Source organism: Neoarius graeffei, chromosome 22 (genome assembly GCF_027579695.1).
Source record: "Neoarius graeffei isolate fNeoGra1 chromosome 22, fNeoGra1.pri, whole genome shotgun sequence".
Classification (NCBI taxonomy): domain Eukaryota; kingdom Metazoa; phylum Chordata; class Actinopteri; order Siluriformes; family Ariidae; genus Neoarius; species Neoarius graeffei.
This window is the reverse complement of record NC_083590.1, coordinates 24125695-24239381: the sequence shown is the minus strand read 5'-3', so window position 1 is coordinate 24239381 and position 113687 is coordinate 24125695. Positions and strand designations below refer to the sequence as shown.

The following is a 113687-nucleotide window of genomic DNA, read 5'->3' as shown; positions in this document are numbered from 1 at the left end:
CCCCTGTCCCAACTTTTTTGAGATGTGTTGCTGTCATGAAATTTCAAATGAGCCAATATTTGGCATGAAATTTCAAAATGTCTCACTTTCGACATTTGATATGTTGTCTATGTTCTATTGTGAATACAATATCAGTTTTTGAGATTTGTAAATTATTGCATTCCGTTTTTATTTACAATTTGTACTTTGTACCAACTTTTTTGGAATCGGGGTTGTATTTAGTGCTGTGCTTTGGTGATGTATGAGATTTCTACATACACTTAGTAAAAGTTAGCCTTTTTCCTTTGCTGTATATCTGTATATGAATTTTGCAAAAGTTTCACAAGTACATTTTCACCCCTCCACACATCCCCTCAGCCAACTCTCGCTCTCTCTTTCTGTATTGATATACGGTATAACCTGAGATGAAACCACACCAAGTAGCAAACAAATCAAAGGTTATTAATTTTATTGTGATTTGGACTAGTAGGTGTAAAGACCTAATAACACACTGACACCAGTCGTGAATCTTTACAACCATCCTAGTAATAAACATCCCTTTTTCTGCCATGTGTTTGTTTGCACTGCTGCTGCCCCTCAGGCATTCGATTTCACAATAGCTGGATTTTTTTTTTTTTATATAAAAAGCAGGACAGAAAATCGTGCTGCATGAAAAATACAATGCCAAAGAATCTTACAATGCATCTGCGTTTTGCTTTTGTGCGAGTCTCACAATCTCAGCAGTTTGTGCCAAAACGACTTGGAAACATATTTTAAAAGGCAAAGTCAGACAAGGCTTTAAATGCAAATTTTTGTGCCTTGTATTATTATTTTTTGTTTTACCATCCCTACTCAGCACCACACACACACTTCCTTCATCCACCACTATTTGTTCCTCCGTTGATGCATGATTTCTATTTTCACTTCTCTGTCGATGCTCTGTGCTGCTGACACTCCTGTGCTTGCTTCCTGTTACCCAAGCTGTGAGTATCATGAAAAAAAGCAGGTGGATCAGAATGATCTTGAATGAAGAAGCATTTATTTAAAAAAAATAAAAAACCAGTGACGAGAATAAAAGTACATCACCGGTAGTAGTAATTCACTTGAGGGAAAATAAAGCTCAAGGACGTGTCTAAAGTAAGAATATATGAGTAAAAAGTGAAAAAACTACTTGAGAAATAACTTCATGTCTACAATTGTTAGCGAATCAACTGAGGTCTACACCAATTAGCTATAGCATTAAACACACTGACAGGTGAAGAAGTGAATAACATTGATTATCTCACTACAATGGCAGCTACTAATCAAGAGGTGGGATGTATGACACAGCAAGAGGAGAACAGTCAGCTCTTGAAGTTGATGTGTTGGAAGCAGGAAAAATGGGCAAGTGTCAGGATCTGAGCGACTTTGACAAGGGCCAAATTGCGATGGCGAGATGACTGGGTCTGAACATCTCCAAAATGGTACATCTTGTGGGGTGTTCCTGGTATGCAGCGGTTAGTACCGAACAAAAGTGGTCCGAGGAAGGACAATTGGTGAACCTGCGACAGGGTCATGGGCGTCGACGGCTCATTGATTTCGCATGGAGCATGAAGGTTAGTCCATATGGTCAAATCCAACAGAAGAGCTACTGTAGCAGACTACTGAATAAACCAGAAAGGTGTCAGTATTAACTTGTGTGCTTCATTTACATTAGTTTGTGCGAAATGTACTGATACAGTACTGGTGACAAGTTTGGACACCCTTACTCATTCATAGATTTTTCTCGATTTTGACTTTTTTCTACATTGAACACTTCGGTATTGTTCAACAAAAGGCGCAGCAGAGACTACACTTCCTGAGAGTGCTCAGGAAGGAGCAACTTGACACGAACCTGCTGGTGACCTTCTACCAGTCAGCCATTGAGAGCCTGCTGACCTATGCTGTGGCACTCAAGCTGCACAGAAGCGGACAGAAAAAGACTGCAGAGGGTGACTAACACAGCACAAAAGATCATCGTCTGCCCTCGTCCACCATCTACAACTCCCGGTGCCTAGGCAGGGCAAAGAGCATCATAAAAGACTATACACACCCTGGCTTCCACCTCTTCGACCTGTTGCCCTCTGGCAGGCGCTACAGGGCCATACCAGCCAAAACAAACAGACTCGGGGACAGTTTCTTTCCAAGAGCTGTCACAATACTCAACTCAAGTTTGCACTGAGGAACTGTCATGCTTGAACACCACTGACAAGGTCACCATCACCACAATGCTGCTAACCACTTGATCTCAACCTAGTCTCTCCTTGTCAGACTGTAAACTGTCATATTTGCACTGTTAATATCATAGCTATCTGTAAACTGTCTTATTGCACTATCATACCAAGTCAGATCATCTGTTTTTTAGTTGCCTACATACTGAAAATAGGCGTCTGTACATGCCAGTGCTACCTCGATCACTTGATGCAGCTAGTCACTTTATTCTCAACCCGGTTACTGCTATGCACCTGTGTTCCTTCAGGGACTTGCACAAGTTTATGTATAGTTGTCAGTAGTTTTTTAGTAGTAGTTTTATATTAGTTTTATTGTACATATTTTCCTATATTTTAGTATTTATGTGTGCACTTTATGGTGAAGCTTTAAATCTCATTGTACTTGTATAATGACAATAAAGGCTTTCTATTCTATTCTATTAAAAAACAAAATATGTTTCATATTTTAAATTCTGGCGGCACGGTGGTGTAGTGGTTAGCGCTGTCGCCTCACAGCAAGAAGGTCCGGGTTCGAGCCCCGTGGCCAGCGAGGGCCTTTCTGTGCGGAGTTTGCATGTTCTCCCCGTGTCCGCGTGGGTTTCCTCCGGGTGCTCCGGTTTCCCCCACAGTCCAAAGACATGCAGGTTAGGTTAACTGGTGACTCTAAATTGAGCGTAGGTGTGAATGTGAGTGTGAATGGTTGTCTGTGTCTGTGTGTCAGCCCTGTGATGACCTGGCGACTTGTCCAGGGTGTACCCCGCCTTTCGCCCGTAGTCAGCTGGGATAGGCTCCAGCTTGCCTGCGACCCTGTAGAACAGGATAAAGTGGCTAGAGATAATGAGATGATATTATATTGCCAAAAGTATTTGCTCACCCATCCAAATTATTGGAATCAGGTGTTCCAATCACTTCCATGGCCACAGGTGTATAAAATCAAGCACCTAGGCATGCAGACTGTTTTTACAGTTTGGAGCTGGCCCCTTCCTCTTCCAACATGATTGTGCACCAGTGCACAAAGCAAGGTCCATAAAGACATGGATGACAGAGTCTGGTGTGGATGAACTTGACTGTCCTGCACAGAGTCCTGACCTCAACCCGATAGAACACCGTTGGGATGAATTAGAGCGGAGACTGAGAGCCAGGCCTTCTCGTCCAACATCAGTGCATGACTTCACAAATGCGCTTCTGGAAGAATGGTCAAAAATTCCCATAAACACACTCCTAAACCTTGTGGACAGCCTTCCCAGAAGAGTTGAAGCTGTTCTAGCTGCAAAGGGTGGATCGACGTCATATTGAACCCTATGGATTAGGAATGGGATGTCACTTAAGCTCATATATGAGTCAAGGCAGGTGAGCGAATAATCTGTGGTTGGTTGAAGAGAGCAACTGGACTTGCTTGACGATTCTTGAAAACGTTTCACCTCTCATCCTAAAGGCTTCCTCAGTTCTGTCTGACTAATAGGGAGTATCCAGTATTTATCCTCTCATGGATCATCATAGAATCCGAATCAGAATGCTGATGGCTGCATTGTAGGTGGCTGATAAAAGACGTCTTAGACACCCACCTCTGTTCAATGATGGTCGTTCCAGGTTGACAAAAATGAACGATCCTCTCTGGCTAAGATGTCTGCCAGTTTTCTGGAAGTCCTCTCATACTCCCGCACCAGTCCAAGGGAACTCATCCCAAAGTGCGTAGAAACATATCTGTGACGAATCTCAGTCATCCAGGTACATAGTAATCTGTGGTTGGTTGAAGAGAGCAACTGGAACAACCATCATTGAACAGAGGTGGGTGTCTATGACATCTTTTATCAGCCACCTACAATGCAGCCATCAGCATTCTGATTCGGATTCTATGATGATCCATGAGAGGATAAATACTGGATACTCCCTATTAGTCAGACAGAACTGAGGATGCCTTTAGGATGAGAGGTGAAATGTTTTCAAGAATCGTCAAGCAAGTCCAGTTGCTCTCTTCAACCAACCACAGATTACTATGTACCTGGATGACTGAGATTCGTCACAGATAGGTGAGCGAATACTTTTGGCAATATAGTGTATGTATGTGTGTGTATATATATATATATATATATATATATATATATATATATATATATACAGTTGTGTTCAAAATAATAGCAGTGTGTTTAAAAATGTGAGTAAAGCTCAAAATCCTTATAATAGTTTTTATTTCCATGCATTGGGAACACTGCACATTATATTCTACATCAAAACATGAAGAAAAATGTATGAATATTTTAATTACTTTAAAGAAAATGAAGAAAAATGAACATTGGGCTGTTCAAAAAAATAGCAGTGTCTGCATTTTTCATTACAAACTCCAAATATTTACTGTATAAACTGCAAAAATCTTAAGGATTTAGTATTCCTGTGAATCACTAAACTAATATTTAGTTGTATAACCACGGTTTCTGAGAACTTCTGGCACCTGTGAACAGGTATTCCAGCCCAGGATGATTTGACAACATTCCACAATTCCTCTGCATTTCTTGGTTTTGCCTCAGAAACAGCGTTTTTGATGTCACCCCACAAGTTTTCTATCGGATTAAGGTCCGGGGATTGGGCTGGCCACTCCATAACTTTCATTTTGTTGGTCTTGAACCCTGATGCTGCTCGCTTACTGGTGTGTTTGGGGTCGTTGTCTTGTTGAAACACCCATTTCAAGGGCATTTCCTCTTCAGCATAAGGCAACATGACCTCTTCAAGTATTTTGATATATGCAAACTGATCCATGATCCCTGGTATGCGATAAATAGGCCCAACACCACAGTAAGAGAAACATCCCCATATCATGATGCTTGCACCACCATGCTTCACTGTCTTCAGAGTGTACTGTGGCTTGAATTCAGTGTTTGGGGGTCGTCTGAAAAACTGTCTGCGGCCCTTGGACCCAAAAAGAACAATTTTACTTTCATCAGTCCACAAAATGTTTTTCCATTTCTCTTTAGGCCAGTCGATGTGTTCTTTGGCAAATTGTATCCTCTTCAGCACGTCTTTTTTTTAAACAGTGGAACTTTGCGGGGGCTTCTTGCCGATAGATTAGCTTCACACAGGCGTCTTCTAATTGTCACAGTACTCACAGGTAACTTCAGACCGTCTTTGATCACCCTGGAGCTGATCATTGGCTGAGTCTTTGCCATTCTGGCTATTCTTCGATCCTTTTGAATGGCAGTCTTCTGTTTTCTTCCACGTCTCTCTGGCTTTGCTGTCCATTTTAAAGCACTGGAGATCATTTTAGCTGAGCAGCCCATCATTTTCTGCACTTCTTTACAGTATACGTTTTACCTCTCCAATCAACGCTTTAATCAAAGCACGCTGTTCTTCTGAACAATGTCTGGAACGACCCATGTTTCTCAGGTTTTCAGAGAGAAATGGATGTACAACATGTGCTGGCTTCATCCTTAAATTAGGGCCACCTGACTGACATCTGTTTTTTCACAGAATGAATGACCTCACTAATTAAACTCCACACTGCTATTATTTTGAACACATCCCTTTCACTTAATTATTCGATTACACAGACTCAGGAGCATGCATATCATGAATGTTGGGTCTGTTGGTTTTCTATGACTCTACTACACCTACTGGTAAATTATTTGCCATGTAGTAATATAATTTCCACCAAAAACAGTGATTGATCTGCTTAGTCGTGTTGGACTGCTATTATTTTGAACACAAGTATATATATATATATATATATATATATATATATATATATATATATATATAAAACCTAGACATGAGTGTTTTACAGAGAAATGCACCACTTGTATTTTTCATCCAAGCTCCAGCCGAGACATGGAGAACCAAAACCATGACAAAAATCTCAATATGTCACTCATGAGGAAATCCGATGAATTGTTTTGATAAATTTGTGTACTTTTTGATTGTGAATGTGTCAATATAATCAAAAGAAAATCACACATTGGCTTGAAGATATGAAGTTTATTTTCTCATGTTGAAAAAGTCGCATTTTTCAGACGAAATACATCACGGATCTGAGTGACACATATTTAAATAATATTGGCTGGTGTTGAGTGGTGTATCAGATATATTCCATTAGGCTAGCAGGATATTGAAAGAGTCAAAGACGAGTAGCTGAATGAAATATATCTGATAGACCATGAAAAAAAGCTATTATTATTATTATTATATGCACATTCGATGGAACAATTATAGATTTTACAAAAAGTTAAGCACGGGGAGAACTTACCAATATTCAATGCTGATTCTGATCGAATGTAATTCAGTGTTCTATCAATCCAATGTACTGTACAAAGTTCTAACAATAAAAATGGTACAAGTCCAAAAAGCCTGAACAACAACCCAACTTCTATACAAGCGATATCCAGGCTGACGGTTCAAGTTTAAAGTTACTTTTGGTCGTAGTTAATCGTTACATCACAGTTGTTCAAAACAAAAGGGCTTTGCTGAGTGAAGTCCATGAGTGACGTCCTCTTGTAAAAGTCTCCGTCACTTTTCCTCACCTCCAAGTAGAACTTTGACAATATTTTCGCTATTGCGCTCTTTTCCAGTTTTTTGATGTCCGTTGGTCTGTTTTTTTCTCTTGTAAATATGCATGAAGAATATCCAGTGAAGTTTTGGTCGCCTTTTGGGTGTTCGTGTGTCTTTCAAAATTCTCTTTCAAATTATATCTTCCACTTTTAATGAAGCAAACCTTGCGGCCATGTTTGTGTACAAACTGCTACAATCACTCACTAGTGTGGAAGTTTTACATCTCCGATGTCTCTTTTCCAGCTTTTTGATGTCCGTTGGTATGTTTTTCTCTTGTAAATATGCGTGAAGAATATACAATAAAGTTTGGGTAGCCTTTCGGGTGCTCAGTGCATCTTTAGTTTCAGCTTTCAGTTTATTTATTTAGTGCTTAAACCGAGCACTGGATCTTCTCTCTCTCTCCCGGCCGACAAAGAAATGATTGTGCGCATGCGCAGCAGAAAGGTTTGGTCATTGGATCTTCGCATGAGCTCTGACATGTGATGTCGTGTTGTCTTGACAACGTGCAATATTATAACAATATTGCACGCTCATTCTCCATTGGGGAGAGTGGCGGAATACATGGAGGATAAGAGATCTGATAACAATATTGCATGGCATCAGTAAACCTGCAAGAAGGGAATTTAACACATTTTTGTTCCATGGAAAAAGTGGCCCGTATTTAGTACTTCCAAGATTTTCAAACTTGGAAGTACTAAAACAAACATTATCTGAGGGTGGAGCCGTCTCTCTCCTTTTAACAGGCATAAAAGACTTTATTGCCGGGTTAAATGAAGATTTATGACCGTGCTCGGTTTCCTAAACTGCAGTAAATCTCAGGCCCTGGTCCTTCTCTGGGACTGATGGACACAGAGGCAAAATCTGAAGATGCCAAGATCTTTTAAGATAAATACACAAGTAAAAAGTTTAATATACCAAAGCACCATAAAATTCTTGATCCATTTTACATTAATGGCATTTAGTACATGTGCTTTTCCAGAGCGATGTACAACACACCCAGAGCAGCAGCCAGAGGAGCAGTATGGAGTTAGGTGCCTTGCTCAAGGGCACTTCAGCCATTCCTGCTGGTCCAGGGAATCGAACCAGCGACCTTTTGGTCTTGAAGCTGCTTCTCTAACTATTAGATCATGGCTTTCACTATGGTATTTTCTCCAACAGCAGTTACGACACTAGAAACAAATGTTTATAGCTGCTATAACCGGACCTGCCCGATCCATCCTCATGCCCTACGTCTAGCTGGAGTCTCATCACATCGCTCCTGTGGAGGACGGCCCCATACGGACAGTCGAAAGTCGCATTTGGAAGATGCTCTGGACACTAACAGTAATGCTTTTATGGCTGAAGACTAGAGTTCTCATGAACACTTTATAACTTCAACAAAACAGACTTCATGTTAAAACTATAATGAATTTCCTGTTTTCACAGTTGTACTTTGTGACTATACAGGACACTGTTACAGAAGGGAGTTATCATCACGTTATCTGTGATCACCCAGATAAGGATGGGTTCCCTTTTGAGTCTGGTTCCTCTCGAGGTTTCTTCCTCATGTGGTCTGAGGGAGTTTTTCCTTGTCACTGTCACCACAAACTTACTCATCAGGGATAAATTAGAGATAAAATTAGCTCATGTTTAAAGTCGTTACATTTCTGTAAAGCTGCTTTGCGACAATGCCTATTGTTAAAAGCGCTATACAAATAAACTTGACTTGACATACGTTATAAGAAGCGATAAGTAACTTGTTTCGCAGATGTTCCAGAATATAAAAGGGTAACTTCAACCTCAGCTCTGAGCTGAAGAAGTAGCCAAGGGGGCTTAAGGGATGGGGACATAAATCCCTATGAATGATGAGTCTCAATCAGGATATAATTGAAAACAATCACGGTTTTAGACTCCCACTTAAGGGGGGTCTGAAAATCCCACCTCTGATTAGAGAGCACTTGGATTATTCTTTTTTTTAAAATATAAATTTCATGATTATAGATACGTCCCAGGGCGGCACGGTGGTGTAGTGGTTAGCGCTGTCGCCTCACAGCAAGAAGGTCCTGGGTTCGAGCCCCGTGGCCGGCGAGGGCCTTTCTGTGTGGAGTTTGCATGTTCTCCCCGTGTCCGCGTGGGTTTCCTCCGGGTGCTCCGGTTTCCCCCACAGTCCAAAGACATGCAGGTTAGGTTAACTGGTGACTCTAAATTGAGCGTAGGTGTGAATGTGAGTGTGAATGGTTGTCTGTGTCTATGTGTCAGCCCTGTGATGACCTGGCGACTTGTCCAGGGTGTACCCCGCCTTTCGCCCGTAGTCAGCTGGGATAGGCTTGCCTGCGACCCTGTAGAACAGGATAAAGCGGCTACAGATAATGAGATGAGATACGTCCCAAATGCTTGACTCTACATCAGCAGCATCAACAAGGTTCAAGATGATTTTAACCAGCAGATTGCATTTTGAACCATTTAACCAATAAATTGACTTTTTTTATAATAATAATTAATAGCGTAGACATTTCATCACCGTACTGCCATACCATTTACTTTACAGGTCAAAAACACACTTAAGCATGCAGTACCTCTTTAAATTAATCAAAGCTACGACGTACAGAGGTGGACAGTAACGAAGTACGTTTACTTGAGTACTGTACTTAAGTACACTTTTTGAGTATCTGTACTTTGAGTATTTTTTTTAATTTTTATTTTTCGGAAACACATGAGACACTGAGACAGCCGGTCAGTAATCACTTGCGTCACGTCACGTCCATAGACTGTATAAAATCAAGTTCAATTATTTCTCCGCAGCGTTATTTGAACACGATCAGTTGACGGCAGAATAGAAGGAGGCGGTTCTTCTGGCGAACGCACGCACTCATGGCCCATGAACCCATGTTTCAGTTTTCTGAAAGGATTAAAGATTCGTTTCGTTTTAAATGTTTGCCGAAAACGAACCACATCACGGCCTACAAAAACTCGCCATCCAACCTGCGGAAGCATATTGATCTATATAAACGTTTAATTCCAAGAGAAAGCTTGCAACGAAGTTGTCTGTGTTTTTAGAGCTAGCGATAACGTTGCAATAGCTATGCAGTCTGGTTAGTCAAATGACTCTATGGATTTGCCCGCCAAGCTGCCATCGCCTTGTCCACGGCTAACGTTAACACATGGCTAGTTAACTTGTTCACTGTTAGTTAGCATGTAAACACGGAGTTACGCTAACATGAATAACGTTAACTTATCTGAAGTCCTTTCAGAAATATGTTTTAGCATAATCTTGCCAAATAAACAGAATGTAGAAATCTGTGTTTAAAGGTGTTTATTCTACAGGTTCTACAAGCGAGTCAGTAAATCTAGTCGGTTGTTTCAGAGGCGTTAGGTTTTGTAAGCGTTGTGGCAATAATACAACAACGCGGTGAAGAAAACATACTTCTAATACTTAAGTATTTTTAAAAGCAAGTACTTTAAGTAAAAAATTGACTGGACAACTTTCACTTGTATCGGAGTAACATTTAACCAGTGGGATCTGTACTTTGTCCACCTCTGACGATGTATTTTTTAATAAACAAAAAACTGGAAATCTTTGGCAAATTTCTGTGATGTAAGAGGAATTCAGAAGAAATTCAACACTTTTTTTTTTTTAAAGTTGTTATTGGAGACTAATCAATCATCTACAGGGTGGTAACAGTAACTCTGGTTCATGTTACTACACCATCACACCACCGCTGATCATTTTCCACCACCACGAAGTGTTTTATTCCTGACTTAAAGCGCTAGTCTTACGAAAATGACATCACCGCTGGAAATTATACCTTATTAGGGTGCATCAGTTTCCCCCTAAAAATGAAAAGTTCCTCCGATCATGATGCATTTTTGTTTTTATGTTCCTTTTGGTAAGAAAACACACTGGGTGAAATATTTTGACAAAATTCAAGAGTTTAATGGTGGCACCTTATGGAAAAGCTGCTATTTTATGACTTTTATGACAAAATTTCGATCACTTTTCATGAGGCACCTTATAGAGTATACCAAATATCTTAGATCCACATTTTTAGTCCATATTCTAAATATATTATCAAGCACAGTTTGAGTTTTAGCTGTTCATTGAATCATTGTTCAGCTACTTTTAAACAATACAAATGTATTATGAATCACATTAATGCTTCTCAATCCCTTGCAAAGGTTCTTAACATGATCTCTGGCTCACAAGAAATCAATAAACGGAGTCCAACATTGTGATTCAAACCTTACGTGAAAACATAAAATAAGCGTTTTTTGGCAAAAAAAAATGAAGCTCATGGTGCCACCGTTAGACTTTTGAATATGGTCAAAAAATTTTACAGGATGTCTTTATTGGTGAAAAGGAACACCCAAACAAAAATGCATCAGATTTTATGAAAGTAAGGGCAACTGATGCACCCTACTAGACATGTTAAAAAACAGACACTGAAGAGCAACAGAACCAGAAAAAACACTGACACAACACCAGTTTGGATTTTGTATTTAATTATGAAATTCAGTTTTGAATTTTGAATACTGGTAAGCGCTATGAGAAGTACCAAAAAACCCTAAAGGTGCATTATGTAGGAAAAACAGCGTGCTCTTTTATTCATTTCACTGAAAAAAAAAAAAAAACCCTAGAAGTCTTACAGGTTAATCGAGATTTACTGTAGGTTTTCAACGACTAATGATTGCAACTGCAACCAGTTCTGAAATATAAAAAGGAAAACTTGCACCTAAAGCACCTTTACTGTACAGCATCTCAATACTAATGTTAATTCAATACAATATTGCACACGTTTTGATTATTAAGACAAAAGTAGCTGTAAATAAACAAACAGTGTTATTATTTTTCTGACAAGCACTAAACACAGAACACACATTAGTGCATCAGGCACATTAACACTCTTTTACAACATTTCCATCATGCCTTCATTAATAACTACGATATAACAGCTTAGTATTCGACTGGTTTAAACTGATGCTTCATTTACGAGTGAACTAACGGAGCTCAACCCAACACGCGGACAAAAACGAAACAAACAACCACTGCAGTAACACAATCAGGAAATAAAAGAAACCTTTTGAAATGGAAATAAAACCCTTTACCAAGCACGTCTTGGCTTTGTATCTTAAAATAAAAAGGCATAAGCGTCAGAGAAACTTCAGAGGCATTTAAGAACCCGTGTAAGTTCTGGATTACTAGAGCTAGAGATGATCTTTTGTTGTTTTTTTCAGGTTTACATTCTCGCTAAACTTCACTAACAGTCTGTGTGAAACGCAGGCTACCGAGCGCTGCTCTGTCAGGCGTCCTGTACACAGCTCGCCGCCTCTTCTCTGGGTCTGCTTTACCGCGTCTGCTCAACTACAGCACACAGGAAAAAGAAATCATCTTGCATATTAATTCAGTTACATCATCATCAATGAATATTTAACAGTTATTCCGCAAAATCGGGTCGTACATGAGCTGATAGCTGACGAGGCGCGTAGCACCGAGTTCACTATAATCCATGTACGACGAGATTTGAGTGGAAGAACTGTTTTATTCTATCCACATTCACTGGATTTTGAGAAACTGAGCTTTTCTTTTTGCAAAATTCGATAAAAGGGCCTTTCTGTGCGGAGTTTGCATGTTGTCCGCGTGGGTTTCCTCCAGGTGCTCTGGTTTCCCCTACAGTCCAAAGACATGCGGTTAGGTTGACGTGGGGCGGCCTTGGGCTGAGGTGCCCTTGAGCAAGGTACCGAACCCCTGACTGCTCCCTGGGCGCTCTGGTGTGGCTGCCCACTGCTCTGAGTGCGTACGTGTGTTCACTGCTTCAGATGGGTTAAATGCAGAGGATGAATTTCAGTGCGCTTGAAGTGTGCATGTGACGAATAAAGGTTTCTTCTTCTTCTTAAATAAAACTATCCAAAACATCCGACAAAATCATTTCCGCTTAGGCGGACGACTTAAAAACCTATCGATGGCTACACGAGTTGACTTTAGTGGGTTTTTTTTGGTAGAAAGTGCAGTCTTGCTGTTGTGCCAAGGTATAAAATAGCTTTAGACATTTATTTAATTCTTAGTTGTGTAATTTTCAAACTTCTTTAATCTTCTGAACCAGTCTAAAAAAAAAAAAAAATCAACAAGTTTTAATGCTTAAAGATGAAGAATGACAGGAGCAATTTGTGCGAAATATGACCATAATAATAATAATTCTTGAAAATTAAAAAAAAAAAAAAATACGTTCTTACTGTCAAATATTTTCATTCCTTTTTTTTTTTTGTATGTTTTGGGGTTTTGTTTTCAAGTAGAGCTTTTATTTCATCCTTCAGCAACACGCGCCGCCATTTTGTTTTTCTCTACTCATGGTACATAAGCTGATATCCTAGTAGTAAAGTAGAGTAGCCAATCAATCAGAGTGCGCGATTGCTCATATCCGGTAGAATGTGGATAGAATAAAAAGAAATCTACATACGCTACCGTTCAAAAGTTTGGGGTCGCTTTGAAATGTCCTTATTTTTGAAAGAAAAGCACTGTCCTTTTCAATGAAGATCACTTTAAACTAATCAGAAATCCACTCTATCCATTGCTAATGTGGTAAATGACTATTCTAGCTGCAAATGTGTGGTTTTTGGTGCAATATCTCCATAGGTGTATAGAGGCCCATTTCCAGCAACTCTCACTCCAGTGTTCTAATGGTACAATGTGTTTGCTCATTGCCTCAGAAGGCTAATGGATGATTAGAAAACCCTTGTACAATCATGTTAGCACAGCTGAAAACAGTTGAGCTCTTTAGAGAAGCTATAAAACTGACCTTCCTTTGAGCAGATTGAGTTTCTGGAGCATCACATTTGTGGGGTCGATTAAATGCTCAAAATGGCCAGAAAAAAATGTCTTGACTATATTTTCTATTCATTTTACAACTTATGGTGGGAAATAAAAGTGTGACTTTTCATGGAAAACACAAAATTGTCTGGGTGACCCCAAACTTTTGAACGGTAGTGTACAAGGGCACAAACAGGATCCATTTTGTTCCATGATTTACTCCATTAAAGGATTATTCACCAAAGTGGCAAGAAAACATCATGATCTGATGACTGCCTTTAATTATGCGCTCTGTGACCGTTTGCTAAAGTTCTATGTTCGTTGCTGTATTTTATGTCAGGGCTGTACATACGGAGCACGCTGGATTTCTTATTCTGTGTGTTTTGGTATGGTGGATCTCTGTGACAGCACACACCAAGGTCAGAGGTGATAACACTCGCTGTTCTCTTATCTCTTTAGCTCTGCTTCACTCTTATCTCCCCCTCGCTCCCTTCTCTTTACATAAGCTTCATAAGCCGCTGAGAAGTTTCTGAAGTTATTTAACGAAAACACGGATCTGGAGAGACTCCAAGTGTACAAATAAACACCGAGTATCTCAAGATCCAAACCAGTCTGCCGTCTATTCGCTCATTTACTGAAGCACCTGAGTGTTTAGGGCTCGACGTTGGTCTGATGTTTCATTTACGCATCAGCGATAAAGAAGAATTTTTATTTTAGCTCGGACGTCTGTTTAAAAGACGACGTAAAATTCAATACAATACAGTACAGTTCCATTCTCACTAAAATTACAGGAGTTGCCCATCGTAAACACAACGTAACACATACTATAATCCACCATAAAGCATAAAATTACACCGATCAGCCAGAACATTAAAACCACTGACCTGACCGGTGAAGAAGTGAATAGCATCAATTACAGTGGTGCTTGAAAGTTTGTGAACCCTTTAGAATTTTCTATATTTCTGCATAAATATGACCTAAAACATCATCAGATTTTCACCCGAGTCCTAAAAGTAGACAAAGAGAACCCAGTAAAACAAATGAGACAAAAATATTATACTCGGTCATTTATTTATTGAGGAAAATGATCCAATATTGCATATCTGTGAGTGGCAAAAATATGTGAACCTTCGCTTTCAGTATCTGGTGTGACCCCCTTGTGCAGCAATAACTGCAACTAAACGTTTGCGGTAACTGTTGATCAGTCCTGCACACCGGCTTGGAGGAATTTTAGCCCATTCCTCCGTACAGAACAGCTTCAACTCTGGGATGTTGGTGGGTTTCCTCACATGAACTGCTCGCTTCAGGTCCTTCCACAACATTTCCATTGGATTAAGGTCAGGACTTTGACTTGGCCATTCCAAAACATTCACTTTATTCTTCTTTAAACATTCTTTGGTAGAATGACTTGTGTGCTTAGGGTCGTTGTCTTGCTGCATGACCCACCTTCTCTTGAGATTCAGTTCATGGACAGATGTCCTGACATTTTCCTCTAGAATTTGCTGGTATAATTCAGAATTCATTGTTCCATCAATGATGGCAAGCCGTCCTGGCCCAGATGCAGCAAAACAGGCCCAAACCATGATACTACCACCACCATCTTTCACAGATGGGATAAGGTTCTTATGCTGGAATGCAGTGTTTTCCTTTCTCCAAACACAACGCTTCTCATTTAAACCAAAAAGTTCTATTTTGGTCTCATCTGTCCACAAAACATTTTTCCAATAGTCTTCTGGCTTGTCCATGTGATCTTTAGCAGACTGCAGACAAGCAGCAATGTTCTTTTTGGAGAGCAGTGACTTTCTCCCATTGTTGTCCAGTGTTCTCCTGATGGAACATTAACATTAGCCAATGTGAGAGAGGCCTTCAGTTGCTTAGAAGTTATCCTGGGGTCCTTTGTGACCTCACTGACTATTACACGCCTTGCTCTTGGAGTGATCTTTGTTGGTCGACCACTCCTGGGGAGGGTAACAATGGTCTTGAATTTCCTCCATTTGTACACAATCTGTCTGACTGTGGATTGGTGGAGTCCAAACTCTTTAGAGATGGTTTTGTAACCTTTTTCCAGCCTGATGAGCATCAACAACGCTTTTTCTGAGGTCCTCAGAAATCTCCTTTGTTCGTGCCATGATACACTTCCACAAACATGTGTTGTGAAGATCAGACTTTGATAGATCCCTGTTCTTTAAATAAAACAGGGTGCCCACTCACACCTGATTGTCATCCCATTGATTGAAAACACCTGACTCTAATTTCACCTTCAAATTAACTGCTAATCCTAGAGGTTCACATACTTTTGCCACTCACAGATATGTAATATTGGATCATTTTCCTCAATAAATAATTGAACGAGTATAATATTTTTGTCTCATTTGTTTAACTGGGTTCTCTTTATCTACTTTTAGGACTTGTGTGACAATCTGCTGAATGTTTAGGTCATATTTATGCAGAAATATAGAAAATTCTAGAGGGTTCACAAACTTTCAGGCACCACTGTATCTCATTACAATGGCACCTGTCGAGAGATGGGATATATTAGGCAGTTCTTTGAGTTGATATGTTGGAAGCAGGAAAAATGGGCAAGTGTAAAGATCTGAGCGACTTTGACAAAAGCTCCGGAAAAACTTAAAGCTATCCTGCCTTTCAGATTTTCCAAGTGTAGGTCATAAAAAGAATTTTCCCAGACACCCAGTTATTTTTGTTTAGAGGACCGAACACGACTGAATTCGAATCAGACTTTCAATTTTATTTTATTTTTTTTTAAATAGAACAATTAATGAATTTAAGGCCACGTGGCCCTAAATTCTCTGCTACTTTTTCTTGCTTCACCATGATCCAATTCAAGATACTACATCATGCATGACGTGGTGAGCTTGCCCCGTTCGCTCAAGGCATTGCGGGATACAAATTTGAAACAGGAGAGAAAAACGGAGGGCGTGAGTGCGCGAACGAAACGTGAAAGACCGACAGTAACGGAAAGCGAGAAGACGTTATGTTATATACGAAGGAAAGGAAACGCAGGACCAAACTAATAAATATCGGCACTCAGCGAGCACCTCGGTGTGACCAGCTGTTCATTTAGCGACAGAATGATGGAACTGTCAGTGCACTGTCAAAGGTAAACCTGCGCATGCGCACACACACACACACACATGGACTTCCTGTGTCTGCTTGACTGTGCAAAGTGAGTGATTTCATGCACATTATTTGCTCGGGAATCCGCTCAAATTAAATAACTCCGCAGCCACAGAATGGCCTGTTTTTTAGATATTACAGAAATAAACATGCATCACAATGACCAAATTTCAGACGGAACTAAATTTCACCGATTTTATGAAATCGAAAGGCCGTCTAGCTTTAAATTAATGCTGACACCTTTCCGTTTCATCCAGCATGAACTGGTTCAGCAGTTTGTACAACAGTAGCTCTTCTGTGGGATTGGACCATATGGGCAAGCCTTCGTGCCCTATGCAAATCAATCAATGAGCCGTCGACGCCCATGACCCTGTCGCAGGTTCACTGGTTGTCCTTCCTCGGACCACTTTTGTTCGGTACTAACCACTCCATACCAAGAACACCCCACGAGATGTACCATTTTGGAGACGTTCAGACCCAGCCATCTTACCATCACAATTTGTCCCTTGTCAAAGTCGCTCAGATCCTTCCGCTCGCCCATTTTTCCTGCTTCCAACACGTCAACTTCAAGAGCTGGCTGTTCTCTTGCTGTGTAATACATCCCACCCCTTGATTGGCAGCTGCCATTGTAATGAGATAATCAACGTTATTCACTTCTTCACCTGTTCGTGCTTTTAATGTCATGGCTGATCGGTACAGTGTCTTGCAAAAGTATTCATCCCCCTTGGTGTTTGTCCTGTTTTGTCGCTGGAATTAAAATGGATTTTTGAAGGGTTAGCACTGTTTGATTTACACAACATGCCTAACACTTTAAAGATGCAATTATTTATTTATTTTTATTGTGACAAACAATAATTAATGAAAAAACAGAAATCTGGAGTGACAGGTTAGATATCTTCAAGCAAACTGGCTGTTTTAACCATCGCGTTTTTTCATTTTGCTCAAATATACTTCCGGTGACTCAAAGTTGTGGGGCCTACATGTATGTTAGAGGTAAACATGTTGGTGAAATATGTTTTTTTTTTTTTAATCAAGTTTTCCTGAATTTACTGACAATCTGTTGGGTTTTCCAAGCACACAAGTCACTGCAGTTTCTTAAAGGTCCCATGGCATGGTGGTTTGTTGATGCTTTAAACGGGCTCGTGGAGGCTTCCGGATGTTATATCTGCAGCCTTTCTCGAAATGAACCCTCGGCACGTAAATATAGCCTCCTGGGAGAAAGCCCCATTTCAGCACTTTTCCCAGTGCGTCGTTTTGCTAATGAGAAGCAGGAGGCGGGGAAGGGTAGAGGGTGGGGGCGGGCCATGGGGGGAGGGGGAGGGGCTTGACCAAGCTGCGCGCACACATACTCGCTGCTATCAGCGCCTGTAGCCACGCTGCTAAGACAAAACCCCGTTTTCCCTCGGACTCCTTTCGTAAACTCAACGTGACGCAGAGAACAGAGAGTGAGAGGGTTCGGAGTGGTAGTTTACGAACGTATAATAGCCTAGGCTTGAACACGCACTCCATAACCAAAGAGGATAGAAGCAGCAACTCCAGCAACATAGCGCTTATCCAACAGAAGACATGCATTGCGGAGCAATAGTCAAACATAAGCTCATAAGTTACAGTCAATTTCCAGACTAAACTCAGTTTAACAGAGCATGCTGCATGCTCTTTAGTTTTGTAGCGCAGAGTACCTGGCTAACTGCAGGAAGCGGTTAGCTGCACAGCTAATGTAGCCATTGCTAGGCTAACGCACCGATTTTAAAACACGGCAAAACGACTTAACAGTTATACACTTACTTGTTCGGTGTTTGTGGCTGATGCGGCAGGGATGCTTGGTACGGACCCAGGCTTCAGTGACAGTTGATGTGCAAAACCTGCCCTGTACTGTCCCAAGCTGTGGAAACATTCCTCAGGAAAATGCTTCCGACAAACATACACCATCTTAGGTAGACTCGACGGCGTATTATTGGAGTAAATAAAATTAAGCCACTGCGTCTTCAGGGGCTCTCCCGTCGGCAGGAAAAACAGACTCTTTTCTGTGTTGTCACATCCATGTACAGCGCAATTTCCATGTTTCGCTCGCTTAGGTGATGCCATGTTGTTGTGTCCTCCCTCTATGGTCTCCTCACTACAACTGGGCGGGGCAATCCATACAGTGGGTGGGAATCCAGAGGGGGGGCGTGGGGATCATCTCCCTTGCTGACGTAGTAAAGGGAAGAGCTCATCAACGCGCCGTTTTGACGCGCCATTCTCAAATGTTGGGCATAGTTTGGTTTACACATTATGAAATTTCTAGCCACTGGGGTGACTTAAGAAGGTCAGAGGAACTCATTTTAACGTTAAAAAACCTCAGAAAGTGAAAATTTCATGCCATGGGACCTTTAAAATCATACTACTGCGGGCAAAATGGTTAAATTAGTATCTTTAAAACACTTGTAAAATATTAAATCAATATTTCGCCCAAAATAAATTTGACTAAGACAGGCTATTCCTCTTATACCAAATGTAGTCGATTAGCATAAGACACACACTGACGCTTGGTTCACACACTGCACTGCCCTTGAGCTATGAGGCTAATGATGCATACAAACAATAAAAAAACAAAACAACTGACAGTGAGAAGTTTAGTGCCGTTTAAACCACACGTCTGGTGTGGTTCAAGCAAACTGTTTGGATCAGTAATCCTATTTATGTCTTGTCACCTCAATCATCACAGCTCTTCAAAAAGGGCCAGGTCGTGCAGGACTTACTGTAAGACGAGATGTCGATCTCCTCTGGAAGCTCGCTGATGTTCACCTCGAACCTGTCCTGAACGTCATTCAGCGTTCGGGCATCGCCTTCATCTGAGACGAACGTGATGGCTAGACCTTTTGTGCCAAACCTGCCCGCTCTGGCCACCTGAGAAAATACGAGAGTTCGGAGGACACGAATGTTATAAATCGCTATAAATATAGCTGTGTAGTCAATACTATAACGGTGAATTAAAATGTTAAAAATATGAAAACATATCATGACATGACCATAATAAAAAATAAAAGGAAAAAACTTTTTAAGGATGTGTTTCAGCATATCATATACCATCTTCAGTATGATGAGGAATGACTAGTTTCATATTATAGGACAGTTTATTCTGTTCACCTTCACTGGATATAAGCAATCGCGCGCTCTGATTGGCTACTCTACTACTACGATATCAGCTCATATACCGCGAGTAGAGAAAAACAAAATGGCGGCTCGTGTTGCTGAAGCAACTGAGGGTGAAATAAAAACTCTACTTGAAAACAAAAACCCAAAAATTATCAAGTATTTAAAAGATATAGAAATAGCTAAAAAGTGCCCCCCCCCCCCCCCCCCCCCAAAAAAAATATCTCCTGTTCCAAACTCCAGCCCAGTTGGTGGCAGTAATGCACTTTTAAGTTAAAGAAGACTGTGTGTGTATATATATATATATGTAGAAACATTTAATGTCATTATTTTTGAAGGCATTTCATTGCATGTGCCTACAGTACTGCATGCAGGTGTCTGCAGTAATGTGAAGTAATGTGATTTATTCTATCCACATTCACTGGATATGAGCAATCGCGTGCTCTGATTGGCTACTCTACTACTAGGATATCAGCTCATATACCATGAGTAGAGAAAAACAAAACGGCAGAGTGTGTTGCTGAAGCAACCGAGGATGAAATAAAAACTCTATTCGAAAAACAAAACCCCCAAAAATACAAAAAAAAAAAAGCAACAAAATATGGAATAAAAAGTATTTAATGGCAAGAACGTATCTTTATTTTTTCAAGAATTATTAATATCGCATTTTTCACAAGTTGCTCCGGTCATTCCGCCGGTTTGTTTACATTCGAAGCGGAAATGATTTTGTCAGACGTTTTGTATAAAGTTATTTATTGAATTTGCAAAAAATAAAAATGCTCCATTTCTTAAAATCCAGTGAATGTGGATAGAAATGCTATAATAATAATAATAATAATAATAATAATAATAATAATAATTCTTGAAAAAAAGATACGTTCTTGCCATTAAATACTTTTAATTCCATATTTTGTTGCTTTTTTTGTATTTTTTGGGGTTTTGTTTTTCGAATAGAGTTTTTATTTCGTCCTCGGTTGCTCTGCCGTTTTGTTTTTCTCTACTCATGGTATATGAGCTGATATCCTAGTAGTAGAGTAGCCAATCAGAGCACGCGATTGCTCATATCCAGTGAATGTAGATAGAATAAATCACATTATTGCAGACACCTGCATGCAGTACTGTAGGCACGTGCAATGAAATGCCTTCAAAAATAATGACATTAAATGTTTCTACATATTATATATTAGTGCTGTCAAAAATGTCGCGTTATTAACGCGTTAACTTGACTCAATTTTAACGGCGATAATTTTTTTTATTGCGAGATTAACGCTCTGTGACATGATGTAGGTTTTTCATAAACTTTTGAAACTGCCAGGAACTTGGAACAGAGACTAACGATAGCAGCTAGACTGTAATGCCACGCCCCGCACAGCCAGAGTCCTCTGCCCTCCCCCGAAGAGCCACGGTGCTCGGCTTAGGTTTCGTTTTCCCATCGGCGGCTCCAGCCCGACTTTGCAGTGGCTGTGACAAGACGTGTTATGCTCTGCAATTAAAAAAAAAAAAAAAAATTGGTACAACCAGTGTTCGAACTATGCCGATATTTTCGGGGGGGTCCCTTTTTTCCCTTGGGGGGGTGCTTGCGCTTGTCTCAGAGCGCGGATCTCCATCGCGCGCTCACTTCGGATATGCAAATGCTTCCCATTACACACGACTGCTATGTCAATAAACATCATTTTGCCAATATTTTAGAGACCCCCCCCCAACATTTCCCAAATCATGTTTTCAAGGGATCTCATGTCTGTTTCAGGGGATCTCGGATCCCCCGAGTACCCCCGTAGTTCGAACGGTGAGCAAGCCCATTCACTTTTTTATGCTGATAAGAGAATTACAATGGTTTTTAATGTGACAAAAATGTGCGATTAAATTGCGATTAATCGCGAGTTAACTATGACAGTCGCGACATTAATCGCGATTAAATATTTTAATCGCTTGACAGCACTAATATATATATATATATATATATATATATATATATATATATATACACACACACACACACACACACACCATAAAGATCAATAAGCAGTAATAAATGAAGCAAAGCCAATATCTGGTGTGAGACGACCCTCTGCTTAAAAAAAAAAAAAAAATAGTAGTCTGAGGTCCAGCGAGTGCAGTTTTATGCAGAAATGATCTGTAGGTTTTACTGAGCATCTTCCAGAACAGCCACAGTTCTTCTGGACACTTTGACTGTCACACTCGCTTCTTCATTTTGCACCAAAACCCAGCAGCCTTCATTATGATTTCTTTTTTTTAATCTGAAAAGTCGTCTCTTATGTAATATGCTGCTCAGATACAAACTTATTTTCTGTAACATTTAATTTTGTGCTGGAAAATGAAACGAACGTTTGGACTCTAAAATGTTTTTGTACTGATTCGATAATGTAGAAATCATAAAACAGAAATCTATAACAAAGTTTGCACTTAAAAAAAAAAAAAAGTGCCTTAGACTTTTGCACAGTACTGTAAATGTTGAATAAAATGATCATCTCATTAATAAGTAAGCCAGTGCTGACCAACCCTGTGCAGGTACGTGTCTGAATCCTCGGGCATGTCGTAGTTAAAGGCGATGTTGACTCTTTCGATGTCCATTCCTCTGCCAAACAGGTTCGTGGCCACGAGGATGCGTCTCTGAAAGTCTTTAAACTGCTGATATCGAGCGAGCCTGTGGTAACGATCGGAAGGTCAAATTACTGCAGGCTGGAGGAAATGACATTACAGCGAGTGTGTGGGCGAGGCGGTGTTCACACCTCTCCTCCTGAGGCATTGCTCTGTGGATGGCGATGGCAGGGAAGTTCTGCTCCACCAGCAGCTGAGCGAGAGCGATGCAGCGCTGCACTGACTTCACAAAGATCACCACCTACAGTACAACAGCCACAACACGCAAAACAGCGTTATTTGTGAGATCATAACATACAACACCACCACCACTTAATTTATTCAAAAACTAAACTGAAGCAAAGCTTTTCCTGCAGTTCCCCCAATACCGGCCCTTTCTCTCCTCCATCAGCCCTGAATCATATAATCAAGCTTATTAACTCATACTTTATAAGGTTGACGGAGCACTTTCTAAATGTAATGTATTTACATTCTGGAATAAATCATATAACCTTCAGACACCTGAGAAAAAAATCTTTCTATAGAAAAGAAAGCTGCTGTTTATTTTTAAGAAACGTTATATAAAAGCTTTTAAAGGTGCCATTTGTAATCACGTTGCAGTATAAAAGCTTGACAAGATTACAAATGGCACCTTTAAAAGCTTTTATACCGCAACGTGATTACAAGATTACAAATGGCACCTTTAAATCACATTGCGGTATAAAGGCTTTTAAAGGTGCCATTTGTAATCCTGTAATCATGTTGTGGTCGAAAAGCTTTTAAAAGGTGCCATTTGTAATCTTTTAATCACATTGCAGTATAAAAGCTTTTAAAGGTGCCATTTGTAATCCTGTAATCATGTTGTGGTCGAAAAGCTTTTAAAGGTGCCATTTGTAATCTTGTAGCGGTATAAAAGCTCTTAAAGGTGCCATTTGTAATTCTGTAATCATGTTGTGGTCGAAAAGCTTTTAAAGGTGCCATTTGTAATCCTGTAATCATGTTGTGGTCGAAAAGCTTTTAAAGGTGCCATTTGTAATCTTGTAGCGGTATAAAAGCTCTTAAAGATGCCATTTGTAATCCTGTAATCATGTTGTGGTCAAAAAGCTTTTAAAGGCGCCATTTGTAATCTTTTAATCACGTTGCAGTATAAAAGCTTAAAGGTGCCATTTGTAATCCTGTAATCATGTTGTGGTCGAAAAGCTTTTAAAGGTGCCATTTGTAATCTTGTAGTGGTATAAAAGCTCTTAAAGGTGCCATTTGTAATCCTGTAATCATGTTGTGGTCGAAAAGCTTTTAAAGGCGCCATTTGTAATCTTTTAATCACGTTGCAGTATAAAAGCTTTTAAAGGTGCCATTTGTAATCCTGTAATCACGTTGTGGTATAAAAGGTTTACAAGATTACAAAATGGCACCTTTAAAAGCTTTTATACCGCAACGTGATTACAAGATTACAAATAGCACCTTTAAATCATGTTGCAGTATAGAAGCTTTTAAAAGGTGCCATTTGTAATTATGTTGTGGTTGAAAAGCTTTTAAAGGTGCCTTTTGTAATCTTGTAATCGCGTTGTGGTTGAAAAGCTTTTAAAAGGTGTCATTTGTAATCTTGGAATCGCGTTGTGGTCGAAAAGCTTTTAAAGGTGTCATTTGTAATCTTGGAATCGCGTTGTGGTCGAAAAGCTTTTAAAAAGGTGCCATTTGACATCTTGTAATTGCATTGTGATCGAAAAGCTTTTAAAGGTGCCATTTGTCATCTTTAAAATTGTTACTCAATCTCTAACACTCAAAGTCAGAAAAAAAAAACCCACTACGCATTCTAACTTTGCCATAGAAAGAGATTTTATTAGCTGCTTAATTTCAAACATTGAAATTTTTCTGGCCCAGAAATTAGCTCCGCCCCCAACAGAATACAGGCAGGTAAAAAAATAAGCTAGGTTTTTATTTATTTATGAACTCATATACATCAGATTTAACTGAAGTCAGACTTATTTAAAATCAATACCTATAAATATAGGTGCATAAATAGAAATATTTATTCATATTCTCAATTGCTGGGTTTCAGTCACGTGACTTTTCTTAGCGGTTTTACCGGAAGTGAAATAGCTGGTGGTCTAAACGGCTGCCGCAGTGCAAACAACTAGCGATAACTTATCAGAGTTCGCTCGTAATCTAGAAGCCACTGCTGGCTTTAGATGTATTCAGAAGATTGCTGTGTGCAATGGAATCGACCCCTACAGTCTGGGAAAGAAGGATTTGTCATACGATCTCGAAAACGACCCTTCAGTCGAGTTCCCCGACATCTCGAACTATCTGGTGTTGCAGACGTCCTTCTACACCGCAAAACACATGAAAGTGTGGAAGAGTATGGAGGCTTACAACTGTTTTGTACGTGGCTGGGTAAAGAACCTCGCTATCAAGTCGCTGCCGAATGAATCCTGTATTGTTTTTGCCCGTGTAAGTACTGTATGTTTTTTCTTTTAAGCTTTTCGTTCGCGTCTTTACAACGAAGCGCTGCAAGTTGAAGTGCAAACAAACAGCAGTTCGCTTGATTCTCACTTGTGTTGGCTCTTATCTCTCAGCTAAATCATTCACAAAGATCATCAGAAACCCCTTTAAAGACCTGGATCTTAGTTAAACAAGACGGAGAAGTGATCACGGCGCATTGTAACTGTATGGCTGGGGAAGAATTTTGTCGCGACCTTCATGCATATGGACTTTGTGAGGAGGAAACAAAGAAACAGCTGGGGACTTTAGCGCTTTGTGACTAAATAAAGTACCACAAAATAACGACACGTAGCAAGAAAAGCACTTGGAAAACACTAAGGCCATAGCTGAGAGGGAAATACAAACCTTTCACCAAGAAGTGATCACTGCAAACTCGAGCACGCTTCGACTCGGCTCCCTTCGATTTCAGTCAGAGGTGCACTGAAAATAGACCTTTCTCAACGTCTTTTTGTGAAATCCTGTGTTCGTTCACCTTTTTTTTTTTATTAGTTCACAGGGAACCCTGAAGAAACTTATCAGTTTCACGGTTTGATAGATTCGAACAACTTAAAACAGCACAAGTGTAAGGCTTTTTTCATGTGACCAATGCACCTTCTCCGTACAAACGCTTTGTCAACTGAGCTTTAGTAGACCACCAGATAAAGTTTTGAACTAGAAAAGCACCCGGACAGCGCATACCTCCGCCAAGATTCCTTTAAAAAAAATCCGGGATCCAGAAGGTGATCCGGATCACCGCCAAAATTTAATGGGAGTGTTACTTGTGCCCAGTCACACCTCTGGAAAAAATTTCAGAGCAATCCGTTCATAACCTTTTCCGTAATGTTGCTAACAGACAAACCAACAAACAAACAAACAAACCAATGCTACCGAAAACAACCTCCTTGTCGGAGGTAATAACTAATGTGGCGTCACGTGAAACCCAGCAATTGAGAGTTTTGTGCATGAGGAATCATGATTATTAATGTTATTTGCTGTTTTCATTATTACCTATATTACTCTACTTACAAAACTTTAATAATGAAAGATGGTCAGGTCGTTAACACATTACGCTCAAATTTACACATAATCCGACGAGGCGTGAATGAGTGTCCTGACACAACAAAGATAAATTTGTTGAATCGGGAGATTCTTGGTAGAATTGGTGTACGCTACCGTTCAAAAGTTTGGGGTCACCCAGACAATTTTGTGTTTTCCATGAAAAGTCACACTTTTATTTCCCACCATAAGTTGTAAAATGAATAGAAAATATAGTCAAGACATTTTTCTGGCCATTTTGAGCATTTAATCGACCCCACAAATGTGATGCTCCAGAAACTCAATCTGCTCAAAGGAAGGTCAGTTTTATAGCTTCTCTAAGGGCCCGTTTACACGAGGACGCTGTCGGGTAAAAACGACTAAATATTTTATCGGAAGTGCCTTTCGTCTACACGGGGACGGCGTTTCCGAGGCTGAAAAACGGAAAAAAATTGAAAACGCCTTCCAGAGTGGATAAGTTAAAAACAGCCCCCGTTGCATATCCGTCTAAACTACCCAATACGCCAAACTCTGCTCGGATCTGCTCACGTCGGGTACGCGTTTACGTCATACATGTCATATACTGTACATGCCAGCCCGGGAAGTAAGAAAGTAAGTAAAAAAGTAAGAGCATGTCTGATTACATCGATCCAACGGACCTTCAAGCTGCTCTGGCAGCTTTAATAAACGTCCAGGAGTCCTTCGAACATCTATACCGAATCTGCACATATACCGTTAATGAACAGAGGCGGGTATAGCATGCTCTTACTTTCTTACTTACCATAGCCAGAGTAGTCAAAGTTTTCGCGGCGCAGATGTGCAGATCAGACAAGACGGAAGACGTTGCGCATGCGTGCAGACATAGCGGAGGTCTTTCACAGCACCACCTAGCCACCTGGCATGCGCATCCAATTGAATTCCACACATTTATGCGTCACCGTATAGACGCAGATTTCCTCCTTGAAAACGGTCGTGTAGACGCGGAAAAAAAAGTGAGAACGAAAACGGACTTTTGCGTTTTTGTTTCAGACCGTCCCCGTGTAAAGTGGGCCTAAAGAGCTAAACTGTTTTTAGCTGTGCTAACATGATTGTACAAGGGTTTTCTAATCATCCATTAGCAGAGATGCCTACCCCAAATTTTGAATTTCGGTATTCCTGAAAACATTTTTCAGTATTTTGGAATGACTTTCAGTAACATTAATTTATGCGCATTTCCATTATAAAGAGGTGTATAAACCAATATGTTTAACATTTAAGTTATTAAAAAGAACTGTTTTGTGTGAATTGAATAAACAAAACACGAGCAGCCATCTCAACTGAATTTCCACTCAACAAATTTCTAGAGATACAATATATCACATTTTTATAAATACAATAGTGTTCCCTGTTTGCAGACATTACGGTTGACTACCAATCATTGGTATTGAATGTAACTCCTCAAAAGTATTATATTATATTGCCTGGCAAAATGTTCTACCTGTTAACGGATTCTAATAAAATTAAAAAAATAATTTCTTATTTCATGCCAAAGAGAGTCCGACATTGTTATCTTAATGTCCCAATATATAAATACTTCAGCATAACGCTTCAGAAGAGACATTGAATAAAATGACATTTATAATTGTATTTAAAACAGTGGAACGATCAATTTTTTGCCACAATCCCAACAGCACTAATCATAAAATTCTGTTTTTGATCATACTACATGTACATTTGCACTTGCAACACTGAAAAGACTTTGAATTAAAGAAGTACAGCCAGTGTTTGATATTTCAGTGAATAAAAATCAGACATGTAAAAAGAAACTGAATAAGTTTAACTCACATTTCATGGCACTAATTGGCAAGTTCAACTCCAAGCACAGGTCAACCATCACCGCTTCAGCACGGGTCACGTTCCGTGTCTTTTCATCCACAGATTTCGTAAAAAACTGCTGGATACCCCCAGATTTACTTTCCGCCTGACTCGCCATTTCAGCATACTCCAGATGGTTTTTTTTTGTAGTTGACATGCCGCGTGCAGTCATCGCGACCGCCATGAGTGATGTTAATGTCAGTTCTACACAGTTTGCAGTGCGCGTATCCATTGCCCTTTTGACTGGGTGTAATGCACGGCCATTCTACCGTATCGAAAATAGCGCGAACAAATGTGCGGAATCTGCGCATGTCACACACAGCATGTGTGGTTGTCGTAAAAATAAATAGCCTAGCCGTGAATCGCGCATGGATTGAAAAAGTCGCTTGGACATTGAAAAACAACTCACTGGAATTTTTTAAGACTTTATAATAATTCCGTACAGAATAACACTGTTTGCCATAACATCGTATTTATGTAACTTTTCCGTACAAAATACGGCCAATCCGTACTAGTAGGCATCTCTGCATTAGCCTTCTGAGGCAATGAGCAAACACATTGTACCATTAGAACACTGGAGTGATGGTTGCTGGAAATGGGCCTCTATACACCTATGGAGATATTGCACCAAAAACCAGACATTTAGTAGAATTTAGCTAGAATAGTACAGAAGCCACGAGAGGCCCTTCATATAATCTTTTTTTATTCACCTTGTTATCCCGAGATAACGACATAATTAATTCAGGATCTCGAGAAAACAAAACCGTTATTTCGAGATCTCGAGAAAACAAAATTATTCCGTGATCTCGAAAAAACAAAAATTATTTCATGATCTCAAGAAAACAGCTGAGATTTCTAGCAGAGCTGCGCCCCCTGTGGGTCACACAACGAAGACTTAGAAATTGGCGGACATGTAACAGAGCAGAAATGGCTTTTTACGATGCCTTGAGACAGAGGGGGGTCCCAGAGGAGAATTTTGAAATGATCCCTTATTAAAAGACTTAATGCAATCTCTCCCTGTGTCAACCCCTGATCAAAATATTGCCTTATTAGGTGATCGATTATTCCAGACATTCTAATGACCAAAGTTGCGTCTATACAGAATGAGAAATAGCCCCAAAGTCAGCATATCACAAGTCTCTTGGCGCACCTGAATGAACCATTTCTCAGCTGTTTACTCAAGATCTCGAAATAACGGTTTTGTTTTCTCGAGATCTCGAATTAGTTGTGTTGTTTTCTCGAGATCCTGAATTAATTGTGTCGTTATCTCGGGATAACAAGGTGAATTAAAAAAAGGATTATATGAAGGGCCTCTCTCGGCTTCTGTAGAATTGTCATTTACCACATTAGCAATGGATAGAGTGGATTTCTGATTAGTTTAAAGTGATCTTCATTGAAAAGAACAGTGCTTTTCTTTCAAAAATAAGGACATTTCAAAGTGACCCCAAACTTTTGAACGGTAGTGTACGCTCGTTTTATAACCAGAGCCGACCAGACAAACTTTGACGAATGTACAAAAGAAAAGTCTTCGGCACGTGTAAAGAAATGCTGTCGAACAAAAATGGCTTAAGAATAATGAAATGAAATGTCTCAACATAAAAAAAAAAAATACTATAAAAACAGTCAGCCATAATAAATGAAATGAAACAAAAGTCAATATTTGGTGTGAGACGACCCTTTGCTTAAAAAAAAAAAAAAAGTAACCTCAGGTACAATTACTTCAGTTTTACTAAAACATACGAAGTTTCAGCGGAGTAGGTGAGGTCGGAGGAAAGACGTCTCGATAATAAATAACGTGAGGCTGCTTAAAAATTCATCGGCAGGACGGACCAAAAAGTGCAGACTAAAAGCCTAAGGATTGTGAAACGGTGCTTTAAAAGCCTGGCTTTTGGAGATACCTGGTTGAACTCCAGCACGTCCAGCAGATCAAACAGTTTCCTGTTCTTCTCGTTGTCCTTCAGCTTGACGTAGTACTGCTGCAGGCCGTGCAGGGTCAGCTTGGTCTCGTCGTCCACGAAGATCTCCATGGGCTGGGATGACCAGCGGACGAGGAAGCGTCGAGGTCCAGGACGGGATCGGGAGGGGGGGAGCAGCAGGGTGCACGGACACAAACAGGAAGTGGAATTTTAAAGGTGGGGTTCATGTGGGGGAAAGACAGGGATGTTTGGGGGGTGAGGAAACAGGAAGAAGAGAGGCAGAAAAAAAGGGATGGGGGTTAGACACACCCTCCCCTCCCCTCCCCGTCATAAATTGACGCTTCACACTCAACTACAAAGCTCTAGATCATTCTTGGAGCACTTTAACACTGATTCGTGTGCGCGTATTAAGGTAGTAACATGGCGGGTGGTGTATATTTTCAGTAACACACTCCTACACAAGAGCGTGACATTTAACGACGAGTAAAAAAAGAGTTTTACACGATGCAGGAAACGTGATGGTGGACAGTGAAGACACTTGTCCTACACTCAGTCTGCAGTTAACACCGTTCACTTCGTCGTTGAATGCTCCACACTCCACTTACCTTAATCAGCACCATCACTGCACCTTACACAATCCTTCTACCCCAACAAGAGTGTACCTGTTCTGTCTTTGGCCTCGTCTCAATCTCATATCTACGCATGTTAACCTCAAATCAGCATTCGGTCGATCGGAGAGCAAGGTACAAATACGTATGTGCCCGATTCGTCTCTTTTCTCGGACTGTGTGCGTGTGCACGCCTGTCCGTCTTTGGTTATAGCATTTATATGCTAATTTATAACCAGGACGATTTCTAAGACTCCCAAAGCTGCCCTTATTTAATACAGAAAAAACTAATTCGCACAAATTTCCCCAAATGTAGTCAATCAGCCAAGACATGTTTACTATCCAACGTTTGTTTTTCAGCTAATATCGCTAACAAATAATGGAAAACTAATTACACAGATGTGCTTTAGTGCACCAGCTCCGTCCCAAATGGCACCCGAAGCCCTGCGGTCCCCCTCCAATTTCACACTCGACGTGCAAATCTGTGGTGCGCCAGTCATCTAGGGGTTTGAGGATGTAAATTTGAGACCATTCTCAAGACTTCATTATATTCCAGACGTGTTCAGGACAGACTTTTTGACGCTGTGGCTCGTCGTTCAGTAATACTGATGAAATTGCGGTCGTTATTCACTCAAGCGCTTGTGCTGATAAAACACAAAGTAAAGATAATGGTTTTGGTGAGACGACGAATAAAATTGAACTGAGTTCTTCATTCAGAGAAGAATGAAGGATTGCACGCAGTAGCTTCACATAAAACAAAACAATGCAGGCTATAAACATAACATAACTGAAGAATACACTGAATATTTAATGAATATAAGCTGTCACTCTAATACTGCTTAATAAGCTCTATCAGTAATAAAGGCCACTTGAGGAAATTATTAGATTTTTTTTTTTTTTTTTGCTTGCCATCTTGCACACACAACTTAGTAAAATCTACAGACATGACAAAAGCTTGACTGAACAATTTGGTACCATTTCACACGTTTGGATTCCATTTACTGGTAAATTTGTCCAGATTTTACTGACGATTATATTTTATGAATAGTATCCATCCTTGCTACAGCAAGTTGGCCTAGTGGTTAGCGTGTCCGCCTCTCGATCGGGTCATACCAAAGACCATCGTAAAAAATGCCGTCTGGCGAGGCACGCTGCAATACAGATGCGAGTGGGGAGTCAAACTCTCGCGGTTACCAGAGGACTAGCCCTTCACTGTACCGCTAGCTATGTAATAGGCGAGAGGCCGAGGGCTACGGAAATGGAGATCGGCGCCACCCTACGCGCCACATGGCGTGGGAAGGACTTGCTATTTTTATTAAACCAGTGATTATCAGGCACCTGAGTGGTGCAACGGAAAAGCGTTCGCTCTGTGGTCAAGAAATCATGAGTCCGAATCCTGACAACACCACGACCATCGTGGCTGAGAGATAAGAGAGAAAAAAAATCTGTCTCCTGTCAATCACTAATCAATCAATCGTGTGCATCTGTCGGCTCAGGTATGCAGAAGAGGGCAGATAGCGCTTTCGTCCGAGCGCGTTACACTGCTGCCCTGTGATGACGCATGAACGGCAGGTCGAAAAGATGCATTTGCCTGGCTTCACGTGTCTCCAGGAAGCACGCATTAGCCTTCGTGTCTTGGTAGTAGTTGTGGGACTGGGGGAAAAGTGGGTGGATCGTGGGTGGGGGTTGTCAAAAATCTAAAGATTTGGGAATTACAAAAGGATATCTGCAGCTGATTTAGCCATTGCTCATTCCCACCGTGTAGCTGAACGCTAGCTAGCATGGCAAATACACAATGTATAACATAGCTTCATGTTGGCTAACTTGCTAGCAAACTGGCTCACGCTTTGATTTAAATAATCGTTTGCGAATTATCCAGGTTCCCATCAAACTTTAAACAATATAATAACTAGCTTGGTTTTGATTACACCAACACTAATAATGCTAAAATACTTGATGGCAAATGCACAGAATAACAGCCTTATGTTAGCTAACTTGCTTGACAACCTGACTAATGCATTTAAATAAATAATAGTTCGTCAGATTGCTAAAAATATATATTCACAACAACAACTTGCCTGGCAGTGCTAGGTTTTAATTACATGATCTATAAAACTAAGACTACCTAGCAGGTTATGAAGACGAGTTCAGTATCGTGCGAGCTGAATCGAAGATATCTGATAGACCATGAAAAACACCAGCCATTACCATTATTATTCTTCATACCCGTTCCTTTCGGGTGTTCAACGCGTCTTTCTCTTTCAAAATTCTCTCAAAATCTTCCGTATTTAACGAAGCAAACCTGGCGGCCATGTTTGTTTACAAATTGTCACAATCACACGCTAGCGCGGAAGTTTTACATCTCCGACGTGTGACGTCACGTTGTCTTGACAACCATGCAATATCGTAAACCATATTCAACGCTCATTCTCCATTGGGTAGAGTGACGTTATACATGTAGGATAAGCGATATGCTAACAATATTGCATGCTATCGAACCACATGAATGAAACCTGCCAGAAGGGAATAGGACGCGTTTTTATTCCATCGAAAAAGTGTCCTGTATGTATAATAATTCCTGATATTCACTGAGCCTGAGGTGGATAATTGTTTTAGTATCAATATACAGGTGATTTTTTTTAAATCGTATTAATTTTTTTTCCTTCTTCAAAAGCAGTCTGCAAATGTAATGGCGTGGCGCAGACTTGGGTCACTTATCTACACCAAGTCACATAAAATACATCTCAATTCCACTTCACCTTTGAATAGTTTTAGACCAAACTTCATAGCATCTTTAGCGCTTTTAGAAACAGCATTTTCTTTCAGAATTTGTCATTCCTCCTCACTTACGGCGACGAAGCGATCGGCTGCCATTTTGCCGAGTCGAGTCGGAATTTCTCGACCAATCGGCGTGCACGGTTTTCTATAATCACCTACATAGTTCTACTAAAGTCAGATAGCAAGTGCTGAGCTGTACTTAAGCGAAGTACTTAGCTGGCGACATGGTGCTATATAACGATGTGATTTTCTATTTATTGGTGAAAGCAGACAGTTTTTTAGTGAGAAAGATTAATTACTTGTTCGCTCCGATGGAAAGAAAGACACACCGAATACATTTTGGCTGATTGACTACAACCCCGATTCCAAAAAAGTTGGGACAAAGTACAAACTGTAAATAAAAACGGAATGCAATAATTTACAAATCTCAAAAACTGATATCGTATTCACAATAGAACATAGACAACATATCAAATGTCGAAAGTGAGACATTTTGAAATTTCATGCCAAATATTGGCTCATTTGAAATTTCATGACAGCAACACATCTCAAAAAAGTTGGGACAGGGGCAATAAGAGGCTGGAAAAGTTAAAGGTACAAAAAAGGAACAGCTGGAGGACCAAATCGCAACTCATTAGGTCAATTGGCAATAGGTCATTAACATGACTGGGTATAAAAAGAGCATCTTGGAGTGGCAGCGGCTCTCAGAAGTAAAGATGGGAAGAGGATCACCAATCCCCCTAATTCTGCGCCGACAAATAGTGGAGCAATATCAGAAAGGAGTTCGACAGTGTAAAATTGCAAAGAGTTTGAACATATCATCATCTACAGTGCATAATATCATCAAAAGATTCAGAGAATCTGGAAGAATCTCTGTGCGTAAGGGTCAAGGCCGGAAAACCATACGGAGTGCCCGTGATCTTCGGGCCCTTAGACGGCACTGCATCACATACAGGCATGCTTCTGTATTGGAAATCACAAAACGGGCTCAGGAATATTTCCAGAGAACATTATCTGTGAACACAATTCACCGTGCCATCCGCCGTTGCCAGCTAAAACTCTATAGTTCAAAGAAGAAGCCGTATCTAAACATGATCCAGAAGCGCAGACGTCTTCTCTGGGCCAAGGCTCATTTAAAATGGACTGTGGCAAAGTGGAAAACTGTTCTGTGGTCAGACGAATCAAAATTTGAAGTTCTTTATGGAAATCAGGGACGCCGTGTCATTCGGACTAAAGAGGAGAAGGACGACCCAAGTTGTTATCGGCGCTCAGTTCAGAAGCCTGCATCTCTGATGGTATGGGGTTGCATTAGTGCGTGTGGCATGGGCAGCTTACACATCTGGAAAGACACCATCAATGCTGAAAGGTATATCCAGGTTCTAGAGCAACATATGCTCCCATCCAGACGACGTCTCTTTCAGGGAAGACCTTGCATTTTCCAACATGACAATGCCAAACCACATACTGCATCAATTACAGCATCATGGCTGCGTAGAAGAAGGGTCCGGGTACTGAACTGGCCAGCCTGCAGTCCAGATCTTTCACCCATAGAAAACATTTGGCGCATCATAAAACGGAAGATACGGCAAAAAAGACCTAAGACAGTTGAGCAACTAGAATCCTACATTAGACAAGAATGGGTTAACATTCCTATCCCTAAACTTGAGCAACTTGTCTCCTCAGTCCCCAGACGTTTACAGACTGTTGTAAAGAGAAAAGGGGATGTCTCACAGTGGGAAACATGGCCTTGTCCCAACTTTTTTGAGATGTGTTGTTGTCATGAAATTTAAAATCACCTAATTTTTCTCTTTAAATGATACATTTTCTCAGTTTAAACATTTGATATGTCATCTATGTTCTATTCTGAATAAAATATGGAATTTTGAAACTTCCACATCATTGCATTCCGTTTTTATTTACAATCTGTACTTTGTCCCAACTTTTTTTGGAACCGGGGTTGTAAAAGTGTAAAACATCACCAAAAGATTTCTTTAAATATTTAAACGTCAAAGCGATTCTCTTTTCCTGTCAATAAAGAGTGAAACTGGAGATGCTCCTGTTGTGTTTCTGACTCGCTCACAGTCACCTCAGCTTTCTTTTTCAACTGTGGAGCTACAGGTCACCGTTTGTTTTGTCTGCATCTTTATTTCTCCAGACTAAATAAAAAAAGTCTTTGGAGTGTGTGAAGGCTGGATATTGTGGTGCATGATGATGATGCCTCTTTGCATGACGCGATGGATGTGGCTTCACACGTAGCAGCTGTTGGTTCTTCATGGAGAATATTCCACAGCAGAACATTCCTCACTTCATTATTATTTCACAAGTCTGTGCTGAGTTTCATCCCTCCTGCTCCACCTCTCGCACACTTTCGTCTTATCTTCTTCAAGTCGAGCTCGTCACTTCTTTTAGCGCGGATGAGGGGGCGCGCTTAGAGAAGCGGCATGATGAACAGATCCATCTTCAGGCAGGAAAAGCGCACGGGCTGGTTTTAATACTCAGCTGACGACAGAACGGTGGTTTAAGTACAAAGGTGTTTTTCTTAAAAAGGGGGAACTGACTACAAGGTCCCTGGAGCTTTTCGTTTGTTTTGGGTGCATTTCCTGTTTAATTAGCACTCGTGCAGGTCCGATAGGGGCCTCGTTTTAATGAAAGAGCAAGAGCTACTCTGTGAGCACTAAGCTCTGGGCGTTAAACACAGCTTCCTTCATAAACAGAGGGAATGATGTAGAAAAGTGTTCCTGATTTGTTTTTTTTCTCTCCCCAGATTCAACTGCCGGCTTTCTATTCCCCCCTCTCTCTCTCTCTCTCTCAATCTGTTTGAAATTCGCACGGCAGATTCCGTGGGTTCTTTTGTTCACCTTGAATTACACCTATTTCTCAGACCTGCATAAACAGTCTGCCCTGAAGTGCTTTGAAGAGCTCAATAATTGCAGCTCCTCTCCAGTTTTCATTCAAAGCAGCGCAGTATGCAGCATGCTAAGTGAAAATACTGGTCTCAGGATGATGTTTCGGCGCCTAAACTGTGTATTTTTCTGAGTAGCTGCTTCGAAAGCTTTCTGGATGAGAACTGCAGCAGAATGGGCCGGACGTGACAGTCTACCATCGCTAAGCTGCACTAATACCGCCAGGTGACATCGTTCCAACTGGGAAATGGAGCACTGGCTGCCAAATAAGGAATTAAATCTGTTAGCCGTCGGCTGTGCTATAGAGTTAGGGAGACATGAACAAGCCATTATGCTCTAACGAGCCTCGCTTTAACTTCGCTAAATGGCTGCAACATGGCTCCTGTCCTAACTTCAGCCATTTCCTAATGCTAGGGCGGGGTCTGCTGATAAAGGGAGGAGGAGTTGCCGTGGGAGAGCGAGAGGAGGTGTAATTACATCTTGCATGAACTTTCGGCAGACAGGCCGGATTTCTTTGCTCAAGGTGGCGCTGAACATCATGACCTGCTTCTCGTGTGGGGTCATGCGGAAAATCTCCTGAACGTCACGTCGCATGTCTAAAAAAATAACAGGAAAAAAATGTTTCGTTCAGTTGCTGAATGAACGATGATGAATTTTCACTGAGAGCCTTTTTTAGTTTAAAAGGTACAAATAACAGAACTGAGTGAATGTGGGGATAAAGATAAACAAACAGCTTCAGAGAGAGTAAACAACACATTCTCACTGTGTCCCTCTGAACCCCGCCTCCCCTCTGAACCCCGCCTCCCCTCTGAACCCTTTTATAAAGATAAACAAACAGCTTCAGAGAGTAAACAACACATTCTCACTGTGTCCCTCTGAACAACGCCACCCCGCCGAACAACGCCTCCCGCCCGAACGACGTCTCCCCTCTGAACAACGCCTCCCCCCTGAACGACATCTCCACGCCTCCTCACTGAACGGCGCTGCCCCGCTGAACGCCGCCGCCCCGTCTCCCCTCTGAACAACACCTCCCCCCTGAACGACGCCTCCCCGCTGAATGACACCTCCATGCCTCCCCCTGAACGACGCCTCCCCACCTCACAACGCCTCCCCTCTGAACAACGCCTCCACGCCTCCCCTCTGAACGACGCCTCCACGCCTCCCCTCTGAACAATGCCTCCCCTCTGAATGACGCCTCCCCACCTCGCCCCTGAACGACGCCTTCCCGCCTCCCCCCGAACGACGCCTCCCCCCCGAACGACGCATTCCCGCCTCCCCCCTGAACGACGCCTCCCCACCTCCCCTCTGAACGACGCCTCGCCCCTGAATGACGCCTCCCCACCTCCCCCCTGAACGATGCCTTCCCGCCTCCCCGCCAAACGACGCCTCCCCCCCGAACGACGCCTTCCCGCCTCCCCCCTGAACGACGCCTCCCCGCCAAACGACGCCTCCCCCCCGAACGACGCCTTCCCGCCTCCCCCCTGAACGACGCCTCCCCACCTCCCCTCTGAACAACGCCTCCCCCCGAACGACACCTCCCCACCTCCCCCCTGAATGACGCCCCCCGAACGACGCCTCCCCACCTCCCTTCTGAATGATGTCTCCCCCCGAACAACGCCTCCCCGCCTCCCCTCTGAACGACGCCTCCCCCCTGAATGACGCCTCCCCACCTCCCCTCTGAACAACGCCTCCCCCCTGAATGACGCCTCCCCCCCGAACGACGCCTCCCCGCCGAATGACGCCTCCCCCCGAACGACGCCTTCCCGCCTCCCCCCTGAACGACGCCTCCCCACCTCCCCTCTGAACAACGCCTCCCCCCGAACGACACCTCCCCGCCTCCCCCCTGAATGACGCCCCCCGAACGACGCCTCCCCACCTCCCCCTACCTCCCCTCTGAACGACGCCTCCCCGCCTCCCCTCTGAACGACGCTTCCCCCCTGAACGACGCCCTCCCCCACGAACGACGCCTCCCCGCTGAACAACGCCTCCCTGCCACCCCTCTGAACGACGCCTCCCCCCGAACGACGCCTCCCCGCTGAACACTTTTTAAAGATAAACAAACAGCTTCAGAGAGTAAACATGTTTTCAGTGTCCCTGTAAACACTATAACTGTCTGAACACCGCCTCCATAAAGGTAAACAAACAGCTTCAGAGAGTAAACACCACATTCTCAGTGTCCCTTTAAACACCACAACCCACTGAACACTGCCTCCTTCTGAACACCACCACCCTCTGAACACCTTTATAAAGATAAACAAATGACTTCAGAGAGTAAATACATTCTCACAGTGTCCTTTTAAACACCACAATCCACTAAACACCGCCTCTCCTCTGAACACTGTAATCCCTTTGGAGGATCTCAACACTCTACCCATTTTGGACCCGAGCTTTAATTTATAAAAAGCCTCTCACCAAGCTGTTCCAGCATCTTGTCACACTCGTCCAGGATGAAGTGTTTGATGTGGCGCAGGTTGAGACTCTTGTTGCGTGAGAGGGCCAGGATGCGGCCGGGCGTTCCCACCACTATGTGAGGACTCTCCCTCTTCAGCGTCTCCTCATCCTTTTTTATCGGCAAACCGCCAAAGAACACAGCCACCTGAGGGAGTGTGTTTGTGTGTGTGACAGAGAAAGAAACAAAAATAGCACTAAGCCAAGTGCAGAGAAAAATAATGGCTTTTATTTGAATAACAGTTTTCTCACCTAAACTAACTTTATAAGGGAGAAATTAAGCAATATGTACAGACATGGTAAAAGAATAAAGCATGTAGAGTATTTGATTGATGAACAGAAGTAGGTGGACGAGTACGGGATAAGATAAAGAAGTTATAGCATCATGTGAGGAGCTGTTCTGAGTTTAGCTTTTAGGTGTATGAGACTATCGGAGTTGGACGTTTGAATATGAAAGAAAAAAAGAAGAAGTTTGCTACAAATCATGTGCAGTTGGTCCTGCTTCTCATGAGGACGACACGCCACACGGAAAAGCACAACCTTCACCGCATTGTTCCTACATCACTTGAGCTCTTCAGAGAAAAAAAATTGTATTTTTAAGAAGCACTGAGGCCACATCAGAAGACTGTTATTTGCTGTTGCATTACATTTTCATCAGTGTGTTGCAGCCGTGCTACACTGAAATGTAATCAGTCTGACATTACAGCAAAGCCATAAGCCACATTCAGGGGTCTTTATCAACGTCCTTTATAGGATTATATTGGTTGGGTTTTTTTTTTTTTGCATTTGAACCCTTAATCACCACATACACCCGCCCGCTGTTTGATGCGGTTCTCTAATCAGCCGATCCTTTGACAGCAGCATAGTGCGTCGAATCATACAGATACAAATCAAGAGCTTCAGTTAATGTTCGCAACGTTCAAACATCAGAATGGGAAAAAATTGTGATCTCCAAGTGTGACTTTCTTTCACTGTGGCATGGGCGTTGGTTTGAGCCAGATGTTTTGAGTTGGGTTTGAGTATTTCAGAACCTGCTGATCTCCTGGGGTTTTCACACACAACAGAATGGTGTGAAAAACAAAAAAAAACACAGAGAGAGTGAGCAATGACAGTTCTGTGGGTGGAAACAAACGCCTCAGAGAGCTCAGAGGGAACTGGTCAGATTGGCTCCAGCTTTTTTTTTTTTTGCCAGGAAGGATATAGTAACTCATAGCAACTCTTTACAACCATGGTGAGCAGAAAAGCATCTCAGCATACAACAGCAGAACAACACACTGGGTTCCAGTCCTGCAGCCAAGAACAGGGATCTTAGAATCAAGAACACATTCCTATTCAAAAGTGGCCAGTGAGTGTATATCTTGTTTGATCAAATAATTTATATTCTTGTGTGAATGCATTATTATTTTAAACATCTTTATAGAAAAATGGACAGTGTATTGATGGACGGAAGTGAAGCAGCTCCTTTAACACTCCTTTTTACACCGAAAGGGATGTTATGGCCCTTTTCTACTACCCTTTTTCAGCTCACTTCAGCCCGACACGGCTCGCGTTTCGACTACCTTAGAGCAGCACGACTCAGCTCGCTTCAGCCCTGCTTAGCACCCAAAACTCGCACCGTTTTGGAGTGGGGCTGAAGCGAGCCAAACCGAGCCGAGTGAGGCTGGGGGCGTGAGCAGACACTCCCCTGTGCACTGATTGGTGAGGAGGAGTGTCCTCACATGCCCACACACGCCCCGCGAGCACGCTGGGATCTGTAAACACCGTAAACCCGGAAGAAGAATAATTACGAGAATTTCTGACGTCTTATGCACCTCGCCTCATCTATACGCTCTTGCCAGTATCTGTTGGCGTTGTCGGTGACAACAAGCCACAGCACCAAGACCAGCAACACTAACGACTCCATGTCCTCCATGTTTATTGTTTACTCTCCGGGTCGTGAGACTACCGCTTAAAAGATCACTGATGTCACTGTTTGCGCCGCCTAACGACATCACGTGACGTCCACCCACTTTCGCTAACTCCACCCAATGTGTCCACCCACTTCCAGCCAGCACGGTTCAGCGCGGTTGTAGTCGAAATGCAACTCCAACAGCCCCGCTCAGCTCGACTCAGCCCGACTCAGCACCGCACGGCTCAGCCCGACTCAGCCGCGTTGGTAGTGGAAAAGCGGCAAAAGATATTTTCAAACCTTGACAGCAGGCATGTACTTGGAGAAACGCTCGTACTCTTTGCTGATCTGGAATGCCAGTTCTCGGGTATGACACATCACCAGCACTGAGACCTGGGAACGAGAAATTATACATCTCAGAGTTACTATTAAGAATCATCGACAGCTTGCAAACGTATTTACAAATAAAAATGGACACGCTTTTCTTGCTGTATAACCATTACATCAGTTCTGGTTCAAATCAGGGCTCAACATTAACTTTTAAACCCACTTGCCCTGGGGGGCAAGTGGGGGTTAAAGTGCATATCACGGGTAAATTCAGGAGCGAGATCAATATAATTCTCCTATTTTATATTAAATTTTGGTCAAATATCTGTAACATTCTACATTCTCTGCAATTTTTTTTTACCTTGCGCAATACCAGAAAAATTCAGTTGAAATCGAGCCGTTTGAGGCGAATTGGTCCGCCTCTGAAAAAACTTGGCATTTGGATTTCCCGGCAAACATTGATTTTCGTGACGTCGCGTGCGGGATGCCTCCTTCTGAATCCTACGTCAGCGCTGGTTTGTTCATGAGAAAACGACCTGGTGGTTTTCTGCAAATTTCTTCAACGTTATCACGTAATTATTAAAATGGTTAACAGATGTATCGTAGGAGGGTGTAGCAACACCAATCTTGATGGGATTAGTACTCATCGTTTCCCAAAAGACCGGACAATGAGAGCGAAATGGGAGCGCTTGGTCTACACAGGCTGTGCACTGAAACCGTGCAAAGCTCGCGCAGCCTGCTGGCGCTTCCGCAGGTGACGTCACGAATCTGGCTCCAGACTCCCTTGGGATTTTTCCAGACGCGTTTTGTTATTTTATTTTGTGCGAAATTACCCTTCTGGATGAGTGTGTAAAGGGACTTTCATATAAAAAAAAAAAATTGGCCCAGAATATGCACTTTAATTTCCACTTTCCCCCCAATATCACTTGCTCCCTATTTTGTGAGTACTTTTTTTTTTAGGAAAACCATAGAATATTTGTGAATTGCAACATAAAATGAAGAGCACACACTGAGTTGAAGTTTGGTTATTGGTTACTTTTTACTTGTAATGGACAATAACAATTTTATCCAAAATAGTTTTTCCTGCCTTAGTTGATTTATTTCCATTTCACATGCACGCAGCTGTTGTAAAGTTCAGTGTGTTTGTGTAGAACTCTCTCAGACTGTAGGTTCATTACTTGATAATGTAGAAATCATAAAATAGAAATCTATAACAAAGTTTGTATGAAGAAAACAAAAAGGTGCCAATACTTTTGAACAGTACTGTGTTTGAGAAAATTTATATATCGAGTTTTTTTGTGGTTTTTTTTGTTATATCATCCACCTCTAGGCTTAAAAAAAAACCCCGCTGCATCATGACAGACAGGATAATCTCATCATCTCATTATCTGTAGCCGCTTTATCCTGTTCTACAGGGTCGCAGGCAAGCTGGAGCCTATCCCAGCTGACTACGGGCGAAAGGCGGGGTACACCCTGGACAAGTCGCCAGGTCATCACAGGGCTGACACATAGACACAGACAACCATTCACACTCACATTCACACCTACGCTCAATTTAGAGTCACCAGTTAACCTAACCTGCATGTCTTTGGACTGTGGGGAAACCGGAGCACCCGGAGGAAACCCACGCGGACACGGGGAGAACATGCAAACTCCGCACAGAAAGGCCCTCGCCGGCCACGGGGCTCGAACCCGGACCTTCTTGCCGTGAGGCGACAGCGCTAACCACTACACCGCCGTAGCCTGGGAAATCCCATGCTGCTTTGCACAATCGTTCCGATCTGAAAAGACAGCATGGAAACTATGGTCTAAAGGCTCGCCTGAGTTAGGGAGCCAATCAGAGAGTGGGGAGGGGTGGAAAGACGGTGACGCGTACTACTCGACAAACGGAAGCTTGTAGTTTATTTGGGACTGTTTACGGATCACGTTTAACATGGCGGCGAGCGATACGAACCAAACTTTCGATCAAGCTTTAGACACTCTTCTGAATAGTTTCGAGCAGTAATTGTTCGGTGCCATTGTTTTCCTATTTTTGTTTTGCCTTCTCTTTCTCTTTCCTTCTCTTCTTCGTCGCTCTAACTACGTCACCGGGTACAACTGCCATGATTGGCCATGGGCTACGTATACGCCAAATGATAGACATTTGCAACGTCCAATAAACGGCCGTTGACAATCGTAAACCACACCTCCCCTACGAGAAATTCAATAGGCGGATTCCAGACCATATTTCACTTGTGATATGGTCTGGTGTTAACCAGACTAACACCACCGTGCTGCCGACAGGATAATGTTTGAGTTTAAAAGTATTGTTTAGTGTGTAGGTTGTGGGTGTTTTATACAGACCTGGCAACCTGTAACTGAATCAGTGCAGCCGGTCTGTCATGATGCAGTGTGGGTTTTATATAGGGTTATATCCCACTTGCCCAAATGCATGTTTCACTTGCCCCGGGCAATCAGGCAGTCCTTAATGTCAAGCCCTGCAAACAGCTACCAAGTGATATGAATGGAGTTCAGCTGTGTGTAATTTAAGTGTCATTTGGTCTCAGTATAAAGCATGGTGGTGGTAGTATCATGTTGGACTCTTGCTTTCTTCTCTATAATAGGTTTAATAATGGTGATGTTGGAGTTTTCAGCAAATTACCTGTCCAGTCACTGGTTCCAGCTGCTGTAGCGTCGCCAAGACAAAGACAGCCGTCTTCCCCATCCCGGACTTGGCCTGGCACAACACATCCATGCCCAAGATGGCTTGTGGAATGCACTCATGCTGAACTGAAAGACAAAGTATGGAGAACATCCAACGCCCAATTACACCCCTGATTCTAGGTAAAGCCAGACACTTTGATAACGATGTTCATTTATTGCGTTTATGCTTCTCACCCTCAGATGGATGCTCGAAACCGCAGTCCACGATGGCTCGAAGGAGCTCAGGCTTTAACAGGAAGTCCCTGAACCCTGAGGAATGGATGGAAACGTAGGATCCTTTGAGTCCCTCTTTCCTCAAGGCCACAGTGCTGCCGTCTCCAGCGAGCCCTCCGTCCCCGACACCTCCTGTCGCATCCACCTCATCCTCCTCGTAGTCTAACAGCTCATTGTCCACATCATTCTCCGTCATTCTGGATGGGGGAATAAGCACAGAACATGACTGTTTAGTATTGAGTGTGACAGATAGATAGATTATTTAATGCCATTGCACATTACTATACAACGAAACACTGTTTGAGGGCTCAGATCACAGCAGCATATCAATAAATAAAAAAAATTAAATAAATAACCTTTTAAAAAGCAGCATAATGGCATATAAGCAGCAGTATGTGATTATTCAATGTGGCCAAACTTAGTAAGGTGCAGAGTGAGAGTCCAAGTCCGGATCAGGCCTCGCTTTTACAACCCCGATTCCAAAAAAGTTGGGACAAAGTACAAATTGTAAATAAAAACAGAATGCAATAATTTACAAATCTCAAAAACTGATATTGTATTCACAATAGAACATAGACAACATATCAAATGTCGAAAGTGAGACATTTTGAAATTTCATGCCAAATATTGGCTCATTTGAAATTTCATGACAGCAACACATCTCAAAAAAGTTGGGACAGGGGCAATAAGAGGCTGGAAAAGTTAAAGGTACAAAAAAGGAACAGCTGGAGGACCAAATTGCAACTCATTAGGTCAATTGGCAATAGGTCATTAACATGACTGGGTATAAAAAGAGCATCTTGGAGTGGCAGCGGCTCTCAGAAGTAAAGATGGGAAGAGGATCACCAATCCCCCTAATTCTGCACCGACAAATAGTGGAGCAATATCAGAAAGGAGTTCGACAGTGTAAAATTGCAAAGAGTTTGAACATATCATCATCTACAGTGCATAATATCATCAAAAGATTCAGAGAATCTGGAAGAATCTCTGTGCGTAAGGGTCAAGGCCGGAAAACCATACTGGGTGCCCGTGATCTTCGGGCCCTTAGACGGCACTGCATCACATACAGGCATGCTTCTGTATTGGAAATCACAAAATGAGCTCAGGAATATTTCCAGAGAACATTATCTGTGAACACAATTCACCGTGCCATCCGCCGTTGCCAGCTAAAACTCTATAGTTCAAAGAAGAAGCCGTATCTAAACATGATCCAGAAGCGCAGACGTCTTCTCTGGGCCAAGGCTCATTTAAAATGGACTGTAGCAAAGTGGAAAACTGTTCTGTGGTCAGACGAATCAAAATTTGAAGTTCTTTATGGAAATCAGGGACGCCGTGTCATTCGGACTAAAGAGGAGAAGGACGACCCAAGTTGTTATCAGCGCTCAGTTCAGAAGCCTGCATCTCTGACGGTATGGGGTTGCATTAGTGCGTGTGGCATGGGCAGCTTACACATCTGGAAAGACACCATCAATGCTGAAAGGTATATCCAGGTTCTAGAGCAACATATGCTCCCATCCAGACGACGTCTCTTTCAGGGAAGACCTTGCATTTTCCAACATGACAATGCCAAACCACATACTGCATCAATTACAGCATCATGGCTGCGTAGAAGAAGGGTCCGGGTACTGAACTGGCCAGCCTGCAGTCCAGATCTTTCACCCATAGAAAACATTTGGCGCATCATAAAATGGAAGATACGACAAAAAAGACCTAAGACAGTTGAGCAACTAGAATCCTACATTAGACAAGAATGGGTTAACATTCCTATCCCTAAACTTGAGCAACTTGTCTCCTCAGTCCCCAGACGTTTACAGACTGTTGTAAAGAGAAAAGGGGATGTCTCACAGTGGCAAACATGGCCTTGTCCCAACTTTTTTGAGATGTGTTGTTGTCATGAAATTTAAAATCACCTAATTTTTCTCTTTAAATGATACATTTTCTCAGTTTAAACATTTGATATGTCATCTATGTTCTATTCTGAATAAAATATGGAATTTTGAAACTTCCACATCATTGCATTCCGTTTTTATTTATAATTTGTCCCAACTTTTTTGGAATCGGGGTTGTACAGCCCTGGGGAAGAAGCTATTTTGGTGTCTTGCTGTTTGTGACTTTATGACCCAAAGCCTGCCAGAGGGAAGGGTGTCAAAAAGACATTGTTTGGGGTGAGCGCAGTCAGTCCTAATCTTTGTGGCTCCGTTTCTCAGCCTGGCAGAGGAGTACCATTGATTTTAGATCCAGTCCTAATGCAGATCTTTCCTCTCCTCTGAGGTGCAGCTGGAGAACCACACTATGCATCTATAGCTCAGAACACTTTGTATGACACACTGGTAGAAGTTGGTAAGGAGCTTCTGTGAGAGCCCAGTTTTCCTTCGGGATCGCAGGAAGAAGAGTCTCCGCTGGGCCTTCTTCACTAGCCTGGGCCCACCCATCCTAAGTGTGACGCAACACGAGGACCTGTTGCGAACTTAGTCTGGCAAGGCAAGCTATCTATAGCTTTTCCAAGCTCCCGAAAAATCGGGAGCCAATCAACTTTGAGCATCTCCAACGGCCCTGGGTAGAGGCGTGTTCAAGGCACTGACGTAGTAGAACTGCGACCGGAAGCCATAGATTGTTTACAGAATCTATGCCGGAAGCGCTTCATTCACTAGAAACATCACGAACATGGAGCAGCGGCAAGCCTTTGACACAGCAATAGATGCTGTATTGAAAGCATTCAACGGGAAGTTCTCATTGAAAACGGAGCAAAGAGCAGCCCTGGAGGTATTTATCATCTTCCTGTTACTCAAGCAGTTTCCGTCGCGTCACATACGTCAGAGGAAAGAGTGATGTGATTGGTTTAAGCTTCGTCACAGCCTTTTCTGGCTTCGACCAGTAGCAAACTGAGGCATTTCAGGGAGGCGGGTCAACCACACGCTTTGGGAAACGGTTGGGCTTAATAGCTTTGCCAGACCAAATGCTCGCAGAGCTTTGAAGTCGCATTAGCCAGGCTACTTCTTCACTACCTCTCTGGTGTTCACGCCTCATGTCAGGTCCTCTGAGAGGTGAACACCAAGGTACTTGAAGCCGTGTTGAATAAAATGATTTAAAAAATTTAACCTGAAGATTTTAATTTGTGTCAGCCCTGTGATGACCTGGTGACTTGTCCAGGGTGTACCCCGCCTTTCGGCCGTAGTCAGCTGGGATAGGCTCCAGCTTGCCTGCGACCCTGTAGGACAGGATAAAGCGGCTACAGATAATGAGATGAGATTTTAATTTGAGCTGGCACTAATGTTGGCGCTGCTGTTAGAGAAAATTAATCGATACCTTCTGACCAACAGCATCTACCGCAAGTTGGCCTAGTGGTTAGCGTGTCCGCCTCTCGATCAGGAGATCGCGAGTTCTACTCATGGTCGGGTCATACCAAAGACCATCATAAAAATGGTACCTACTGCCGTCTGGCAAGGCACGCCTCAATACAGATGTGAGTGAGGAGTCAAACTCTCGCGGTTACCAGAGGACGAGCCCCCACTGTAACCCAAGCTATGTAATAGGCGAGAGGCCGAGGGCTACGGAAACGGGGATCAGCGCCGCCTAATGCACCAGATGGCATGGGAAGGACTTTGATTTTGATTCTGACCAACAGCGGTTTCAACTGTGTATAATATTAATTAGTATAAATACAGAGGTGATTATCGAAGATTGCACTGATTTGGTTGAGAAATTCGGATTATTTCTCAATAATCACCCTGGCAAAATGGCGGCCAATCACTTTGTCACCGTAAGTGAGGAAGAATTATAGATGATGAAAGAACCACACTATGCATCCATAGCTCAGAACACTTTGTATGGTGCACTAGTAGAAGTTGGTAAGGAGCTTCTGTGAGAGCCCAGTTTTCCTTCGGGATCGCAGGAAGAAGAGTCTCCGCTGGGCCTTCTTCACTACCTCTTTGGTGTTCGCGCCTCATGTCAGGTCCTCTGAGAGGTGAACACCAAGGTACTTGAAGCTCCCCACCTGTTCCACCTCTTCTCCAAAGGTCACCAGGCAGGCGTTTGTTTTAAACGGTCGTTTTCTGAAGTCAACGACAAGCTCCTTTGTTTTGTTGTTGAGGAGCAAGTCATTGTTCTGACACCAAGATATGAGGGCCTGAACTTCCTCTCTGTAGGCTGTGTCATCGCTGTTGGTTATCAACCCTATCACAGCTGTGTCATCTGCAAACTTGTATATTTGGTTTGAGTTATGAATGTGAGAACAGTCCTGTGTGAAGAGCGAGTAAACGAGTGGACCAAGAACACAGCCTTGGGGGATGCCAGTGTTTAAGGTGGTGTTGGATGAGATGAGGTCTCAAAGTCTCACATGCTGTGGTCTGTTGGACAGGAAGTCCTTAATCCAGCTACAGAGGTGTGCACGGGGTTCTGAACATGGCCATGGCTCAAAGCTTGTGTTAAACTTTTCAGCATTTCACTTCTCCTAATCAGATAATCAACAAACTGAAGTGGGTGGGTGTGAGGAGGAAAAACACTAAAATGTGACCCCTCACTGAATCCAGGGACGCATGTCGGCCGAAACGAATCCGAGATAATTGCAAAAGAAACTTTTTTTTTGAAATTTGTGATTTTTGTTTTTTTCCATCATGTGCAAGTTGAGATCTTGAAGAATGCAATCAGTATTTCAGATAATAGATTGTTTTGTTGGAAAAGCATACATTTTTTGTTGCAAATTGTCTCGTTTTTGTCAGGACTGTAGCCTGCTGGGGGGTGTGGGTAAATTACCATATGGGCCATTCACATGATGATTTAAGTCTTTTGTTTTTTTTTTTCGTGAATCAGCTGTATGATACGAGCTGAGCGCATGGCTACTTAACTGCATACAGGCGTGTGATTTCACTATGGAATGAGCAAGCTAAACAGAGCGCAGAGGAGCTGAAACACCGCGAAGCAAACAGACACACGGTATTTACATCAGAGATCACCATTTCTAGCAAAAAAAACCGCAACCTCGTTTTCCAGATTGAATGGAATACCTGAATGATCGGATGATACACGGACCGTTCTAGGATTACATTCCATCGGAGGCATTGGTGTGTGCAAGGCGCCGTTTCTCTTTCTGATCGGGTGAGTTTATTAATCTAAAGGCCTCTGCATGCTCTTGCGACAAGGCTTTCGCCGATAGCTTTTCGCAGACAGTTGTAATTTATTGTTGAGCGGGGAGTAATAGGCGTGCGCGATGTTATTCACCGGCACAACGCAAGGGGGCGCGAAGTCGCTAGGAGTAGTTGGTGGGTGTGGTTAGTGGAGTGTTTATCATCCGGTTACTTAATGACTAGAACTGGAGTCATATAGATGTACGTACTTCCTCACTTCCTCAATCAACCGCTCTTCATGCTGCTCCATCTTCGCTCGTGTTTTTAAAAATGCCGGTCGTGAAAACAAAACAAACCGGGAAAGTAGTGAAGCGGAAGTGCGTGTACAGCGGATGTAGAGTGGACCAATCAGAGCCCTCTTGTCTGCGGTGCTGTCTGCGAGGCTTCTGCGGTGGTCACAATTTTTGGGAGGTGCGCGCAGAGCATCTGCGAAGGTGGGGGGGCTACGCAGACACTGTCTGCGAGGACTGGGTTGTCAGCATAAATTGGCCTTAAGGCTGTGGTTTGGTTAAGCCTAGGTCACAACCGGACGTACGATTTTTTGGCCGTGCGATTTTTGGTGTTTCCCAAATCGCTGCAGTTTTTTTTTTGTTCACGGAGAAAGACGCGCGTTGGCCGTAAGTTTGTCTTGCAACCTGAAAAAAACGTAAGCGCCCGTAGAGTTTGTTTGACATGACAAAGAACCTCTGCGGCTCGAAAATCAGCACATCACACGCGCGCTCTCGTGTGTTTCTTGCGTTTTTTGCATGTAGACCGGCTGTAGGAGCGCGTACCGTACGGCCGGTTGTGACCGAGGCTTTACATGAAACTAGTGTTGTGTTAGTTGTGTCATCATCGTGCTATCTTTCTTTCTTACGGTGTGAGTAATTTTTCAACCACAAAACGTTAAAGTATACTTTAGGACTTATTTTTGTACTTCATAATTGTGTTGGGCATGGGTGGCACGGTGGTGTAGTGGTTAGCGCTGTCGCCTCACAGCAAGAAGGTCCTGGGTTCGAGCCCCGGGGCCGGCGAGGGCCTTTCTGTGCGGAGTTTGCATGTTCTCCCCGTGTCCGCGTGGGTTTCCTCCGGGTGCTCCGGTTTCCCCCACAGTCCAAAGACATGCAGGTTAGGATAACTGGTGACTCTAAATTGAGCGTAGGTGTGAATGTGAGTGTGAATGGTTGTCTGTGTCTATGTGTCAGCCCTGTGATGACCTGGCGACTTGTCCAGGGTGTACCCCGCCTTTCGCCCGTAGTCAGCTGGGATAGGATCCAGCTTGCCTGCGACCCTGTAGAAGGATAAAGCGGCTACAGATAATGAGATGAGATAATTGTGTTGGGCATACTTTGCATGGAAGGAAAATTGACGTGGTGATCTTTGTTTACATGAAAGTAGTATCGTGCTAGCTCGTAGGGGGTAGAGCTTTCCTTAATGTCATGCAGATGAGCAGCATTATGTGCCCGCCCTACACCCAGAGTAGCCGAGATGGAAAACTTTGAGGGCGATTTTCTCCCTTTCCTGTTTTAAGAAGTATACACTTTCAAAAGGCCACACATTCTTCAAATATTGTCAGATCTCCACATGGAAGGCATCATTGGAAAGCTTAGAAACTGGACTTTCTGAATCTGTCAATAACTCAAAATGCCCCCAGGCAGACATGTGTCCCTGGATTCTGTTTTCTGACACAAATGTGAAAGACAGGGTTTCTGAAGGCTTGAACAAGTTCAGTTTAAGACTTTAAGACCATAACAGGTTGAATTTAAAACTTATGCCGCACAAAAAAATAAAGAAAATTGGGAAAGCCTGAATTACTTTCATCTCATCTCATCTCATTATCTCTAGCCGCTTTATCCTTCTACAGGGTGGCAGGCGAGCTGGAGCCTATCCCAGCTGACTACGGGCGAAAGGCGGGGTACACCCTGGACAAGTCGCCAGGTCATCACAGGGCTGACACATAGACACAGACAACCATTCACACTCACATTCACACCTACGGTCAATTTAGAGTCACCAGTTAACCTAACCTGCATGTCTTTGGACTGTGGGGGAAACCGGAGCACCCGGAGGAAACCCACGCGGACACGGGGAGAACATGCAAACTCCGCACAGAAAGGCCCTCGTCGGCCCCGGGGCTCGAACCCAGGACCTTCTTGCTGTGAGGCGACAGCGCTAGCCACTACACCACCGTGCCGCCGAATTACTTTCAAAATAACAAAATTTATTATCATTCACCAATGAACTCATTACATCCCGAGGGTGCGCTCTTGCATTAATGAGGAACTAAGCTGCAGTGGAGCCAAAGACATCCCGCAAATTACTTGAGGATGAGGCGTTCGATTCCATACGGTTTGTGTGTTGTAACGTTACAGTTCGCACGGAGTTAGCTGATACACCGTCTCGAGATGTGCTTGGACCTGACAACGGTGAACAAAATTGAGTGATGGCATGCGATTGTTGCAGACTTTTCTGGGCAGCCTGGTGCTTCTCCGCTTTCGCGTGCGATTCCGGTGCCTTTACACCCAGGGTGCCGAGTCTGAGTGTTCTTTTGCACAATGTGCAGTACGCCTCAAACGGACTGTTTGGTACACGTTTTAACCAGTCTACGGAATCATTGCGATCAAGCCAGCAGTCGTTAAACTTGCATTTGCCCATTTTGCTACAAACCGTGACGATCTCCCTCGCTTCTTTTAGGCTCTACTGTCCAAACGCGCGCGTACCATGCCCTGTGCATCACCATGCCAACCGGGCGAGACGCCGGATTCCACTGTGTCTCATTTGTAGTTTGCAGCGTAGCCTACTGATACTAAGTAGGCCTAGCCTATATGACTAATTATGAATATCACCAACGCATTTAACAAAAAACGAATGGGGTAAATGGACGTAAGGATTTAAGACTTCACAAAATTACATTTAAGACCTGCAATGTAAAATATGCTGGTATTTTAGACTTTTTAAGGCCTTAAATTAGGATTATCAAATTTTAGACTTAAGACTTTTTAAGACTCCGCGGAAACCCTGGAAAGATCTGATTAAATCAGAGGGGAAACCTGTGATTTAATCAGATCTCCTGAGAAAACCAGTTGTTTTTACACCTGTTGCCTGACAAGTTTTGATATTTCTTTCAAATTATAAGGTGATAACTTCTTTTATTTTTTTCGCGGTCCGGTTTCCATCAAATCCTGCGCTCCGATTGGCTGGTGAGCGGGTCCGTATCCTACAGCATGGACCCCAGTTACGGACCTCTGGCGACTCGCTCGTTCACAACAACAAACATCGTAGCAAATTTCATCAACATTTATTTTCGCATTTCTCAGGAGAACAGCATTAATTTTACAGCATGGATAGCGATAACGACAGTGTTCACAGTGAAAGCGAGTTTTACTACCCTGAGGAAGAAGAAATAAAAGAAAACATTTCAGGAGAAAGCTAAAAACCTCTAACTGTTGCTAACGCCGAGCAAAAACATGGCTGAATCCTGAATTACTCAATTTTGTATAAATAGGGGACTACACAGGCGGCAAAATGTAGGTTTTTTCCTGCCATGGAAGTGCACTTGTATACCGAGGAGGAAGCCGTTTGCATTACAGCCGTGAATGAGGATTCAAAATGGCGGCTCGGCTCGGTTTTCCCTTTCGGGTGCTCTCGTTTTCTGTTAGAATTTGGTAAAGAAAAAAATAAATATATTATTTACCAGCTTAAGGTCGGTCCGTATGGTGAAATACCGTGAGCTCAGCCTCGGTCAGTACTTTCAGAGACCTTGGTCATGGTATTTCACCATATGGACCTCCCAGCTAGTAAATAACACATTATATATACTGTATTATAACATTCATGCTTAATCTGTAATGTTTATTTCTAATAATAATAAGTTAAATTTATATAGCGCCTTTCACAAACCCAAGGACGCTTTACACAGGAGTTACCCAAAAAAAAAAAAAAAGGCCACACTAGGAAGAGTAGTGTGAGCTAAAGAGGAAAGTTTTCAAGTTAGCTTTGAAGGAAGAAAGAGCGGAACAGTCACGAAGCGATTGTGGTAATGAGTTCCAAAGTTTAGGAGCAGCAACACTGAATGATCTGCCACCCATAGATGCCAATTTAAAACGTGGGACAGTCAAAAGTCCACAGACAGAAGATCTGAGGGAGTGGGAGGGACAGCACAAATGAATTAGCTCACAGAGACAGGAAGGGGAGAAACCATGAAGAGCTTTATAGGTGAAAAGCAAGATTTTGTATTTAATCCGAGAGATAACTGGCAACCGGTGCAGTTGCTGTAAAACAGGAGTGATGCGAGCAGTGCGCTTGGTGAGTGTGAGGACTCTAGCTGCTGAGTTTTGGATGTACTGCAGGTGATTGAGCAATGTGGCAGGGAGACCATAAAAGAGAGAGAACTGCAGTAGTCAAGACGAGAAAAGATAAACACATTGACCAACACTGTGGCATCAGTTTCCAAGAGAAGAGGGCAGAGACATGCAATATTGCGGAGGTGAAAGAAAGCATTCTTAGTAATGAGTTTAAAGGTCATAGGCAATGGTCCGAGGTGAAACGTAGAATATCAACTTAGTTGTCTAGAAGAACGACCCAAAAAGCGAATTCAATCTTCCTGGTGTCTACATTTGCACCCTAAAATTGAATAAAACGGTTAAAATATACTGTTTTGCCCAATTTCCGAAGGCTTGTTTACATCTCACTTATGCGCACTTTCACCGCCAGGGGACCGTCGTTGTGACGTCATTCAAGCCAAACAGACTGGGAGCAGCTCTGTGTTTACCTGCGAACCGAGCACACGTGTACGGACTTTGGCCGTGAGAGGTTGTGTAAAACATCTGAAAGCGATAGTGATTTTGAAGTAGGAACTCTCCAAATTGAATATCGAGAGGTGAAACCGTATATGTATGAACTTATGGCCGTTGCGAAGCAATCTGTGAATGTGGCTCACTGGTTTGACCGTGCAGCCTCGGAATCTGCCTCGTCTCCTCTTTCGGAAAAAAAAACAACCCTCTGACTTCATGCGCACAATCCACTCTCTCCGCCTCGTCTCCTCTTTCGGAAAAAGCCAACCCTCTCGCTCCGCCTCGTCTCCTCTTTTGGAAAAAGACAACCCTCTCACTCTGCCTCTTTCGGAAAAAGGCAACCCACTCATTCCGCCTCTTCTTTTTTCGAAAAAGCTAACCCTCTCGCTCTGTCTCTTCTCTTTCAGAAAAAAAAACAACCCTCTTGCTCCGTTTCTTCTCCTTTTTCGGAAAAAGCCAATCCACTCTCTCTGCCTCTTCTCCTCTCTTGGAAAAAGGTAAAAACTTCTTCCTGAACCAGTCCCGTTGTTACAGTTCACTGCACAACAATAAGGCATGGGTTTTCTTTGGAAATTCCTGAACGCACGTCTGCACTCAAGGCGAACGGCAATGTAAGTAAACGGAAGTGGACTCAACTCAAGCGGTTTGTTTGGCTTAAATGACGTCACGCACCGAGTGGTCATGAAAATAGCCGAACAGAAATTCGCCGCGATCCGCGCTAACTTATTTTAATTATTACTTATTAACAATACTTCTTGGGACCAGAAGAAAATTACAGAGGGTTTTTTAACATATAAAAAGTTTCAAATGTGCATAAAATTAAAACCGTTGCCTAGGAGATTGAAAGTGCATATTCTGGATCAATTTCGTTTTTTTTTTAAATATGAAAGCATGTCCCAGCGGCACGGTGGCGTAGTGGTTAGTTAGCGACTCAGTAAAGTTCTATCTAATCTAATCTTTGTCATGCACAGCTTTCATGTAAATAAGTGTCAGCTTTTGAAACCCTTCGCCTGATGAAGATTATTATTATTATTATTGGCGGCACAGTGGCGTAGTGATTAGCGCTGTCGCCTCACAGCAAGAAGGTCCGGGTTCGAGCCCCGTGGCCGGCGAGGGCCTTTCTGTGTGGAGTTTGCATGTTCTCCCCATGTCCGCGTGGGTTTCCTCCAGGTGCTCCGGTTTCCCCCACAGTCCAAAGACATGCAGGTTAGGTTAACTGGCGACTCTAAATTGACCGTAGGTGTGAATGTGAATGGTTGTCTGTGTCTATTGCCGCTTTTCCACTACCAACGCGGCTGAGTTGGGCTGAGCCGTGCCGTGCCGAGTCGGGCTGAGTGGGGCTGTTGGAGTTGCATTTCGACTACAACCGCGCTGAACCGTGCTGGCTGGAAGTGGGTGGACACATTGGGTGGAGTTAGCGAAAGTGGGTGGACGTCACGTGATGTCGTTAGGCGGCGCAAACAGTGACATCAGTGACCTTTTAAGCGGTAGTCTCACGACCCGGATAGTAAACAATAAACATGGAGTCGTTAGTGTTGCTGGTCTTGGTGCTGTGGCTTGTTGTCACCGACAACGCCAACAGATACTGGCAAGAGCGTATAGATGAGGCGAGGCATATAAGGCTTCAGAAATTCTCGTAATTCTTCTTCTTCCGGGTTTACGGTGTTTACAGATCCCAGCGTGCTCACGGGGCGTGTGTGGGCATGTGAGGACACTCCTCCTCACCAATCAGTGCACAGGGGAGTGTCTGCTCACGCCCCTAGCCCCACTCCAAAACCGTGTGAGTTTTGGGTGCTGAGTAGGGCTGAAGCGAGCTGAGTCGTGCTGCTCTGAGGTAGTCGAAACACGAGCCGTGTCGGGCTGAAGTGAGCTGAAAAAGGGTCGTGGAAAAGGGCCATATGTGTCAGCCCTGTGATGACCTGGCGGCTTGTCCAGGGTGTACCCCGCCTTTCGCCCGTAGTCAGCTGGGATAGGCTCCAGCTTGCCTGCGACCCTGTAGAACAGGATAAAGCGGCTAGAGATGATGAGATGAGATGAAGTGTCTGAACCTCCTGGAATCTTTTCAGCCAAATCTGAGATGGTCGAGTAGGAGCATTCGGAGATTTGACATGGATGACCCTGATACCAAAAGAAGAAAGTGTGGAAAGGAGTCAAAGGCAGCTGTGAGCTCCAAGAGAACAGCACCAGCTGACAGCAGGAGGTCATTAACAACTCATAAGAAAGCATTCTAAGGCTGGAATAGATGAACTGGCTGGATGGCAACACATACCTGACCACCTATACTACAACACCACCACCACTGAAAACACATGGGTTATGCAAATTTAACGAAATACAAACATTACTGTTTTTATTTTCACATCAGCTCTATCTACAGAGCCGTCCCAATGGCGCTACACACCTGGTTAGCATTACTAGCTCACGTTCCAATTTCACCTTTCCAACCCTAGACAACAAGTTATCATCTTTACATAACGTTTATTTTTATTTTGCAGACCTTTTTTTAATAAACAAACGAATAAAAAACCCCACTTACTTCAGATTTACTCTGTGCAACAATTTATTTCGTGAATTTCGCTTCACCTGCTCGCGCGTCTTTGCTGACGGCATTTGCGTGCGACAAAAGTGTCAAAGGCCCCAAACACGTGGTGTCCTGTGAACTGCCTGAGTAAAATTCAAGCGCGAAAGTGTGTGTTTTATTACATTTGAGCTGTTTCGACAACATTAAGTGTAAGTGTAGTAATATACGATATATATAATATAGAATAGGATCGTGATAGTATTATTAACGTTATTGTTATTAATTATTAAACGTACACAGGAACTGCTGCACTCACGTGTATGTGCTGTATAGTGGATCAGTTTGTCACGTGGCATATTTTACAGCTGATTTTCACATTTGAACCTGTATTTTTTTTAAATCTACTATTATTAGAAGAATGTCGTGTTTTAAGGGGGATATGAACTTTTGCCCGGAGTGTGGTAATATCCTTCCAATCCCAGGAGTTCATGATTTTATTACCTGTCCTCGATGTGCCTTCAAAATCCCTGTCCGAGGTGAGAATTAATCTTCATTTTATTTACTGAACCATTACTGGTGATTTTAAATAAATTAGATTGCACTTGTGTATCATCTGATCCCTGGGTATTTCCAAATTTTTTAAATAAATAATAAAATATATTAAAGGTTTAATGGATATGTCTAAACTATGACACGCCATCATGATTACTGAAATGTTTTTGTATTTTTTAATGAATAATGTAATCTCTTCTTCTGGCTGCTCCCGATTAGGGGTCGCCACAGCGGATCTTTCGTCTCCATTGCTCCCTGTCTTCTGCATCCTGCCACTTTCATGTCCTCTCTCACCACATCCATGTATCTCCTCTTTGGCCTTCCTCGCTTTCGTGTACCTGGCAGCTCCATCCTCAACATTCTCCTTCCAACATGCTCTGCATCTGTTCTCAGGATGTGCCCGTACCATCTCAGTCTCATCTCTCTTTGCTTCATTCCCAAGCTCTCTACATGCGCTGGCCCTCTGATGTGCTCGTTCCTTATCCTGTCCAATCTCCCATCGCAAACCTTAACATCCTCAACTCCGCCACCTCCAACTTTGCCTCCTGTCTCTTCGTTAAGGATACGGTCTCCAATCCATACATCACAGCTGCTCTCACTACTGTCTTATACATCTTACCTTTCACTTTTGCTGGGACTTTCCTGTTTTTTCTCTCTCTTCTTCCCCCCAAAATATGTCCCTCTGAGTTACATGTCAGTCCTGGGATCGAGATGCTGACCTCTTCTGCTCCTCGGACCTGCCTGATCCATCCTGGTGCCCTGTGTCTGGTTGGAGTCTCATCGCATCGCTCCTGTGGAGGGTGGCCCCATGTGGACAGTTGGGGGTCGCGCCTGGAGGACGCTCTGGACTCTTGCAGTGGTGCTTTTGTGGCTGGGGACTGCAGTTGTCGTGGGCGGTTTTGCGCTCAGGTTTCCATCGGTGGGGGGTTTGCGGCATCAACGAGGCTGGCTTTGTGTTAGGACTGTTGATGTTGTGGTCGTGTTGTCTGTTGTTGCCCAGGTGAGGATGGGACCCCTTTTGGGTCCGGTTCCTCTTGGGTTTTTTTTCCTCGTGTCGTCTGGGGTGTTTTTTCCTTGCCGCCGTCACCACGGGCGTGCTCATTGGGGATGAAATTGGCTCGTATTTTGGGTCATTCAAATTCTGGAAAGCTGCTTTGCAGCAATGTTTATTGTTAAAAATGTTATACAAATAAACTTGACTTGACTTATCACTCCCATCGCAAACCTTAACATCCTCAACTCCGCCACCTCCAACTTCGCCTCCTGTCTCTTCGTTAAGGCTACGGTCTTCAATCCATACATCACAGCTGCTCTCACTACTGTCTTCTGCAGCTTACCTTTCACTTTTGCTGGGACTTTCCTATCACAAATGACTCCCGAAATCCTTCTCCACCCTGCCTGCACTCTCTTCCTCACCTCACTATCGCAGCCCCCATTTTCCTGCACAGTTGACCCCGGGTACTTGAATTCACCAGGTTTCTTTCCTTGCATCTTCACTACATTCTCATCCCCATACCTCCAGCTCTCCAAACCCAACTTTCTACTTTCACCACATATCACAATATCATCCGCAAACATCATGTTCCATGGTGACTCTTGCCTCACTTCGTCCGTCAATCTATCCATCACTGTGGCAAACAAAAAAGGACTCAAAGCAGATCCTTGATAGAGTCCCACCTTCACCTTGAACCGTTCAGTCGTTCCAACTGCACACCTCACTGCTGTTTCACTGTTCTCATACATGTTTTGCACCACTCTGATATACTTCTCATTCACTCCACTCTTTCTCATACAATACCATAGCTCATCTCTCGGCACTCTATCGTATGCCTTCTCCAGGTCTACAAACACACAATGTAGCTTTCTCTGGCCTTCCCATTAATATTCTTAAAGCAAAAATTGCATCCGACATGCTCTTCCTTGGCATAAACCCGTACTGCTGTTCACAGATTGCTACCTCTCTTCTCAGTCTCGCCTCCAATACCCTTTCCCATAGCTTCATGGTGTGGCTCATCAATTTTATCCCTCTGTAATTACTGCAGCTCTGAATAATGTATGAATAATATAATCTACAGGGTGTAATATCCAATACATATGTGCGATTTACTATTCCAACACTAGAGGGCGCAGTGTGTAAAACCGCATCAGAAACTTCCCTCTATTTGCTGTGTTTATTAATAATAAGTGGATTAAAATGGTACAGCCTAAGAAATAATTTCTACATGATACATCATCTGTATAATTTATAATTTATCCATCAGCTCTGCTGTTATAATTCAGAATAACAGCGGAAAGCGCTCCATTCGCCGTAAGTGTCTGTTGGAGAAAATATCACTACGTTCAGACTGCAACCTGAAACGACCTGTATCCGATTTGTTGTGAAATCCGATTTTTTTGTTAGGCCGTTCACATTACCAATTATATGAGACTTGTATGCGATCTCCAATATGAACGGAAAACAACCCAAAAGTGTCCCGCATGCGCAAACTGACACGTAATAAGCACATCTACGTAATACGTAAACAAAAAAAACGCGCACTCTTCAAGTTTGCAAGTAAAGCATGGAGATGAGGCGAGACCTGGCGATGTGGTTTTTGTGGCGGCGGCGGAACTCGCACAATAATCTGATTAATGTGGGCAGCAGACTAATGAGACCGAAGGTGTCAAATTACTGGAAATTTCCAGAACAAGCTTATAATCTTGTAATACAGGATGGTTTAAGTTATAAATCAGTTATAGAAACTGTTTTATTTAATCAGGCTAACAGATCAACATCCAGGTCCCTACCAAATCCACCATTAGCTTGATCAATTCTATAAAAGTCTATTTAAATTCTGAAAACTGTACAAATGTTGTTTTCCACCAAAGAGGCGGGATTAGCCAACGCAGAATAGTGACGTTTGTCTCTTGTTGATGACGTGTAGGTCGCATGAATGTGACCTGTCCGGTCAGACTGCAGTCGCATGTGAAAATAACGGATATGCATCGGAATTAGGACCACATATCCAAGCGGCCTGGGTCGCATGTGAAAAAATCGGATCTGTGTCGTTCAGATTGTCAATAACAAATCGGATACAGGTCGCATATGGGCAAAAAAATCGGATAGTTTCAGGGTGCAGTCTGAACGTAGTGTTTGGCTCATTAATTTTCCTGTATCCTGGTCAGGGTCTGAGAGATTCCAGAGCCTATCCCAGGAATACCGGATGTGAGTTGGGAAAAAAAAACTCAAGATAAAAACACTATTTGGAATAAACAGTTAATGTCTTCGAAACATGTTCGAATAAGAGACGATTATTTTTAAGAAACCTTGATGGAAAAATTAATTCAAAGATTTTTTGTTGTCAAGTCACTATATATCCAGGACATATAGGAGAATCAAAATGCCGTTTCTTTCTCACCTTACTTGTAAAAAACAGAGATAAAGTTTACAAAAAAATTATACTAAGAGCAAACAATATATATATAAATATAGATAAAAAAATACACTCTAAAATCAATGTACAAAATAGCAGTAGTGCAAATACAGTACAATATCCGTAATGGAGAAGGTGCTAGAAGCGTCGTACAGTGCTGAGCGTAAATGAGTGCACCCCCTTTGAAAAGTAACATTTTAAACAATATCTCAATGAACACAAACAATTTCCAAAATGTTGAAAAGACAAAGTTTAATATAACATCTGTTTAACTTATAACGTGAAAGTAAGGTTAATGATATAAACTTAGATTACACATTTTTCAGTTTTACTCAAATTAGGGTGGCGCAAAAATGAGTGCACCCCACAACAAAAACTACTACATCTCGTGCTTTGTATGGCCTCCATGATTTTTAATGACGGCACCAAGTCTTCTAGGCATGGAATGAACAAGTTGGCGACATTTTGCAACATCAATCTTTTTCCATTCTTCAACAATGACCTCTTTTAGTGACTGGATGCTGGATGGAGAGTGATGCTCAACTTGTCTCTTCAGAATTCCCCATAGGAGTTCGATTGGGTTCAGATCAGGAGACGTACTTGGCCACTGAATCACTTTCACCCTGTTCTTCTTCAGAAATCCAACAGGCAGGTTCACTGCAGTTATCTAAAGAAGTCATGTTGGAAAAGTGCACGACGACCAAGGGCACGGAGTGATGGTAGCATCTTCTCTTTCAGTATAGAGCAATACATCTGTGAATTCATGATGCCATCAATGAAATGCAGCTCCCTGACACCAGCAGCACTCATGCAGCCCCACATAAGGACGCTGCCACCACCATGTTTCACTGTAGGTACCATGCATTTTTCTTTGTATTCCTCACCTTTGCGACGCCATACAGTTTTGAAGCCATCAGTTCCAAAAACATTTATCTTGGTCTCATCACTCCAGAGTATAGAGTCCCAGTCGTCTTCATCTTTGTCAGCATGGGCCCTGGCAAACTCTAGGTGGGCTTTTTTGTGCCTGGGCTTTAGGAGAGGCTTCTTTCGTGGATGGCATCCATGCATGCCATTCCTCTGCAGTGTACGCCGTATTGTGTCACGGGAAATAGTCGCCCCAGTTTGGCTTTCTGTTTCTTTAGATAACTGCAGTGAACTTGCATGCCGATTTTCTTCAACCCTTCTCATCAGAAGACGCTCCTGTCGAGGTGTTAACTTCCGTGGACGACCTGGATGTCTCTGTGAGATGGTTGCAGTTCCATCTTTCTGAAATTTTTGTACCACTTTTGCTACAGTATTCTGACTGATCAGTAAAGCTTTGCTGATCTTCTTGTCGCCTTCACCTTTGTGGTGGAAAGAAATTATTTCCTTTGGGGAATTCTGAAGAGACAAGTTGAGCATCACTCTCCATCCAGCATCCAGTCACTAAAAGAGGTCATTGTTGAAGAATGGAAAAAGATTGATGTTGCAAAATGTCGCCAACTTGTTCATTCCATGCCTAGAAGACTTGGCGCTGTCATTAAAAATCATGGAGGCCATACAAAGTACTAGATGGAGTAGTTTTTGTTGTGGGGTGTACTCATTTTTGCACCACCCTAATTTGAGTAAAACTGAAAAATGTGTAATCTAAGTTTTTATTATTAACCTTACTTTCACGTTATAAGTTAAACAGATGTTATATTAAACTTTGTCTTGTCAACATTTTGGAAATTGTTTGTGTTCATTGAGATATTGTTTAAAATGTTACTTTTCAAAGGGGGTGCACTCATTTATGCTCAGCACTGTATATGAACAGTAGTGCAAATGAGCAATAGCAGCAGATACAGCAGTAATGCGAATGATTGTAGTGTGATGTGCAAATGGATGAGATAGAGTTTCTTGTGTGAATGAATGTGTTACAGGCCAGGGGTAGGGGGTAGGTAGTGGACAGAGTTGAGCATCCTGACAGCCTGGAGGATGAAGCTGTTCAGCAGTCTTGTGGAGCGGGCCCGGAGGCTCCGGTACCTTTTCCCTGAGGGCAGGAGGAGGGCTGAAGAGTGAGTGTGAAGGGTGGGAGGTGTCACCAGCGATGCTGATGGCTCTGCAGATGAGACGGGAGTGATAGATGTCCGTAAGGGAGGGCTGAGGGATACCGATGATCTTGCTGGCCGTGTTCACGATGCGTTGCAGAGTCTTCCGGCAGGAGGCACTGCAGCCTCCGTACCACTCAGTGATGCAGCCAGTGAGGACACTCTCAATGGTGCCTCTGTAGAATGAGCACATGATGGGGGGGGGGACTCGTGCACTTCTCAGTTTGCGGAAGAAGTAGAGGCGAGTTTGAGCCTCCTTGGCCAGCGATGCGGTGTTGTTGGACCAGGAGAGGTCCTCAGCAATGTGCACCCCTAGGAATTTGGTGCTGCTCACCCTCTCCACTGCAGCACTGTCGATGGTCAGAGGGGGATGCTGTGAGTGACCTCTCCTGAAGTCGACTACAATCTCAGTTCAGGAAGAGATTTTCTTTACTACCTCATTCCTGTAGTTGGCTTCATCGTTGTTAGTGACGAGGCCCACCACGGTCTCGTCATCCGCAAACTTGATGATGTGGTTGGTGCTGTAGATTGGTACACCCCGAGACCTTCAGTGTGCGTCAGGATCCTGTGGTATATGACAAAAAAAGCCACATAAATGAGAGGATTATACTTTTATGCATGAGCTTGTGGGACAAAGAAAGTTCAGGTTCATTGACATAAATGTGAGCGATGCATTTACAACGTTTATTTATTCATCCTGGGCGGCATAGTGGTCAGCGCTGTCGCCTCACAGCAAGAAGGTCCGGGTTCGAGCCCCGTGGCCGGCGAGGGCCTTTCTGCGTGGAGTTTGCATGTTCTCCCCGTGTCCGCGTGGGTTTCCTCCGGGTGCTCCGGTTTCCCCCACAGTCCAAAGACATGCAGGTTAGGTTAACTCTAAATTGACCGTAGGTGTGAATGTGAGTGTGAATGGTTGTCTGTGTCTATGTGTCAGCCCTGTGATGACCTGGCGACTTGTCCAGGGTGTACCCCGCCTTTCGCCCGTAGTCAGCTGGGACTACTGCAATGCCCTGCTCGATGGCATCCCAGCCAAGCGACTAAATAGGCTGCAATATGTCCAAAACTCTGCTGCTAGGGTACTCACTCAGACCAGGCCCTGGGATCATATCACTCCTATTCTATATAACCTGCACTGGCTCCCAGTTAAATACCGCATTCAGTACAAAATTATCTTACTTGTTTACAAATCCCGACATAACCTGGCCCCTCCCTATTTATCAAATCTCCTAACTCCATATCAGTTACCTCTAAATCTTCACTCCACAGATGCCCACCTATTAGCAGTCCCTTACTCTCGGCTCTGCTCTATGGGTGACGGGGCTTTCAGTGTAAATGGCCCTAAGCTGTGGAATGCCCTGCCACTAGCGTTGCGCCAATGCTCAACACTGTCCTCTTTCAAAAAACAGCTAAAAACACATCTCTTTAGCTTGGCCTTTTCTCTTTGATTTTTAATAACGTTATTATTATTATTGATTTCTTATTATTTTATTATTGTTATTTTATTGTTTTGCTTTTATTGTGTTAGGACTAGGACTGTTTTGGCCTCTAGAGGCCGCTGTTATTTCCTTTTTGTGTCATGTTTATTTTGGCCTCTAGAGGCCGCCACTGTTCCTGTGTTTTGTGTTTGTGTTAATTGCCTGTTTAGTCCTGATTATCTTCACCTGTGTTCTATTTAGTTTGTGTATTTATACCCCCTGAGTTCAGTCCTCTTGTCACGGAGTCTTTGGCTACGTTCACACTGCAGGCTGAAGTGACTCAAATCCGATCTTTTCGCCCATATGTGACCTGTATCCGATCTTTTATTGACAATATGAACGACACAGATCCGATTTTTTCAAATCCGACCCAGGCTGTTTGGATATGTGGTCCTAATTCCGATTCCTATCCGCTCTTTTCATATGCGACTTCAGTCTGAACCGCCAGGTCGCATTCATCCGACTTACACGTCATCAACAAGCCACAAACGTCACTATTCTGCGCTGAAGTAGGCGGCGGGTCTCTCAAAAAAGTTACAACAACATGGCGCATAATCACGGGCGCAGATAGAGGGGGGGACGAGTCATATTTAAATTCACCTCGTTCGGTCCCCCCCACTTATAGGGAGGAAAAAACGTCTATGCTGTCTTTCTTTGTATAAGGCAAACCTCACGGAAAATCAAAAGACTAATTACCATTCGGTTTATTGAGGTGCACAGCAGTGTATACATAGTTGCAACAACTCACATAAAACAAAACAAAGACTGATATTTGGTTGGTTGAGCTGCGCAGACTGCACAGGTTGCGAGCTTGAGCTTGGTTGCTATGGTTACTAACAACAAGTTTGACAGGCATATCGGGGTTGGGGTTGGTTTGCTGGCAGCTTTGTCCCCCCCCCCCCCCCCCAGTTTTTTGTCCCCCCCCAGTTCAAAAAACGTATCTGCGCCCCTGCGCATGACATCAATGCGAAGGACGCTTCGGGCTGTGAAGGTTCTGAATCTTCTCAATGGAAGGACGCAGAGGTTAGGGAGCTGATTTCCATTTGGGGGGATGCAGCTATTCAAGCTAGATTGGATGAGTCATACCGCAACCGGGCGGTTTTACTTCCGTAAACACTGGCCATGCTCACTGCGTGTGACGTCGTCGTATCCTGCAGTGCGCATGCGGAACACTTTTAGGTCGCTTTTCGTTCATACTGAGGATCACATACAAGTCGCATATATTTGTTAATGTGAACGACCTCACAAAAAAATCGGATTTCACAAAAAAATCGGAATTGAGCATTAAGCCTTGCAGTGTGAACGTAGCGTTTGTGCTGTTATGTTTATCTCCAGTTTCCTCTGTACCGTGTTCTTTGTTTTACACTTTGCTTTTCTTTTGGACCTAGTAGTTACTGTGTTTTTGGATCTTCTGAGCTTTGGTATTTTTGCCTTTTCTTTTCTGGTTTTTTTGGCTTTTGTTTTGTACTTTTGGATTTTTTTCCCTTATATCTTCTGAGCGTTTTTGGATTATTACTTTTTGGATTTTTTTTTGTGTATATATTGTAAATAAACCTTTTGATACTTTTTTCTACTTCTGCCTCACGCCTCTGCATTTGCGTCATACCCCTGGTGGCCTAGTGCGGGTTTGCTGGATTATCACACCAACGAACCAGGTTCGAATCCCAGCAAAACCCTAACATATTGTTTGTTTTTTACTGTTCAGTGTCCTTGGGTACCTTGAAAGGCGCTTATAAATAAAATGTATTATTATTATTAGGCTCCAGCTTGCCTGCGACCCTGTAGAACAGGATAAAGCGGCTAGAGATAATGAGATAAATATGGAGGTGATTTGGTCGAGAGATTCGGACTATTTCTTTATAATCACCTCAAGCGACTCGGCAAAATGTTGGCCAATCGCTTCATCACCGTAAGTGAGGAAGAATTACACATTATGAAAGAAAACGCTGTTCCTAAAAGCACTAAAGATGTTATGAAGTTTGGTCTAAAACTATTCAAAGGGAAGGTGGATTTGTGATTTATTTGACCAATTTCAAAACAAAGTATTTTATGCGACTCGGCGTCGATAACACTACATTCAGACTGCAACCTGAAACGACCCGTATCCGATTTGTTGCGAAATCCGATTTTTTTGTTAGGCCGTTCACATTACCAGTTATATGAGACTTGTATGCGATCTCCAATATGAACGGAAAACGACCCAAAAGTGTCCCGCATGCGCAGATTGACACGTAATAAGCACATCTATGTAATACGTAAACAAAAAAAAAGTGCACTCTTCAAGTTTGCAAGTAAAGCACGGAGATGAGGCGAGACCTGGCGATGTGGTTTTCGTGGCGGCGGCAGAACTCGCACAATAATCTGATTAATGTGGGCAGCAGACTAATGAGACCGAAGGTGTCAAATTACTGGAAATTTCCAGAACAATCTTATAATCTTGTAATACAGGATGGTTTAAGTTATAAATCAGTTATAGAAACGGTTTTATTTAATCAGGCTAACAGATCAACATCCAGGTCCCTACCAAATCCACCATTAGCTTGATCAATTCTATAAAAGTCTATTTAAATTCTGAAAACTGTACAAATGTTGTTGTTTTCCACCAAAGAGGCGGGATTAGCCAACGCAGAATAGTGACGTTTGTCTCTTGTTGATGACGTGTAGGTCGCATGAATGCGACCTGTCCGGTCAGACTGCAGTCGCATGTGAAAATAACGGATATGCATCGGAATTAGGACCACATATCCAAGCGGCCTGGGTCGCATGTGAAAAAATCGGATCTGTGTCGTTCAGATTGTCAATAACAAATCGGATACAGGTCGCATATGGGCAAAAAAATCGGATATGGGTCGTTTCAGGGTGCAGTCTGAACCTAGTCTAAGTGACACAAGTCTGCGCCGCACCTTTATTACATTTGTATGCTGCTTTTGAAGTTTGAAATAAATTTTTTTTAAAAACAATTTTTTGAAATATCACCTGTATATTTATACTAAAACACTCAGTCACCTCAAGCTCAGTGAATATCAGTGAATAATTAACAGTTATTCCATGAAATCGAGTCGTACATGAGCTGATAGCCGACGAGGCACATAGCACCGAGTCGGCTATAAGCCGTGTACAACGAGATTGAGTGGAATAACTGTTTTATTCTATCCACATTCACTGGATTTTGAGAAACGGAGCATCTTTATTTTTTGCAAATTTGATAAACTTTTTATACAAAACGTCGGACAAAATCCATTTCCGCTTAGAATGTAAACAAACCTGCGAAATGACGGGAGCAATTTGTGAAAAATGCGATAATTTTTGAAAAATAAAAAAAAATACATTCTCACCATCAAATAATTTCATTCCATATTTTGTTGTGCTTTTTTTTTTTGTATTTGTTAAAGTTTTATTTTTGAGTCGAATTTTTATTTCGTCCTTGGTTGCTTCAGCAACACGCACCGCCGTTTTGTTTTTCTCTACTCATGGTATATGAGCAGATATCCTAGTAATAGAGGAGCCAATCAGAGCTCATGATTGCTCATATCTGGTGAATGTGAACAGAATAATTGTTGATTATAACATCCCTAATGTATGAGCCTGGCATGTATTGAAAGCTTTCTTCTCTCTTCAGAAATTTCAGGGCACGTGATCAAGTCGTCAGTGGTGTTTAATTCGTTAGAGAAGAGCTCATCTACTGTCAGAAGTGAAGAAGACTCTGAGCTAAAAGGCCCAGTGGTGAGTGAGCTCTGATTGGTATGTTCGAGCTGCCGGAAAGCCAGTACTGGGCGATTTACAGTGGTGCTTGAAAGTTTGTGAACTCTTTAGAATTTTCTATATTTCTGCATAAATAGGACCTAAAACATCATCAGATTTTCACACAAGTCCTAAAAGTAGATAAAGAGAACCCAGTTAAACAAATGAGACAAAAATATTATACTTGGTCATTTATTTATTGAGGAAAATAATCCAATATTACATATCTGTGAGTGGCAAAAGTATGTGAACCTCTAGGATTAGCAGTTAATTTGAAGGTGAAATTAGAGTCAGGTGTTTTCAATCAATGGGATGACAATCAGGTGTGAGTGGGCACCGTTTTATTTAAAGAACAGGGATCTATCAAAGTCTGATCTTCACAACACATGTTTGTGGAAGTGTATCGTGGCACGAACAAAAGAGATTTCTGAGGACCTCAGAAAAAGCGTTGTTGATGCTCATCAGGCTGGAAAAGGTTACAAAACCATCTCTAAAGAGTTTGGACTCCACCAATCCACAGTCAGACAGATTGTGTACAAATGGAGGAAATTCAAGACCATTGTTACCCTCCCCAGGAGTGGTTGACCAACAAAGATCACTCCAAGAGCAAGGTGTGTAATAGTCAGCGAGGTCACAAAGGACCCCAGGGTAACTTCTAAGCAACTGAAGGCCTCTCTCACATTGGCTAATGTTAATGTTCATGAGTCCACCATCAGGAGAAGACTGAACAACAATGGTGTGCATGGCAGGGTTGCAAGGAGAAAGCCACTGCTCTCCAAAAAGAACATTGCTGCTCGTGTGCAGTTTGCTAAAGATCACGTGGACAAGCCAGAAGGCTATTGGAAAAATGTTTTGTGGACGGATGAGAACAAAATAGAACTTTTTGGTTTAAATGAGAAGCGTCATGTTTGGAGAAAGGAAAACACTGCATTCCAGCATAAGAACCTTATCCCATCTGTGAAACATGGTGGTGATAGTATCATGGTTTGGGCCTGTTTTGCTGCATCTGGGCCAGGACGGCTTGCCATCATTGATGGAACAATGAATTCTGAATTATACCAGCAAATTCTAAAGGAAAATGTCAGGACATCTGTCCATGAACTGAATCTCAAGAGAAGGTGGGTCATGCAGCAAGACAACGACCCTAAGCACACAAGTCGTTCTACCAAAGAATGGTTAAAGAAGAATAAAGTTAATGTTTTGGAATGGCCAAGTCAAAGTCCTGACCTTAATCCAATGGAAATGTTGTGGAAGGACCTGAAGCGAGCAGTTCATGTGAGGAAACCCACCAACATCCCAGAGTTGAAGCTGTTCTGTACAGAGGAACGGGCTAAAATTCCTCCAAGCCGGTGTGCAGGACTGATCAACAGTTACCGCAAACGTTTAGTTGCAGTTATTGCTGCACAAGGGGGTCACACCAGATACTGAAAGCAAAGGTTCACATCCTTTTGCCACTCACAGATATGTAATATTGGATCATTTTCCTCAATAAATAAATGACCAAGTATAATATTTTTGTCTCATTTGTTTAACTGGGTTCTCTTTATCTACTTTTAGGACTTGTGTGAAAATCTGATGATGTTTTTGGTCATATTTATGCAGAAATATAGAAAATTCTAAAGGGTTCACAAACTTTCAAGCACCACTGTAAATAAACGAGGCCCGGAACCGTGCGATTCTGGATTGGATTCTGTCGCTGAAAATAAGTGAATAAATGTAAATCTAAATGCTCTTAATAATGTGACCATTTGATTTATGATGTATGAATTGTCCTGAAATTGTTGAACAGATTGACCGGAGGTGTTCACGCTGTAATAAAGAAGGAATGGTTTACCACACGAGACAAATGCGATCTGCTGATGAAGGCCAGACGGTGTTTTTCACATGTATACACTGCAGGTACTGTTTCACAGAACTCATAATAATCTGAAGAACATTCGCTAATCTGAAGTGCAGGAAGTGCTGGTCACGTTACACTAATTATCCAGTTAAGATTTCACGCTGCGATTTTAAGTAAAAGCCTAAAATCAGACCGAGATGTTTATTCATGTGATCATGAGTAGAGCCAGCGTTGCCAGATGTACAATAATGATAGTATTTGTTAAAAGTCATTCGTCTCGATAAATACGTGTTTCTGAATTTACACATTTACGCCTATTTGTTTCCTTGGTTATGATTTGCGTATGAATTTTGCACACGATGCCTTCTGGTTAAAGGGCCTCTTTAGAGCCTCAGAACATGAATTTCTATCGGCGAACTTACACAGAGAACACGATCACACTTGGCTGACGTTATCATCACTAATAATAATCTCTCCTCATACTCTGGACTCATAATCTCCAGGATCGAATGGAGCTGCTGGAAAACCCACTCAGCCCATGAGGGCCAATCGGTCATTTTAGGGCCCCAGCAATACATTTATCGCTGATACACGACATTGTTACATAAACCGCTTTCTGTGCATGCGTTCAGTGAAATAATATGAAAAAATTCAGATAAAATAAAAATCTGAGCACATGATCATCTGAGGTGAACGAGAGGAGCATAAGATACAGAACCAGGAGGAAATACCAGTGACCTGAGTGGATTATTCAACTTATGATTCTTCAACAGAAACTGATTCATTTCTCATCTGATTCTGTTTCACAAAACAGATACCAAGAAAAGGAGGATTCATGAGAAGAGAGCAGAGGATTTTTTTTTTCTTTCTTTGGACCACAAAAATTTCACTTGATCACCACCAAAGTGTAATATTCTCTCTCTCTGTCTGTCTGTTTCTTGTGCTCTCTCTCTCTCTCTCTCTCGCTCTTTGTCTGTCTCTTGCTCTTTGTCTCTCTCTCTGTGTCTGTGTGTGTCTGTCTCTTGCTCTTTGTGTGTGTGTATCTCTCTCTGTCTGTCTGTCTCTTGCTCTGTCTCTCTGTCTTTCTCTCTGTCTGTGTCTCTCTCTCTGTCTCGCGCTCTCTCTCTATCTCGCTCTTTCTCGCTCTGTCTGTGTGTCTCTCTTGCTGTGTGTGTGTCTCTCTCTCTGTGTGTCTCTCTTGCTCTTTGTCTCTCTCTGTCTTTCTCTCTCTGTCTGTCTGTGTCTCTCTCTCTCTCGCTCGCTCTCTGTCTGTCTCACTCTTTCTCTCACTTTCTTTCTGTCTCGCTCTCTGTCTCACATTGTCTGTCTCTGTCTATCTGTTTGTCTGTCTGTGTTTCTCTCTCTCTCTCCCCCCGTGTGTGTGTGTGTGTGTGTGTGAGAGAGAGAGAGAGAGAGAGAGAGAGAGAGAGAAGTCAGCCACTCGTTTGACATCTGGATTGTCTTTACAGTATGATCCCACTTTGCATTTGGGATTTTGATTTAAATAATAAAGAATAATGACATAAAATGACTCCAGCCTTTATTTCTGGGATTGTACTGTTGAATTTTTGATTCTGATCGCTCGGTGGATGTGGAGTAATTTTCTTTTCCAGCAGCTGTGAGAGTTGTTCAACTGCAAATCACAGATGTACATGAACACACTCAGTGTAATGCTATCAGTTCTGTAGTCAGTCGATCACAGGGACCTGGCGATGGCTTTCAGAGCATAAACTCCAGACAGTGTATTAATCATTTATAATAACTTAGGAAGGAAATGTATAGGGTGGCACGGTGGTGTAGTGGTTAGCGCTGTCGCCTCACAGCAAGAAGGTCCTGGGTTCGAGCCCCGTGGCCGGCGAGGGCCTTTCTGTGCGGAGTTTGCATGTTCTCCCCGTGTCCGCGTGGGTTTCCTCCGGGTGCTCCGGTTTCCCCCACAGTCCAAAGACATGCAGGTTAGGTTAACTGGTGACTCTAAATTGACCGTAGGTGTGAATGTGAGTGTGAATGGTTGTCTGTGTCTATGTGTCAGCCCTGTGATGACCTGGCGACTTGTCCAGGGTGTACCCCGCCTTTCGCCCGTAGTCAGCTGGGATAGGCTCCAGCTTGCCTGCGACCCTGTAGAACAGGATAAAGCGGCTACAGATAATGAGATGATGAGATGAGGAAATGTATAAGCTTACAGGCTACACAAATTCAGCCCGATTCTGACATCGTTTTGTTGTGGTCGAGCAACTTACAGCGTCGGGTCTGAATATGAATAGATAGATAATGATCCTTTGCAGGAAATTACAAGTTAGAGCAGCATCAACCATACTTAGGACAGGAATACATAAATAATAAAATAAAAAACAGATCTATCTACATAAAGTTCACAAACTTATAGAGATACTAAAATTTAAAAAGACAGAATTTAAAAATTAAGCTAAAAATAGTAGTTCTAACCATCAATACATGAATGTCGGTAATGACAAATGGGCCTTTTAGTGTGACGTGATCGAAGAACAGAGATGTGGGGACCAAGATGCCCCGTGACACCCTGATGAAAAGTCTAGCATGGCAGAATTTGTATTTTCTTGCCTACTTTGACAGCTCCTGTGATGTCTTCATTACCGTTCCTCCTGTAGCCAGGATTGACAGTTTCTTGACTCTTCTCACGGACGACATGCGAGGATGTTAACGATGATTGGTCGGTGTCAAGCTTGTAGTGTTACCCGTCTCCTGACCAAGACATGACAAGCTGCATTATCGTTGTTATTAACTTCAAGTGACAAAAAAAAGGAACGACTGTTTCTAGCCTAAGTGATAAAGGGAACTAGCGTGTCTTGTGCTCGTTCTATTAAATCAAATTTAATTATAAACTCAAAAATAAAAATTTTCTTTATTCATAAAAAATGTGTAATCATTGGCTGAAGAATAAAACACTTCTGGTCATGCTATTATATTGGAAATTTTTAATCTTTGGTATAACCCCACTTCATCACACCATTCTGTCTTTGGTTATTCGCTCATCCGGCCAACAGGTGATGAGTTTATGCCATCATGTGTTGTCCGTCATCCACATTTCACAAAAATTGTTTCTTCTCTCTCAGTTCTTCACTGATTTTTATTCTTTTTGGCAGGAAGGTCGGTCTGCCTGGGGTGCATATAGATAGCTTCTACCCAAATTTGCATAATTGCAATTAATAATGAAGATATGGAGTAATTAATCAATCCCTAACAAGCAGTTTCCACACAAATCGCTTCTTCTCCTTCAAATCTTCACCGATTTTGATTCTTTCTGGTAAATAGGTCGGTATTCCTAGGGTGGATATCGCTTCTATATATAGCTTGTATATAGCTTGCAACATTTATTGCGCAAGGTGGCCCAGTTTAGATCGTTCCTTCAGGACCAGACGGGGCCGGAGAGAGCTACGCCGTCATTGACGGTCTCATTTATTTATTATTTATTTTTAATAGAAGGACATTAATCGCTTTGTGTCTTTCGTAACACGTTAATGATAAAAGTCCCTGAATGTAGGTTAATGTAAGCTTTATAATTACAACCAACTTAAAGAATGAAAAGCTATTTATGGGGGTTTCTTCAACGAGGAGCACTTTGACCTTTTGAACTTGTAGGAAAAAAAATTCAAATCACTCTTATCATGTCTTATAAGTTCATCAAATTCCCTCGCCCATGATGGAGTGAGTACTGTAATCAGTGCGGTTTGTGTCTGTCTGTTAACAATCTAGCGTCTAGACGGTTGCCCCGATTGAGTTCTCATTTTCAGGGTAGGTGGGCAATGGTCCGTAGATTACCTGATTAAATTTTGAGGGTAATCGGGTCAAGGTCACCGGAAAGGTCAACATTTCGGTCAAAATAAAATTTTCCATTATAACTCAAAAACGGTTGATAGACAGATGTTTACTATTATGAGCCGATAGGAACTCCGATATGGCCTTTCATTTGGCGCCATGATCTTGAGTGACCTTAACTCAAGGTCATGGATTTTCAGAGGACTGTAACTTGATAACGGTTGATGGTAGACAGATATTTACCATTATCAACTTGTAGGAAGTGCCATATGGGCTTTCATTTGGCGCCATGACCTTTAGCCTTAAGTGACCTTGAAAGATCAAACTGAAAGTCATGGGTTTTCAAAGGGCTATAACTTTAAAACAGTTCATGATAGCCAGATGTTTACAGTACCATTATCAACTTATAGGAAGTGCCGTATGGTCTTTCATTTGGCACCATGATCTTTGGCCTTGAGTGATCTTGAAAGGTTGGCTTGAAAGTCGTGGGCTTTCAAAGGGCTATAACTTTAAAACGGTTCATGATAGCCAGATGTTTACAGTACCATTATCAACTTATAGGAAGTCCTATATGGGCTTTCAGTTGCCTCCATGATCTTTGACCTTGAATGATTTTGAAATGTCAAACTCAAGGTCATGGATTTTCATAGGACTATAACCTGACAGCTGATGATTGAGAAATATTACCATTATCAACATATAGGTATAAAGTAAGTGCTGCCGGGCAAGGTTTGTTTTGCCTGGCAACACTTGTTTGTCGAGTTTTACGGTCTAAGATTGGACGCACTGCCATCACAAGATAATTTGATAGTTTTTGACATTTTTTTCTGACCCTTAATGAACAAATGTCATTTCCACCACAATTAAATATATGACTGTGTTTTAAAAATAGTATGATGTATGACACCCCATAATAATAAATGACTATTTTCATAACTAGTTTTGCCAGGTGAACTAAATAATTTTATTCTATCATTAAGTAGAGTATAATCTCACAAACTGTAGAGAAGTGTTTCGTGTATGGTTAGAACGTTTTGCATATTTTCCAGAAAATGTGTGCAGTGATGGACATGACAACTAGCAAACAGGAATGTAGAAAATCCTAATTTGAAAACAATATATGTATTTGAAACATTGTAAGGTTTTATTCCTTTGTAAGGATAAATAATTGTAAGTATTTATTCTTGACCAAGAAGGCAGTAATTTATTTTGTGACAAAATTGTAAGGATTTATTCTGTTCAGTTAAAATGACCTTCTGTCTAAGCTAGACACATTGCTCGAGACGTAATACTGATATCTTTTGGAACATTCTATCTCTGACCTAAGGTTGTGCGTAAATGTTGATATCTGTTAGAACGTCTGCGAATATGAAATGTATACAGGATATATTTTCACTCACACACATATTGATGGAATTAAGATGTGTTTTGCTCAGTCCAAGGTTTACTGACCTACGTCATCATACCATCACACCATAGTCTGACATCCTACGACGCACACACACACACAGCTGCATATCCAACGTGTATTTGGGATTAAAAGTTAGATTTAAAGCCATGATTTAAGTTAGTTTTATAGCTACACGTGATTTAGGATTGTTAGATTTAACCAGTCTCTTCAGTGTTGAATTTGAAATGATTGAATGTTAGATTTAAAGCTGCATTAAGTGATTCATGTTAGTTTTATATTAGCCTTATTGCTGCACAAGGTGTTAAGACTTTATGATTTTAATATTTTAGAGCTTTTTAAGATTCTTTATTTTAGACTATTACATATACTATAACAGTGATTTTAAACTATTCCTGTGTAACCTGACCTTCATCCAGTGGAGAAGACACTTCTTTGTTAGACTAAACATAGTCTTTGTGTTTTGCTGGGATTCGAACCTGGTTCGCTGGTGTAGTAATCCAGCAAACCCCCACTAGGCCACCGGGGGGATGACTCAAGTGCAGAGGCGTGAGGCGGAAGTAGAAAAGTATCAAAAAGTTTATTTACAATATGTACAATCCAAGGGAAAAAAACAAAAAGAATAATCCAAAGCTCAGAAGATAAACAGAAATAAAATATCCCAAGGTTCAAAGTCCAAAATCCAAATGAGAAAAGAAGAGGCAAAAAAACTCAAACGCACAGAAGATCCAAAGGTCAAAACAAAATCCACAAAGTCCAAAAGAAAGAAGCAAAAAACCAAGAATACAAAGACACAGGCAAGGTACATGGGCCAGAGGGAACTAGCACTAATAGCATAGGAAAAAGACTCCATGACAAGGGAACAAACAGAGGGGTATTTATACACAAAACAATAAAGGAACAAGGCGGGGCAGGAAACAGGCAATCAAGACAAACACAAAAACACAGTGGCGGCCTCTAGAGGCCAAAACAAACATGACAAGATGGAAATAACAGCGGCCTCTAGAGGCCAAAACAGTCCCAGTCCTAACACTTTGTTTCATATGACATGGTTGATCCAAGGTTTCACTCACACACATATAAAACCCCTGTGTACTCTCGTTGTATTGGGGGACTTGCGAATAAAGATTGCAAACTGGAGATTGTGGGGTTCCTTTCTTTTTTCTGCGACTCACCCCCAGACGTCTGGGTGACACGAGGGGACTGATCTCGAGATGGTGAGGGCCGAGAAAAAAAAAAACCTAACAAACATTTTTGTTGAACCCAGCTTTTCTTTCAGTCCTGTTGAAAAGTCTACCAGCAAGGTATGGAGAGTCCCATCAACCTTCTCCTGAACTGACACGTGGGCTGTGAATTTTTCTTTCCTACCATCTTTCTTGTTCTTCTCTAGCTCTTGCTGTCTCTCTCTCTCTCTCTCTCTTCGGCCTTTCTCTTCTACATATTCCAAGATGTTTGGGCATCTGGGTCAAATATCACAAACAAGACATTCTCTGTACATACACTCACCGGCCACTTTATTAAGAACATCCATCCAGCTGCTGTTTTATGCAGTTCTCTAATCAGCCAGTCCCTTGATGCATAAAATAATGCAGATACAAATCAAGAGCTTCAGTTAATGTCCACAATGTTCAAACATCAGAATGGGAAAAATTGTGATCTCAGAGTGTGACTTTCTTTCACCGTGGCATGCGTGTTGGTTTGAACCAGATGAGTATTGGTTTGAGTGTTTCAGAAACTGCTGATCTCCTGGGGTTTTCACACACAACAGTCTCGAGAGTTTACACAGAATGGTGCGAAAAATAAAAAACATTGAGTGAGTGAGCGACAGTTCTGTGAGTGGAAACAAACGCCTTGTTGATAAGAGAGCTCAGAGGAAAATGGGCAGATTGGTTCAAGCTTTTTGGCCGGGAAGGATATAGTAACTCATTGCAACTCTTTACAACCATGGTGAGCAGAAAAGCATCTCAGCATGCAACAGCAGAAGATCACACTGGGTTCCAGTCCTGCAGCCAAGAACAGGAATCTTAGAATCAAGAACAAGTTCCTATTAAAGGAGAACTGAAGTCATTTTAAAACTTGCTTTATTTCTTAATTAACGTGTTATTCAATTACGTTTTTGGTTTTGGTAACCTTATATCGTGACTCGTATTGGCAATTAAATATTATACTTATCGGCCTATTCGGTTTTTCGCCGTGTTGAATTTAGTTCGTTTGGTCCACGGCAAGCGTCACTTATCTGCATGATCTTCACGAGACTTGTGCGAGACTTCATACGTGAAGTGTCAGCCAGGTGTCAGTGCCGCCATTTTGAAAACTGTTTTCCAAATGAAATATTGCACAAAAACGAGTTTAAATGACGATTACTGCCTGCTTTTTTCAAACTTTCCTGATTGCTATCAAATCTTTCGGCTTGATCACGTCAGCATTCGAAAGAGGGCGCGCGCGTCTTTTGACAATGTTGGCAGATGTCGGTCACTTTGATTTCCGCTGTACGTTTTACTTCCGTCCTACGATGTCTCGCACAGGTCTCGACGAATCTCGTTTACGGCCATCGCTTTGACATATGGACTGATATATTACAGAGCATATTTCAAACACTCATAACTTGCGATAGCAGCGACAAAATAGCGATCAAAAATGCATTCCGATATTTAATAAAATGAGAAATAGAAGTTTGATTATAAAAAAATTTGCCTTCAGTTCTCCTTTAAAGTGGCCATTGAGTGTACATTCATAGATTCTTTGGTGTAGTTTTCACAGACAATCAAATCTTCAGTATTGCTGCTCTGGATAACTTTGTGATTGGCATGTGTCTTCCAAAAGACGCGTCTCTGTCCTTAACTGTGAGCTTTACAATCCAAAAAGGACGTCTCTTGAAGAACTCACTGCCTGAAATCCTAATCTCAGGATACTCCTTTGTAAAGTCATTCCCAGGGTGCATTTAAGAATGGGTTTTGCTTTTTCATCGTTTTTTTTCTCTCTGTTGGTCTGCTGTCCTCATCTCGTTCTAAGAACTGTTTGATGTTTTTCATCCATGGCTGTCCCGATACTCTTCTTTTGCTTCTTCCAAGAGTCTGAAGTGCTGTTGAAGTTTTTTCATGATTTCTTATTCTTCGAAGTAAAAATCTACATTCTGTCCGAGTCGATATTTCTGAAGGATTTTCCCTCTATTATCTTCAAAATCCGTTGTTGGTCTCTGTCAGACTGGAGGATTTGATATCTTCCTTTCAGCACATTGTTGTACTTCTGCACCTTCCACAAAGCATTTTCAACCTTGACATTGCTTTCAGACAGAGCCCTGTATACGTTTGAACCTTTTCTTCAAACCCTTTTCCTTTCACTCTGTTTTTGTGTTTGAGGATGGGGGCAGAAGATGGAGTGGCAGGTAAGTCAACAATATGTTCTGGCTGGAAGACGTCTAAGTAGCATGGTCATAGAAAGGGAGGCCTGCATCGCAAGTGCTTTTTTTTATCTTCTCTCTTCTATTTCTTTGGTTCATTCTCCACTGTCTCCTTTTGTTCATTGTTCTTGCTTTGGCACATCTGACACTGCCTTTGCTACCCCCTTCCTTTTTTCATCAGGTATCTCTCCCTGTCTCTTTTTAGCTACTCTTGATATTTTACTGGGTCAGCTTTTATTTTGTCCCTGTAGGCTTGAGACCTTTCAACTGCTGTCTTATATGTCTTACGTCGCATCTTAAAAACCAACAAAAAATGCATTTTAATTAATATATCAATATGATGTTCATCCTTCAGGGTTGAAGATGACCATGACTTCAATTTGGTTGAATTTGAAGTCATGACTTGGATTAGAGTGAGGGAGAGTTACGCAGCCGTCAGCCTCACTCTCTCGTCCTGACCTAACTGGGTCCAGGGGCAAGACAGAATCAAGACGGCTGGAGCTAGGTCGGGATGCAGTGGATGGCTAGCAGTGCATGGCCAACAGTGTTCTACGTGGTGCACCATGCCCTGATGGCACTCCAGAAACGCTTTGCTGGGTCTGCCTTCCTGCCCATTGAACCACCAGGTGGTGGTGTCCTCTGATCATTTTCCTCAATAAATAAATGACCAAGTATAAGATTTTTGTCTCATTTGTTTAACTGGGTTCTCTTTATCGACTTTTAGGACTTGTGTGAAAATCTGATAATGTTTTAGGTCCTATTTATGCAGAAATGTAGAAAATTCTAAAGGGTTCACAAACTTTCAAGCACCGCTGTACATCTCCTCAGTATCAGACATGCACACTGTGGTCACTGCTTGTTTCCAAAACAGCCACCGAAACAATCTCCCTCGCAGACTTTATAATGTTTACAACTGTCTCACATTAAATACTAACATGTTTTGGATGATTTGAGTATAACTTTATTCAGGTACATTAAAAGTTTTTAGACAAATAACACTTTTAAACTTATTTTCTTTGTTGAAATGTATAAGTCTGGGTGTGAAACAAGGGCAAAACTGATAATGAAGCCTGTAAATCTTGTAAAGTAAGAATAGAAATCATCATAGACACATGGTAAAAAGTTTCTAAGATGGTTTTATTGTTAATTTCTCATCTCATCTCATTATCTCTAGCCGCTTTATCCTGTTCTACAGGGTCGCAGGCAAGCTGGAGCCTATCCCAGCTGACTATGGGCGAAAGGCGGGGTACACCCTGGACAAGTCGCCAGGTCATCACAGGGCTGACACATAGACGCAGACAACCATTCACACTCACATTCACACCTACGGTCAATTTAGAGTCACCAGTTAACCTAACCTGCATGTCTTTGGACTGTTTGGGAAACCGGAGCACCCGGAGGAAACCCACGCGGACACGGGGAGAGCATGCAAACTCCACACAGAAAGGCCCTCGCCGGCCACAGGGCTCGAACCCGGACCTTCTTGCTGTGAGGCGACAGCGCTAACCACTACACCACCGTGCCGCCTATTGTTAATTTAATAAAGACAAAAGGAATTGTCCAAAACGATACATATTTTTTAAAATATGACCAAAGGACAAAAGAAGACCAGAGAAGAACGAGCTGAAAACTTGTTTAGAAGGTTGGGTTGGATCCTTTAACTGATCGTTGGACTTTCCATAAATGCCTATTTGTATTCAAATGCTTGAAAGGACTTGCCCGTCATACATCAGGAACATGTTTACCTGCAATTCGTACATAACTACAACACGAGAAACAAATCTAATACTCACATGGTGGAAATATCATCCAAGTCTGGTTATAGATCCTTCAAATATTCTGCTGCTAAATTATTCAACAGTCTGGATTCCATAGTTAAAAACTCGAAATTATTTAAGAAACACTGAAAGACACATTTAATTAGTAAGAACAGTTAGAATAACTTGTTGGCAACAACGTTATTGTGTGTGACTTTTGGAAGTTTTTTCGTCAGTGGTGTTTTTTTTTTAATAATATGTAGCATGGCAGCATGGTGGTGTAGTGGTTAGCACTGTCGCCTCACAGCAAGAAGGTTCTGGGTTCGAGCCCAGCGGTCAAGGGGGGGGGGCCTTTCTGTGTGGAGTTTGCATGTTCTCCCCGTGTCTGCGTAGGTTTCTTGTGGGTGCTCCGGTTTCCCTCGCAGTCCAAAGACATGCAGGTTAGGCTAACTGGTGACCCTAAATTGGCTGTAGGTGTGAATGGTTGTGTATCTCTATGTGTCAGCCCTGTGATGACCTGGCGACTTGTCCAGGGTGTACCCTGCCTCTCACCCATAGTCAGCTGGGATAGGCTCCAGCTTGTCCGCAACCCTGCACAGGATAAGCAGTTACAGATAATGAATGGATGGATGGACTGTGTAGCATTTTTTTCCCTCCCTACAAATATCATTAACAACAACGATATTTGTGTCTTTTTATGAAAGTTTCTTTTTCATCTATGTTTTTAGTTCTGGTGTGTAGGATTAGATGTTGATATCCCTCGTTACATACATACTTGAGGCACTGATGAGACTCTGTGGGGTGGTCAATTGAGTGATGGCATCCTTTGGGTTATCAAGTGGGCGCCCTCCTTCATGGGTGTTTCGCTGATAGACCCACGACACCTCCAGGGGGTTCAGCAGTGAATCCCAGCATCCCAGGTTCACCCCCTAGATGCCATCAACTCATTTGAGGGCCCAAGTGGAGTCCTTCCTCTTCATCCACAGCCACTGACTCCTCTTTTCAGCAGCCTTGGAGAGGTCTTTGACTGCCTGCTGGTGGGCCTTCCCTCACACTCCCATCTCCCTGAGTAGCCTGGATGTAGAGGTGGCTATGAACCCTCTGCAGCCTACTTCCACCAGGTGTACCTTCGCTTTCCAGCCTTGTTGTTGCACATCAGCTGCAAGCTCAGTATACCTCAGCTTCTTCCGCTCGTAGGCCTCCTCCACTGCACTCTCCCAGGGCACCGTGAGCTCGATGATGAAGACCAGCTTGAGTGAGGCTGACCACAGCACAAGGTCTGGTTGCAGGTTGGTGGATGCGATCTCAGCTGGGAAGCAGAGCTTCTGGCCTACGTCTGCCAGCATCTTCCAGTCCCGTGCACCGCCTAGCTGCCCAGTGTCTGGTCTTATGGTGGTGAAGCTTGTTTGACCCTCACCCTCCCGGACAATTGTTGTTGCCTGCCAGCGGGATGACGGGGGTGGAAGGGCATTGACACTTGTTCGTCGACTTTCTAGCACTGCTGCAAGACATTTTAACACCTGGTTGTGCCGCCAGGTGTAATGGCCTTGGGTGAGGCTGGTCTTGCAGCCCACTAAGATGTGCTTCAGTGTTGCTGGACTTGGACATAGAGGGCACGTGGGGTCTTCACCATACCACTGGCTTAGGTTTGCGGGAGAAGGCAGGACATTGTAGGCAGCCCTGATGGTAAAGCTCACCCTGAATACCTCCATCTCTCACAGCTCTTTCCAGGAGATCTTCCTCTTCTCCACTCCTTCCCATGCTACCCACTGCCCTTGCTTTGCCTGCGCCACAGCTTACAGTATGCACACCTTCTTGCTTCCTCTTCCTGACACACCTCCTGGACCACCAGCTTGCGTCTCTGTGATGGAGTGGCCTTGCTCCAGGCTGGTGTGCTGGCTGCAAGGCCAAGACCACTCCTCCCCTCCTGCTCTCAGCCCACGATGTCCCTGTGTCTGAGTACTGCCTTTGCCTGCTCAGTTGCAGCCAATGGAGTCCACTTCCTCCCGGTGGCCAGAATGGGGGCAGCCTGGGCTACAAATGGATCACTCGAATCCAGCAGCATCATCGCCAGTCTAACTTTGGTGCACTTGTACTCCTCTGATAGACTGGCGATGGGCAGATCTAACATCCCTTTGCTGTAGAGCCCAATACTGCTGAGGCACCTGGGAAGGCCAAGCCACTTCCTTGCATATGAGCTGACCAGCCTCTCCAGCTTTTCCACCTTCGAGAGCGGGACTTCATAGAGGGTTAGTGGCCACATAAGACGTGGAAGTAGTCCATACTGCATGCACCAGAGCTTCAGCTTGCCAGGAATTTTGTATAATTTAGAATTTTGTATAATTTTTAGCTTTATTATTTTTTAAGTTAGTTCTTAAGATGTATGTATGTGTATATATGTATGTATGTGTATATATATATATATATATATATATATATATATATATATATATATATATATATTAGTGCTGTCAAAGTTAACGCGATAATAACGCGTTAACGCGATCTCAGTTTAACGCAATTAAAAAAAATAGTGCCGTTAACGCAAATTCTAATTTGGCCCTGCGAGTCACCCGTAGTTCCTGTTGAGGCTTGTCGCGCGCTGCTTCAATAAGAGTACGTGTGAGTGATGGAGAAAGGCATAGACATATAAACATCCTCGCCGCCATATTGGATGTGGCAAAGTGGAGATTCTTCAACCGTCTCTGGTATAGCGTCTAGACAGTAGCCGAGAATAAAGATGCCTCATTCATGTGCTGCGTTTAACTGTATCAACAGGTTTACCGTCCAAACGAGATCACATGGGATTACCTTTCACAGGTGAGACTGGAAAAATACTTTTCAATACTGTTCCTTCAGTCTTCAGTTTCCCAGCTCATCTCCACCGGGGGGGTGTAGAGTTATAAGCAGTGAGAATTAGAGAATACAGTGCCACACTATGATGAACGTTTTTGAAAGTATGATGAATGTTTTTATTTTTGTTATCTGTTTTTTTCTTCTTTTATGGCAAATACTTCTCTTCAAAAGAAACTAATGAGTAAAATAATTTTTTTTTTTATTTTCACAGTGATATGCACTTTATTTTTCATCCCTTGGTTTTCTCATCTAATATGGAAGTTATGGATGTCAGTGGCTGTGGCAAGACGTGTTATGCTCTGCAATAAAAAAAAATAAACATTGGTGCAAAGCAAGCCCATTCACTTTTTTATGCTGATAAGAGAATTACAATGTTTTTTCATGTGACAAAAATGTGCGATTAAATTGCGATTAATCGCGAGTTAACTATGACAGTCGCGACATTAATCGCGATTAAATATTTTAATCGCTTGACAGCACTAATATATATATATATATATATATATATATATATAAATTCTTATTGGGGCGGCACGGTGGTGTAGTGGTTAGCGCTGTCGCCTCACAGCAAGAAGGTCCTGGGTTCGAGCCCTGTGGCCAGCGAGGGCCTTTCTGTGCGGAGTTTGCATGTTCTCCCCGTGTCCGCGTGGGTTTCCTCCGGGTGCTCCGGTTTCCCCCACAGTCCAAAGACATGCAGGTTAGGTTAACTGGTGACTCTAAATTGACCGTAGGTGTGATTGTGAGTGTGAATGGTTGTCTGTGTCTATGTGTCAGCCCTGTGATGACCTGGCGACTTGTCCAGGGTGTACCCCGCCTTTCGCCCATAGTCAGCTGGGATAGGCTCCAGCTAGCCTGCGACCCTGTAGAAGGATAAAGCGGCTAGAGATAATGAGATGAGATGGGAAATTTTTATTGGATTTTTAATAGTATTTTGTCAAGTGCTTTAGAGTACTACATATAAATGAAATTAAATATATAGATAAATAAAAAGTGCGTTAAATCATTTTGCTCAAATTATTGGTTATGCATAGGCTATAAAAATTTTCTAGATAAACTCCAAGTTGTCCAATGTACTCAAACCTCTAAGTTATTATAATTTTCAAATTGTTTTTAAAGTTTCCATTGTCAGTACAAACCTCTATAAGTTTTAATATTTTTTAATTTTTTTCTATTTGTTATTATATATTTGCCATTCATTTATATTTATATTTCATGGACGATGCCAGTCACCCTCTGCACACCGTCATCAGCAACCAGAGGAGCCTGTTCAGTGACAGAATGCTCCTTCCCAAGTGCAGGACGAACAGACTCAAAAACTCCTTTGTCCCTCACGCCATCAGACTGTACAACTCCTCTCTGGGGGGGAGGAGGGGGAACAGGAGGACAGAGGATGGGAAGGAGCAGTAGCCTAGCCTGACAATAAACAATACTGGACAATGTGCAATACCTCTCCTGCTGGACTTTTTTTCATATCTTTTTAATATATTTTTGTATATCTCATCTCATTATCTCTAGCCGCTTTATCCTGTTCTACAGGGTCGCAGGCAAGCTGGAGCCTATCCCAGCTGACTATGGGCAAAAGGTGGGGTACACCCTGGACAAGTCGCCAGGTCATCACAGGGCTGACACATAGACAACCATTCACACTCACGGTCAATTTAGAGTCACCAGTTAACCTAACCTGCATGTCTTTGGAGGAAACCGGAGTACCCGGAGGAAACCTACACGGACACAGGGAGAACATGCAAACTCCACACAGAAAGGCCCTTGCCGGCCACGGGGCTCGAACCCGGACCTTCTTGCTGTGAGGCAACAGCGCTAACCACTACACCACCATGCCGCCCTATAGTTGTATACTAGTGCATCTCAAAAAATTAGAGTACCATGAAAAAGTTCCTTTTTTTCATAATTTAATTCAAAAAGGTAAACTTTCATATATTCTATATTCATTACATGTAAAGTGAAATATTTAAAGCCTTTTTTGTTTTAATTTTGATGATTATGGCTTATAGCTCATGAAAATCAGAAATCCAGTCTCTCAAATTATTAGAGTATTCCCTAAGATCAATCAAAAAAAGGATTTACAATACAGAAATGTTGAACTTCTGAAAAGTATATTCATTTATACACTCAATACTTGGTTGGGGCTCCTTTACCATGAATTACTGTATCAATGCGGTGTGGCATGGAGGTGATCAGTCTGTGGCACTGCTGAGGTGTTATTGCTTTGATAGTGGCCTTCAGCGTATCTGTATTTTTGGGTCGGGTGTTTCTCATCTTCCTCTTGACAATACCCCATAGATTCTCTATGGGGTTCAGGTCAGGCAAGTTGGCTGGCCAATCAAACACAGTAATATCATGGTCAGCAAACCATTTGGTAGTAGTTTTGGCACTGTGAGTAGGTGCTAAGTCCTGCTGGAAAAGGAAATCAGCATCTCCAAAAAGCTCGTCAGCAGATGGAAGCATGAAGTGCTCTAAAATCTCCTGGTAGATGGCTGTGTTGACTTTGGACTTGATAAAATACAGTGGGCCAACACCAGCAGATGACATGGCACCCCAAATCATCACAGACTGTGGAAACTTCACACTGGGCTTCAAACACCTTGGATTCTGTGCCTCTCCACTCTTCCTCCAGACTCTAGAACCATGATTTCTAAATTAAATGCAAAATGTACTTTCATCTGAAAAGAGGACTTTGGACCACTGAGCAACAGTCCATTTCTTTCTCTCCTTAGCCCAGATAAGACACTTCTGACATTGTCTCTGGCTCAGGAGTAGCTTGATATTAGGAATGCGAAAGTTGTATCCCCTTTCTTGAAGATGTCTGTTCGTGATGGGTCTTGATCCACTGACACCAGCCTCAGTCCACTCCTTGTGAAGCTCTCCCAAGTTCTTGAATCAACTTTTCTTGACAATCCTCTCAAGACTGCGGCCATCCCTGTTGCTTTTGCACCTTTTCCAGCCACCCTTTTCAGCAATGACCTTTTGTGGCTTACCCTCCTTGTGGAGGGCATCAGTGATCATCTTCTGGACAACAGTCAAGTCAGCAGTCTTCCCCATGATTGTGGTTGTGTGTACTGAACTAGACCGAGAGATACACTGTGTTCATACTGTTTTACTCAAACTTGAAATGAAATATTCTAATATTTTGAGATGGGTTTTTTTTATGTTTTTGTGCTGTATGCCATACTGATTAAAATTCATCTCATCTCATTATCTCTAGCCGCTTTATCCTGTTCTACAGGGTCGCAGGCAAGCTGGAGCCTATCCCAGCTGACTACGGGCGAAAGGCGGGGTACACCCTGGACAAGTCGCCAGGTCATCACAGGGCTGACACATAGACACAGACAACCATTCACACTCACATTCACACCTACGCTCAATTTAGAGTCACCAGTTAACCTAACCTGCATATCTTTGGACTGTGGGGGAAACCGGAGCACCCGGAGGAAACCCACGCGGACACGGGGAGAACATGCAAACTCCGCACAGAAAGGCCCTCGCCGGCCCCAGGGCTCGAACCCAGGACCTTCTTGCTGTGAGGCGACAGCGCTAACCACTACACCACCGTGCTGCCCCTGATTAAAATTAAAATAGAAAAATGCTTGAAACATTTTAGTTTATGTGTAATGAGTCTATAATATATAACATTTTCACTTTCTTAAATAACTGATGGAAAATATTGAACTTTTTCACAATATTCTAATTTTCTGAGATGCACTAGTATGTAAATAATTTATTTATCTAGAAGTTTTTCTAAAGACTTAATTTATCTAGAAGTTCTCAATTTTTTTCTATTCTATTCTCTGTTTATCCTGTAATGATGCTACTGGAATTTTAATTTCCCTGAGGGAACCGTCCCAAAGGGATCAATAAAGTTCTATCTAATCTAATCTAATCTAATCTAATCTAATCTAATCTAATCTAATCTAATCTAATCTAATATTTGTCATGCACAGCTTTCATGTAAATGTCAGCTTTTGAAACCCTGTGCCTGATGAAGATTATTATTATTATTATTGGCGGCACGGTGGTGTAGTGGTTAGCGCTGTCGCCTCACAGCAAGAAGGTCCGGGTTCGTGGCCGGTGAGGGCCTTTCTGTGCGGAGTTTGCATGTTCTCCCCGTGGGTTTCCTCCGGGTGCTCCGGTTTCCCCCACAGTCCAAAGACATGCAGGTTAGGTTAACTGGTGACTCTAAATTGACCGTAGGTGTGAATGTGAGTGTGAATGGTTGTCTGTGTCTATGTGCAGCCCTGTGATGACCTGGCGACTTGTCCAGGGTGTACCCCGCCTTTCGCCCGTAGTCAGCTGGGATAGGCTCCAGCTTGCCTGCGACCCTGTAGAACAGGATAAAGCGGCTACAGATAATGAGATGAGATGAGATGAGATGAGATGAAAGTGCTTGGAGTTTATGAACCACTTTTATATGGTGTGTATTGCTTAATAGAGATTAAACAACATCCCATATATGTTCCTGGCTTGTTGGTAATAATCTAAAATGACAAATATCAAGTAAATTTTTAATCATTTTAGGAATAAAAAGGTCTATTTAATGGTTTCTAAGGTGGTTCATTTCTCTGTTCTCGAACATGTCAGAGTTGTGTGGTACTGTTTCTGTGGCCACGCCCACTGTTGAGCACCACAGCCAATCACACGAGCCCGTTCGGTCTGGTGTACGTCACGTGATCAATCCAACATGGCTTCCTCCTTCTGAAGGCGCACAATAGCAAGATGTCAATATTTCATTATATGGTGGACGCTTTCATTTTTGATGATTGATTAAATAAGGTAAGGTTCATGAAAGAAGTTTTTATAGAATTATTATAGAATTAAAACTCCATGCGGTATTTTTTTGTTGTTTAATCCGCATGCCGGTTTACTGCTTTAGATGAGTACAGTACAATCCTCCACTGAGGGTTAAAGGGAAGCGTTCAAGTGCTCTCGGATAAACTGTGTTTACAAGTGTTTGAGTATGAGCTCAGTGTGAAGTTGGCATCATGGAACTGTGTTAATAACGACCCCGTCAGTTTTTGTAGTAGTCATCCGTATGTATTTAATAATTATATATCAGTAGCATTCTCTACATTAAGGCTGGACGATACATAAAACCGTATTACGATAAATAAAGACATTCAGATACATGGAACATATCACGGTATTTAGGTTTTTTTTTTGTCATTTACTTTTTATTGGTTTTTGATTTTGTATGTAAATGAACAAACAATCAACATGAAGACCTATAGACAAATACAGAAAATATCCAGGGAAAAGTAAAAGTGTACAAAAGGGGATTGGAAAACACCTCCATTCATGAAGGTGGAAAGAAAAAAATTAAAAAAAAGGACAAAGAAATGAAAAAAAAAAATGAACGTATTCTAATAGTCCAATCTGAGATTACCTGAAGTCTGGTCTTATGGTAGAGATACATCTCATCTCATCTCATTATCTCTAGCCGCTTTATCCTTCTACAGGGTCGCAGGCAAGCTGGAGCCTATCCCAGCTGACTACGGGCGAAAGGCGGGGTACACCCTGGACAAGTCGCCAGGTCATCACAGGGCTGACACATAGATACAGACAACCATTCACACTCACATTCACACCTACGCTCAATTTAGAGTCACCAGTTAACCTAACCTGCATGTCTTTGGACTGTGGGGGAAACCGGAGCACCCGGAGGAAACCCACGCGGACACGAGGAGAACATGCAAACTCCACACAGAAAGGCCCTCGCCGGCCACGGGGCTCGAACCCGGACCTTCTTGCTGTGAGGCGACAGCGCTAACCACTACACCACCGTGCCGCCCGTAGAGATATATGTAATCCATTTTTGCCACGGTATTTAGTTTTATCATCAAGCTTGAGATAATATAAGGTAAGCCAAAACAATAGGCTTCTTCTACATTCAAACTACAACCCCAATTCCAAAAAAGTTGGCACACTGCGTAAAACACAGTTGCTTTGTTGTTGTCAGCAACACGTTCCAGAAAAATTGCAACAGGGGCAACAAAGACTGAAAAAGTTGTGTAATGCTTAAAATGATTTGGTTAATTAGCAACAGGTCAGTAAGATGATTGGGTATCAAAAGAGCATCTCAGAGATGCGGAGTCTGTCAGAAGTAAAGATGGGGATGGGTTCGCCGCTCTGTGAAAGACTGCGTGGGCAAACAGTGCAACAATTTAAGAATAACGTTCCTCGGTGTAAAATTGCAAATGAATTTTGGGCTCACATCATCTATGGTATGTCATATCATTAAAAGATTCAGAGAATCTGGAGAAATCTCTGTATGCAAGAGACAAGGCTGAAAACTGACATTGGATACCTGTGATCTTCAGGCGACACTGCATTAAAAGCAGACACATGTCTGTAGTGGAAATCACAGTATGGGCTCAGGAACACTTCAGAAACCCATCATCTGTGGAAACACTTCATTACTGCATCCACAAGTGCAGGTTAAAACCAGATATAAACAATATCCAGAAACACCACCACCTTCTCTGGGCCCGAGCTCTTTTACGATGGACTGAGGTGAAGTGGGAAACTGTCCCGAGGCCTTACACGTCAAAATTTGAAATCCTTTTTTGGAAATCATGAAATCAGAGACCATCCAGCTTGCTCTCAGTGCACAGTTCAAAAGCCAGCATCTGTGACCATATGGAGGCGGGGGCATTAGTGCACATAGCATTGGTAATTTGCACTTCTGGGAAGGCACCATTAATGCTGAATGATATGCACAGATTGTGGAACAACATGTTGAAATCCAGACTACATTTTTTTCAGGGAAGGCCTTCCTTCTTTCAGCGAGACAACGCCAGACCACTTTCTGCACATATTAAAACTGCATGGCTCTGTCACAAAAGAGTCCAGGTGCTAAACTGGCCTGCCTGCAGTCCAGACTTGTCTCCCATTTAAAACATTTGGTGCGTTATGAAGCACAAAATAAATACAACAAAGGAGATCCTGAACCGTTGAGCAACTGAAATTGTATATCAGGCAAGAATGGGACAACATTTCTCTTTCAAAACTACAGCAATTGGTCTCCTCAGTTCCCAAATGTTTTCAGAATGTTGTTAAAAGTACAGGTGATGCAACACAGTGGTAAACTTTTTTTGAAACGTGTGGCTGACATCAAATTCAAAATGAGCATATATTTTTTTAAAAACAATAAAATTTCTCAGTTTCACCATTTGACATGTTGTCTTTGTACTATTTTCAATGAAATATAGGGTTTCCATGATTTGCAAATTATCATATTGTGTTTTTATTTACAGTTTACACAGCGTCCCAACTTTTTGGAATTGTGGTTGTAAAACATGGCTTCGTTATTACTTTAACTACAGTGCTCAGCGTAAATGAGTCCACCCCCTTTGAAAAGTAACATTTTAAACAATATCTCAATGAACACAAACAATTTCCAAAATGTTGACAAGACAAAGTTTAATATAACATCTGTTTAACTTATAACGTGAAAGTAAGGTTAATAATATAAACTTAGATTACACATTTTTTCAGTTTTACTCAAATTAGGGTGGTGCAAAAATGAGTACACCCCACAACAAAAACTACTCAATCTAGTACTTTGTATGGCCTCCATGATTTTTAATGACAGCACCAAGTCTTCTAGGCATGGAATGAACAAGTTGGCGACATTTTGCAACATCAATCTTTTTCCATTCTTCAACAATGACCTCTTTTAGTGACTGGATGCTGGATGGAGAGTGATGCTCAACTTGTCTCTTCAGAATTCCCCATAAGTGTTTGATTGGGTTCAGATCAGGAGACGTACTTGGCCACTGAATCACTTTCACCCTGTTCTTCTTCAGAAATCCAACAGTGGCCTTAGATGTGTGTTTAGTCATGTTGGAAAAGTGCACGACGACCAAGGGCACGGAGTGATGGTAGCATCTTCTCTTTCAGTATAGAGCAATACATCTGTGAATTCATGATGCCATCAATGAAATGCAGCTCCCCGACACCAGCAGCACTCATGCAGCCCCACATAAGGACGCTGCCACCACCATGTTTCACTGTAGGCACCAGGCAGTTTTCTTTGTATTCCTCACCTTTGCGACGCCATACAGTTTTGAAGCCATCAGTTCCAAAAACATTTATCTTGGTCTCATCACTCCAGAGTATAGAGTCCCAGTAGTCTTCATCTTTGTCAGCATGGGCCCTGGCAAACTCTAGGCGGGCTTTTTTGCGCCTGGGCTTTAGGAGAGGCTTCTTTCGTGGACGGCATCCATGCATGCCATTCCTCTGCAGTGTACGCCGTATTGTGTCACGGGAAATAGTCACCCCAGTTTGGCTTTCTACTTCTTTAGATAACTGCAGTGAACTTGCATGCCGGTTTTCTTCAACCCTTCTCATCAGAAGACGCTCCTGTCGAGGTGTTAACTTCCGTGGACGACCTGAACGTCTCTGTGAGATGATTGCAGTTCCATCTTTCTTAAATTTTTGTACCACTTTTGCTACGGTATTCTGACTGATAAGTAAAGCTTTGCTGATCTTGTAGCCTTCACCTTTGTGGTGTAAAGAAATGATTTTTTGGGGGAATTCTGAAGAGACAAGTTGAGCATCACTCTCCATCCAGCATCCAGTCACTAAAAGAGGTCATTGTTGAAGAATGGAAAAAGATTGATGTTGCAAAATGTCGCCAACTTGTTCATTCCATGCCTAGAAGACTTGGTGCTGTCATTAAAAATCATGGAGGCCATACAAAGTGCTAGATGGAGTAGTTTTTGTTGTGGGGTGTATTCATTTTTGCACCACCCTAATTTGAGTAAAACTGAAAAAATGTGTAATCTAAGTTATATTATTAACCTTACTTTCCCGTTATAAGTTAAACAGATGTTATATTGAACTTTGTCTTGTCAGCATTTTGGAAATTGTTTGTGTTCATTGAGATATTGTTTAAAATGTTACTTTTCAAAGGGGGTGCACTCATTTACGCTCAGCACTGTATATATAGTTTTCATTAAACCTTGACAAATAATTTTACAACCATAAGTTTCTTGTATAAGAATTCTGTTATCTTGTACAAGGAATAAGAAATGTCCTATATAACATTTTATTATTCTATAACAATAATAATAATACTTACGATATTTTTAAGAAAACTGTGTTTCGATGTATTTTATGCTACCCTATGGTAGTATCATGTGACACTGTCGCCTCAGAACAGCTCTTTGTTTGCTATGCAGATGTGTTCACATGCAAAATCCAGATGTTAATACAGCAAAGGCTAGACAGGTTGCTTTGCTGAAAATTCTGAAAAGTTTTCGATTTAGATCAAATGATGTGGGAACTGCTTAACCCAGTTCGATCTTATACGTTCTTTTTTCATTCAAGACAAACATTTAAAGATGAAGCTCCGAGTACAACTGCAATGCAAGAACCTTCATGAATACCTGAAGGAACTGAGTCCAGACATCCTCGACAGACTGTACAACCATCCAGCTACATGTCTCGCTGTTTACAGGTTCACAACATTTACACATTAGACGCAAATGATCATGTGGTTGTTTGGTGAGAATTCCTGTTCCATAAACAGGAGCTGATGTGAAGTGAAATATAAAACATTAATTTGTCATTAAATGTTTGTAGGTCGAGTTTAGACTAGAGTGATTGTGTACTTTACCTACCGCCGTTCATTTAATTTCTCCTCAGGGAGCTCCCATCTCTGGCAAAGAATTATGTGATGCGAATGTTGTTCCTGGATCACCCTCTGCCGCAGGCAGCCGTGGCATTATGGGTCAAAAAAGACAGCCAAAAGTGAGTTCATATCCATGTTCCGTTCAGTCCAAGATAAAGGTCAAAATCAATCTGTTTATTTCTAAGCTCCAGCTGTGTCGCAGGGATCATGACCAGTGTGTGTCTGTGCTGACTGGACTGAGACTGTGGCACAGCCAGCAGCTCCAAGGAGGTCTTCAGGGCATCGTGCTCAACCCTGTGTTTAAGGATAACCTGAGGATTGCACTGCTCGGAGGGTGAGACGAGTCGAGTGAACGTGTACTTTTTATTACATTACATTAGAGGCTTTTAGCAGACGCTGTTATCCAGAGCCATGTACAACAAGCGGGGAACATGAGCAGAGAGGGGTAAGGGCCTTGCTCAAAGGCCCAACAGTGGCAGCTTGTCAGTGCTGGGGCTTGAACTCATGACCTTCAGATCAATAACTCAGAGCCTTAAAGTGCATATTCTGGACCAATTTTGTGGGTATTTTTTATATGAAAGTATGTCCCTTTACACACACATCCAGAAGGGTAATTTTGCACAAGGCCATCTGTCTACAGCAGAAAAAAATAAAATAACAAAACGCGTCTGGAAAAATCCCAAGAGAGTCTGGAGCCAGATTCGTGACGTCATCTGCGGAAGCGCCAGCAGGCTGCGCGAGCTTTGCACGGTTTCAGTGCACAGCCTGTGTAGACCAAGCGCTCCCATTTCTCTCTCATTGTCCGGTCTTTTGGGAAACGATGAGTACTAATCCCATCAAGATTGGTGTTGCTACACCCTCCTACGATACATCTGTTAACCATTTTAATAATTACGCGATAACGTTGAAGAAATTTGCAGAAAGCCACCAGGTCGTTTTCTCATAAACAAACCAGCGCTGACGTAGGATTCAGAAGGAGGCGTCCCGCACGCGACGTCACGAAAATCAATGTTTGCCGGGAAATCCAAATGCCAAGTTTTTTCAGAGACGGACCAATTCACCTCAAACGGCTCGATTTCAACTGAATTTTTCTGGTCTTGCGCAAGGTAAAAAAATGGCAGAGAACGCAGAATGTTACAGATATTTGACCAAAGTTTAATATACACTACCGATCAAAAGTTTGGGGTCGCTTTGAAATGTCCTTATTTTTGAAAGAAAAGCACTGTTCTTTTCAATGAAGATCACTTTAAACTAGTGCGGTCAAAAATGTCGCGTTATTAACGCGTTAACTTGACTCAATTTTAACGGCGATAATTTTTTTATCGCGAGATTAACGCTCTGTGACATGATGTAGGTTTTTCATAAGCTTTTGAAACTGCCAGGAACTTGGAACAGACTTTGGTTAGAAAACCGATAGCAGCTAGACTGTAATGCCACGCCCCGCACAGCCAGAGTCCTCTGCCCTCCTCCCCCAAGAACCAGCGCGGGCAGGGCGCGCTAGTAGAGATGGGATTTATGGCTCTTTGATGGGATCCGCATCTTTGTGATCCGTTCTTTGAAAAGAGCCGTTCAAAAGACTGGCTCATTTGGCTCTTTTTAAATTCAGTTTTAAGAAGACAGCGTCTAAAGAAGCCAGATCCCTCTGAACTGTAAACTCAATGCTATCCCAGAAATCCTTCCTGTAATATGCAGATTTGGCCGCCTCTGATTGGACAGCGCGACGCATCAACAGGCAGAAAGTGTAAAAGTACAAAATGTGTTAAGTGAGCTGAAACAGTAAAGATCAGATTCAATGCAATATTTATCAACGAACAACTTAAACTTAATATAATAGTGTACTTTATATTATAATCAAGCATGTCAAGCCTACCGTCACTGTGTAACCTGTCTCTCTGAGTTGTAGACTAACTCAAACAGTAGATCATTTCACTCACGGTTCTCTTGCTAGCCCCGCGCCGGTGCTCGGCTTAGGTTTCACTTTGCAGTGGCTGTGTCAAGACCTGTTATGCTTTGCAATAAAAAAAAAAACATTGGTGCAAAGCAAGCCCATTCACTTTTTTATGCTGATAAGAGAATTACAATGGTTTTTTATGTGACAAAAATGTGCGATTAAATTGCGATTAATCGCGAGTTAACTATGACAGTCGCGACATTAATCGCGATTAAATATTTTAATCGCTTGGCAGCACTACTTTAATCAGAAATCCACTCTATCCATTGCTAATGTGGTAAATGACTATTCTAGCTGCAAATGTCTGGTTTTTGGTGCAATATCTCCATAGGTGTATAGAGGCCCATTTCCAGCAACTCTCACTCCAGTGTTCTAATGGTACAATGTGTTTGCTCATTGCCTCAGAAGGCTAATGGATGATTAGAAAACCCTTGTACAATCATGTTAGCACAGCTGAAAACAGTTGAGCTCTTTAGAGAAGCTATAAAACTGACCTTCCTTTGAGCAGATTGAGTTTCTGGAGCATCACATTTGTGGGGTCGATTAAATGCTCAAAATGGCCAGAAAAATGTCTCGACTATATTTTCTATTCATTTTACAACTTATGGTGGTAAATAAAAGTGTGACTTTTCATGGAAAACACAAGATTGTCTGGGTGACCCCAAACTTTTGAACGGTAGTGTAAAATAGGAGGATTACATTGATCTTGCTCCTGAACTTACCCGTGATATGCACTTTAACTGCTGGACCACCACTGTCCAAAGTCACAAAAAAAATTTCAGTTTGTAATAAAAATATCATCTTATCATTTATTCAGCGAATGATAAACTCCTAGTGCTGAAGTCATTTCAGTCTCAGCTTTCAAAATTCTAATATTAAGTCAAATGTGTGGTTATCGGTGTCCTCTGCTTATTTATTTTTTCCCTCCTGTCTTTCAGTGGTAAGCCGTGGGCAGATGAGGGCGCCAGTCTTGGCCCTGATCGGCACGCGCGGGACATAGACAGCCTGGACCGCTATGCCATGGAGCGCTGGGAGGTCATCCTGCACTTCATGGTGGGCTCTCCGAGCGCCGCTGTCAGCCAGGACCTCGCTCAGCTCCTCAGCCAGGCCGGCCTCATGAAGAGGTAAATCTCTATCTAGGGTTTCTGGGTTTTTTTTGTGTACTACAACAAGCAGGAAAGATGATCCCGTGCCTTTGCTGTGCTCGCTCCGTCAGTGAGGCTGGTGAAGCGCCGTGCATCACTTCAGCTGGGTTTCAGTTTCTGCTCCTGGACACCGCCTCTCAGCTGTGGTACTTCACCCTGCAGTACCTCAGAACAGTGCAGGTCTGTTCTCCATATGTTTCTCTAAAGTGAAATAAAGTCAAAAGAAAACTGTGTTCTGAAATTGTGGGGAATGTTGCCTCTCCCAGTCTAGAGGGATGGATCTCGTGGAGATTCTTTCCTTCCTGTTCCAGCTGAGTTTCTCCACTCTTGGCAGGGTCAGTATCCACTTCAGGTATCCAAATTCTCTCACAAAGACAGTGAGGGTTTACAGTTATGTGTTCAGGCTGCCAACCTTTGTTTAAAATGTTTAAGTTGACAAAATGATAATCATTGTTATTCTGTCCACATTCACTGGATATGAGCAATCGCATGCTCTGATTGGCTCCTCTACTGCTAGGCTATCAGCTCATATACCGTCAGTAGAGAAAAACAAAATGGCAGCGCGTGCTGCTGAACCAACTGAGGACGAAATAAAAACTCTACCTGAAAACGAAACCTCAAAAAAAAAAGCAACACAATATGGAGTGAAAGTATTTGATGGTAAGAACGCATCTTATTTTTCAATAATAATAATAATTATTATTATGATTAGCCTGGCAAGCCAGACTAAATGTGAATATTTAGTCTGGCCTCGCTCGTAGACATTTCCGAAGGGTGTGGGAGGAACAACCCGCTGTCTTTCAAACTGTCTCTGTGCGTATAGCCCAGCGCTCTGACCAATCAGCGCAACAGTGACTGTGACGTAGTCAGAGCGACAGAAAGCAGTGGGGGAGGCCTTGAAATAAATAATTTTTCAAAATGCGTATTAATTAATAAACAGGTTCTAGATATTAAGAAGTTTGGAGATAATGACCACAAGTTTGGAGTCTGTACCACATACTTAACATACACTCATTTTTTTTTTAAGTGTTTTTCAAGGGTTTGCTTAAACTGTTTTTGAGAGTTTTTATTTAGTGGTGTTTGGTGAAATAATTTCCCTTAAATTTAAAATAACGGGAAAATAAGAAACAATCAAAAAGTAATGTTTCAAAGCTGTTTATTAATTCTTTGTACTGCACAAACTAGCCCATCCTTTTGGCTACGAGCGGAGCCAGCTGGTAGATCAGACTTTTGCCATAGCCGGTCGGCAAAACAGTGAAAACGTCCTTCTTGAAAAGGAATGAGCGGAGAGCCTCTTCCTGCTCATGCTTCAACGAAAACTCCAAGTCTAAATCTTCTAAAACTGATTCCAAAGCGGAGTCAAACGCGCGCTGTTCACTAGCCGTAGCCATCTTTCCTGTTGTGCTTTCTCCAGCGTCGCGCAGCTTTGTCGTCACTCCTGCAAAAGCCCGCCCAAAGAATCCAAACAAAAACCTTGCGTTGTGATTGGCGGGCACGATTTGATGCCCGGGGTGTTTTGTTTATATGGTGCGAGGCTAGACCCACTCGTAGGCAAAAATATTTTTGGCCGCTAGGCGGGTGGGTCTAGTTTACTAGGCTATATTATGAGAGCATTTTTCACAAATTGGTCCTGTCATGTCGCCAGTTTGTTGACATTCTTCATCTTCTCATCTCATCTCATTATCTCTAGCCGCTTTATCCTTCTACAGGGTCGCAGGCAAGCTGGAGCCTATCCCAGCTGACTACGGGCGAAAGGCGGGGTACACCCTGGACAAGTCGCCAGGTCATCACAGGGCTGACACATAGACACAGACAACCATTCACACTCACATTCACACCTACGCTCAATTTAGAGTCACCAGTTAGCCTAACCTGCATGTCTTTGGACTGTGGGGGAAACCGGAGCACCCGGAGGAAACCCACGCGGACACGGGGAGAACATGCAAACTCCACACAGAAAGGCCCTCGCCGGCCCCGGGGCTCAAACCCAGAACCTTCTTGCTGTGAGGCGACAGCGCTAACCACTACACCACCGTGCCGCCCTTCTTCATCTTTAAGTATTAAAATTTGTTGAATTTTTTTTAGACTTGTTCAAAAGCTGAATGAATAAATTAATTTATTTTTTATGAATGAATTTATTTTTATTTCAAACATGTATAAAAAAAAAAAGTATGCAACTATTTGTACATACAAAAGAAAGAAAATGAGAAATTAAAAATAAATAAATAAAATAACATAAAGAGCTAAGACATTACAAAACACTGCACATTGTTTGAAAAAGGAGTTGGAAGAAGTACAATACTTTTTTAATTTCCCACCCCTTTTTAACTACCCCGAAATCCAAACTAGATTAATACACCTATAAAAATATATACCATATATACACTTCATGAATATCTATATAAATATATAATTACAAATATATATATATATATACACACGGCGGCACGGTGGTGTAGTGGTTAGCGCTGTTGCCTCACAGCAAGAAGGTCCGGGTTCGAGCCCCGTGGCCGGCGAGGGCCTTTCTGTGCGGAGTTTGCATGTTCTCCCCGTGTCCGCGTGGGTTTCCTCCGGGTGCTCCGGTTTCCCCCACAGTCCAAAGACATGCAGGTTAGGTTAACTGGTGACTCTAAATTGAGCGTAGGTGTGAATGTGAGTGTGAATGGTTGTCTGTGTCTATGTGTCAGCCCTGTGATGACCTGGCGACTTGTCCAGGGTGTACCCCGCCTTTCGCCCGTAGTCAGCTGGGATAGGCTCCAGCTTGCCTGCGACCCTGTAGAACAGGATAAAGCGGCTACAGATGATATGATATATACACCAGGGGTCTTCAATTAAAAGTCACTGAGGTCCAGTTATTAAATTTTGTCCAAGTAGAAGGTCCGACCCGAAGTCCAGCTTGTGTTTCATAGCCTTCCCCTATGTCCACATTTTCATATGGGTTCAACAATATTTATTGTTAATTTCCAATGCAGGAAATGAACTGAGTGCACAACTATCTCTTTTGCCATAAATAAAAGTCGTCCCAGGAAAATAAATTCAAGACCTTTATTTCAGATTAAAGGAAACAGAAACCTCAGAATAAAATAAATAAAAAAGTGCAAACAGAGTGGAATAACTCCTTTTTCTCTTAAATTAAAGCGGTCCCAACCTGAAGAATTGAAGGCCTACACTTCAAGTAAAAAAGTCAACTCAGAAAACATTAACTAAAAAGTGCAAACAGAGCATTGACTTCACATTTTCTCTTCTTTGTTCTTAAAATAAGGAGGTCCCAGCCTAAAAAAATGAGGGCCTACTTTTCAAGAGAAAAAAAAAAAAAGTCCACATCTTCAGAAAACAAGTGGCTTTTTTGGGGGGCGGGAATGCAAACAGAACATTTTTCTTTGAACTTTTCTCTTTTAATTCTTCTTCTTTTACTTTTCTTAATGAGAAAAATGGGCATGTGGCTGACCTGGCAGTAATTTAAAGCTCGTTTGGAATGGAGTTAGTGCCATTCTCATGCAGATATGTAGGTGTTCATTGTTGAGCCTCAAATAATGTCTCAGCACGGCGTTTAAGCACTCCTTCGCAACTGCCCCATCACTAAGTGTTTTTTTATGTTGCCCCAAAATCCACGCTACTTTTAAGGAACATTCGTTTGCACGTTGCTGGGCTGTAAATGTATGTGTGATGAGTCGGGTAGACCTGTCATACTGTGCTTGCAGTTGGGTTATTTTGCGTGCCCTCAGCTCGGGCTTCAGGGGAGAACTTTGCTCAAAAGAGCTGTGCTTCGTTTCGTAGAGGCACTTCACATTGCCGCTTTTAATTAACGCCACGTTTTCGGAGCATATGAGGCACACTGGTTTTGAACTGCTCACCGGAAGAATGAACATATATTTCTCCGTCCATTCATGTTTAAAACAACGATTTTCCTTGTCTACTTTCCGCCGCCTTTTGGAGCAAGCCATGTTGTCTCGGTCGGTTGTCTCTGAACTTAACTCTCTTCCTCTCTGCTTGTTGCTCTGCTATGGTGCGCTGGGTAAACTAACGATTTTATTGGCTCAACTGAGTGAAGCTGTTGTCGTATTAACTGGAGTAGCAGCGCCCGCTGTCAATGGCCACGACCGTCCAAAATAATGCTTCATGAAAATTACTTAATCTCGTGAATTTACGGGTCACGGGTCCGGACAGAACCATCACTGGGTCCGGATCCGGACCGAGGTCCGCCATTTGGTGATGCCTGCTATATACCATATATACACTTCATAAATATCTATATAAATATATAATAAATATCTACTACATACCTATCCCTGTAAACAGGGGCGGTCCTGGGGGCGGTCTGACCGGGCAGCCGCCCGGGGCAGCATCGCAGGGGGGCGGCACGAGCGCGGGCACGAAAAAAAAAAAACGGTCCCCCCCCCAAAAAAAAGGTCCCCAAAAAAAAAAACTCCGAAAAAAAAAAACAAGACGGGCGGGGTGTGTGTGAACATTTTGGATGGGGAAGCCCAATACCAGGGCGGCACGGTGGTGTAGTGGTTAGCGCTGTCGCCTCACAGCAAGAAGGTCCGGGTTCGAGCCCCGTGGCCGGCGAGGGCGTTTCTGTGTGGAGTTTGCATGTTCTCCCCGTGTCCGCGTGGGTTTCCTCCGGGTGCTCCGGTTTCCCCCACAGTCCAAAGACATGCAGGTTAGGTTAACTGGTGACTCTAAATTGAGCGTAGGTGTGAATGCGAGTGTGAATGGTTGTCTGTGTCTATGTGTCAGCCCTGTGATGACCTGGCGAGTTGTCCAGGATGTACCCCGCCTTTCGCCCGTAGTCAGCTGGGATAGGCTCCAGCTTGCCTGCGACCCTGTAGAACAGGATAAAGCAGCTACAGATAATGAGATGAGATGAGCCCAATACCAAAGTTGCGCAGGTGACGTCATCATAACAAGAGGCGTCAATACCTGAAGTTGGTCAGTTCTTGTAGCTCAATTGTAATTAAGGGTTTGCAGCAGTGTCTCACACACACACACACACACACACACACACACACACACACACACACACACACACACAAGTGTAACATGCAGCAAAAGCCATCATTTACCTCTTCTCTGTCATTAGTTCATTTATTTATGATACATGATTGCGTTTTACCATTTTTGCCACTTTAATGTATAGTATTTTTAGATCTTTTGTCACTTCATGTTATTCTGCAATTGTGATTGTTTAACTGTTTAGCTTCTTTTGTTATTTATATGGTGCGACTTTAATGGAGGTTTAAGTCTTCTTGTTAATAATAATGGTGAATGGTACTCTATGATAATTCATTGTGCACTCTGTTGGTAAAACTGACTGACCTGTGCAATATTTTGACCATCGGGTGGTGCTGTAGTGCAGTTGTGCTTTCTTAAATAGCTGTGGATAGCTGTAATGCGAAGTCATTGAGCCTTTATGTTTATTGTTTATCGTTTATCTTTGTATTTTTTATTGCACTAGTCATTAAAACTGGAAATTTGTTCTTGAAAATAGCTGTTGTGAGTTTGTGTATGGGGTCGTGTGTGCTCTGGACGAAGTTAGTGTTTTCTTAGGTGTTGGGTGGAAGGTGGTTGTCGGGATGGGCCGGGGGGGGCAGCAGGGGGTTTCACCCGGGGAGTAAATCACTCTAGGATCGCCACTGCCTGTAAATATGAATATATAAACTCATCTCATTATCTGTAGCCGCTTTATCCTGTTCTACAGGGTCGCAGGCAAGCTGGAGCCTATCCCAGCTGACTACGGGCGAAAGGCGGGGTACACCCTGGACAAGTCGCCAGGTCATCACAGGGCTGACACATAGACACAGACAACCATTCACACTCACATTCACACCTACGGTCAATTTAGAGTCACCAGTTAACCTAACCTGCATGTCTTTGGACTGTGGGGGAAACCGGAGCACCCGGAGGAAACCCACGCGGACACGGGGAGAACATGCAAACTCCACACAGAAAGGCCCTCGCCGGCCCTGGGGCTCGAACCCAGGACCTTCTTGCTGTGAGGCGACAGCGCTAACCACTACACCACCGTGCCGCCCCGAATATATAAACTATCCCTATAAATAAATATATAAAGCTCAAAGTAGTTTGAAAATTACACAACTGAAATGTCCAAGGAAGAATTAAATAAATGTCTAAAGCTGTTCTATACCTCGGTACGACAGCAAGACGGCACTTTGTACAAAAAAGAAACAACGCTTAAGTCAATTCGTGTAGCCATCGATAGGCTTTTAAGAAGTCTGTCTAAGCGGAAATGATTTTGTGGGATGTTTTGAATAAAGTTTTTTATTTCTCGAATTTGCAAACAATAAAAGTAAAAATGCTCCGTTTCTCAAAACCCAGTGAATGTGGATAGAATCAAACCGTTATTCCACTCAATCTCATCGTACATGGCTTATAGCCAACTCGGTGCTACGTGCCTCGTCGGCTGTCAGCTCATGTACGACTCGATTTTGTGGAATAACTGTTAAATACCTTAAATCGTTCATGCACACTTAGTTTATAGAACTATTCCTCTATTACAAAGTATAAAACCAAAAATTTGCACAACATTCAAGTTTTCCTCGTGCCAGTAACCCAAATCTAATGCTCGGTGTACCAGGAACCATCACATGATGCTGTATTTAGACAAATACACGTCTACTGTGTCTGTGATTCACAAACATAATCTTCTAAATGAAGTGTTTTTGCAGTTATTATACTTACTTATGTCTATTTTGTGATCACAGGACTATTCCGTTGAGGGCATGAGCGAGTCTCTACTGATGTTTCTGCAGCACTTACGAGAGTTCGGCTTGGTTTTCCAAAGAAAGGTTAGTCATCATACTGAACAAAAATGGAAGCGGTATCTATTATGAGGTTTGAGGTCTCCAGGAGGCTGTTAGAAGGTATCGAGAAGATTCGTTAATGCTAATATAGCATTTTAAAACTCTACTATATAAGTGTACAGTACAAATGCTATATGGTTTCGTAACACACATCATATCACAGTGCTGTTATTCTCAAAGCTGATTGTCGATTTATTTTCTATAACATCTCTGACGACTTCTAGCTGCAAGATGGGGTTTATTCACAGGTTTCTAACAGTAATACATGGTAATGGTTTCTATAGTAACCGCTAACTCGCTGCACTTCGTGCAAAAGATGCTCGAAGACTAATAATAAACTTTGTTTTTAAAATATGATTGATGTATAACAAAATAAACGGCTATGGTTGAAAGTGCTGACTGGAAAGCCATCTGAAATTTAAATTTTTTTTTTTATAGCGCGTAGCATTTTCCTACATCTCACAAGAACAATATAATGTGGACGAGATGTGATCATTTTGATGTCCTGAGGGTCGCTTTTAGCCTCGGTCACAACCGGCCGTACGTGCTCCTACGGCCGGTCTACGTGCAAAAAACGCAAGAAACGCACGGAGGGCGTGCGTGTGACGTGCTGATTTTCAAGCCGTAGACCGGCCGCAGAGGTTCTTTGTCATGTCAAACAAACTCTACGGGCGCTTAAGTTTTTTTCAGGTTGCAAGACAAACTTACGGCCAACGTGCGTCTTTCTCCATGAACAAAAAAAAAAAAACGCAGCGATTTGGGAAACACCAAAAATCGCATGGCCAAAAAATCGTACGTCCGGTTGCGACCTAGGCTTTTCTTCATTTTGGGACGGGATATCCTGCCTCTTGAGGTAACCTACGTAAACACGAGGAGCTTTAACTAATTAGCATAACTATGGAACTCCGTGACGCCAAGATGACGATGTGCGGAAAACATCGTGACTCTGTATCGACCTCGGCGTGTTTTGAGTCGCAGGATGGAATTTGTGGTTGACATTCGCAAACAGATCCGTGAAACAAACAAAAAAAAAAAACACAAATAAATTATATCTTTTCTCTGTTCCTGCATTTGTGTTCTCGTTTCTTTTTCCGCAAGAGCAAAACATTCGGTGTATAACTCCATACTCGCTACCGTAGACTCGAGCTCTTGCATTCTAAGGCTAAGGTAGCTAAGCGCTAGCTAGAATGGTTTAGTTATCTGTTCAGAAAAAAAATGACATGACATGGCATCTAACCTTGCTCTATCTTGTAGTTGCACTCACTAGGCAAGCTTTCGTTTTCTTTTCCGCTGGGTTTCAGCTGGCGGGAGAGCCGAGTCCGCCATGTTTGCCCGTGCTGTTAAAAGTAGGTCAAACACGCCCCACGGTGGTCATGTGATATCGTTGCTCACTTGCTTCGGTAAGCTCTGGAATCGTAAAATGCGGGACGCTTTTTTTTATCTCGGCAAAACATTTGCAAACATCTCGAAACTCCAGCAGCAATAGAAATGGAACATTTTACCCAGAATTCAACTTTGCAGTCAGAAACTTTAAGTTTTCTGTGAGGAGATGTTTCATATTTTTGGAAGGAGTCTCCAGTGTTAGCGTTTTGTATCATACAAACTATACGTTTTGCACCATGGCAAAAAGTCTTTGCGGTTTGTCAGTAACAAGACAAACTCTGTTTGTTTTTTTTTAATTTTGATTAACTTTCCAGAGAAAGAAAGAGAGCGAATTAGTATAGCTGTTCTAATGTAAGTAATAGCAGGCACATTGTTGTGGTAGAAGAGGAATCAAACACATTAGGACGTTGCTGTTAGAGGAAAATAATTAACTTCAGGGTGTTGCCAGTAATTTCCCTTCATACCATCATCTCGGACAGGTTTTTTTTATTATTATTCCTTACTTTATGAATGAAATGGTGTGTATTAATAGAGATTTCTGTCTCACAAACTTCAGAATAATAAAGAGTGTGTACGTCTCTTGGTGTTGTAGTCAAGACCACTTCAAACAAGACAAAGTCATGACCAAGACCAAGACTTTGAGGGGTTGAGATCAAGGCAGGGTGAGACCGAGTCAAGACCAGGACCACACCAGTGTGTGTGAAGGCGGGAGGGGGAGGGTTGACAGCAGTTACATCCAATCACAGGAACGATGTTAACAAATAAATCCGACAACGCCCAGGCGATTTTATGAAATCCCCACAGTCGTGGTCTTGAAATAAAATCCCGAGACCGAGACAAGACCAAGTAAAACTGCGGTCGAGACCTTCAAAAAGTGGTCTTGAGACGAAGACCGGACTCGAGTTCTACAACACTAACGTCTCTTTCACGTTTCCCTCACTTGTGCAGAGGAAATCGAGGAGGTACTACCCCACTAGACTGGCCATAACACTGGCTGCAGGAGTCACGACCAACCCTTCATCCTCCTCATCCTCTTCTCCTGCCTTGACTCCTTCTCCAGGAACAGGAGACTCTGGTTTCATTGTGGTGGAAACCAACTATCGTGTGTACGCTTATACAAGTGCGTATGAGGTAACAGGAAGCGTAAACGACGACTGTTCAGGAATAAGTCAAGCTCTGATTGGAAGGAGCTGATTTGTTTGTAAATTTGTGAAATAGTCGAGTTTCCTTTCTTTTCAGGGTTATTTTATTTTATTAAAGATGTGAAATAAGATGAGCATTAGACTCAGATTTTCACTGGTTTGCTGAAAAGCCTAGAAATTATGATGCCGATTTAGTGCTGGAGAAATCGACAATTAAAGTATTGTGATGTGATATATTTAAGTTATTCCACGAAATCGAGTCGTACATGAGCTGATAGCCGACGAGGCGCGTAGCACCAAGTAGGCTAAAAGCTGCGTACGACGAGATTGAGTGGAATAACTGTTTTATTCTATCCACATTCACTGATTTTGAGAAATGGAGCATTTTCATTTTTTGCAAATTCGATAAATAAAAACTTTATACAAAACGTCCGACAAAATAATTTCCGCTTAGAATGTAAACAAACCGGCGAAACGACGGGAGCAGTTTGTGAAAAATGCAATAATAATAATCTCATCTCATCATCTCTAGCCGCTTTATCCTGTTCTACAGGGTCGCAGGCAAGCTGGAGCCTATCCCAGCTGACTACGGGCGAAAGGCGGGGTACACCCTGGACAAGTCGCCAGGTCATCACAGGGCTGACACATAGACACAGACAACCATTCACACTCACATTCACACCTACGGTCAATTTAGAGTCACCAGTTAACCTAACCTGCATGTCTTTGGACTGTGGGGGAACCCGGAGCACCCGGAGGAAACCCACGCGGACACGGGGAGAACATGCAAACTCCGCACAGAAAGGCCCTCGCCGGCCACGGGGCTCGAACCCGGACCTTCTTGCTGTGAGGCGACAGCGCTAACCACTACACCACCGTGCCACAATAATAATAATAATAATTGATTAAAAAAAAAGAATATGTTCTTACATGTGGCGGCACAGTGGTGTAGTGGTTAGCGCTGTCGCCTCACAGCAAGAAGGTCCTGGGTTCGAGCCCCGTGGCCGGCGAGGGCCTTTCTGTGTGGAGTTTGCATGTTCTCCCCGTGTCCGCGTGGGTTTCCTCCGGGTGCTCCGGTTTCCCCCACAGTCCAAAGACATGCAGGTTAGGTTAACTGGTGACTCTAAATTGGCCGTAGGTGTGAATGTGAGTGTGAATGGTTGTCTGTGTCTATGTGTCAGCCCTGTGATGACCTGGCGACTTGTCCAGGGTGTACCCCGCCTTTCGCCCGTAGTCAGCTGGGATAGGCTCCAGCTTGCCTGCGACCCTGTAGAACAGGATAAAGCGGCTACAGATAATGAGATGAGATGTTCTTACATTCTTTTGTTTGAGTAGAGTTTTTATTACCTTGGTTGGTTCAGGAACACGCGCCGCCATTTTGTTTTTCTTCTTCTTTAGGGTTTTTTGACAGTTTGCAAACCAACTTAAAGGTGCATTACTGCCACCGACTGGGCTGGAGTGTGGAACAGGAGATATTGGTGGAGGGGGATATCTTCTTTTAGCTATTTCTGTTTCTTTTAAATACTTGATAACAAAATGGTATATTTGACTTGATGCGCTCTGCCAGTTTGTTTTTCTCTATTCACTGTACATGAGCTGATATACTAGTAGTAGAGTAGCCAATCAGACTGCGTGGTTGCTTATTATCCAGTGAATGTGGACAGAAGAAAATGGGATATTTTCTGTCATTTAAAAAATATTTGCACCCAGATTTCAGGACTCATGACTGTACTGAAAAGCCTTTGTGTTGTTTCTCTCAGGCTCTGAGTTGCAGATCGCTCTGGTCGCGCTCTTCACTGAGATGCTGTATCGGTTTCCAAACGTGGTTGTCGCACAGGTCACCAGAGAGTCTGTACAACAGGCTATTGCTAACGGCATCACCGCACAACAGGTTCGGGATTTTTTTTTTTTTTTTTAAAACACACACAGCAGGCCGGACGAGAAGGAGGATTTATTATGAACCGATTGAGTGACTGACTTGCTGACTGACCTGAATCAGAAATCCACCAAAAGAGCTGTTGTCTTATTACTCCAATGAAAACAGCAGATAAGCCAACTGGCACGTAAACCTGGAATGACTGACATTTGCATAGATCGTTTGAACTTTCCACCATTTCATATTCGTAATCTTTCAGCTGGTGCTTTTTATCTTGACTCCTTTTTCCTGCTTGAAAGATATGCCCTTACATTCTGTCAAGGAAACTGGAGAATGTTTTCATTCATGTGAAATAAAATCTATCCGATTAAAGTGCCATTCCACCATTGGATGTATTTTTTTTGGCATAAAATACAATATATTTTATGACAACATGACTAGACAGAGAAATCTTTTAGCTTCAAAATGATATCTCATCTCATTATCTCTAGCCGCTTTATCCTTCTACAGGGTCGCAGGCAAGCTGGAGCCTATCCCAGCTGACTACGGGCGAAAGGCGGGGTACACCCTGGACAAGTCGCCAGGTCATCACAGGGCTGACACATAGACACAGACAACCATTCACACTCACATTCACACCTACGCTCAATTTAGAGTCACCAGTTAACCTAACCTGCATGTCTTTGGACTGTGGGGGAAACCGGAGCACCCGGAGGAAACCCACGCGGACACGGGGAGAACATGCAAACTCCACACAGAAAGGCCCTCGCCGGCCCCGGGGCTCGAACCCAGGACCTTCTTGCTGTGAGGCGACAGCGCTAACCACTACACCACCGTGCCGCCCTTCAAAATGATATATCAAACATAATTTTTTGACAACGACAAGTATATTAATTTTGCGACCAAAGTCACCTACCCTTTTAATTTCCGCGCGGTAGTGAAACGTGATGTCATCGGCAGGTTCCCCTTCTTGTGTACCACGTGTCGGTCTATTTTTAGACCAGGAAACCCCCAAAGTGAGAGAGTCATTTCTCCTCGTATATGGGGGCCAAAAAAATTGCGAAAAATTTTGAGTTAATCTTTCAGTTAGCTAGATTTATTGGTATTAGCTAGATTTATTGGTATTATTTTTATCGCGTTCTATCCGCCATTGCTGATAATATGTGCCACGTCACACGTGACGTGGTACACAAGAAGGGGAACCTGCTGATGACATCACGTTTCACTACCGCGCGGAAATTAAAAGGGTAGGTGACTTTGGTCGCAAAATTAATATACTTGTCGTTGTCAAAAAATTATGTTTGATATATCATTTTGAAGCTAAAAGATTTCTCTGTCTAGTCATGTTGTCATAAAATATATTGTATTTTATGCCAAAAAAATACATCCAATGGTGGAATGGCACTTTAAGATTTGACTTTGCAAACATGAGACAAGAATACGCTCCCCGGCCACTTTAATAGGAACTTGTTCTTGAGTTTAAGATTCCTGTTCTTGGCTGCAGGACTGGAACCCAATGTGTTGTTCTGCTGTTGTATGCTGAGATGCTTTTCTGCTCACCACGGTTGTAAAGAGTTACTATATCCTTCCTGGCAAAAAAGCTCGAACCAATCTGGCCATTTTCCTCTGAGCTCTCTTATCAACAAGGTGTTTGTTTCCACCCGCAGAACTGTCGCTCACTCACTCGATGTTTTTTGTTTTTCGCACCATTCTGTCTGTGTAAACTCTCGAGACTGTTGTGTGTGAAAACCCCAGGAGATCAGCAGTTTCTGAAATACTCAAACCAGTCCATCTGGCTCAAACCAACATCCATACCACAGTGAAAGAAATTCGCACTTCACTGTGAGATCACAAATTTTTCCCATTCTGATGTTTGAACATTGTGAGCATTAACTGAAGCTCTTGATTTGTATCTGCATGATTTGATGCATTGTGCTGCTGTCAAGGGATCGGCTGATTTAGAGAACCGCATCAAACAGCGGGTGGATGGGTGTTCCTAATAAAGTGGCCAGTGAGTGTATATGTAAATAACATCGGTTAAGGATGTTTTTTGGGGATGCCGTTGAGGATTTTCAGCAAAAAAAAAATGGTCAAAAAAAATTTAATGGAAAGAAAATTAAAAAAGGCCTACAATAAAATTGAACCCAGTAAATGATGATAATTAGAAAATGGTTAAAAACGCTGCTTGATCTCCTGCACCAGTCAGACATGTGGAAGCAGAGTGATCAAACCCTTCACTGTAGAAACTGGTCCTACAGGGTTGTACAGTAGGTGGTTGTCAGTGTAGTTTAGATACAGAGAATAGACGAGACATGAACAGTTACAGCAGATTTAAGAAGTAAGTCACAGGCATGTAACGAGATATCGTGTGACGATATAAATCGCGATACAAATTTATGACTATTTGAAACGATGAAATAAAAAATGAATTGGGATTTATTATCTGGCTGCGTAACTTAGTTCTTCCTTGCTGTAATTGCGTTGTTTGGACAGCAGCGATAACGTACAATAGTGGGAATACATGTGACTTCACCATAGGAGGAAGTAACACAGCACGAATGGCACAAAAAAAAACCCCACAGATCTAAAATGGGAAAGAGTTGTTGTATGATTGACTGTATAAATAGAGTTAACAAGAAATCAGAGCTCTTTTTATAGACTGCTGAAAGATAAAGAAAAGGGAAGCAAATGGACAGAGTACAGATGTTCATGAAAGTTTATTAAAAGGTAGACTGCCTTTCAGATTTTTCACATGTAGGTCATAAAAAGAATTTTCCTTGATACTCAGTTATTTTTGTTGAGTGGACTGAAAGCTACTGAATTCGAATCACAGACTTCCAATTTTATTAGTTTTTTAAAAATAGAACAATTAATAAATTTAAGGCCACATGGCCCTAAATTCTCCGCTATTTTTCCCTGCTTCACCATGATCCAATACAAGATACTACATCATACATGACATGGTGGGCTTTCCCCGTTTGTGCAAGGCATTGTGGGATACAAAATTGAAACAGGAGAGAAAAATGGAGGATGCGAGTGTGCGAACGAAACGTGAAAGACCGACTACAGTAACGGAAAACGAGAAGAAAATACGCTATATACGAAGGAAAGGAAATGCAGTACCAAACTAATAAATATTGGCACTCAGCGAGCACCTCGGTGTGATCAGCTGTTCGTTTAGCGACAGAATGATGGAACTGTCAGTGCACGCTCAAAGGTAAACCTGTAGATGGCAGTAATTCAACACTGTAGATGCCAGCTGCCATAAAACCCAGAAGAAGAAGGTAAACCTGCGCATGCGCACACGGACTTCCTCTGTCTGCTTGACTGCGCAAAGTGAGCAATTTCATGCACATTACTTGCTTTAATCCCCTCAAATTAAATAACTTCCCAGCCACAGAATGGCCTGATATTTTGTCAGACATCACAGAAATAAACATATATCACAATGACCAGATTTCAGCGGGAACTAAATTTAATCGATTTTATGAAATTGAAAAGCTGTATAGCTTTAAGAAAAGGCCAATTTGTGATTTAACTTTTTCATTTTTAATTAAAGGAATATTTTAATTAATAGGCTATTATATTTTACACCAACCTTTACAAATGTGGGTAATTATTGTTGGTTATTAAGTTGTTATGGGTCTTTTTTCTTTTTTTTAAAGGAATAAGTTGATAAAGAATAGGAAAATAAAAATTAGCATTTTTTGCATTTTATTCATTCATTTAATTTTTTAAATCAAATATATTGTTGAAAAATCAAATCATGACCCTCATATCGTGAATTGAATCATGAATTGGGTGAATTGTTACATGGCTCATAAGTCAGAACTGAGTCCTGAGTATTGCAGTGTCACTTTCCACAGAGTAACAAGGAGCATACACAGTGGTGCTTTAAAGTTTGTGAACCCTTTAGAATTTTCTATATTTCTGCGTAAATATGACCGAAAACAACAACAGATTTTCACACAAGTCCTAAAAGTAGATAAAGAGAACCCAGTTAAACAAATGAGACACAAATATTATACTTGGTCATTTATTTATTTATTGAGGAAAATGATCCAATATTACATATCTGTGAGTGGCAAAAGTATGTGAACCTCTAGGATTATCAGTTAATTTGAAGGTGAAATTAGAGTCAGGTGTTTTCAATCAATGGGATGACAATCAGGTGTGAGTGGGCACCCTGTTTTATTTAAAGAACAGGGATCTATCAAAGTCTGATCTTCACAACACGTGTTTGTGGAAGTGTATCATGGCATGAACAAAGGAGATTTCTGAGGACCTCAGAAAAAGCGTTGTTGATACTCATCAGGCTGGAAAAGGTTACAAAACCATCTCTAAAGAGTTTGGACTCCACCAATCCACAGTCAGACAGATTGTGTACAAATGGAGGAAATTCAAGACCATTGTTACCCTCCCCAGGAGTGGTCGACCAACAAAGATCACTCCAAGATGAAGGCGTGTAATAGTCGGCAAGGTCGCAAAGGACCCCTGGGTAACTTCTAAGCAACTGAAGGCCTCTCTCACATTGGCTAATGTTAATGTTCATGAGTCCACCATCAGAAGAATGCTGAAAAACAATGGTGTGCATGGCAGGGTTGCAAGGAGAAAGCCACTGCTCTCCAAAAACAACATTGCTGCTCGTCTGCAGTTTGCTAAAGATCACGTGGACAAGCCAGAAGGCTATTGGAAAAATGTTTTGTGGATGGATGAGACCAAAATAGAACTTTTTGGTTTAAATGAGAAGCGTTATGTTTGGAGAAAGGAAAACACTGCGTTCCAGCATAAGAACCTTATCCCATCTGTGAAGCATGGTGGTGGTAGTATCATGGTTTGGGTCTGTTTTGCTGCATCTGGGCCAGGACGGCTTGCCATCATTGATGGAACAATTAATTCTGAATGATACCAGCAAATTGTAAAGGAAAATGTCAGGACATCTGTCCATGAACTGAATCTCAAGAGGAGGTCGGTCATGCAGCAAGACAACGACCCAAAGCACACAAGTCGTTCTACCAAAGAATGGTTAAAGAAGAATAAAGTTAATGTTTTGGAATGGCCAAGTCAAAGTCCTGACCTTAATCCAATGGAAATGTTGTGGAAGGACCTGAAGCGAGCAGTTCATGTGAGGAAACCCACCAACATCCCAGAGTTGAAGCTGTTCTGTACGGAGGAACGGGCTAAAATTCCTCCAAGCCGGTGTGCAGGACTGATCAACAGTTACCGCAAACGTTTAGTTGCAGTTATTGCTGCACAAGGGGGTCACACCAGATACTGAAAGCAAAGGTTCACATACTTTTGCCACTCACAGATATGTAATATTGGATCGTTTTCCTCAATAAATAAATGAGCAAATATAATATTTTTGTCTCATTTGTTTAACTGGGTTCTCTTTATCTATTTTTAGGACTTGTGTGAAGATCTGATGTTTTAGGTCCTATTTATGCAGAAATATAGAAAATTCTAAAGGGTTTGCAAACTTTCAAGCACCACTGTATAAACACACACATTCCAGCTCCTGCTCGGTGTTCGACATCGCCAGCACTTCTTCCCCAAACATAGTCTGCAGCTACACATCTGTAAACAGTACAGACAGATCATCAGACAGATGCATATTTGTAGGGGTTAAAAAAACACTTCTTTTGAAGTGCTTGTTTTTCTTTACTGGTTTATTGCTTTTCTTAAAGTGCAATTCCTAAAAGAGAGCTACAGGGCTCGAGAAGTGACATGCTGTTGTGATGCTTTAGACGATCAGTGATATGATCTATTGTGTTCAGAGTTTCTTCTCCCAAGGTGTAACAGACTGTGAAAATCCTTTTAGCACTACATCAATGCTGCTACTGCCAGAACATGGCACTCCACTCACATGGCAGCTATTATTATTCACAGTCAAGTGCAAAGAGCTATGAGGATTTCAGTAGACTACGTTTCATATTTGCTGTAAAAGATGCACAATACCTCCCTATGCTTTTATACCAAGGTGTGTGTATATATATAATATGTTATTCCATGAAATCGGGTCGTACATGAGCTGATGGCCGATGAGGCACGTAGCACCGAGTCAGCTATAAACCATGCATGACGAGATTGAGTGGAATGACGGTTTTATTCTATGCGCATTCACTGGATTTTGAGAAACGGAGCATTTTTACTTATTGCAAATTTGATAAATAACTTTTATATAAAACGTCCAACAAAATCATTTCTACTTCGAATGTAAACAAACCAGCGAAATGACGGGCGCAACTTGTGAAAAATGCGATAATAATAATAGCCCTGTGTCCGGAATCACTCACTCATTCACTACTCCCTACTCACTATATAGGGAATTCTGTATAGAGGACTATATAGTGAGCTCATTGATAAAATGGAAAAAAAAAACACTTTCGGATGCTACTCCGTCATACCGCTATTTACATCATTACTGTCACACAATTAAAACGTGCCAGATCAGTTGGCTGGTAGGTTTTCAGAATAATAAATACATGCATGTACAACCCTGATTCCAAAAAAGTTGGGACAAAGTACAAATTGTAAATAAAAACGGAATGCAATAATTTACAAATCTCAAAAACTGATATTGTATTCACAATAGAACATAGACAACATATCAAATGTCGAAAGTGAGACATTTTGAAATTTCATGCCAAATATTGGCTCATTTGAAATTTCATGACGGCAACACATCTCAAAAAAGTTGGGACAGGGGCAATAAGAGGCTGGAAAAGTTAAAGGTACAAAAAAGGAACAGCTGGAGGACCAAATTGCAACTCATTAGGTCAATTGGCAATAGGTCATTAACATGACTGGGTATAAAAAGAGCATCTTGGAGTGGCAGCGGCTCTCAGAAGTAAAGATGGGAAGAGGATCACCAATCCCCCTAATTCTGCGCCGACAAATAGTGGAGCAATATCAGAAAGGAGTTCGACAGTGTAAAATTGCAAAGAGTTTGAACATATCATCATCTACAGTGCATAATATCATCAAAAGATTCAGAGAATCTGGAAGAATCTCTGTGTGTAAGGGTCAAGGCCGGAAAACCATACTGGGTGCCCGTGATCTTCGGGCCCTTAGACGGCACTGCATCACATACAGGCATGCTTCTGTATTGGAAATCACAAAATGGGCTCAGGAATATTTCCAGAGAACATTATCTGTGAACACAATTCACCGTGCCATCCGCCGTTGCCAGCTAAAACTCTATAGTTCAAAGAAGCTGCTGTATCTAAACACAATCCAGAAGCGCAGACGTCTTCTCTGGGCCAAGGCTAATTTAAAATGGACTGTAGCAAAGTGGAAAACTGTTCTGTGGTCAGACGAATCAAAATTTGAAGTTCTTTATGGAAATCAGGGACGCCGTGTCATTCGGACTAAAGAGGAGAAGGACGACCCAAGTTGTTCTCGGCGCTCAGTTCAGAAGCCTGCATCTCTGATGGTATGGGGTTGCATTAGTGCGTGT

At 42.3% G+C, this 113687-nt stretch overlaps 3 protein-coding genes across 5 annotated transcripts in view; 2 read left to right on the top strand and 1 right to left on the bottom strand.

Annotated features, from left to right (window-relative positions):
- Nucleotides 1-11205: 11205 nt before the first annotated feature.
- On the bottom strand, nucleotides 11206-56073 carry ddx39b (DEAD (Asp-Glu-Ala-Asp) box polypeptide 39B). 3 transcript variants are annotated; one of them, XM_060904670.1, is made up of 11 exons: nucleotides 55974-56073; nucleotides 43504-43739; nucleotides 43268-43395; nucleotides 40600-40692; nucleotides 38376-38559; nucleotides 36441-36559; nucleotides 29658-29789; nucleotides 22542-22651; nucleotides 22312-22456; nucleotides 19398-19545; nucleotides 11206-12081 (listed from the first exon to the last, which is right to left on the bottom strand). In XM_060904670.1, the coding sequence occupies exons 1-11, from the start codon at nucleotides 56045-56047 to the stop codon at nucleotides 12065-12067; spliced, it is 1386 nt and encodes a 461-aa protein (XP_060760653.1). In that variant the 5' UTR covers nucleotides 56048-56073; the 3' UTR covers nucleotides 11206-12064. The 3 variants fall into 3 exon arrangements, with proteins under 3 accessions (XP_060760653.1, XP_060760654.1, XP_060760655.1); XM_060904671.1 differs by lacking the exon at nucleotides 55974-56073 and adding an exon at nucleotides 55486-55543; XM_060904672.1 differs by lacking the exon at nucleotides 11206-12081 and having other exon boundaries at nucleotides 19404-19545; nucleotides 22308-22456.
- Nucleotides 54919-70573, top strand: polr1h (RNA polymerase I subunit H). Its single transcript, XM_060904673.1, has 5 exons — nucleotides 54919-55637; nucleotides 56373-56494; nucleotides 67084-67187; nucleotides 68995-69104; nucleotides 69860-70573. Exons 1-5 carry the CDS (start codon nucleotides 55471-55473, stop codon nucleotides 69882-69884), a joined length of 528 nt encoding a protein of 175 aa, XP_060760656.1. The 5' UTR covers nucleotides 54919-55470; the 3' UTR covers nucleotides 69885-70573.
- A 16348-nt stretch (nucleotides 70574-86921) lies between these two features.
- The window catches only part of gtf2h4 (general transcription factor IIH, polypeptide 4), a 49495-nt gene continuing 22729 nt past the window's right edge, over nucleotides 86922-113687 (top strand). Inside the window, exons 1-10 of the mRNA XM_060904669.1 lie at nucleotides 86922-87046; nucleotides 91604-91733; nucleotides 91922-92026; nucleotides 92110-92241; nucleotides 94797-94982; nucleotides 95075-95183; nucleotides 95270-95338; nucleotides 101729-101812; nucleotides 104159-104330; nucleotides 106113-106243. Of these exons, the coding sequence (XP_060760652.1) occupies nucleotides 91618-91733; nucleotides 91922-92026; nucleotides 92110-92241; nucleotides 94797-94982; nucleotides 95075-95183; nucleotides 95270-95338; nucleotides 101729-101812; nucleotides 104159-104330; nucleotides 106113-106243 (1104 nt within the window). The 5' untranslated portion in view covers nucleotides 86922-87046; nucleotides 91604-91617. The remainder of the gene's footprint in view (nucleotides 87047-91603; nucleotides 91734-91921; nucleotides 92027-92109; nucleotides 92242-94796; nucleotides 94983-95074; nucleotides 95184-95269; nucleotides 95339-101728; nucleotides 101813-104158; nucleotides 104331-106112; nucleotides 106244-113687) is intronic.

Excerpts from the sequence above, each read along its gene's own strand:
- polr1h (XM_060904673.1), top strand. The coding sequence starts at position 55,471 with ATGAAGTGTCTGAACCTCCTGGAATCTTTTCAGCCAAATCTGAGATGG. Across the intron at positions 55,638-56,372 it reads GCACCAGCTGACAGCAGGAG|AAGAATGTCGTGTTTTAAGG; the intron begins GTCATTAACAAC and ends TACTATTATTAG. Across the intron at positions 56,495-67,083 it reads CTTCAAAATCCCTGTCCGAG|AAATTTCAGGGCACGTGATC; the intron begins GTGAGAATTAAT and ends TTCTCTCTTCAG.
- ddx39b (XM_060904670.1), bottom strand. The coding sequence starts at position 56,047 with ATGCCGTCAGCAAAGACGCGCGAGCAGGTGAAGCGAAATTCACGAAAT. Across the intron at positions 22,457-22,541 it reads GCAATGCCTCAGGAGGAGAG|GCTCGCTCGATATCAGCAGT; the intron begins GTGTGAACACCG and ends TCGTTACCACAG. Across the intron at positions 19,546-22,311 it reads CAGACACGTACCTGCACAGG|GTGGCCAGAGCGGGCAGGTT; the intron begins GTTGGTCAGCAC and ends GTATTTTCTCAG.